Source organism: Vidua chalybeata, chromosome 3 (genome assembly GCF_026979565.1).
Source record: "Vidua chalybeata isolate OUT-0048 chromosome 3, bVidCha1 merged haplotype, whole genome shotgun sequence".
Lineage (NCBI taxonomy): Eukaryota > Metazoa > Chordata > Aves > Passeriformes > Viduidae > Vidua > Vidua chalybeata.
The window spans coordinates 21,742,831-21,853,515 of NC_071532.1; the positions used below are offsets into that span (position 1 = coordinate 21,742,831).

General features: G+C 39.0%; 1 protein-coding gene across 2 annotated transcripts; it reads right to left on the bottom strand.

Annotated features, from left to right (window-relative positions):
• Positions 1-16,643: 16,643 nt before the first annotated feature.
• Positions 16,644-102,501, bottom strand: DISP1 (dispatched RND transporter family member 1). Of its 2 annotated transcripts, none has more exons than XM_053938847.1 (8): positions 101,579-102,501; positions 47,850-48,371; positions 32,532-32,561; positions 28,861-28,984; positions 27,697-27,824; positions 27,195-27,292; positions 25,015-25,112; positions 16,644-20,589 (listed from the first exon to the last, which is right to left on the bottom strand). In XM_053938847.1, exons 1-8 carry the CDS (start codon positions 101,773-101,775, stop codon positions 16,945-16,947), a joined length of 4,842 nt encoding a protein of 1,613 aa, XP_053794822.1. In that variant the 5' UTR covers positions 101,776-102,501; the 3' UTR covers positions 16,644-16,944. The 2 variants fall into 2 exon arrangements, with proteins under 2 accessions (XP_053794822.1, XP_053794823.1); XM_053938848.1 differs by lacking the exon at positions 101,579-102,501 and adding an exon at positions 73,131-73,163.
• Between the last annotated feature and the right edge of the window lie 8,184 nt (positions 102,502-110,685).

The window sequence follows — 110,685 nt, forward strand, 5'->3', positions numbered from 1 at the left end:
GTGGCTTCTGTGACTTCCACTCCGCTACAAACCAAAATCTGTTCTGAAACCTAAGCATACCCATAACTGACCTTGGACAAAATATCCACTGGGATAGCAAAGAATCACAGCATGCTTAAATGACAGTACCTGGAGAGGTCTGTTAGGCCATGGAACTTTTTCAGCATCTGTGATAACTTTTTATATAACATTATTAACACGTGCTATATAAAATTTATATAAGATTTATATGTCATGTGGAAGTCATCACACTCCAACCCATTGTTTTCTGTCTCATTTCCAGGCAATATCTGACATATGGGATGTATCTAAGGTGAAGCATCTCCAAACATGACAACATTATACAGAGCTCTTGAAGAGCTGCAAAGTGTGAGGTGTGAAATGGAATCGGCTACAAAACTTCAGGGAATAATTAAAGAATTCATGCAGGAGGGGGTGAAAAAAACAACAACAAACCCTCAAAAATCCAGGCTGTTGTTTTCAATCTGTGCTTCAAAAAAGACAAGTCCAAGTTGCAGACAAGACCCAGTCTCAGTCCTGCTGGCTCTGGAAGCCAAGATGAAATCCTTGGCTTCCAAGATTCCAAGATGAAAGACAAAATGAAATTCTGCTCATGTGTCTGCACATTTCTCTCTGTTTTTTCATGGCCATATCATGCCACTGATATTTTTCCTTTGGGATTCTAGGGAAGAGGGCTTCAGTAACCAGGTAGTCCCTTCCAGGAGCAGATTAGGCATGTCTGGGTGAACTGTTCACAATTCATGCCATGTAACAGCAGCCTGCAGTTCCTGAGTACTTTGTAAACTTCCCTCTCTTTCCTGAAGAATCAGCATTATCCTTCCTCCACTGCTCAGACCTGAGAGCACAGAGAAATCAAATAGTACAAGTCATTGGAAAAGGCAAAGTCAAATACAGTTTTTGCCCAAGAACTGGTTGGACATGCTGAACACCTCAGAAGGAAATACAAGTAACTTTCTGTGATTGCAATTTCACTGCACAGTCTTGGTGACCAGTCTTGTTTCAACTTGTAAAAAGTTTTTGCTTCATAGGGAGGGAGGTTTGGAGATTAAAAAAAGTCATTGCATTGCAGAGTTATTCTTATAACACCTCTAATTTCCAAGTGCCTTTGCCAAGGAAAATATCATAAACAGGTTTGTGTGAAACATGGAAATAAGCAAAGAAGAAGAACTAAGTATTACTGGGATAGGCTAATTTGAGATGGGAGGGAAACTGCAAACAGAAATTAGGGAATGCAGCAAGGGAAACTGGCACAACACTGTAGAGACATCTTCATGAGAATCAAGATTGCCCCAGAAAATTCACTGAAACCAGAGTGATCTCATTTTTTTTTTAGCACTGATAAACTCTGTGCATGCCAGCATCTGGACAAAGTAGCAACTTTTTGTAAGAGAAAAGAAGGAAAGAAAGTGAAGGATTTGGGAGATCCAGGCATCTCCACATATCCACATAGAAAGATCGGCAATATGAAAGAAATAAATGTGGTGGGGTTTTTTTTGGGGGTGGTGTTTTGTTGTTTTTTTTTTGTTGTTGTTGTTGTTTTTTTTGTTTTTTTTTTTGTTTTTTTTTTTTTTTTTTTTTTTGTTTTTTTGTTTTTGTTTTTTTTTTTTGTTTTGTTTTTTCCATATCCTCTGGTGCTAAAAATACCAGAGATCAGACTTCACTGGAGCTGGATTTCCTCTGCAGTTTCTGCTCACAGGGACTCGTGTTGCCAAGCATCAGGCACACATGGCAGAGCTGAAAAGTCTGGGCAGTTATTGTTTTAATTGTTACCTGGAAAAGTGTGGAAGGAGACTTCACCTGGAGGTGTCAGAGATAAACCAGATAGCTTGGACACTGTTACACAGAGACAGCTTAATGTCAGTGTGTGCCTTAAAGCAGAGAAGGTTATGTGGGCAATTTGACACAGGCATACCTGACATTCTTCCCAAATTGGAGTGAAAAGACCCAGCCTGTGATTTATAAAACAGGAGACAAAGCTGCACAAAGGCCAGGGGCGGGAAAGAGATCAAAGTCTTAAAACAAGCTTTTCTTATCAGATTGAGGTGCTTCTTTCATTTCAGAAAACATTTAAAATATTAGTTTCCAGCAAAAATCATATATTCAGAAACATCTTCTGAAAAAAAATGAACCCTCAATTAAAGAAGCTTCAGTTTTCTTGTCTTTTCTTTTTTTTGTTTGTTTGATTGATTTCCTTTATCTCTTTTCCTCCTTTATCTTTTTCCTTCAGTGGCAAAATGGAAAGACTCAGAGAGAAAAAGAGAAAATGTCAAGCAGCCACAAAGAAATGTGGACTGTTTCTGTATGAATGCAGGTGAAATATTTTGAATTAATAAGGTGTTTATGCTGTATGTAAGGGCTTTCAAAACTGAAACATTTTTAAAGATAATTTTTCTATCCTCAGCACTTCACAAGCTCTGTAATAACACCCTGAGTCACATTTCTGACATTTCAAAATTGTCCAAACTGCACTTGAATAAAATCATAGCAATAACATTTGAAATAAACAATAATACTGGAGGTCCGAGTCCCTGGATTCAGGTATCACTTTGTTTGAAAACAAAGACCATAACATGATTGTTTATTTCTTATTTTCTTTACAGCTTCTCTTATTAAAAATAACATTTAGGGGGGTACAGAGCTCACTGTTTCTTATTCCTGCCTAGTTCCTCACACTGAATGACAAGCAGAACAAAACATTTGCTACTGCCAATCCATGGCCAGACACAGCTATGGACAGTGATTCCCAGAGCTGATAAACAGTTTATTTCATTAAATGGCTAAATTTCTTCTGTTTGTGTTTTTCTTTAGAGTTTTCCAGCTCAGCCATGTTCTGAGGTTTTCCCTTAAAGATCAAGACTCCAGAATATTGCAGTTTCTGACAACCCCACTCACTCCAGGCCTGTGACTGTTAATTCTCTCCAGGCTGACAGAAAGACAAGGTAGAACAGCAGTCAGTCAGAAAGACACACTTATTTTCATCTCTCATGCAGCTGATATCTGAGAAGAACATCTCAATGAGGCCCTAAGGGCAACAAGGACTTTGATTTATTCCAGAAACTGCTTTCTTAGACAAGTTGCTCTCTTGGAAAATTTAGAATGAATTCTTGAACTATAAAGGCCTGGGGAAGGTTTTGACTTCCTGCTTTACTTAAAGAAATATTGTTTGCACTGTATTTTGTGTGACCCTCTCAGCCCCCCAGCAACAACACTTAGCATTTCCTGATGACACATAATTATGTTGCCTTAATTGTTCAGAATATCAATAATTATTATGCAAGCACAAAATTGAAGAATTATTTCAAATCCTCATTAGCTTCAATACCAACAGGAAAAGGAAACCAGAGCAGGAAAACCCTGCAATTACTGTTGTGGATTCCTGGTAACAGCAGTCACACCACATCAGTACAGTGTCTTCCTTGTTCTTCTCCCTTCTGCTTGGATATCCTCTGGCAGGGAACAAAAGCTGGATTAGACATCCGGAGGAATAAGAATAGTATCTAATATAACACTGGCTAATGAAAAATGGTCAAAGGTATCGGCTGTCCTGCTTCAAGGGAACAAACTGATCACCAGTCATGACAAAACAGCTTTCCCACCCTCACCCATACAACACTTCAGTGTGATTACAATGAGGACACAATCAGCACTTAAACCTTACTTGAAACACCCACACCTGAGAGCAGTGTCAGGAAAAATCTTGACCAGACAACACACTCACCCCTTCTGTACCTATAGCAGTGCAAAAACCAGACAGACCAGCAATCCAGACTGAGATAATGAAGGAATTTTGCCTTTCCTCTTGAAATGCTGGCAGATGAGCCCCAGATGGCTCCGTGCTGCAACCCATGCCAACACAGTAATGGGTGTCTGTGGCATTTCTCCAGTTACTGTGCAGCATATTGTCTGCACATCCACCAGGGCCCCTGTCACACTTCTGCACACACTGCTTAACTCCAGTTGTTCCAGGGCAGTTCTTCCTAACTCAACACATTAAAGACCCACCCAGGCAGCAATACACACTCTTAGAGGCAAATTGACAACTCAGGCTCTCCTATTCTGTCTCTACATGTGCCCCTTTTATTCTTGCAGTCAATATTAAACACACCGCTGGGCAGCTACTTCTGTCTCTGCTTTATTTGCCAGGCAGAAGAAGGATTTATCTGGCTGCCAGTGCTATAGATTTAACCCATTATCTGAGAATTAAACTTGCCTTTTTATTTCATATATAGTTTTTAATAACTAAAATCATGCAATCACAGTGGAGATGTAATTTATGGGATGCTGCCCTGTCCTGTAAGTTCTGAATCAGGAGTAGCTAATATGAATATTAGTCACCTAGCTCTCCCTAATTCGTTCATCTATTAAGCTCTTAATAACCTTTCTGTCCAGAGTTGACCTCATATTTATCTGTCAATCCTGGAACATCCGCAAAAGGCTGCAGAAGAAATACAGAACTAAAAATGCTGGACAACCAAACCATCTGCCTTAATTTGGCATTCTTTTCACTACTGCCCTGTGTTTAATATTGCAGAATTGAAGCAGATACCATGTAGTGCCTTCTTTCTTAGAAAGCTGGGAGTGAAAGACTACAATTTTAGAAACTAACGTAAACCTGAGTTTTCTCAAGTAAAGTATGCTGATGTGTCTCAAAGCTGGCCTAAACACTGTGAGTAAACACTGTAAGAACAAGATTTTTTACTTCTTTTTTTTTTTAAATTGTCAATTTTTATGACCAGATCTAACATTTAAAGAAATCCAGGGGTTTGCCTGCTTATTTAGCTTTTATTTTTATACATACACTTACATATGGGTATATAATGATAAAACTTTACCAGAAAAACTATTTCTCATTTAATTTCTCCTCACAGGAAAGGACAACTGTAAATTCCAGAGTTAGAGAGGTTTTGTTCAAAATCTGAATCAAATGATGGCTCTGACATAAAAATATAGAGGTGTGGAAGAAAACTGCTCATTCCTAAGAACAGGAATAGATCACCTTTTATAGGTAAAAATTGACCCAGCCAAATTAAAAAGAAAAAAAACCAATTTTTATTATAGCGATCAAATTCTATCTGAGCCAGCCACAAAGAAAAGGACAGTGCTGAGCCCGGGCTCGGCGCTGGGTGAGACACAGGTTCAACCACTCTAGCAGAGGATCTCCTGTGCTTCACACCACCCGTCCTGCGCGAGCAGTTTTTATACAGATTATTTTGCTTGAGGGTGGGATTTCGGCCATCAGCCTTTTCTTTCCATTCAAAGTCCCACATATTCATAAAGTCTCTTTTCTCTGCGCCGGGTTGAACAATCCGAGGTCTGGGAAGCAATGTACATCAATGATGGAGTTACAGGAACCAACATTGAGATGCGTCTTTCTGCATCTTTCGCAGGTTCCAGCGATCCCAGTCTCAGGTAGTTGTCAGGAAGATCATGATCATCGCTTGGGAATTCCTAGATAATCTCAAGAAACAGCCCATCTCCGAGCAGCCACATGTATTAACTTGCAAGTGAAGCCTTGTCTACAATGGTCTCAACATACGTGAGGCAACCCTCTTGCTCTGGCTCGCTTGCTTTGTGTCTATATTTTAATCATATAAAACTTCTACCCATATATCACTTTATAGACGCGAATTATACATATTACACATAACAATCTGTATTTCCTAACATCTGTATTTACACACTGGAAGATTCTGACCTGGAAATCCAGTGTTTTAATTTATGAAGAGTACACAAGATTTATTAAGATGCACATTGCACACAGAGCAGCAGTACCAGCTGTGCTGGGTGAGTGCTGCCTGATGCCATGCATAAACCCCACGCCTTTTCCTGTTAAAAACTGCACACACAAACAAACAGGAACAATAGATTGGTCAGCTGAATCAAGCTTTCCCAAGCCAGCACATGGTTGAGGGGTGAATGCTGGGAGGAAGATGGACTAGATTTGAAGCATCAATACAGGAAAGACAAGAGACAAGAGCTGGGCTCAGAGCCAGGGACTACCAAACCCATGGATTCAACCCTATCATGACACAGGTAAGCAGTTACCTTGAAAAGGAGATGCTCTGTCCCTAAAAGGCAACTCCTAAAGACTATTGCACAGGATGATTTCCCACAGAAGCCAGCACTGGCTTATGGTTTAATTTCCACAGCACAGAGATACCTGTGGGAACTGAGTACTGAAGACAGGATAAATAAACCAGGCCAGAGTTTGTGTTGCTCCAGCTGGATTCCTTTGGTAGCTAAGGAGAGCAGAGCATGTATCTCAGGTAAGGCTGTCCTCCTTTTCCTTTGTCTGGTCAAACAGAAAGATTTATGGGAGCCCCTTTGCCATATTGCAACCTCAAAGAAGATGTATTTCACCTGTTCCTGTGCTTTTCCAACTTTCCACTTTCAGGTCTCAATCTGCTTGTCTGTGAATTAACAGGAAAGAACCTATACTGCAATGTTAGCAAAAAAAAAAAAAGAGATTGCAACTTCTGAAAACCTTCAGAGGGTGATGTTCCAAGTTAGGTAGGATTTGCTGCTCCTGAATTAGGACCTTGGGCTCTCTAGACAGTCACTGGGAAAAGACACACGTGCTTCCAGAGGGTTGCACCTGGATTGGTTGTTGGCAGAAGACAAGGGGGCTACATCTCATGTTACTATTCCATAGTCAGTAGCTTCCTGTCCCACATTTAATTTGGAGTATTTTGCAGTGAGAACAGAGGGATTTCAGGGAGCACAGCACAGCCCAGGATGCACATCCTTTTCCTTATGTCAGCAATCAGCTCTAGGTGCTGCATCCTTATCCAGGCAGGCTGGAGCTTCAAGATCGCCCTTTACTAATTCACTATATGGCAAAATTTGGTAGCTATGAGTTGAATTCTCAGATCAGATCATCAGCTACAAATCAGCCACTGTCCTGCAGAGAAGGGATGGAAGAACTGAGTCTTTTGACACAGTTTCTGTCTGTCTTTCCCATCTCCCCTCCCACTGTAGGAGAGGTTACAAACAAGAGTTGCATCTAGTGCAATACTCTGAATTACTTCAGACTCTCTGAAGTAAAAACAAACCAGTATGAGAGTTGTGATGGCTTTGAGGAAATCTATATCCAGCCAGGCACACCTAAATGTAAAAACATGAAGAGGCTGTGGCTTCCTCACTGTCTGGGTTTCCTAAGGAAGGGCGGACCCATTTCCAGATAGCATGGGTTTGGGTGGAGGGAAGCAGGAAGACACCAGCAGCAACATCTGACATGAATCTTTGCTCTTCTGATCTTAAAATGCAATATGAAACCAGAGCAAGTTCAGAAACTGAAAACTCCAGCAGGGTTTCACATCAATCAGACTTTTCAGGATACTCTATTTTAGTGTATCAAAACCCAGGAGCGAGACAGCAGATGTGAGATGTCAGTTCGATTTCTGAGATTAGAAACACAAGAGGTTTAAATTCACAGCCCTCACATTTACAGTCCACCTCAGGAGCTCACAGCACCCCTGCTCTTTTCCCAGACCCTAGAAGGCAGAGGAGGTGACCGTCCAAAACAACAGCTACCTTTGGGGCAAGGCCACTGAAATAAATGAATGCCACCAGCTCTTCCTCCCCTTAACAAGGGAGCAGCGGGGATTCCTCCTCAGTGGGGCCTCCTTGCAGGCAGCAGCAACTGCAGGGATTTGAGGAACATGAGCACCAGGAGGGAGCCGCCCAAAGGAAGGGGAGTAACGTGCAGGGTAACACAATGGCAAGGGACAAAAGGCCAATTTAGACCCAATATCAGACAGATAAATTGCTGAGAGCTCTAATCCTCAAGGACTGCATGGCCCAGTGCCCCCCTGCTGCACAGGCCACATCACCTGTTCTGCTGCTTGAGATCAACCCCTCCCTCTGCTCAAAGCACTAGCAGAGATATAATAGTGGGTCTTTTTCAAGTTCTGTGTCTGGAAACACACTGAAAAAGCAGGCATACACTGGCCTAAGTGCAGCCCCTCAGAACTGGTTGGCCCCTTGCAATAGCATAACCAGCTCTTGTCCTTTGGGATGCAAGTTCAGGTGCTTTGAATCATCTATGCATCCAGGCCTAGCCTTTGAAATTCATTATTTTAAAGGCCTCATGAAATACAATCACAATGTACTAAAACTGGTAAATTAAATCAGAGGTTATATGTCTCTACTGGTCTTGCCCATTTATAAAAATACTGAAGTAATAATGACATTAAACATCAGTTATAGTAATAGGAATTTAAGCCAGGCATGTTATTCTAGCTTTTATACATTTAAAATAAATATGAATTTAAACATAAGAGCATATTGTTTCTTTGACAGCACCAAAGCAAAAACAGACCAGGCCAACTTTTACACTTAACAGGGTGAAGTGAAAAATAAATAAGTTTGAACATAAGCAACTTCTTAGCTACAAAAATGTAAGTATTTATTTGGAACAATCAAAGAATCCCAGCCCATACACAAAGTTTCAGTTACACAGGACCACAAGGACTTCATTGATTCACCTTTTGAGTTTTGAAATATCTATGCTGGGCAAAGTTATCAGTTTCTGTATTCAGGGGACAAACAGAAGCAGAGATTTCAACCTCCCTTCTCCATTGCCCACAGCAAACCAGTGTCTAGCATAAGCCAAACAGGCATACTCACATTCTGCTTTCAGAGGTGGTCTCAGTTTTGAGCTGCTCATTCAGGAGGCACTTCAGTCCCCATCCAAAGTCCAGACTGGCGACAGCTGAATTCACTGCACTGATGTACCTGTGAACCTGTGTAACAGATACCAAGTGGAGTATATAGAAGTTATAGCACTGAAAACTATTTGGATGTACTTGAACAAGCACCAATGGGATCTGCTGCACCACTCAGACACACAAGTGTGTGGGGTTGGATGAGACCCTCCCAAAGGTACTGAAGGAGCTGGTGGATGTGCTCCCCAAGCCATTTACCAGCAATCCTGGCTAACTGAGGAGGTCCCAGTTTCCTGAAGTTGGCAAATATGACTAAGCCGTTTGCCAAGAAGGGCTGAAGGAGGCTCCAGGGAACTACAGGCGTGTCAGTCTGACCTCAGTGCCAGGGAAACCATGAAGCAGATCAGCTGGGTTGCCATTAATGGCACATGCAGGACAACCAGGAGATCAGGCCCAGACAGCATGGACTGATGAAAGGCAGGTCCTGCTTGGCCAACCTGATCTCCATCTATGATGAATGACTCACTTAGCAGATGAAGAGAAGACAGTGGATGCACTTACCCAGGACTTTAGTAAAGCCTTTGGCATAATTTCCCACAGGACTCTCCTGGAGAAACCAGCTGCTCATGCCTTGGATGGGTGCACTGTTCACTGGGTAAAACCTGGCTGGGTGGCTGGGCCCAGACTGGTGGTGACTGGAGTCACATCCAGCTGGTGGCCCAGTAAGGAATACTGGGGATGTTCCTCAGAGCTCTGTGTTGGAGGCCAGCCCTGTTTAATGTTAATGATCATTTTATCAGTGATCTGGATGAGGGGAGTGAATCCTCAAATGCTTTGTCCATTTCTGGGCCCCTCATTATAGGGAGGACATTGAAGGGTTGGAGAGAGTCCAGAGAAGGGCCATGGAGCTGAGGAAGGGTCTAGAGCACAAATTCTGTGAGGAGCAGCTGAGGGAGCTGGAGGTGTTTAGCCTGAAGAAAAGAAGGCTCAGGGAGACCTTTTCACTCTCTACAACTGCCTGAAAGGAGCTTGTAGCCAGGTGGGGATCAGTCTCTTCTCCCAGGTAACAAGTAATAGGACAGAGGAAATGGCCTCAAGTTGCACCACAGGAGGTTTAGACTGTATATTAGGAATTTTTTTTTCACAGAAAAGGTTGTAAAGCACTGGAACAGGCTGCCTGGGGAAGTGGTTGAGCCACTATCCCTGGAGTTATCTAAAAGACGTAGATACGGTACTTGGCGACATGGTTTAGTGGTGGCTTGCAGTGCTGGGTTAACACTTGGACTCAATAATTATAAAGGTCTTTTCAAACCTAAGTGATTCTATGATTTACTGCAGGTTCTCTGAATGCTCCCCTTTCAAATACTGGTGTTTTCAAATGCACAGAAGTTCCCAATCCCTAATTAAGCATCAATCACATTATACATGCTATTGTTTGTAACTCAATTTCATGCTTATTACTCTGAGATCATAAAAGTTACTGTCATCTCAAATATTGTAGTTTAAACATATTTTCAATACATTTGGTCCCTCTGTATATGTACAAGAGTATTTCAATACAAATAAGGATTTGGGATTCTCTCTCTCTCCCCTGCTTTAAGATAATTGATATCTAAGTTATCCAGTGCACCTACTGAGCTGTCTCAAATTCTTGCACACAGGCTTGAGTACTTTGCAGTCAAAATGTATTATTAGTTCAAGTCCCATAATACTTCTCAGCTCCAAATGATGAAAAAGCCAGATTAATACCTGAATGATACTTTCATTATGACACCTTATTTTGGTAAGGTATCTTTCCCCAGTCCTTTTATTTCACATACTCAAACTTCTCTGGAAAGTGATACTGTATTGGAGGAAAGTTTCTTGAATTCTCATTCAACATCAGCATGTTGTTCACCTGGGACATATTAAGCAAGGTGGTTTAAAAAGTCCTTAAAGAATTGAAAAAGCAGTAGAGTTTACCTCCTGGCAAGCCACTGTAATCCAAGCACTTTTCAATTTTATGTTGTTTTGCTTAATACTTCCTGAATTACTTCTTTTAAGTTTCTTTGTGTGAAGGTTATGCTACACAAAAGAAGGTGAGAGTAAGTTATTAATCTGTCATTTATGTTACAAGACTCATAATGCCTGTCTTTGTGAGGATTATACTCTTTCAGTGCTATGCCAAATAAAACACCTCCATGTAATGGAACTACCTACTGCTCCAAGTATTCAAACCAGTGTCAGTGTAACACAGCCCTCTCTATTTCTGCCTCATTTTGTAGTGCAATACTGCTGTGAAGTCTTAAAAGCTGACATATTATACTCCCCAAATGTAAATAAAGCTCCTCTAATAAGAAAGGCTCAAAGAGATTATGCTACACCACTACAGAAGCTGTACTTCAGGAGCTCAAAACAAAAGGAACCAACAAAAGGAGAGAAGGCCTGCTACAAGCAGTTTTATGATGTGACTGTCGTGAGTTCAAGTTCCATCAGATTGAAAAGAGCATTTTTTAGGGAAAAGGTTTGATGTTCAGCCACGGCATATTAGGCCACTTGGAAAATTTTGGGACAATACTATAATATATTATAAAAGAGATATTTAAAACATAATTTTAAAAGTAGAGATGTAAAAAAATATAAAAACAGACTATTTTTGTAAGAAAAAGTGAAGGAGAGTATCTAATTTTGTACTGCAGGATGGCTCCAACAGATCTCTCCTCTCAAAGAAGTGCTAATCCTGCTTTTCTGTGCTGTCAAATCTTTTCAGGACTGAGTTCACATGCCTGCAGTTGCTGATTTCTGTTCATTTTTACCTGGACTATAAGAACTTCAATAGGTTCTGCATTTGCACATAAACATCTCTCCTCAAAAGCAGATTTTGGGCCAAACGCTTTGGAATTTTTACGAGAGCCAATAACTCAGCAGTTGTGATACCTCTCTTTCTTATACTAATACAGCTCAAATAACTCCAATTAACTTACTTCTGATTTATACCACTAAAACAAGAGGTGAATTATTGCTCCAGCATACAACACACTGAAGGGGCTTTTATTACCAAATGGAGAACTTTACCAGTGAGGGAATGGGAGAAGAGGAGGCTGATGCAGCTGCTGCCCCTCTGCTCCCCACCATGCTGCAGGTACCTGGCAGCTCCTGTCAGCTCCTGAATGCTGCCACCACAGCCAGGTGGTGACCTGCTCTGAGGGTTGAGTGAGAGCAGACAACCAGAGGTGCCACCTTGTCAGACAAGCTGTCCTCCTAACCTGTCCTTCACTTGTCCTGAAAATGACTTCAAATATGCGTAAACTCAGTAATAATTTCAGTACATCATCAATCTTACAATTTAAACTACGACATTTCCAATTACTGAATAATATTGTAAAAATATTATTGTATGCAGAAGACATGGCTTAGGTCAAATTTTTAAGGGCCTGCCATTACTGAGTGTGTATTTTAGTCACACTGTTTCCAAAGATCAGGGCACTGAAATAAAGACAGCATTACTAACTAGTCAGCCATGAATGATCTGCTCCTTTCCTAAGCCACAGAGAAACATTTCTAGAATTGCCATTAAGATTAATCTACAGACAATTTTGGTTAAGGCTTTACAAGGTTTTAAGAAAGTTTGTTTAGGCCTCAAAGCAAAGCCATCCATCTGCTCTAAAGACTCGCTGCTGGAAGGGTTCAACTTTGAACAGTGCCACCATTGTGGCCAGCCCCCAGCAAGAGAGCAAGTGCTATCCTGCTGCTTTTAAGAAGACAGATGGGCATCAGTTTTAAATTAACAGCTTGGGAACTAGACTCAACATACATTTCTAACTAACAGAATTTAAACAAAAGCAACAAACAGCCGCTCCTCTGGAATATGTCTATCCATTTGCAGATGAAGTGACATTGACCAAAACTTAAAATAACGGAATCCAAACTCAAGGTGGACATACTACCTTTAATACATTTCAGGTGTACCAAAATACTCCAAATTACGTGCCTCCAGGAAACACCTGACTCCATGCAACTTTCTGAAGTGGTGATCTTAGGAAAAACTCTTGGAATACAGGTTGCCAAGTAAAGGGAAACAGCAAAGTCAAGAGTCCTTGGTTTCAGACTACTTAGTATTCAGACAGTACTACCTAAAAGTGGCAGCCTAAGCTGTGCATGATCTATGTCACAGGCTCTGCAGACCTCAGAGACCTTTTTCTGGTAAAGTGAGTGAAAAAATAGTCAAAGGATAACACAGTTAAAGTGAGGATAGCTCTGCAATGGTGACACCAGATCCAAATTCATGAGTCTGCAGAGATCTGTTATGAACTTGGAGAAGCTCTCTCCTTTCTTCCAGACTGTAACTTCACCAGGCTGAGCTTTTTATTGCAAAGGCAAGCCTTTTTTTGCACTGTGGGAATATGCAACGCTTAGTAGAATGGTGTCCCAGCTCACCATCATAAATCAAATGCTGCATGTAGAGGCACTTCAGATGTTATTGGCAGAAGTAAAATTTAATACACCTTGCCAGCATGTGGAAAAAATTTAAGGTCCAATTCAATGAAGTCAGTGTGATTCTGGCCTGAATCATCCATCTGCTACCTGTATTAAGTAGTATAACATTCTTTGTATAAATAAAATATGTTCAATTTTTATCACATTTGACATTTCTTACAGTGCTAAAATTTTTGTCATTTGTCAACCTATATTTTTAGAGCTCTCTTGGACTGACTGCCAGGACTCCATCTGGCAATATGAGGGGTATTCCTAATTCAAGCAATTCTCCCATATCAGTTCAAAAAAGATCAAATTAAAGTGATTATGGGTGATTATAAAAAGATGAATTTTAATTTTCTTTAAAAACACACACAATGAAACAGTAATTTAAAACTTCTTCTCTATCAGCTACCTACCCACCCCCCAATCTTTTGTATGAGGTAGCTGCATTTCCAGTGATTATATATTGAGATGGGTTTAGTATTTTAAAGAACTTACTGTAAATTTTAAAATATTTTTTGTTAAACTGATCAACATATTACCCACACTACAAATGTGATTATGACCTGAAAAACACAGATCCTAAGGACAATACAGATAACTAAGGTATCTATTATGTTAAATAGGTATTTTATCCCCTGGGTGAAGTGACTTTGAGTGAGTTGGTCTCAGATACAAGCCCCTCTCTCAGGAAGATTCTGGCTTGTAGTCTTTATTCCTGAAGAAAGCATACCAGCAACTTAAAAGCCAGAAAGAGACCATTGTCTTCTCACATGAAGTTTCCTTCCTTCCTTGAATAATCAAAGAGATGTCACTTTAAAGACTCTCTTGTAACATGTACAAGTTACTGTCAAGTCTTTACTAGACTTTGGTAAGGCAGAAAGCTCACCTGTCATGTCATGTCTCAACATGTGTCACCACTGGCAGAGCAATTCCCAAACATCCCAGCATGGATTATCCATAGAAATAAAAATCTGCATCTTCTAAATCCAGGAGCACGTTACTTCCCAGAGGAAGCACAAGCCAGTGGCAGGGCCCTCAGCCCACCTGGGCAGCCTACAGGAGAAACACCTCACTGAGTCAATCTGTGTGGTGTGCACACATCCACATCCCCCATGCAACCCCAAAGCAAGGCAGGACCTCAGTGAGAGCAAATTAGCTAATGGAAATTCCAGTGTTTTAAGCTAATCATCTTCCCTTGGGACTTGGCCATCACTGGCAAGCCTTCGAAAGATGTCTCAGCAGGATGTAATGGTTCTTGTTGAAATTTCCTGGAGTGGAACAGAGTTCCACCTATCCTCACTTGCTCCCAGTAGCCTGTAAAAACTTAATTATTAGCATTTATTTATTTCTCTCCTGGATTTTCTGGGGATAGAGTAATGCATACCCTCATCTGTCACTGGAACCAATTCCTATTCTCTTCCACTCTCCAGGAGTTGCACTGTCTTGGGTTTTAGAGTCTACACCTGAATTGACACAGATACAGCACACACACACATGGTGCTACATCCATAACTATCAAACTTATCTAAGCCACTGATTGCTCCATGTCCAGCTAACCGATGTGGAAAAGATAAAGCAGTCTGCAGGGAGGAAATGGAAAAGACACAAAAGGCAGATACAGCAGTGATCCTGCTCACTAGCCAAGCACATTAGTTCATCTTAATCTTTCCTAAGAGCACATTAAACCACAACTCCTTATCTGCCCCATTTTTCTCACTGTATCAGCCTTTAAGAACATATAACTCATTATGGAAACATAACAATAATCTCTATCACTTACATCACCGTTACAAAACCAGTTATCAATACAAGCAAACGAAGGTGGTTTCCTTACCCAGAATGCAGGATGGAAAACTGGTTTAGGGAAAAATCATCATTGTTGAGCTCATCAGCTGGCAAAATTCTCTGTTCTGTAGATGCATTGGCTGGGCACCTCCCCAAAGGCCCATGTCTCAAAGCTGTGAATGACAGCTCATGTGACAGGCACTGTGGTAAGCATTACATGCTGCTTTGACAAGGTCTGACAAGCTACGCTCAAGCAGATGTGTGGGCAGAAAAAAAGCTGGACAACAGTAACAGTCCAATTTATTTCTTATTCCCTTAAATTTCTTTAGATTGCTAGCACTGCAAGTGTTAGCTTTTAATTAATGGTGTCTGTAGTGCACAGAAAAGCCTTGAATTGCTCTTGTTACAAACGAAAGAATCAGGCTTTAAACTAATTGAAAAGTTCCAAGGTAACTAAAACCAAGTCTTATTTTATAACTAAGAAAGAATGATACTCTTCTCAAGCCGTGTAAGACTAATTTAGGTTTTTCTGTAGATTTCAACCTCTTCAGTCACTGGGACATATATAAGCACTAACATCACTACTCCCAGAGAAACCAAAGTGATTTGTTGCATGATGTGAACCTTCTGCATGCCTCCAACATGAACACTAGGACAGAATATCCAAGCTTTTCCTCCAGTGATTCATTACACACCAAGAACCCGATATCACATCAGCCTATGAAATCTATCTTCAGTGTCTCATAAATCAATATCATCAGCATAACCAAGCAATGAAATGAAGAGAGATTTGTCATTAAAGTACACAGAAATTATGACACACTACACAGTTCCAGCTCTCAATCACTTTCCTGGAGTGATACGACCAGCAAGTATTCCCATGATTACCCACAGCTATCATGTGACTAAACTGTGACTGTACTTACACAGATACAACATCTGAAATCCAACATCTTGGTTATATGGTTGAGTTCAGTATTTGTAACTTCCATCTGGGAACTTCTCCAGATAGAACATTCAGAACACAATATTTTAATTTATGTTTCTGAGTCTTTTGAGTTGATTTAATCTGATACTGCTGGCAGTAAGTCTAGAACCTGTGCATTAACTACGCTTTTCTCCACGGTAGATTAACTCTGTGGGAAAAAGTTCAGTATTGCAAGGCACTTCATGTCCAATTTTACAAGTCCTGATTTTACATATATCTGTCAGTTCCATAAACTGTATTTTTGTTGTCATCACTGAGAAGTCAATAATGTTCACTGACTATTGTTTCCACCTGTATTCTCTGGTATGTAATGGTAAAGTCTATACAGTAACTGCCAGAAAGGCAGTTTAAAATGTTTTGCTGCACTATATATACAGAAATGCAACACAGACACTGCAAATGCTGTAGACCTCCAGGAGCTTTTCTTTAGATTTTGTTAGGATGAATAGTTTAAAATATTCCCCAAACAGGCTACCCTGCAGAGCTGGGCTGTCAAACAATCCTGAAAGAACACAGTTACACTCCTGCTGTTGTTTCAAAGTGTGCAGAAGCCTGCCAAGGTAGCATGAGAATAAAAGTAAATGATGTACTCAGGAAATGTGGCAATCTCAGTCTGCCCCAAATGTTATCGATCTCACAAGCCCTGGCCTCAGAACAGGGAGAGTTTCTTTGTAATGCTTTATTTCTTGAGATGGTTTATAAGGAGAAATTAAACACCAATTTCTTATTCCCTTAAATTTCTTTATATTGCTAGCACTGCAAGTGTTAGCTTATAACAAAGCTGGAACAAAATCTAAATGAAGCATAATCCACCTTATGAGTTATAGCAAAAAAACATTCTGGACAACATCAGGTTTTACTACATGTAATGGTTTTATGAAATGTATAAATGTTATTGTTCTATAAAATACATTTTTCATTCCAAAAGGCAAATTATAATTCATATTTATTCAGGACTTTCCTTTCTAGTGCTTTAAACTTACTTTTAAAAGAAAGACGCAGGATTGCCAAATTAAAGATTTATTATAGTGTTTTTATTAACAAACTTTCATTGGAAAGTTCTGGGCGCATTAACATAGGAGGCACATTGGCTTCGATGTTTGGCATTTGACAGTCAACAGAATTGCACTTCACTGCGATTGCCTTGCCACAACAGTGTGAACTTTCATGGCAACCCTCAGAGCGAGCCTCTCTCCCTGACCTGGTCAGCAGGTGTTTTTTATTGTTTTGGTCAGCCTTCAAAACTCGGTCATTCTGCAAAGAACGCTGATCTATCTTGCTCTCAGCTTTCTTTTTCTGCTTTGACAGAGAGGCTTTCTTGCTTTCCACCCCATTTGCTTCTGTACCACCCTTTTCATCACACTTGTCTGTCTGCTGACAGAATCCCTTTTGGTTATTAGAGATGCTCTTCTCACATTCAGAGCAACGCACTATTAGAGGTGCTGCGTTTCGGCAGAGGAACTGTGAGGAGCTCATCACCTTTGGAACAGTTCTTACGTTTTCCTCTGGGTTTTGATGAGTATGTGTATCTGTCCTGTTTATCCTTTGATGTGCCTGGAACTGTTGCACAGACTGCAGGAAAAAATTTTTAGGCAGAGAATTTTGTGTCATCGTTCTTTTGAGCCTTCCTTGAAGGCAGCTGCAATGGAGGACATGCTGGACTGGATGCACATAACCCTCAGCAGCTTGCTGTAAAGCATTTATAGGAGCTACAGAGCTTTGGATCTGCACGGTTCCTGGGGAGGGAGAACACTGGTAACAGAAGGTGTCACTTAACTGCTGACAGGAGTGTGGACTCCACTTCACTGCCACCTGCTTATATGCATCAGGACAGCTACACTGCCTGTTCTGAGAGAAAATCGGGCATATGGTGTGTTGGTCAATAGATGTCTGCAGTACAGCTGAATTAGCAACGTTTTTGATGCCTTTACTCACTTCACTATTATAGGCTGGATGCATAGGCACACATGAGTTTTGGGGCCTGCTGCTGAAGAGCTCTGAGCAGATATGAGTTTCTTCATATGCCACTTTCTCCGCAGGGTTACAGATTCCGGTTTGTGATGCCAGAGGTTCAAGTTCATAGTGCTCATGCTCCATTTCTGGTTTTTGACTTCTGGAGTCCAGCTGGTACTTGCTAACAGGATGTGATTTGTTTTGACTTCTGCCCCCTTGGGCTCCTGAGAAGGCCTGAGAGAAGGCATTACACCGCAGTTTTTTTGGTAGTGGGATCTGGCCACAAGTACCCTGGGGCCCAAGGCATCGGCACATGCACTGGAAGAAGAACGTTGCGAAAGCCCAACTAATGCACATTATAAGCATCATGAAAGTGCCAAGCTGAGTGTATGCCAACACTGTTGAGGGCATCATCATTGCCCCAGCTACAAATGTAGTCAAGGCAGCCATTGCAATAGCAGAACCCATACGGCTTAAAGAAAAAATGACCTTCCCCTCTCGGTCAGGGTCAGGAGCTAAACGGTAAGCCACTCCATAATGAACAGCAAAGTCCACTGACAAGCCAACAGCCACTGAGATTGTGACAGATTCCAACACATTCAGCTCCCACCCAAGAAGAACCAGAGAACCTACAGTGACAAAAATAGTTCCAGCTATTGAAACTATTGCATAAAGGCTTATGATTATGTTCCAGGTTGTAAGAAGCATAACACTAAATGCAACAGCAACTGAAAGGCCCATGGCAATCAGAGTACCATCAGAAAGACTGTCCTGAAGGTCATAAAATTCAAGGTTACTCACAAACCAACCATTGCTAAGACCTTCAGGAGCAGAACTAAGCTCACTTGAAATCCATGAGTCTACCTCTTTGTAGAACTGATGCATTTTCTCATAAGCCAGTGTGAAGAGGTAGGTGCTTTGGAACTCCAACACCACTGCCCTGATGGTATCATTAAGGTCAAAGCGAGGCCCTGGCGTTTTGCTATCTAAATGGTACCCTGTGCTTCTTTCTAGCTCCATTATAGCTCTCTTGATACATAATTCAAAAACTTCTTGTTTGTATGGAAAGCTCCAGTGGCTGCAGCAGGGGTAAAGAGATGGCTCATCACAGTCTTGATTTTCCATCCACTGCTTAAATGTTTCAATGAAGCAGCTTGTGAAGTCTTGTTCTTCTGTCTGATAAAAAAAGGTTTGATTTCTTAACTTCTGACAGAAACGTAAAATCCAAACCTGCGAAGCTGGGCTAGCGATATTAAAACTAGTATCTAGCTGCAGCTCTCCTTTGCTTTTAGGGTTTAAAGGGTCACCATTATCCTCAGGTGTGACACCCCAGATTACTGTAATTGGCATGTGGAGCTCTTCTCCGTGGTGGACACGTTCAAACATAAAAAGCTTTTTGTATTCTGCATCGTATCGTTCAAATGGGTGAGAAGACCTAAATACCTGAAACTCGGAGAGCTCCAACGATGGCAGCTTCATCTTTGGATTTACACACACAATATATGCTCCACCAATTGTTAAGGCAAGGAACCAGAAAAGCCAAATATACCGAAATTTGATAACAATGCATGGCAAAACTTTCTCAAAAAATATCCTGGATGCTTCTGAGACTGCAAAAATAACCTTGTGGAACATTTGGCACAACACTGTCCAGCAGTTTTTGTTGTTGTATACCCTCTGCTGAGGTTTCTTAAAGCAACTGAAAATATTGAGAAGATATCGTTCATGTAATACAACTACAGCTGGCAGCCATGTAACCATCAAAACATAATTCACCAGAATGGCAGTGCCAGCATAAACACCAAAACACCTGATTGCTGTGATATTGCTGACATAATTAGCATAGAAGGCAGCAGCGGTTGTAAAACTCGTGACAAACATGGAAAGAGCAGCATGTTGCAATGTGATGCTCACTGTCTCAGAGGTTCCAGCATGAGGTTTATCAAACTTTGTGTAGTTCCAAACATCACATAAGACAAAAGCATCATCTGCTCCAATCCCAACAAGGATAATCAATGCTGTGAGATTCATGAATGGAAAGAACTCAAAATTAAATACTACCCGATAGAGAAAATAAGAAATAATCAAGGAACTAATTATTGCAAACATAGTCATCAGCGTGATAAACATGGACTTGGTGTACACACACATAACTAACAGGACAATTACAATGGCTATGGCAGGATACACAGTATCCATCAACAGATAATCTTGAAACAACCTATGTTTTATTCCAAACTCAATCCCTGTGACGGTTGTTACACCATCAGAAGCATTCCAGTTTTCAAAGTTATCTAGGTAAATACTCATCATGCTTTCCCCTTTCTCGGTGGGAGAGAAGAGCATGCTGTATTTTAAAGCTGGTAAGACATAGTCAGCTGTCTTTGGGCTTAGGAAATCCTTGTCCACTAGGTAGTGAAGGATCTGGTAAACAGCATTGTACTTGGTACATTTGCGAGGCACGTTTGTACACTTGAGTTGGTCCTTCCTTTTGGCATTCATGTCCCAGCAGTCCGGCCCCAGGGTCCCGTTGTAGTAATATTTGGCACAAGTGCGAAGCAGCTTTAGGGTGTGAGAGACGTCCCGTTCGACAATTTTCTGACACGATGACCTGTTGTTCAGAATAGCAATATAGTTGCCCAGTGTCCAGCTGGGGCAGCACGAAGCAGCAGTGGCTCTCTGGCACAGATCACCAAACTGGGAATGGGATCTGATCTGTATAAAGACAGACAGGGAGACAAACCCAATTTAAAGTAACAGTCCGAAACATTCAGTAACCAAAAAAACAATCCTTGAAATCATGAAAATTCAGTTTACGGTCCTTTGGCATTAACGTATTAAATTCTTATTTCCACACACACTGCTTTTGATCAATATCCTCTTACATGCAGCAGACTAAACCAGCCAGTATACACACTTGTCACAGTGGCACAGAATTGGCAAAAGTGTTTAGAGTATTATTTGAAGATCCACTGAGGATCTTCCAGTCTGAGGACTGTTAACTCTCTTCTATTATCTCATGATATACTCCTGAGAATAAACAATCTGCCATACACCAGTGACGTATCACTCTACTTGGAATCATATCCTGAACTTCCTCGGAGAGGTAAGGATTTATAATCCTGAAAGAAAGGATGTGACAGCTTTACCATAAATTCCATCACCTGATCTCTCTTCTACAACCCTGATTTTATGAGTCTCTTTTAGCTCTTGTACAGCTGGCAGGCACTGTCCCCAAACAGCTCTGCTTGCCACCCAGGCACTGTATGTCCCTAAGTCATGCAGGGTTTCCAAAGCACAAGATAATTCCACTGTCACGAAGCACCCCAAAATAACAAGTCATGCCTCTGAACACTGCATCCGCGGTGCACAGCACATTCTGGTTAAAGTTCTCCTGAACTAAATGAGCCTTAATCCCTTATGGGGATATTTTTCTTTCACTTCCAGAATACTCCAGATTTAGTTGAAGACAGTAAGAGCACAACTTAGCTAAATCACCTCAAGACACTTCTACGCAAACTGGAAGTAACTATAAACCAGAAGTGAAACTCTTAAGTAACAAGGTTAGATCAGTGAAATTTTCTCAAGTTGAGAAGACTCAATTTTTGGAGAGCACGAGGAATAAAAGTCTCCAAAAACAGAACTTCTGTTAATATGTGACAAAGTAGAATTAGTCCTTCAAATAGTTAAGATACATGTAAAAGTTATGTTTTGATCAAGTTACACAGAATATTACACATATTAATGCAGTCACATAAATAAAGCCATGTGCTTCCGATTTTATAGGAATGCACCCTGAAACAGTTGTCCATGTATGCTTTAAATTTAAGTGATCTGAACGAAACCACTTAGCCTCTTTTTTCTTTTTTTCTTCAGTAAAATTGCACAGGCTTATTATTAGCACTCCTTCATACTGCAGACCAAAAAATACACGTGGGGATTCTCTCAGCAGTTATAAAAGCTTGAATATGGACCAAATTTTGTCAATCAGTTTCTGAACAATAACAAACTGGCATTCCACAAAAACAGGATAATTCACATTTGATTGTTTCCAGATAAAAACACTCACACATGCAAACTCAGGAAAAACTGAACAACCTACTAAATAAAAGGAAGCACTGGAATAGCATATCTGTGTTTTTCATGGCACATCTCCAGGTTAGTCTTATGAGGATATAATAGGCAAACTGGGAGGATAGGATTGTATTGTCTTCTGTATGTATTCAGGTTCAAGATGGGACAATGAGGTTTATATACTGTTCTTCTACACTTGCTGTAGGCCATAAACATTCACTGGCAAAGTAACTGCTGCCAAAGATAAAGTAACATGAGCTGGAAGCTGGAAATTAGAAAGTAAAATACAAAACTTAGCTCTTGGTAGCTCATTAAAATACTACGTAAAATGTTAATAGATTGCAGCATTGGGCTTTGTTGGTGATCCAAAGGAACCGGAAAGGTCATTCTGGTGTTTCCAGACCTGGTCTGCCACTGGCACCACTTCAATTTATTTTGGAACAAAGTAAGGAAACAAAACCATGCAACCTGCATGCATCTGTGGGCAGATCTGCCCAAATGGCTCTCTGCAATGACAGAGAATCACAAATCGACTGCTTTGGGGAAGCACTCTGAAGACATAATATACAGTCATTAAAGTTTATAAAATAACTGTTTACAGTTTATGGAGAAAACATTCTGCAATTAACAGGTGAAAAAAAAAAACCTCTTCTTATCCAAGTAGTAAAAAAATTAGAACACCTCCTGTAACTATTTTGTATATAAAGTTTCCAAGAAGATTATAGGACTTGCATATGCTGAACAGCTGCAGGGTAGAGCCCCTAAGTGTCAGTAAAACCTATGGTTAAAGTAGTTACAAGCAGATGGGAATACAATTAATACATAGAGGATATGCTGTTAGTTCCACACTAAAGCCAATACTAGTTGGTGCTGATATCCTGCTTATCATCAGAAAAATACATAAATTCTAAGGTTGGCATTTCCAGCAAGCAGAGCCTGATTTTCCTGTCTTTGAATACAGAAAGCTTTTCCACTTAATTCAACAGAACTGTGGCCCTAAACAAGTATGAGCTCAAAAGCAAAAATAACTACAGCCAGAAAAGAGTCTGTAAGACCAGAAGGTCACCGAAGTAATAGATTTTTTGTTATGGCTGCAGTACAAGTCAGCATCCTCAGCCTCCCTAGGGACTGGCTGCTAGCAGAACTTAGCATTTAAAAGTGGGACACAGCACAGCACTTTGTGAGTTTGTGAGTTCTAAGAAGTGTTAGAAGTACTTAAAAATTGCCAGGAAGTGTTAATATAATTAAAAATGTTATTTGTAAGTAATGAGCATTTAAAAAGAAAGTATGAAAAAAACATCATCCCTTTCTGAGCCTTGAGTATCTAATGTTTTAAAATAAATTTATATGCACAGACAGGCAAAAATACCAAAACCTAACCATATTCATTTGTCTTCTATAATAACTAGCTAAAAATCAATGCTGCTACCATGGTGCACTGCTGTTCTGCTCAGCTGAGGTGTTTAATTACTTTATTCCTAAGTAATTTACAAAGAAAGATCTGCAAGACCATTATTTACAACAATATTCTTTATAAATATCTACATAGGTGTGGGTGTAGATGATGCAGCAAACATTTCATTTTCTGAAGTGCTCTTATTTCAAAGGAAGAGCTGATTTTATGGGCCTTGTTTGTTGTAGTAAAATAATTTAATCCTTCTCTCAGAAAGTATAGCAGTATTTGACATAATACATTATTATCAAGGTGAGCAGATGGAGAGGAACAAAAGAAAAAATTCTCAGGAGTAATGCAATCATTAGAGATATACTCTTCAGAGGCAATTCTGTTAAACAGAATGATGTTTTTTAATTCAGACTGCATTGCTTTGCAATGATCTGCACTACCTGGGATTGACCTGCATCAGCTGCCTGTGTGACTACACTTCTACAATAAATGCACAGATGAGCATCTCCTCCCTCAGTCTCCATTTCTACCCTTGTTAAAGGTTATTCTCCCCTGGATCTCCTGACTGAACTGGTGATATGATGACTCCCTAGTTCAGCTCATTCAAAACTGAGCCGGGCTGCTTTAGATCCTGTACTCTGCTCACCTGGCTCGTTCTGATTGCAAGAGATAAGGGATAAAACCACATGAGCCATCCTGTCAGTGCAATCATCTCTGATGGGGAAATAAGGAACATTTAACAAGCATGTGAGGACAAAACTCACTTCCAACAAGGGAGCCAACCAGGACAAAATGCCAAGGGAGATTCATTATACAATGTTCCACTACAGCTCAACATTTTAAGCCAACAGACAATGGCTGTTGTAGAGAAAACAGTCTGGGAATTTGCTAAATTAATGCAGTTGTCTAATAGGCAATGATCAATCTAATAACGAAAATATTTCTCATTAAATAAATGAGAAATATGAATTAAGTTGCCTGTGATTATTTTTGTTTTGGAGAAGAGCAAAATGGAAATAATTTGTTCACTATTAACAGATGAAAAACATATTGCTTCATTTCCATGCAAAGTCATCAGTATGTGAACCAAAAGTTCATGAGAGGTTCAAAGAAGCTCAGTCTAGCAAGTGACAAGCGTATATTTTACAGATAAAGTTTAAATGAAAATTAGTATCTCTAGCTATTTGACTTAAGTTCCTTTGCTGTCCATTTGCCATCCTATTCTAAACTAACACAAGAAAAATTAATTGGAGTGATCCACTGAGTGTCAGAGAAAACTGCATATACTGTGAGATTATAGTTATTTCACCTGGAGGTGAAAATACAAGAAAAATCAATTATTTGCTGGGACCCAAGAACAAAATTCCATAGAATAATATTCTGTGAGGAAACACACAGTAAAAGTTAAGACAGTCCTTTCCTGAAGCAACTCTCTTCTACCCCATTCTGGATGCTATTAGTAGAAAACTCAAAGAAATTCCCCAATATATAACCTGATTGAAAGTTGTTTTTTAACTGCATGTACATGCTGACTGACCATTTGACAGGAGCTGTACCACATAAAGTCCTCTCATATGCTACTGGATGGCAGTGGGCAGCAAAACAAAATTTCAAATGTATGCTCTGTATTTGCAAGTGAGACAAATGCCAAACTGACTTACCCTCAAGTTGTCTACATTGCACATTGACTTAATTGCATTCAAATTCCATAAATTCTCTCCTTCTGTTGATGTAAACACCACTCGTGAATAGCGATCACCTGAAATTACAGAAGGGAGTTTTCACTGATTGTTTGGGTGGGCCTGGTATCAAAGGCTGAGGCAAATTCCCACCATTCAAATGACACACAGGAAATCTTTGTCGAGTCATGGGAATTCACCTCCTTTTCAAGATGAGCTGTTTATCTGTAAGACTCACTCCACATGAAAGTTTCCATTTCCTTAAGGTGCTTATAGTAAATATAGCATCTTCAATACTATATACCACTCAGAAGCTCTACAGACTTCTATTCAAGCAAACTATCTTCTGAAATATGACAAACAAATAAAAATCAAAAGATCTAATCAGCAAACTGTGAAATTCTTGGCACAGCATAATGGCAGTACACTGATAATAGTAATCAAAGGCTGATTTAGTAAGTCATTTGGGAATATAAATAATAATTATAAAGCTGTTTCTACAGGAATGTTTTTGCTTTAGAAGCAAATGACTGCAGTGGAAATTGTTGTGATATCCTTGAGGCCATTTTCAAGAATTCCACAGTTTAGACACATGAAGCTTAAATTACAAATTAAATCACATTTATGAGAAGACACATTTAGGAAAGGAAATAATTACTTAGTGGCAGTGAGCTCTGTCTGCAGAGCTCACAAGGGAAACAAACACAAATATGTGGAACTGCCTAACACAGTATGGTACTCTGGGTTAAGAAACATTATCACATTAATTAAAATATTCCAAAATCCCAATAGGCTGATTTTTCCCCACTGCTGTGAAGCTACAGAATTTTTGCCTTCCAGAAGGCTGCAATGAAAAGACTCAGAGGCAGTGCTTTACAATCTCCAACCATGCTTTAGGATTAAGGAAACTGAAATCTAGAGGTCCTGGAGCAGAGAAAAAAAGATACCAGGCATGACAAAAGTGGGTCAAGAGGAAATCAACTGTTTTCTTTACATAATGGACTGGCAAATTTTCCCATAGATATGCAATTCCTTCATGACTGTAGCAACTGAGACTACGCAGAAACAGCAGAGGAAAGAAGGAGAGTGAGACTGTGCAGAACAGCAGCCTGGATAAGAGGAGTTATTTCTGCTTCAAGAATGCTCAGCAGAGTACCAAGTACATTTCCTCTCCCTCACTCATGATATGCTAATTTGGTTCTGTTCACAGGAGCAGAAATTATGACCTTGCTCCCATCCTCTCACTTAGATACACGACCATATTGTAATTAAAAAAAAAAAAAAGAATAAAAATCTCTTCTTCAGCCTGGTTTTCCCTGGTCATTGCTCTCTTAGACCAAGTAATCTAAACAAATAATTTCACAATTGTGTTTTTGTACTCTGTTATCAGTCCTCACATGTGGAAATAGCCACAAAAGAGCTCAGGTCCTTCTATGAATAGAGGCAAGATCTACATCTCTCTGCCAGAAGAGGACTTATCAAAGTTCTGCAGTGTGCCTTATAGAAAGTCAAAAGACTTTGTCTTTTTTGTCCTCTAGTTTAGTCAGTTTCATAAGGCTACAGTGCTTTAAGGTGGGGACATTTTATTTTTATTTCTGTTTCTTTGAGGGGGATGTTTTCTTTGTAGGGTTTTTTTGTGTGTAGTTTTTTTTTTTTTTTTTCCATGAACAAACCCCTACATTCTGTACAAAATATAATTGGTGGATGCCTTTAGGACATATACAGGAAAGTATTTTATTTAGGTTTTTCAGAGTTAAATTAGTGGCATGGACAAAAAACAACTTCTTCCCAAGTGTGAATTAAGGACTACATCTCGAGCTACACACAAAACACTGATTTTACAGTACTACCAAGAACTAATAAAATTCCTTACAGGAAATGGAAACACTTAAAGGAAGCACTTCAAGTAAATACAGTTTATTCCAAGACAGAGCTAATAGAATAGAAGCAATAAGGCAAATCTTTAAATAATTCTGAAAGTGACTTTGAAACATTTCAGTCCAATTTTATCAAAATTTCTGCATGGAAAAAGAAGGTGTTTATTGTGTGTATAAATTAAGTAAAAAATATCTTCCTAATATGGCATACAATGTACAGAAGAGTTCAGAAAACTCTGAACTGTCAGAAGTTTTTAGCTTTCCTTGTATCATTTCTCCACTTACTTGGAATATCACAGAAAAAGGTATCCTTGTGGAAGTTCCAGTCTGCTTGCCTCTTCTCTCTTTCATAGTGATCATCTGACCATCTGTCATCTTGATGACTAAACCAGAACAAAGAGTTTCACTTTACCTTAGCAAAGAAATTATTAAAAGCAGCACCATTCAAACAAGTCACTCAGCTTAAAGGCTCTTACACATAAGAAAACATATTTTTACCAGTGTGATTTTGGTATACAAAAACTGAAACAGTAATTAAAATTTTTCTTTACATTGAAAATTTAAATAAATCCATAGAGAAAAGTAAAATTATACATTTTTTAAAAAAGGTGGCAATGGGAAATATCTAGCCTGGTTTGAAAGGCCTTAAGAACTGCAGAACATTAGAGTTGGTATTTATTGAAATCAGTGGCAGTATATATATTAACTTCAGAGTGTACTGGTGAAAGCACGATATACGTACAAAACCACCAATAAAACAAAACGCCTTTTTACTATAAAGCCTTACCTTTTAGCTTGCTCATCTGCATATTTGAAAGGGTAGTTAGCAAGTGTTGCTTTGTACCCTGTGTTTTTCACCATGTTGTTCCATGTCACCAATCTCTGTCCTATGGCTGTCCCTCTGGGTTCAAAACCCTAACGGGAGAGAAGCACGAAATTCCATTAATGCTTTTCATTCTTCAGCTCAAACGGGAGAGCGGAAACACGATCAAAGTGATGGATAGTTTTCATTATGAACCATAATTACTCCAGGCATCTACTTTTAGAGGTAAAATGCTTCATGACAAGTCAGACAAAATAATGACCCACTGTAGAGAGTGATGAGGGATTAAGAGTTCTTGCATGTCCTACTGCTCTCCCTGAGAAGAGATGATTTCGTTAATCAAAAGTTCAACACTTGGCTTTCAGAGGAAGGGCATTCTACAAAGTCCTCTTCTGTATCTCAATTATCACTCTTAATTGATTAAATATTATTAAAAACTGTTAAATATTTCTTCTGTATTTCTCTAAGAATAAGACAAATATTTAAATAATTTTGAAAGTGACTTTGAAAGAATTTTAACAGTTTGGCTGTTTTCAAGAAATATCCATATGGATACGTACAGATACACATACTATACTATAAGTACAAATAACTTAAAGGAACCGTTTAATTTTACTTGAGGATAATGATTAAATGCTATATTTTCAATAAAAAATCTTGAAAGCTACTCATGCTTAAGACAATTCATGAAAAGCAAAAAATGAGTGCAATATTTAATAGAATCGGACAAAACTAACTTTTATCCTTTCAATATGGCTACCACTTCACCCCCAGAAGTCACTTAGAATCCCCTCTCCTTTAATGGATCCTGGCCTTCATCCTTTGAAACCTGATTTAGAACGTATGGTCTGTGCTGTACATCTAAAACTGGGATGAATTTACATTATTCAATCTGAAGCAGTTCTGTTGAAGGACACATGACCTTAGCAAAATGCAGAGGGAATGGAAACAAGTGGGTAACATTCTTTGATGGCAACTGCAGCTTTGTATTATCATTTGCTCCTCCAATGTCAAGATTTGATACTGTTTCAATTGCTGTACTTGCATTTGCTGTTTACTGGTTCCACTGGAAAACATGGCAAACAAAAAATACTTATTTGACAGTACACCTGATTGATATTGACTTACCAGCAGTGGATCAGAGAAATCTGGAAGATCTGGAACTAATATTCCCACGAGTGCACACACCACAATGAGCACAGTGCACATGCCCAGGACCACCACGGGCCAGTCAGCGATGAGCGCAGCGTAGCTACAGGAGGGAAGCAGGGAGAGGTGCTACAGCAACAGAAGCTGCACACAGAACTAATCCATACTTCTCTAAAGAGATTTTCAGATCAGACTATTATTTTTCCCTAGGATTTTGACAAAAAAAGCAAGCTTATCCATGACTGCAAACCACTAGAAAAAGATGCTTTGTCAAAAATTTAGTGAGAGAAAATATCACTACTTGGAAGCTTTTTTAAACTTAAGCATTTTAAAGAAAAAAATCCAAGAAAGGAAGACCTGTTTTAAAGCAGAACTCAAAGAAAACATTTCCTCTATTTTTAGAACAGTCATTAAAAAATTATTCAAACCCTACATATTCATGATCCATGAAATCTGTTGTAGTTCAAAGATGTAAGGGGTTGGCATCATGATACATATACTAACCAACATTAAGTGTCCAGTCTTACAGCAAAACATCTATCCTTGGATTTTAACACCTAGTTAATTCTAAATTTTATGAGCAGAAGAATTGTTATATGCAAACCTGATTTTCATTATTTTTGTAAAATATTTTTATAAATACTTTTTAAACTCTTCAAGAGAAGTGTTCAGAAAATTAAGTGAAATCAAGAAATCTCCATTTCTAAATGACTTTTCTTACAATAAAGACTTGAATTCATAAAGTTTATGTTTCAAAAGCAACACTGTTTAATATTGGGAGCAAAGGGAGTATAGGAAGTCCCAAAAAGGCATTAGAAAAGTAACTACAGGCTATGAATCCTTCTATACGAATGGTCTCTGTACACATTAAATATTGATCAAGAAGATCTCCACTCCTATTTCCTCCTCAACTTACAAGCAGCATAACATGAAAGTTTACAGCAGAGACCTCCTTTACTTATTTCTACTGTCTTAAAAGATTATGGCTCTTTTTCAGTTTTAAGAGCCACTTGCTAATTAATCACAACACAATTACCACCTTGACTGAAATTTTCTGTCCTGCTGCTAAGAAGGGAGGGATTGTCCATCTCCCCACTCCAGCAGTGGGTTCCCAGTGTTCTGACTGCAAAATCAATGGCATGAGCAAGCTTATTCCTGTTTTTCCATAGCATGTGGAAATAGGCACCTCTAGGGGTCTAAATAGAGCTTTGGAGGAGCAAGGAAATCCAAAGCACTGGGTGTTTCTCCATTTCCCATTAAGTAAACATAGAATAATTCTGACATGCTCACACAAGAGGTTAATTAGCAAAAGCTTGAAAAGCAATCTGAAGTCAAAGTTTTCATTAATGTCAATCACAAAGGGGCAGCTTGCCAAATGAGCAATTGTACAAAGTAGAAGTGAAGGGAAGTAAATGACCTAATAGAATTTTCCTATTTTAGGACTAAATGTTTTTCTAAACACCAAGCTAGACTGACTAGCCACTGCAGACATTTGCTCTGAAGTCATAAAAGTTATACTCAAAAGATTTACTTTCCTATTCATCACTAGTGCAAGATTTACCACTTTGACATGTTGTCTCTACAGTTCCATTCTCAGCTGAGCACTCTTAAACTGGGTAAATTCTTTCAGCTATAAAAGAAACTCTGTCCTAAGTGTTCAATATGATAATAAGCCACATACAGAAAACAGTGAAGTGCTTGTTTGCACCTGCAAATTTCTTTTGTTTCTTTTACCACATACTGAAATTCAGATAAGCAAAGCTGACCTGTGCTGACAAAAAGGACTGACCACTCTATTTTTAATTTTACCTGTCTGAGCATTATTTAGTGCTGCGGAGGGCTCTAGCTCCAACCAAGTTGCCTAAAACCAGCCTCAACCCCAACCCACTGTACATGGCTAAAGAAATGGCAAGTTTTTAATGTTTTTACTCATTAAAAAGCTATAACATGAGTTTAGTTACATTTTTTTTCTCTGTGAGGAGGAAGCCACCACCCTGACAGATTGGGCATAAACGACCACTTGCCTGAAAATGCCTGAGTCCAAGGGGAAAATGGATTAAATCAATTCCTCAGTGGAGGACTTGTATTCAGAAAGGATATCCTTAGTGCTAAGCACATCCTTTAGTACTTTCCTAAATCAGGATAAAACCTCCCACCTCTGGATGCCTAATTAAAACTAATTTTTGGTTGTGCAATGACCTAGACATACAGCCACATTTATACCTTATTGGTTTTTTTTCATCCAAAACATTCCAGCACTGAATAATGAACTCACCTAAGTCTGACACTGAGTGAAACCCACTTTTTATGCCAATTTGCACTGTCTTCAGTCTGTTAGAATGGTCCTAATTTTAGCTAGCTATGTACCATTAAAAAAAGATTTGGTTTGGTTTAATTGTTTTTTTTTTTTTTTAATTCATGCTCTAAGTAATTCAAAATGCTTAGGAGATACAGTAATTCAATCTATATTTAGCACCACTAAAAGCACCATTGTTATAAAGCAATTTGTCCAAAGGTGATCCAAGACCTCAGATGTTTTCTTCAAAAAGAGAAGGTAAAAAAGATAATGCTTAGGCTCTTTTCTCATTTTAAGCATAATATGTGGCTACTGACAAACTTTTCTATTCAGCTCCTCTATACAGATATATTCAGTCCTCAGGTTCAACCACTCCTCAGGTTTGTACAGAGACAGAAATATACCATATATAGTTTCTGTATTGTAAAAAGATCACAATGAACAATAGATATTTGTGTGACCCAAATCGTATCAACACACAGATTTCTGTAACTCAAATACTTACATATTATGTGATACTTAATAAACAGGCCTGCTTTTTACTGCAAGCAAATCCTAAAGATGGACTGTGTTTTTAATGTACATTCAGTTGAGATGGTTTCTTGTTGCCATTCTGATACACTGACAGTTATAGATACAATGCTCTGTTATTTTCTCTGACCCCACCATTGCTACAGAGCCTATACAATCCAAACCCAGTGTTCTAGATTAAACGGGGTTTTAGGAAGAATTAAAAACTACTATGACAAATTTTCAGAACTTGTCTGTGAGGTTTGTCTATCACTATGGACAACAGAACCAAGCCACTTCTCAGAGCAACCCTTAACCAAAAAAGTACCGAGGCATGGAGTATCCAGGCACAGATTGTAATAAAAATGCCTAAAATAGTTGAAAACAAGAAGCATTGAAATCTGCATAGATTTTTAAATTCTGGCCTAGTATTAATGAGAAGACTGCTTTCTCTCTGTAAATAGAGCCTGAGTTTGGAAATCCTTCATGTTCTATCCCCTTCCTGCTCACCCAGGCTTCACAGATGTGTTTTTAGGGATGTTAAAGAACTTGGCCTTGGCTTCTTGTTTCAGTGGTTATTTAGGGACCCATTGCAGATCAATTCTTCTAAATGTTGTTTGACCTTGCTGATACTATCTGCCACCCTAGTTTCCCATGGCAGTTGCAGAAATTTACTACCCACTGCCTAAATAAATACTTTTAAAGTCTGATTTAATTTGAATGTTTATTATTTTCTTTGAATATTCCTTATTCAGTTTTGAATGGGGAATAACAGTTTTGCCATCACCTCATCTACCACCTTGATAATTCCACAAACCTCAGATGTGACAGCACTGAAGCTCACCTTTTTGGTAACTTGAATGGTCTGGCTGGCCTGAAAGAAGAGAAAAAAAAGAGTAATTGAGAATGCATGAAATATGCACGCACATACCAATTTGTTTAATTATTCTCATACATGAGTAAGAAAATAAATTATAAAAACCAGATATTTTAGGATATGAATTATTTTGAAAGGCCCACAATCATATTCAATTAAGTCTTTGAAAACAAGTAGTTCAGAGTATAATTATAGCTACAGACAGCTGGGTTTTCAAAAGTGGAGTTTTATGCAGCTGATTTTTGGGATTACTATTCCAGAGGCTTTCCAGTTTTCAACAAGAGACCGAATAAACTAATTTGATAAAAATTCAGTTCTATTGAAAATCATGAGAAAGTTTGCATATGATGGAAACAAACAACCACAACACCATGTTCTGACTGTAATTCCCTAAACTTCATAGTTGTCCTTTGTAATTCCATAACAAAAAATTATTTTGGCCATAAATTCTGTCTTGCCGTAACACAAGAAGTAGAACGACATAGGATACTTCTATAAAATATTTTTATCCAAGTTTTTGTTACTTAAAAATCTAATATAAAGTATATTATTTTGAGAAGGAGACAGCAAACCCAAGTGAAAATTATTCTTATCTGACACTGTTCAGTGGGCTGTTAGCTACTGGCCCAGTAAGATTCACATAAATTTCACTTTAAAAAAACCTTCATGAAGAACCTGCAAGTAATTTCAAGAATGTGACATAAAATCATTCTGAAGCTGTAACCATACAACGGCTTCAGTTAAGTTATGGATTTGTTTTACCACCAAGGACACATTTAATATTAATTTTTTTAAAAAGTACAGAAATCACTGAGTTAAGAAGCAGGTACTTGCATAAAATAGATCACTTAGTAACCTCACACTGAGGTTGCCGAAAGTATACATTTATATACTTTCACACACTGATAAACAGTTCAAACTTCAGAATCCTCAGAGATTTTCAGAAAACCTTAATCCACTACATAGAAATGAAATTTGCTGTTCTTCAAAGTAGTAAGAACAAGGAACTACACGAGGCAGTTGGAGAAAAGCAGAATAACCAATCTGCAGTTACAGAGTAACTCAAGGATTAAGGAAAGGTATAGACAAAGATTCCTGGCTTAATGCAGCCACAAAATATTAAATTTAAGAAGTGTCACCAACCTTTTGACTAGGTGCACAAATCTGACTTCCAGAGGTAAAGAACAAACCAAATTTTCCAATTGATGCTAAGAGCTGCTGGTAGCACTACAACAGACTCACCAGCAGCCAGAATGTAGAGAAACCCAACTGAACTGAGTTCTGAAGTTACTTTGAACAGTAAATTCCTCAAGGCTGAAAAGAAGTAGTGGCAGGCTTGGGCAACTGCTCGTTGTCTGATCTACAGCCTCAACCACAAAACCAACTTTTCCCAACTCAGGTTAGACTGGAGGATCAGAAACCAGGTACTGAAGTCAGAACTCACTCAACTTGAATCTAAAGTGAGCAGTAACAGGACTCTGGATGAAGAGAAATGCTTAAATAGACAGTCCCTTTCCCTTTCATGAAGTTGCACCAAGGCAGAGCACACACTGAATGTGCCTTCACAACTGTATGGAAAAGGGAGCAAAGCCACAGTGTTGGGAGTAACAATTTTTTTTAACTGCAGCATAGACTCCTGGGTTTGATGAGAGATGAGAGAGAAATATAAACAGACATATTTACTGTTAGTAAGGTGATTCAAACATTTATTTCTAGCTTTCATTTGTAAAGATCTGAATTTCCATATATATTCAGTCATTTGGTTTTGTCTGTGCCATAATGTGCTCTGCCATGAGTAATAATAGTATCAGACAGTGCTTTGGCATAAGCAGAGCCACCCAACAATGATTGATACAAGCTTTGTATTTATGCTGACTTGTATGAAGGTTTCTATGATAATTCCACTTTATATTAGCAGATAAAACGGTTTTCTTCTGTATGGGGGCTACTTTAAAATTGAATTTGCCTAATTTGGTTTACACAAAGTGGGTAAAATACCAACACAGTCATTCCTCATCATCCCCCAGTCCCATCAAAACCAAACTACATTTCCCTCTGTTTCCTCCACCTGCAAAATATATTCAGTGCTGAACAAATGATGATGATTAAGTTCTTCAAAGTTAGGGAGGGTTAAAGGTCACACCTGCTATCAAACTGTTTTGTTTTGAAAAGCATGCATTGAAAAAACCTGGGTACACTCGGGTGAATTCCAGCAGTGTAACCAATCCCTTGCAGCTGTTGTGATGACTCTATTATATTGGTCAATAGGAAAAGTTATCCCTGAAAACGATGCCCTAAAATTCTTTAGTTATGCTCTAAAATACAGAAATGCATGGCAAAACCAGATCTTTCCCACTTAATTAATGTCGCTGTATCTAATTTTTGAAGTATTATACTTTCATTGAGCCAGTTTAAATAACACCATCAGCCTCCAAAAAAAGTGTGGACAAAAGAGTCCTCATCAGTTTTCATGAGAAAGAAGTGGTGAATTCCACTCTTTTGCTGGGACAAAAGGCAAGTTGATCTGTGTATTAAATTACCTTTGTACTCAGTTCTCCTAAGTCTGATAGCAGAAAGTGACAGTCACAGTTGCTGGTGACAAGACCAGCACAACCAAGTTACTGTACAAACTGCAGTCACTGATAAAATCTAATAAACACTTTGTACGAAGAGAGGAAAAAGGAAAGAGGAAGAAAAGGTCAGGCTCTGTTTTAGCACCACTTACTGGGAGTTTCAGCCCCTGCTCAACACATTCTTTGCTTCGTCCTGTCCTTTCCTAGTGGCAAGTTTCGTCTGAACATCACACAATTAAAAAACACATAAAGAGAAATAGATTGGTTAGAACCCCCAGATGTTTCTCAGTATGAAATGTATTTTGGATGCCCAGCATCCTTCTGTATAACATCCTGAAAAGGAGGAATGGTGTCTGCTGTAATACCAGCAAGTTTACTCTAGGAAATAATTGAGTATCAGGAGGATTTGATCAGCTTTGGACTGGACTTCTATAGCTCTAATTAATCATCTTTCCAGCCTAAATAAGCACTTAACCTCAGTGTTATTACCAGTATTTTGAACAGTGAGGTAGTAGGAATCATTTGTTCCTTTGTGTACAAACCTACTCGAATAGGGGCATAAAAAATATGATTGCTTTACATATTTTTCAATCTGAGAAAGACAGTGACCAATGCTTGAGCTTCCTGGAGGGGAACATGCTGTGCCACATGGCAACATCCTGACACTGGGTTCCCAGGGAAGCCAAAGCCTCCTTTTGATTACTGCACTGAATGAGTTTTCTCATGGAAGTTAAGAGGGTACATCAGAGAGGGGAGTTTGGTCCTAATTTCAAGTATCACACTGGAAAACAAGCTCTTGGAAATCCTATGTATTATTAAATTTAGTTCACAACCTTCATGTCACTTGGACGTCACACAGCACAAGACAATATTTAAAAACATGTTCCTCAGCATGGGACTTAATAGTTACACTATGGCTGATTTACTTAATATGCAGCGTGTTTGATTAATCTAATGCATTTCAGGGAAATACAAACCTGAAAGTGTCAGAGGACAATAAAAGTATCTAGATATTCCAAGGCATTCTTTTTCAGGGTTTCTTCACAAACCTCAGTTGCGAGAAAGGTATCAATGCAAGCAACCCCTTGGCCTCACACCCCAAGGAATCAATGCTTGCTGCTTCTTTAGTGGGTGCAAGAAACCCTGCAGAATGTAGCCATGAAACAGAAAATCAGGGAAACAGGCTGTGTTTTGAAGCATACTTTGAAGAGTCTTCTAGCTGTTGTGAAGTACCCATCATTTTAAAAAAGTCTTAAGGCTATTGATAGCCTAAGACTTTGGAAAATATATGAATATGATTTTAAATAGGAAATTCCTGCTTACACAGACAGTGATGTGAGTTGGGTTTTTTTTTTTTTTTTTGAGTCAGTTAAAAAGCATCAACACATTCCAAATCATATCTTTGTACTAACTTATCCAAACATTACCTAAAATTCCTATTACAATTCTGGATATTGCCCTGGCTAAACATTTGACTTCCGATTTATGCCATTTCACTTAGCTGCAATTAATATCTATTTCACCATGAGCAGATGTTGAGACTGGATGTCCAGCACCGTCATTTTGGTGCTGAACTGCACAAAATTTTTAAAATAAATGTACAGTTTACTGGTATTTATCATAACAAGATTTACTCAATAGAGAATCACAGAATATCCTGAGATGGAAGGAACCCATGAGGATCACTGAAGTCCAACTCCTGGCCCTACGCAGGGTAACAAATTCATTTTGCACTCTTGCTTTTCACTTAAAGATTCACTGGAGGCAAAAATGGTACATTGCAATAAATAGCTGTATTTACTGAAATGAAAGACTCTTCTGTCCAAGGATTATGAGGTGTTTAACCTCAATGCTTTACTTTGCCAGAGGGAAACTATTCCCTTTGTTGGTAGATCTGGTTACCATAAGTGATAAAACATAGCTTTTGGTCATTATTATACTCCTGGATAAGCTAAATCCCTGCAGGATAGAATGAGATATGCATCACATTGTACATTCTCCATCAGAACATACAATACAAACTAAATCCCTTCACAGGAAGAAAATCCTCATGTTTTCAGAATGTCATTGACCCAAGAGAACAATCTGAATTGCTCCTAAATATCAAACTAGCTTTTGCTGTTATATCAGATATAACACCTATGTGCTTTATCATTTTAGCAATCACTCAGACAACAAATCCAACAGATTAAGTTGCCAAAAAAGTTTTTATCAGCCTCCCAATTTAATCTTTTTGCTATGATGAGCAGTTTTCCATTATTTTTATCATGAATTCTATCTAGATGTTTTTTAAACATGCAGTGCTCATTGTATTGGTCTGCACTTAGCTTTACTTGTTTACATCTCTAAGGAATAGGACAACCCACAGCAAAATGATGTCATAGAGGAGACAGAGAATTCTGTTTCTGGTAAGTTGCTTTTATAAGGTTTTATTAAAGCCAAGAAGAATGCAACTAATTTTCATGGGTTTTTTCCCCCACATAAAATATCACGGAATAATCCAAAAGGATATTTTTTAATGTCTAGATTATCACAGTGAAATGATCTGAAATTAACTGCTATTTCATCCCATTAAAATGTGCAAAATGTCAATGTTGCAGCTTTTCTTAATGTTGTACATATGACTGTTCTTTTGCTTAAAATTAAGCAAAACGCAACTTAGCAGACCAAAAATCAATATGCTATTTGGCAACTGTACTACAGATGTCAATTCACATTTTTACAGTTGAGACATCAAGCTTTATAAAAGTTCCTATCTGCTTTTCTTGTTGTGCTCTTACCTACCTCCTCAATTCTAACTGAGCATCTGCTCTATTCTCACAGCGAATAGGAGCAAATAAGATGGCCTTTCTGTGAGGAAAGCTACTGTAAGGAAGGTGTTAACAATAGAATCATTGTCTGAGTGATTCTTGCTCTTACTGATTTAAATTCAGCATAGAAGTGTAAGCTTTACTGACCCACAGCATGCCCACTGGATAAAACCCCATGGAGTGGGGCAAATCCTATATACTTAACTAAGCCAGCATTTCACTCACTCCATTTCTGCTATGAAATCAATATTAAACTTTATTAACCTATATTAACCTACTCTGCAAAAGTAACAGGAAGTTATGAAATCTCCCATGGACAAACCTCTGGCTCATGCCAGAGTACAACAGAGAAATATGTTTTCATCAAGGCACCAGAGATGGGAAAAGGTCACTGCAATCCTATTGACATCCTAAATGTGTGTCTTTTCATTTGCAAGTTTAGTAACAGTACTGGGAGGAATGTCCTAAGAAGATGGGTTGAGGACTTTGGACTTGTCTAATTCGGAGAAAAGGAAGCTGAGCAGCGACCTTATTGCTCTCTACAGCTTCTTGAGGAAGGGAAGTGGAGAGGTGATCTCTTCTCCATGGGATCCAGTACTGGGACATGCAGGATTGGTTCAAAGCTGAGCCAGGGGACATTTAGACTGGACATTTCTTTATCTAGAAGTTGGTCAAACACCTGACCAGACCTTCTCAGGAAGGTGCTGATGTCCCAGTCCTGTCAGTGTTCAAGAGGCATTTGGACAATGCCCCTAACAAAATGCTTTAACTGGGTCAGCCCTGAACGGCTCAGGCAGTTGGGTCAGGTGATCCTTGCAGGTCCCTTCCAACTGAAATAGTTTATTTTATTCTAACCCTGTATAACTCATTATATGCTAAAATTAAAGCATCTATAAATTTGTAACATACAGGTGATTAGAAACGAAAATGATCCTATTATAATAATCTCCCAAGGCTGGGGGGATTGTTGGGTTTTTCCCCCCCCTTCTTCTTTTCCTCACTGCTCCATAGGGATGGTATCCACATAAGAGCCCGGGATTTACTGACCAAGTCTTGAGTTTAAGGCTCCTTGGAAATCCATTTTTGCAATACTGACTTCTAATGTCCTCTTTCATCTTCAACAACTGACTAAATATTATCAACCACTAGGAAAGCTGGCTCTTTTCCTTTATAGCATCTACTTGGTTCACTTGTCTTGAAAATGAATTAAATCATCTTCTCTGTAGGAAAATCTGAGAGCATATGAAGGAGCCAAGTCATACAGACCCTCCAAACACTTTTCTTATATTCTTCTTTCCCTAAACTTTTCTCCAATAAGCATAGCCACTTTTAAACACTACTCCAAAATTGTCAATAAGAAGACTGCCATCAAGCATACTTCAACTGGATTCTCCCTGCTTTAAATGGCAAAATTTATACACAATTTAAAGTATATACTTCTTCAAAAGGTTTAATTGAAGCTATATATATGTTCCTTAAACTTTTGAAGCACTGAAGGCGGGACCACGTAGAGCACACTGCCTGGCAAACGAAACAAAAGTTCTGAACTATTAAAGAGAATAAAAAAAAAAAAAGCTTAGTAAAATACTACCATGAATCATTATTTGAAAACAAGCCAACAGCTAATTTGGAGCAGACTAATATTATTTCAAGATCCTTCACAAGTCTAAAACCATTAGTCTTTTCTCTTTTCTTGGTAATTACAGTGAAATTAATATATATGTTCTGGGATTTAAATGGTGACTAGAGTAGTTTTCAACATTTTTACTGGCAAAAAGTCCCTTCCTAAGAAATATTTTATTTCAAAGCTGTTTTTATTACACTTCCCAGTTGAATGGAGCAATGCAAGGTCATGGCCACATCTTGTATTTCTCTGACAGACAGGAAATTAACATGACCCAAGGAATCACAACATACACAGAAGAAAACCCCCATCTCATGACACCAACAAGAATGAAAATGTCCAAGAGTGCCTATTTTTATGATGGTATCTGTCCACACAGACCGAAGTACATGTTCCTATATGTATTAAAGACTGACATTAAGCACATGGAAGTTTGGCTCTGGAGTAGGGAGACTTGGAGTGTCATAAATCACACCTCAACTGGTACATGCTTTAGTCTTCCTTCCTGTGCAGATATAAGACTTTGTGATTGTAAGTCACCAGGGATTCAGTTTGGCTCTCAGAAAACCTCCTTTGGCCAGAGAGCTTTTCTAAAGATAGACTAAAAGCACTTACAATTTCTCCAAATTATTCATCTAACTGTGGGGACAAACAATAGTTTATCTTTCTGCATATATCATCTCTTGCAGCAAATGAAAATACTGTTACTTAAGACCGTTGTTCTAAATTTACTCAAGTATTTCTCTTCAGTGTTGAACTCCTGTTCCAGTATCTGTGAAGTCATTTAGAATGCCGTAACTTTTAAGTGATATAAAACAAATGCCTATTCAACACAATTAACATATTTAAAAGGATTTAATATGTAATTGCATAAAGAAGGCTCTCTAGCTTTTGCTAATGCTAATGAAAACTTGTACATATATAATGTAACATTATCTTCTGGATCTCCTGACATGAAATTTGTTTTGTATGCTCAGTAACAAGCAAGCAAAAAAAAGGAAATATTTACTGAACATTTAAGGTTTCCAGTATTGTAGCTAAGACCCCACAAAAGTGCTCTAGGGTTGAACAGACTATAAAACAGATTTAACACAATCAAAGTTGTTCAGCAAAATGTTTGCAAAAGTTCATCCATTTGACAGAACAAACTAAACATCCTACAAACTGGAAATGTAACATAAGAATTTTGAGGCAAGGTATCCTATTAACATGCTAGAAAATATGGGAGAAGTGTCAGAAGTGATGCAAATAAGCTTTTCCTGCTCAGTACATAAATCTATTTATGATTTTACTAGAAAAGAATGGAAACACTCCCTAATTTGCCAATAGTGAGACTAAGGTCTCTGAAATATCAGCAGGATTTCTATCTGTAACTTCCCTTACCTCCACTGATCTGTCAGGAGTACCATCTCATTTCTATTTTGCACTGATACTCCAGGCTTTAAGAGATTTCTTTATTCAGTAGAATCTCACTGCAATTTTTGTGTAGCAAAATCAATGCCAAATTGCTCAGGTACCCTCTGTATTTCCCTCTTGCACTGTGTTTTGTTTTTCAAGCACCACTGACCAATTAAAAGCATGTACATTAATTATTATTCACTAGGAGATGAAGACAACACTGAAATATCAGAGAGGAAGAACAAGTGATTTTGGAAGGAGAGACAGAAACAATGATGCTAACTCATAAAGAGCTTTCTAAAGATGATGTTGATCATTCTGCACTTTCCCCCATCAGAAGGAAGACTCAAAACTTTTGCATATGTAGGAATATGCAAATCTTTCAAAATCTATTTCTTAAAGAGTGATGAAAATCAGGTCATTGGTCATGCACAGTTTAAACTGTTTTGTTTGTTGTCTGGTGTTGTCTTATTCACATTTGAACCTTACTACAATCTCCTGCTAAATTAAAAGTACATGAAAACAACTATACATCGTCAAAACATTTCAACAAACTGACATAATTTTGGACATTGTGGGTTTTTTCTAAGTGTACATAAATGCTCAGCTTTAGAAGTCATCTCAAACCCCTCACCAATTAGTCCTTTTCCAGAAAGAGCACAGCTGATGCTGGTTTTCCAGTCTATTTAGTACAAAAGAAAGGAGCCATATTCTTTTTATTGTTTCCCTCCCATTATCAGCTTTACATCTTTTAAGGACAGCAGTTCAAAGGCCCAGCAGATTGCTAGTTATGAGTGAGCTCTTCTGTTGTTCAGGGAAAGGTGAGGGATAAAGGGCACAGGAAATTCATCTTCAAGCACACACGGGACCTGAATTCCCAAAGGAGCAGAACCTGCACGGCCAAATACAGCCAGGCTGGTCCTCAGCTGCACTCAGACCAAAGCACCAAGCACCACCTTCCTATGGCAAAATTGCTTATTCCAAAGTCTAGACAAACACTAATGTTTAATTAGTACAATTACAAAGCCTGCAAAAATTCCCTGGATAGCCCAGAATGACAGGGTTTTTTAAAGTGCACTTAATACTTTCTTAGCCATGCTATTTTTAATTTGGTCAGCCACCAAATTATAAATGGCATTTTTTATTTGTATTCTGGTTTCTGTGTGTCAGCCCTTTGCTTTCAGTTCCAGAAAGTGTGGCAAGTTGTTTGCACAGCCAACAATGCACAATATATATATCATGGGAAGAGTAAATGAATTAATAAAACCAGAATAAAACTCAAGGTATCACACTCAGAGATCATGCAAGATGAAAATGAAGAAGCACAGCTCAAATTAAACTGACATGAAAAATTATTTCAAAGAAAGAAAAAAAACCCAGTTAATTTGGTCACAGGGAAAACCTACTTTTCCACACATGCTCAACAGAGAATCCCACATTTGGACTCATATGGATGCATGAGACAGCTTCACATTCCTTTTCTTTTTTCTTAACTACATCAAAATCCCAAGTATGCTATTGGGTTGTTAATGCTTCATAATAAGGAGAACTCCTGTTTTGGCAGAGAATAAATGGCTTAAATGAGAACAGAGCCATAATTTGTATTGTTTCAGGAACTCCTGATCTATAGCATGAACCAAAAGATTTGCAACGCCCTGAACACTGAATGAAATGATGGTCACAGCTTTTGCTTTTTAGTTGCTAAAGGTTGATAAAACATTTCAGAAATCCCACTTCCAGAAACCTGACCTAAAGGTTTCTTATTAAAGATTCCTATGTTTAATCATCCTAGGGGAAGGCAGAAAGGCTCCTTTATTAATTTTCAAATTATTATATGCACATGTATTTTGTACAAAATACATTAGTATACCATTCATATAAAAAGTGAAAACTAAAATATCTTTTAATGCATCAAATAAAGCAGAAGTTAACAGCTTTCAAAAGAGGATAGGTTGTTAAAAAAGCTCTGTGAAAAACATTTTGTGAATACTTCATGTTGCTGAAATGAGGATATTTGAAAATATTTTATACATATGTATAAGCAAAATCAGCTCTGCAAGCCATGCCGAATGTACTAGATAACCATTATCCTTTTCCTGGAATCAAGCAGGGAACTGTTTCATAACAAAGTCTCATTATTAAGATTGGTATTTAGCAAACATTCCCTTGCTTTTTGAAAAAACAGGAGATTTTTTTTTCTGGTTCTAATCTTTATGCCAAATAACTAGAAGGAAAAATCTAAAATGGGTAAGAGGCAGCTGTAGTGTTCTATCCTCACTTCACAGCTTTTTCATTTCTACAGAGCTTCATTTTAAAGTATTAAATGAAGTGTAAGTATTTACGTATGTCTGCAGTACTGTTTGAACAGTGTGTGGCACAGAACTCTGAGACACAGCAGAACCCAGAGTCCCAGAACCAACACATAAATCTGCAATGGCAAAACACTTCAAAAGAAGGTTTAAATCGAACTGAAAGCAAGATGTACAATAAGTCTGGATGCTTTACCAGTTTCCGGATGCTGTCTTTTGCCCTCCTTAGAATATAAATTGGTCTAACAAGCAAAAGCTTTAAATCTAGCAATTTAAACTAACTAAGCTTTGGGAGCTAAAACCTCCAAAGTAGGCTGGTGGGGGATGAGAAGCAATTCTTAAATTTTAGCCGAAGTAAGTATTCTGTGGGACTTTAAACAGATTTTATTTTCCTGCTTCAGCTTGAGATGATTGTGTGATCATGGGGAGATCATCCCATATATCCTTTCAGCCTGGTTATTTTTTTACCACAGATAATTCAGATGCTTTTCAGAACAGTTTTCCTTACTTGTCTGCTTTAGTCAAAAGCATTAACAGTATAGTCTAAAAAAGTAAATAACAGTGGGTGAAGCAAAGCAGGCTCACCCTGAGCCAAGAGTGCTTGTTTGAATTTATTGGTTTTGATACTGTGAAAGTGCAAGCACTACACACACTGACAGTCTGGAGCATTTTCCTTAGCAGCAGCACAAGCAGTTCCTTCACAGCTGACTTCTTCTGTCCTACCTTTTGTCTCTGAGTCCGCAGACCTAAGCTTTCTAAATTTTATAACTAAAGAGATTCCAGCAGAATTGACATGAAGATTAACAAGCACACAGGTAGCTTTTAACTGGTGTTTTCCCACTAAAAACTTCTCATAAACATCTGAAGGAAGCAATCCAGTTTGGTACCAGAAATACCACCACTGTTATTCCATGCCTTCCACAATCCTGAGATGACTTCCTGACTGATCTCTGCACATCCTTCCTCTGCCACTCCCATTGATATGCATGCCTTCCTATATGAAGAAGAGGTTTTGAAAAATACCAGGAAAGATTGTAAGAGTTTTCTGGTTTTTTTAAAATGGTATTATTTAGCTCTCCTAGAGAACTATGCAACTGTTCACTATTTATTTTACCCTCCTTTCATCCCACCAAGCATGCTACTGGGCTGCACAGTTTTACTTTTCCCTAGGGACTCCTAACTCAGTGCTTCCAGTCCTTATGGATCAATCTTCATGCTTCTTTCACAGCCTTACTTGGTTGGTTTTCCCCACTTCTACCCCACCCTGCTGAAGGCTGCTGATGATTGCAGAAGCAGGTGGCAGCAACTACGTATCTTCCAGTAGGTCTAAGCCCCCAAGTTTCTTGAGATGCATAAGCGCATTCCAACAAAAAGGGATACTTCAGCACGAGCTCTCCACAGTGGCAGGGTAGGGGAACAAAAAAATCATCCAACAGTACTGAAGAGAATTAAATGTGACATGCTTGTACACAGGTAAATTTAGAAATGGTTAGAAAGCAAATCAAACCCCCAGAAAACGGCATTGTGATATGGAGAGATGGCTAGAATTTCCCAGGGAGTGTTTGTGTGGTCAAGATATTATGGCCACTGAAAAAAAGAGGTATGAACATGTTTACATGAGCTATTTCTTAAATATGCACACAAAATAACACAAGAAACTTTACTCAAGATCTTCCAACCTCAGAAAAACATCTAAAAATCATCAGAATTATTATGACCAAATGTTGACTTTTACCTACTCTTCCAAAAGAATTTTTTACCACAATCAGGCTGCAAAACACCAACCACTAAAAATACTTTCTTTTATGCTACAGAATGTTTTCACCGACCTAAAAAATTTAACAGTTGTCCAGACTCTCAAGATTCAGTGGATAGATGATGTTTCCATGTAATTTAGTTAAACTTCAAAGCTGAACCCTCTACAAAACTCCAGATCCAGCCAGCTTTAAGAGGATAGGACAAGTGTGGCATTATTTCAATCTGTCTTTACTCACTCCAATCTGCAATGATATACCAGAGCCACATTCCTTTAATATTAGGTCACTGACAAATGTTAAGCCTTGGGCTTCAAAACCTGACAAAACCTGTTGTGCTGAAACAATTGGTTACCTGCCCAGAGCTGTAAGCATCAGTGATACAGTCTGCAAAGAGTGCTCACCCTCCTCTATCTAATCACAACTTTTCTCCCTTCTTAAAATTATAACAATATTTGAATGCACTTTTTAAAAATAGAAAGAAGCTAAATTAAGCCTAGTTTGACTACATACTGAATTTAACTAATGTATTGTATGAGAACCTGCATTTTAAATAACCCTGTTAAAACATGCACATTTCATAAAGCTGGATGATTTCCAATGAACCTTGTAATAAAAATAGACTAGAAGAGAAGAAGCTGCTGTGCAGATTATAAGCTCAAACTGCAATAAAATTAAGAGTGTTGAACAATGATCACATTGAAATATCACACACCTAAGTGTTATTCTTCTGTTTACAGGAAGTGACCCGAGCACATAAAACATAAATACAAATTTATTACGTCTTCTTTTTAGCACTGCCAAGGAGCTACAAATGAGGCAGTTTGCTTCTTCCTCAGTGCACATCCATCCACCTGCAAGGCTGCATCCAGTTGCTCCCAGTTTTTACCATCTCCCAACATGTCTACATTGACAGTGGCCTCTCTGGGTGATAACTTCATAATGCAATGACAGACTATGGTATTTAGACATATCTTGTTGAGTATGAAGAGAGAAAAGAGAGAAAAGAAGTCTTTGGTTCCATGCTAAGTGATAGCCAGATCAGTATACACTGTCCATTAATGCAGCCATGGGCAGTTTACAGAGTGAAAAGGCCTGGAAGCAATCCAGCAATCATTTGATAGGGATATGCAGGGTATGCTAACAGATAGAGCTTGTTCAATAAGTATAGGTGCTTTAAAGGTTGGATTCCATCTTTGTTTTGACTGCTAGCAGTAAGACAAACCATTTATCATAAATCATTATTCGTAATTTCTGTACATTTTTGTAGAAGTGTATGGTATGGCAAGGAAGATGAAAAACCAGTGTCTTGGCTCAAGAGCCCAATCAGAGCAGTTCAAACAGTTTTTGTATCTGTGAAGCGTGACAGAAAACATTATTTTACCATATGCAGAAGAAATTTTCACTCTTTTTATTTCTAGACTAAAACCAGAAACCCAGACTATGGATGGCATTTGTCCCCTTCCTCATGACTATGGAATACAGATGAAGTTTAACAACCCCGCTGCACAGGGACAGAAACAGTGAAATCAGTGCAACCATTCTGACAGTTTGAAAAGTACGACTGATCCTACAATAGTTCAACTTCCTGCATACCTTTGCATACAAAATTATACAACATCTTTGCTTGACATTTAAACAAGTATGGGGTGGAAAAAACATCTCTGATTGTAAGCAGATCTGACAACTAAGATTTTTTCCATTTGTAAGTGGAATAACTGGCAGGAGAAAGCTGATTTGCGCTCTGTATTATCATCCCTATTTTCGTTTGCTTTTACCTTAGGAGAAAAAAAGCTTTATTCACTTTGAGTTTTTCCACATTACATGTTTTTCCCAGTCTGATATTTTTAGGAATTTAAAATTAGCTCATATATTTCATCAAGACAAAATCATTGTAACTGACTGAAAAACACTTATAGCTCCAAGTTCTTGAATAAGGGTGCAGATGTTGGAGAACAGGGAGAAGGGTAGTTTTCAATGCTCCCATGAAAATCCACCCCTTTTAGCCCAACTGCAACTCAGAAAAAATAATAACCTTGCTTAAAAGCTTCAAAGTGTCTTCCTTTAATGGGAATTTGCCTTTTAGAAATTGCCTCTTAGATTGGCTGATTTTGCCCAGGACAAGGAGGTTGTAGATTTTTCTTGTGTTTTTTTTGCTCCCTGAAGCTCTGGAACTCCAAAGCTAACAAATACAAAGAGGCAGGTTCTTATGAAATGGAGAACAGAAAGGACTAAAACCTGGAAAGATCCCAAATTTCTCAATCCAATCACAATTTGAAGTTTAACAGATAACCTACACTGACAAGACATGAGGGCAACCACTGAACCAGCTGACCTGACAAAGAAAAAAACACCCTGCACATTTGAGAATAGAATTGTTGAAAGTATTTTTCAATGCATCTTTTAAAGGAAATATGTGTTTTGATTGGACTATGCAGCCATACCAGATCTTTCAGTGTATTCTTAGCTATCTCTGTACTGGTTTGTTTTACACAATAGAGGTGTACCCTGTGTCTTCTAAAAGAGCTAATGAGCTTCCAAACAATCCCCAGGAAGAAAGAAAAAAACTGGTTTTTTTCTCCCAAGAGAGAACTAATTCACTTCAGGAATATTCATGGAGCCCAGCAAAATAAATCTCCTGACTTTGTTTCTCATGGAAATAATAACTTGGTAACGCATCAGAAATTCATCTGTAAAATCACTAGGAAAGAAATTTGGTTCATCTTCCTTTCAGGTCTTCTGCTTTTGTAAGAAAACAAAATAGTTCTGGGAAAGATTAGTCACCCTGAGAACTAAGAAATAATGCAACCTGCTTACCTTATCCTGGCTATGTGTTGCTGCACAGGCTGATGCTGGAAATGGTCAGGCCACTGATGGTGAAGGCAGAAGGATGGGGAGGGCTGAAGACAGCAGGCAGGCTGATAGACAGGGGTGTGTTTTTGGCAAATAGAGGCTGAGTACTCAGTGTGTGGCTGCATGCAGCACGAGGTCATAGGAGATGGTGCTGAGCTGCCAACCACTGAATGACATTCCTGCTTGCTATTATGGCTACTTAAAGAATGATGGTATGGGTGGCAGCATTGCGACAACATCTGCTGAGTTCTTTGGTTGTCTAAAGGCAGAAAGGATGGTTTGATTGTACCATTTAGTTGTAGGCAGCCATTTGGACTTGGTTTTGTTCTTGGTGTTTCCTTGGATGGGAGTTGTTGGACCGTGATGTCGCCGTCATTCACTGCAACAACAGCAGCGTTTGACAAGATGCTGCCATTGCTCAGGACCACAGAGTCACTGGTGCTGCTCATAGCCATGCTCCAAGTTCTCAGTGGACACGTGATGTTCCTGAAGAAACAAATAAAGCATAGTTTAGAGAGCTGCAGCTCAAAATTAACTTTAGATTAACATGAGTAAAACTCTGTTCTGAGCTTCACCTTTTGCAACACAGGGAAACAGGGAAAGGAGCCACGCACACTGCCAGGAATGTTTTAAAGCACCTAAATTTGTTCAACAAAATGTTAAGAGTGAAGTTATGTCAATTTTCGGTGATTACACCAAGTTATAAGTCAAATGAATAGAGATTTGTCAGTGTTTGTGTAACAGCTAACAAGTAATGGTTGAGATGCACAGAACAACATCATACTAAGCCATAGCCACTATTTATAAAAACAGATTTTGGTAGAAATGGTGTCATCATCCACACCTTGCACTGCAATTTACCTGTGTGCTTTGAAAACCTGCAGGAGACAAGCCCACACAATAGAGATTATTTAATAACCAATATTTGTGCTGGTTTCAGTAACGTCTTTTCCAATTTCTATTAAAAATGAAGCATATTCATGTTTGTAAAAAAATTTCGAAATGCCTTATTTGAATAAATCAAGCCATTTCAGCAGACATAGCAAATGTTCTGAATAGTAGACTAGGTCTTTAGCAGAAGCTCAAAATTAACTGCTATGAATACTAAAAAGATAGAATACAACCACAAGTTTTTCTCAAGTTGACAAAAAAATAATCCCAGGATTGAATTACTGCTGAATGAGAAGCTCTTGCTTCTCAGCGACATGTACTCTAAAGGCAGTGCATAATGTAACGTGTTGTAAATAAAGGATATTAAAAGATTTTCTCCAAAGGATTTTCAGGCAATATGTAGGTAAATGAGAACTATTAACATTGTAGAAGTGACCACAGCTCAAGATCAAAACTTGTGTGATGTGCTTACAGCAGCCAATTTTTCCCATCTTAACTATAACTTTGTTTTAGTAAGATAAAAAGGTAAATTGGAGATCATTATTTTGATAAATAACATGAAAGGTCAAACACCACACTCAGATAAGAGTTTGCTACCCAATTTACATGAGCCTGGGGGAGGGAGCAGGAAAAAGAGGATGGAAAACACTAATTATGTGCTACTTAGAAGGATAAATCAACACTTGCTAAAAAAACAGAATCAGTTAATTACAACTGCTTTGACTTTTTAATACTGAATTTAATTAACAGCACTGCAAGTCCAAATTGCAAGGCTTGCATTACAGACACTGAACTTTGCACAGAGACACAACACACATAGATTAAGGCAGATAAGCAAGGAAGTTTCTAACTCATTTTCTTTCCTGATACCTTTGCTGAGTGCTCAGAGAGCTAAGCCTGCCCAGCCAGCTGAGCTATTTAATTGCCTGAATGCTAATTCTAAGCAAAGTGCTTTGCCGACTGGAATGCTCCCCCTGGCAGCCCCCTGTGTAGCATCTCCCTGAGACAGAGCTAAATCCTCCACTTCTGAAACGAAAATTAATCCTCTGCTATTTGTTGTAGATCATGTGCAGAGCCAGATGCCCTGGGAAATCACTTTCATTTAGATACCCACTCAGAACAGGAGAATATGCTGCTTGACAAGCAATTTTTTCCAGCCTTCAATTCCACACATTCCTGCTGGGTACCCCCTCCCCTAGCCCAGGAAAGTCAAGCCCAAGGAGGACTTTCTGCTGAGCACAGAGAGCAAATTCAAGGGGCTGGCTAAACTTCAGTTTGGTCTGAAGAGATATATTAGTTATGTGAAATTCCACTGGGTTTCAGCAGTCTGGTTTTCTCTCGCACTGCAGGCAATGTCAAACCTCAGTGGACACAATGAGAGCTGGACATTGAGGCAGAGAAAGCTCCTCTCCAGGTGTCTGGCAACATTTTTGGAATTTCTGGCTGCTTATTTTTACATTCACTCACATAAGAGAGATGTTGCACAGTGATGCTGTTCCATTTGTTTCTAAGTTAGTTGGATCCATCCATATTACCACTTGAAACTGCTGTACACTGATCAAAGTTACTGTCTACTGTAGTAACTGAATAAAGGGACAGAGAGACTGCAAGTATCTGCTATTTCAGGAAGACAGACACATGTCCTTTTGCTTTAAACACAGGACACTTGCAACATTAATTTTTAGTAGCTGTTTTCAACCACTTCATGAAGGAAACCACACATCTCTGTGCCAAACACAGATGCCCAACCTTGTGCCCGCAGCAGCTGGACAACCCCAGCACAGACACACGGGCTTGGCCCCTCAGTGTATCTGTGCCCCTTGAGAACACTGACACGGCAATTGTAACTTTTGTCCACACAGCTCAGCAGCCTCCATTAAATATGATCAAAGAGAAATGCTTTATTTTCCACAGATGTAATAGCTACCTGTGTACCTTTTGTTCAGAAATGTTTTAGAACTACTAAATTTGAAGAAAAGATCATCAGTACCCCAACATATAATTATGCCTTTGTTCTCCTATAATAAGCAATTCATTAACCCTTTCAAACATTAAAATTTTAACAGGTAGAGCCAATTCATTCTTTTTTCCTAAGCCTTGAGGAACTCTTGAGTACTGTTCATTTTTATGGAGTCTTTTAGAGAGGCAATGGAAGCACCTGCTTGCCTTGAAGTTCTTTCAATGACACATTAAAGCAAGACTACTTTGCATGCTAAGGTAGCCATCTGATGAAATATTTTATTCAGTCACAGCTATGAAGAACTGGGACTCAAACCAATTCTCTACAATGTGAGCTGGGCTGTACATTTTCATTTGGTTTGGTAACTTTTCTACTTTGAGTCACTGAATTTGACCAGGCTAATGTCATCTGAGTTTTGTTTCACTATATTCTGAGGGGATTACAAATTCCCTACTACGGTACTTCATTTGTGTCCCTCTCTACAGAAGTGGCTGTAAATCCACTGATAGCAAAACTTCACCTGCAGCTGTCACACCAAAAAATATTCGTACATTATATTCTTAACTCTCCATGGCATTTTGTCTCCTCTACCATAATTGCAGTGACTGGGAACTTAGAAATATGTAACAACGGCCCAATGAAATAGTTAACTGAAAGTCTTTTCTTCAGAGGATGAATAAATAAGCCAATTAAGATGTGACAAGTAAAAGCATAGTAAGATTTTTAATATGACATGGGATGGGAAATCTAAGAACATGCTGACCATGAAAAAAAAAATCTAAAAACAGGAATCTTTGAAAATTCAGTCTTTGAGAATTCTGAAGTCTTTCAATGTTGACGTTTATTTTTGCTGCACTCCTCAGACTGTTTTAGGACCTGGCATTGTCCATTAAAGGGGGGGGGGAGTTTCAGACTTATAAAACTTTACACCTGAAAGCTTTGAAGCAGTGGACAGGTAGTCTGAATAACGAGGTGGTAGAAAATACAGGTTGTAATGCAGACAGCCCTACTTAATAGAAGATTAAATACAATTAGAAAAAGTGTTAATCTACATGTTTAATACATTGCACATCTCTAGCTGGACACAAGGTATTTTAAACATGATCATCTCTTTAGAAATTATGCCAGCTGGACTGCTAAAGCAAGAAAACCAGATTTGTCTTTAATTACTGCACTCCTGATAGCAGTAACTGCTCAGAAAGGACTTGAGCCACGCAGTTCAAAACAACTCTTGGAAGAGCATCATATCTGGAATGTACCATGTGGCAATGTTCTTTCATAACAGTTTTATGGAGTAATCCATCTATCATTTGTGGAGCTAACAGTGAACACAGCTCACCCAGCAGACAAGCACTGCAAGCCTCCAGGAAATAAAGTAATGCTGTACCACACCAACTACGTGGGATTGGGGCTCCCCAACTAGCATGTTCTTTTAAAACTTGGATTAAGTTCACCTGTTCCTTTGGCTGCAACTGAAAGAATTTTTTCCTTAAGTTTCTTAAAAAGAAAAAATACAACCAAAAAACCCCAACCAGACTTAAAAAAACATTGGTTCAACAAATCCCATCTGGACTCAGAATGCCTACAATTGGGAGTGATAGAAGTGCAAATCCAAGAGGGAATGACGTAGTGGAAATTTAGTATAACCTAATATATTAGTACAGATAATTTATAGATTTTTAGAAGACAACAGAGAACAGCCAAGTTGAGGGTTGTTTTAACCATATAAGAAAAAAAATACCCAAAATCTGTAACTTGCAAAAAACCAAAACTAAACTGTTTTAAGACTACAGATTTTCATTTAAAGTAGGACAAAATTCAAATTTCATTTCAAAGTTATCTAAAGCTTTTTGGCTGTAGTCATCATTGCACCACTCAGCCAGCTGAACCAGCCTAGGCTTTATGGAGTTTGCAGATCTGTCAGCTACAAAGCATCATAGTTCTGAGATAAACATGATGTGCAAAGTAACAGAAACATTTTTTAATGTTAAAATTCATCTAAACCAACTGGACTCTAGAAGCAGTGTATTTCTAAAATAAGCAACATTTAACAATCCCAGTGCTACCTGGTAAGGCTCTTTCCAGATGAAACACCATAATGGCCTTGCAGTCCTTTAAGATACTGAAGTTTTCCAATGTGGCCAATAGTCTTACAGTTTGTAAACGCAAGTTAAATCCACTCCAGCCTTCATCTGCCAGTGCACAGCCACTCTAAAGGAGGGTTTGCTCCTCCTTCACATTACCAGAATTCTTTGTATCTTTGCTTTTTCTCAGTGCTCAGAGAAGTAACAGGTGGTGCCTGGTGTTTGATACTGGGCTTCATGGGAGATGTCTACTTATCTATCACTGCAATGATCTTTAGCAAGTCAAACTGCCTTTTAATGTTTTATGGTTGTTGATCTCCATTTTGGCTCCCAGCTAGACATTTTTTAAATTCTCCAGGTCTTACTCCAATGCTATCATACGTGGTGCTTGGTTTCTCTCAATACCTGGATTCTTGCTCTTCCATTTCACTTGTTAACCCCTACCTCTTCCCTGAAAAGCTTTCTCTGTACAAAATACAGGCACTTCCCAGAGCAAGCCATCCCTGTGCTCTCCTTTTTTCCCCCCAGGTATTTCAAGTATATTAAATATATGCATTTCAGGTTCAGGAAGTCTCAAATTCTCATTTCATCAACGAGCAAGCTTACCTGATATATTTATTAATGCAGCTATTTCACTTAGAGAATTGGTACAACACAGCTCCTATTTTTGCGAAATGCCATTATGATCAGTGTGTTTTCTGCACAGTTTATAAATACCCATGTTCTCAACTAATGTCACCCTATTAACAAGCAGATTTTCAGCAATCTAAGTCCTTGTTTCATGAGGCAGTAGTTAGCAGACAATTACGAAGCAGAAGAAGTTTGTGGAGGGGAAATTTCCCCTCCTCCAAGTGTTCTGAGAGCCAGCTGTCCCTGCCATCCCCCTCCACGGTTTGTGAGGCTTAGAAGCTGTCCTGTCCTGAACCTGAGACTCCATGAGTTCATTTCCTGTGTCGCAGACTGGCTTGGGAACCGCAATTCCTGTGACAGGGAGTTCCCAGATGTCATCATGCCAGCACATCAGCTCATGTAGAGATGGACACACTGGGAAACAGTGTTGCCAAGCTGGCACAGGAATGGACTCACCAGCGACAGCTATGGAGTGAGTGAGCTGTGAAAAGACTGCAAAGGATGGGAAAACCAGGGTTCTTCAGACCCTCAGAAACAGATTTTGCTTTTAAGCTAAAGTTACTTCTCCTGGCACAGAGAGCAAAACAAGAGACGACCATCTCCAGAAATCATTTGCAGGGCTTTGACTACAGAAAGTCAGTGCTTTAACTACAAAGTCTTTTCAAAATCAAAATTTACAATAGATATAATTAGACTATAGATAGAAGCAACAAGGAGCTCTGAATTCTCTTCCAGAAGTTTTGTATAATTCTAAAGTTTTAATTAAAAAAAAAAAAAGCATATCTATGTAGGGAAATGGAAGAAAATGTATTGAAGTCCAAAAAGCTTCAAATACTCTGAGTTTTGGAATGAGATACAGCTAGAAGCAGAAATTATTGGAACCACACTACTTCAAGAAAAAAAATGTGCATAGTTTTGGAAAGCAGGTGTACACCTCAGCATAGTTTAAGAGCCCAGAAAGCTGTTAAAAAAACCCCAAACATTGTTTACAACTGCCATACTGTCATCGTACTAAATCTTATTTATACAACTTACTGACTTTCCATTACCATGTGAAAGACTTGAAAATTTTTGCAGTCGCAAATATTCTGATCCAAAATAGCTTTAATCCTGCTTACACAGAATGGGAAGAAACCAAAATATGTCTCTTTCTGGCTGTAAGAAGAGTTACTTGCATTGAAAGTTCCACAGGTTTTTACTTCATCATGCTGTGGGACTAACATTGAAATTATTACAGCTGTAAAGGGACACAAAAGCAACACTTTAAGGTATGGCCCCAGCTATACCTACCATCATCCTGGCTATATAAATGTTACATAACAGGTTAAGAAACTTCTCCACCATCTGCTTAGAATAAGACTTTTTTTTCTGTCCAAATTTAAAGGCTATGTTTGAACACAGTAACATAGTAACAAGAATTGGTACTAATATTAACATTTTTCTTACGATTTTAACAGGAGCAGTAATATAATCTCCCTCTACAGTACATTAAAGAAGGCAAAGACCCAGTGAGACATCAGGGCACATGAGGCAGGTACACACTGGCAGTCACACCTTTTTGATAAACACAGAGCATTCTTTGCACTTGGCTACAGAAAACACAGCAAAGCACTTTTACACTATCAGTCCAGCAATAATTTTCTTTGAAAACTAAACATGGGAGTTGTTGGGTTTCCCCCCCCCCCCGCCCCGCTTCATTCCCAAAGCGTGAGTGGGTTTAAAGTCTCCCATTTGCTGAGCCGTGCTCTGAAGGTCAAATGATAAACCTGGTACATCATTTTTATCACAGCGCATCTGCCCAAAAGCCGCATCTCCAGTCGCGGTGGGGGGGGGCGTTTGCTTTCTCACCAGGCTCTTCAGCGCTGGCAGGGTCCTGTGCTAAACTCTCCGGCATTTGTACCCAGCTGAAAAGTCTCTCACAATCCCAGGAGCCCGCCTGCATTACAAAGTAGCTTTGCAGTGTAAATAAACGCACTGAGTTAAATCTCCATCCCCGCGCTTTCTGAAGGCACGGCCAGGTCCGAAGCGACCCAACGGGACGCATTTCTCGCCACTCACCAGCCGCAAATCGGGGCAGATGGGCAGGAAGGAGGCGGCAGGCCGGTCTCGATCCAGGTATCCCCCGGCTCCGCGCCCGCTCTCTCCGCAGCCGCTGCTCCGCTCGCCCCAACACTGGCCCCGAGCGGGGAGCGCCGGGAGCCGCGGCCGCCCCTCCCCGCGGCAGGTCCGGGCTCTGGCAGCGCCCGGCGGCTCCTCCCTGCTCCTGCTGCTGCTGCGGGAGCCCCGTGCCGCTCCCCGCCCCCTCGCTCGGGTTCGGGTTTGGGGCGCGGGGCCGAGCCGAGCGCTGCCGCTTCACCTGCCCGCGCCCACAGGGGCTGCGCGACCCGCGGGCTCCGCGCCAGCCTCTCCACGTGGAGAGCGTGAGTGGAACTGCCTTGGCACCGGCTGCTGCAAAGGGAAAGAGCCGAGGAAGGCGGGAGACTGAAAACAGCTCCGGGGCTCATTTGGAGTGCTTTTCAAACTCACTTCAGCTCTCATTAGCTCCTGGGAAGGGCTAGTCCCCCCAGCAAGCTCTTACTTCATCCTCTGGTTGTCAGGCCAAATTTTGGTGTGTGGCTACGAATCTCCAACAGGTCTCCAGCAACAAAATACCTACTGGGATTTAAGGGCCTTTACCCCCACCAGATTTTACAATATTTGTACCTAAAAAAGCTTCTACACAGGAGTACTTGAGGGTCTTGGCAGTTCATTTCTACATACATCTCAGATAACAAATTTTCGGAAGACTTTATAAATACAAATGTAATTATTACAGACTATTAATGCAGAAAACCAGAAAATTTCCTGGTTCACAACTCAAAATGAAAAAATAGAGATTATTGAAGTCTGGAGATAGTTAAATCCTCAATTCTAGGTATTAATGTGGGGAACGTGGTACTTGATCACTTAGCAGAGGTAAATGAGGAGCTTAAAATCCTACCAGAGGAAGTGCTATAAACCATATTCTGTGGTATACCAGATCATCATGTTCAAACTAACTACAAAAGCCCAGGTGCTCACAAGCCTTGTATTTTGGGAGCTGACTCCTGGTTTTTCCTCAGCTCTGGGTATCTCAGAATTGGCATCTTCCTGAGGCAGATCTTGTAAATCAGTCCCTGTAAATCCAAAGTAGATGGTGATTTACAGGTGTCTGACTGGCTTTTAGAAGTGCTCTCCTTACTTTCTATTGAAATACAGAAACTCTGATTTCAGGGTCAAGTTGAACTGGTTTGAGCAAAAGTAATTGCTCATCTATAAACACCTTTACTCTTTGTAAAGCAAAAGATTTAACCAAAGGTTAAATCTCAATCACTGAAGCTCAATTTCCCTTAGTGTGACCTTAGAATTACGCATTCCAATTGAGATACAAGTTTTTACAGAAGGCAGCTCTTCCTGCTAATTGGATCTGGTCTTTAACAGGTGGTGCTGCTTCCCCACTTCTAAGAGGAAACTTTTTGTTAAACCTGTCTTCCTTGACTTTCTCACTGAGCTTCAACTGGGAAACTTCACTGGCATCAGCTGCCATCTCCACCTCCCCCACACCATCAGCATCCTATCTAGAACATTTTTCTAACATTAATGGATTCTCTAATAGAAAACTTGCTTTCCATCCAAGTTAGAACCACTCAGTGTTAATGCTCTAGGACAGATTTTATGTAAGAAATGTATTTTGCTCAATTCTATTTATTGATCAAAACAGCACTACTACAAAGCAGGTAACTCAACCATAATTCAAAATAAAAGTAGGATGGCAATACAGTATTGACTTTCTGAATATCTGAAACACATAATGTAACCTGGAAGCAGCAGAATAATCTCAAAGTTACTTTCCCAAAGTCACACAACTCCATGTATTTTTGAAAAACATAAAACATATCTATATGTATAATGTGTATCGGTTCACTGCGGATACTGTGTCCCTTGTATTTGCTAACCACCTCAAAGAAATGACAAGAGGCACATAATATTTGCTCACTGCTTTTATATCTAGGAGGAAAAGGACTATAAAAATCTGAAAGATTACAGTCTACTAAAACTCTTAGAGTATATGTACTGCGGAAAATAGTGTTAAGTTTCTTAGCACATAAATTTAATGCAGATACTTTGTTCCCAAGGGTGACAGTATAATGCATGTTCAGAGATACGCTTAATAAAAGTATTTGTCAAAATGGGATTTAAATAGCGTATCATATATTTGGATTACAGCCTTGTAGTAGATTATTGCCCTTATAGTATCTGAAAACCAAACTCAACACTAAGTGCTGAGAAACCTTTTCCCCATGCTACACTTAGGCCTTGCAAAACCTTGGTTGCCCCAAGTCCCACCAACATATTCCTGGTTTGGACAATTCCATCATCCATCCTTTTTAACATCCCCTTGTGCATCACTTCTAATGTTGCTACTTATCCCACCATTCATCTCCAGCAATAGCAGACAAATGCTGACTCCTTTGTTTGCAAGTAATTAAAAAATACAACTGAGCCCTATACCATATGGAATGCAGGTCCAGTGAAAAAGGATGTAAGAACTTAGAGTGATTCAAGGCAGATCAGGAATGTCAGATTTGATCTGTGGAAGCCTCGAGAAGATAACGGAGTTTATCCTATAAACTGTGCTATTCACTGCCTGGAAATGCATCTATGCAGGGAATCTGGAGGACATCTGCACTACTAATTCAGCCTTGGTATAATTCAAAATGATCCTCAAAGCATCAGAAGTTCTGCCCACAGGTATATGGATCTGCCAATATATTTTACAAATACTTTGATTGTTTAGTCAAAGAAAAACTCTAACTTAGTCATCATAAGTGATGCTTTCTCTATTTTTCTATCATAAGGTGGTTTTTTAAATTGAGATTTTAAAATAACATTATTCGCAGTATACTTCACTTATAAAATCAAGTAGTAGTAAAAAGACTAATACAGTTCCCAGACTTCTATATACAATACTTAGGAAAAAGGTTATGAAGATAACCATGGTAGAGACTCAGAGCTGTAGTCAGTGTAAGAAAATGAGCCTAAAAACTGAAGCTTCTATTTACAAAGCAGGACTGACAGAGTGCTGTAATGCATGAAGTTTGAGCATTCTCTCTCTTCAAACAAGATACAAAGAGCTGCAGTACTTGGCCATGACCCTTTCATAGCCTCTCCTAAACTGAAGACATTGGGCAATGCCATCGAGTGCCAGCCACTTCTCTGACCTCTGGCTGCCCATGATCAAGAGCTGTGACCAAGCTGCCACCCTTCCACCACAGGAGGTGCAGCTACACCTTGTACCTTTTCCTGGCGGGATGCCTTCACCTGCCTCTCTGAGCTTAATATGACATTAATCACAGATTCTTCTTGTCACAGTGTCACTCTTCCAAAGAGAGATCCAGAAGAAGCTGAAAGACTTTGAGCATTGAACATTAATAAGAGAGCTGGTGGAAGTCTTGCATGTTCTGGGAATAAATGGGTGATTAAGGACTCGGCAAGTGCTCAGGAAAAAAAAGTGCAGAGGCTTCCAAAATCCATGAAAGCCAGACAGAGGACACAAGAGGTGCTGTAGGAATTCTGATGAATTGCTAATGAACTGGAGAGAAAAAGGGAATATGGAATAAAAGAGCCAATTAGAGGTTAAAATGACAAAATGAGTTCTGCACGTGGCACATGTACTCTGCACATATTTTATTACAGCTACATTGAATTTTTATTACAATTCCTATCCACCTACAGAATTTCCTGACTGGTGGGATTTTTTTTCTTGGATGCAAAAGTCTCTGTTGCCTTTTAGATGCCATAGCACAGTACTCACAGTAGGCATTTTACCAAATGCCTTTTAAAATAAACAACATAGCACAAAAAATATGGTAGGAACCAACCATTCATTTACTACTTTTCATACTAAAGTATATTTCCATGCAACACTTGAGGCAATACTAAGGTAGCAGCAGCACCTACTTTAATTACTCAGAGGCACATGGGGCACAGACCAGGAACTTCCAGCTTCTAGCAGCACTTGGAACATGCCAGCACTGCACTGAGAAGTTATTGGGGCTGAGTCAGCTTGATCCATCAGAGATTACAAGGTCTAGACTGCCACTGATCCTCACACCTGACAACCTGCAGAGAGATCCAAGAGCCTACACGGTGTTCCCAAGTGTTCTTGGGTCCAGAAATATGAAGCAAAGACACAAAGTGACCTATCTGAGACTGCAGCCATGCAAATGTGAGCTGTCTGCTCCTAAGCATAAACTGAACCTGAAAAGAGAATGCCTGTGTCCGTAAGGAAATGAAGTTGAAAACTCTCAGTATTGGCATTTGGAAGCCTCTGAACATTGGAGTAAATTTACAACCTCTTTTACCCATTCAGAGATGAAAGGAAATATTGCAAAATATAAAAACAAAAGCATCCAGCAACGGAAATCTGGCACTTCAATCTGTAGGTTTATTTACTTGAGATACAGGATGAAGAAAAGGCAGTGACTGAAATTCAAGGTATTAAAATCTATATCCTCTTACACTGGTATTCTTCTACACACTGTTTTCTTCCCCTTGAAGTATAGAAGACAGACCTTCTTATAATTACAGGTTGTACTATAAGCAAAATTGATTCAATATCATCATATACCTATGGCAGAGTAAGTAGAGTCCTCCACTTACAGACTGCTTGCCTCCACAGAGATAAAATATTGTCTGATCAATAGAGGACATGAAGTAAATTGACTGTCCTTCTCTAGCTTCCACTCATCCAGACTTTATCACAAAATCTTTCATAATTGATAACCTGGAAAAAGGCTGAGAAATCTTTAAACCTTGCAAAGCAGTCTTTCTCCAGCACTAGTGACGGGAAAAGTTAAGACATGCTCACTGCTCATGCTCTATTGATTGTGGTTGTTTTTTGGGCTTTGGTTTGTTTGTTTGTTTTGGTTGTTTGGGGTTAAGATATGCAAAGGACATCTGGCTTGGATTTGCAAAGTTTAAACTCCACACACTACTTTCAATAAACCAGATACAAACACATTCTTTTTAATATGCTGGAAACGGGATATTTAAGGCCACATCAGCTTAAATAACACTGAAAGTCAAAGCACAGAAATAAATTTCTGGGGGCAAAGAGGGTTTTTCATTGTCCATGAAGTGCCTAGAACAATGTCCTCTCAGTCCCTAGTGTAATGAAAAAGTTAGTTCAGTATGAATCTGCAAACAAATACAGCCTGATTCTAAACTATTTCCTTTATTGATTTTTTTGGCCTTTATTGATTTTTTTTAAAAGCTCTCGAAGTATGATTATGTCATTTTAGAGCCTTGCCTCTTCCCCCAGACAAAACAAGTCACTGGCAGCATTTCCCTTACTTTTTTTTCATTGAGATCCTGATATTTTAAATGTGAAGGCTGATTTTTATGACATACAAGACTGTCCTGTTTTATCTACTTACATAACAGAAATACTAACATAAATTTAATGACTATATCTTTGGTGGACATCTAACAGACATAAACCTTTTATTTTCCATGTTTCCAAACCACATGTACTCTGAACTGAAATGCATATCTGAGGCTCCACAGTAACTGAAGTCCCACATCACATAAAAGCCTTGAAAAGCTATTAAGTTTTAAAATTCCTCACATTGGATGAAATTATTTACATTATTAAAAAAAACCTGAAAGTTGTGTATTGATCATGAAAAACAGAAGAAAACATTAGATTTAATACTCTGCAAAAAAGCTTTAATATGGAAAGTTTATAAGACAGTTTTATTAGCATCTCAAATAGTTTTCAGATACTAATATGAAGAAAACTCATTAAAAAACCAAATAAATCTGGAAGCAGAATTGAATATCTATACTTCTGATTTATCTACAGCTTACAATGTTTTGAAGAAACTTAATAGCTTGTCTTCAGCTGTAAAAGTTTCATTCTCTAAACAGAGTGCTCCAATAATAAGTTACATTAAAATGCAGCTGCATAAACATGTTTACATACAGTTATATTTTCTCATTCACATTCCTTTCTCACAGGTGTACCTTTTCCACTATGAAGTAACTAAACTTAAATGTATCTTATGTAAGTGCACACATGTATAATGTCACTTGTAAAACAGTCCAGACTGACCAGGGGGAAAAACTAACAGAATGCTTTATCTGAACATAAAATAAACAAGTGACATAAAAAGCAGTAATTCTACTACTTGTACTACACCAGCACTTAAATTACAACCACCAGCCTGATAGCAATGAAAGCGACTATTGCAGCGTATTTTTTTTTCCATGACAGGAGAAATGTATTTTACTAATACTGTTTTAATAACCACTACATTAACTTGTCTGTAATCAAAGAAGTAACAAAGAACTGTATTTCTCCCATCATTTGGAGAAATTCATATAGCAACAGTCCAAAAACCACAAATACCACTATTTCCATTTCAGTTAGGGAAGCAAAGGAAATGTCACTTTCAGTTTACACTTTCAGATTCATATTCTTAATTCAGGAAACAGTGAAGTCTTACAATGTATGAGATTATCTAAAAATACATCAATTATTTTTAAGATGGGGCAACTGTTTTGAACTTAATTTAGAAAAATTAAAAATGTAACATCCATATTTACTGCAACTGAATAAACTGAACTGCCATATAATGATTATGCAATATTAACAGCTGTGTGCAAAATAAACTTTTATGTTGCAGATATCAGAAAACTATTCATTTTGCTGTTCACTTCATTCACAGAGCTAAGAAGAAGATTCTTGCTATTCATTTAAGAGTAAGCTAGGTAACAGTGGCAATTCTGAAACGCTTCTTCTACCTATTGCACGTTCAACCTTCAGCCTAGCCTAGCTCCCTTGGCTTAGTAAAACTAACAGGAAAGGAAATCCCTACCAGCTTTTTTGTTCTTTTTTAAGATTTTCAAAATTAGCTGCCTAAACCTTCAAATAATACATGAAAGAGCTCCCCTTCCCTTTGTGCTCAACCAACATCACACCTTCACCTTTCTTCATTAGGAAAATGGAATAAGCACCAAAGCTAATTTTTCTTTTTTTCCCCCCAGAAAAAAAGAGAGATCTAAGTGTTTGGAGTAAACAAGCATTGCTAGAGCCCAGAGAGGACCTTTTATTTGAAGTGAGCTTTACTGATACACTAACAAAGGGCTGACAGACAAGGCAGGAGAAAATGGTATTTGAGCACAACCTCAATGTTTGCTCACCAGGCTGCTTGCCTGCCACAGGCTTACCCAAACACAGCCCCTGCAATGCAAAGTCAATCTTTTCTGGCTGTCTCTTAGCTAACAGATGTGAGCCTGGGAATTCCTCATACATTCAGATAAATCAAGAACCAGACTGTTCAGAACCCCAGCCTCCAAGCTTTAGAAGGAGATGTCAGATTTCTGCAGAAACCTCTGATTTCACACTACTTAGACTAAAATACAGTTACTGCCAATCATGCAAGCCACATAATTTCCAAAACTCTTCACCAAGTTTGATACGCTTCCATTTCACCTGCTACTCTATGTGAAAGAACTTGAGACAAGTCTAAACTACAAAACACCAACGTAACATTCCCCTATGGATTTTGTTATGCTATCTCTATTCCTTTTGTATTATGCCCAAGGATTGTGAGGCATGTCTTCTCAAAAAACTGATCTGGCATTTTCTACTGTACACAGGTTCCCTGGAGCCACACAGTTCTGACTGTACAGTATAAATCTTGTGTTGTCAGTACAAAACTGCAATTGCAAACCTTCCTGATCAATGCTTGACTCAAAAAATCCTTTAGAAAAGCACAAGGTACAGAAACATTGCATTTCAGTTGTAATACAAACCCAGATAACTGTTTCTCTGCATGAGGTCCATTTAACTAACCAGATTTTTATGCAGAAGATGACCCAGTATTGACCAAAATAGCTGAGGTGAGGTACTTGAGTGCTTTTTAAGCTTAAGGGTACCTCTTGAGATTTACAGTCAATAAATACAGCTGGATACCTACTTAAAGATGGAATTCAAGTGCAGACTTTGACTAGATTACTTTATACATTCTGTGATGTATGTAGAAATTCAGTTGCATAATAGTGATTTTACCATTTTATCCAATTACTATACATGCTCAGTTTCTAGGAGATTCATTGGAGTAGGATTTGGTTCTCTACAGGTTAACTCTCTTCACACAAGAATTAAGGAATCTAAAGAGGATCAGCTGCTGAAATATATTTAGCAGTACAGTATATTTCCATACCCAGGATCTGAGGATCGGGACTCTGAAGCAGCAAGACTGATACCAGTCTGCAAAGGAAGCCAGGCTATGAGAATTGAGAGAACACTAGTCAGTGTTGGTCATTAGAGACTACAACTGTGCAGTTGGGTTTTTTTTATATCCTGGCAAAGAGGAGTGCCTGGGTATATGCCAGCAGTACCACAGCTGTACAAAGCAAAGTACCTCCATATCAGACATGGAGACAGCAGCTGTGGAAGACTCCTGGAAGCCCCAGGCAGCAGCAGCTGCAGAGCCATTCTATGCCTCCAAGGGAAGTTTGGTTCCTTTGCAATTCCCTCCCTTCCAGCTCCCTCAATTGCACCATGTACCTGTTCCAGGGCATGGGCACTAGCAATTTTAATGAAGCTGAGAGATTTTAATGAAGGTCATTGAACCTTTATAGAAAGTGTTCAGATATTAAAACCTGAATATTCTTTTTATAATTTTAAATCTTACTTCACAGAACAGCCTTGTTTAGTCTACAGATTTAACAGTAACCAGCAGATATCATTTTAAAGAGCAATGCATGCAAAATATACTGACCTTCCCAGCAAGAACTCACAGACCAGCTATTAAAAAAAAAAAGACCAGCCTCAGTAAGGTTGCTCTATTTGTCAAAATATATTAATCTTTGCATATGCCCTTTCCAAAACAAGTTAAATATTAATCTACCAGCAAAAAATCTTTCCCAAAGAGTTTGCTTTAGAAATAATGCCAAAAATAATCTAACCGTGAGGGAACCATCCCAATGACTATTGCATGACTTGTTCTTCATACTCGAGTGACACATCCATGTTTTTCCTCACAGTGGACAAAAAAACCTATCACATGAATCTGGTCACAGTACCCAAAGGTACACAGAGTTATTAGGCATTAGAAGAGACTATACTACCAGCCAGTGTTCCTTCCACCTTTCCAGTACAGCTGACTGAGCTGCCAGGCAGGACTGACACTGTGCACGGTGAGTGACCCTGAGCTCCTTGGTTACTGGCACATTATAAACCAGGGGTGAAAGCAAGCTGCTCACACATATCAAGGGGAAGGGGGGCTGGGAAGAAGGGAGAGAAAGGAACCTGGAATGCTTGGCCCAGGGTCACAGAACAAAGAATTTCAGAGCTAGGCGGCAATTTTAAGAGGGAAGTGCCTATCACGCAAACGTGCTCATCATGTTCACCCACACACTTCCTCTTCAGAGATTAGTTTTAATCCCAATAAATTTTCTAAATTCAACTCCCCACATACTTGCACAAGCTTGTTTGCTGGCATAAGAATGGTGGATACAGCAGGCAAGTATAACCAGATGGGGGAGATGCATTTCTTTCAGTGGCACTGATGATTTAGGTTCACTTAGAAGAACACATGCATATAATGTGTATATTAGAGTCAAAACTGCAAAAGCAATAGGCTTTACAGGACTAAAGAGAAACTTTAAAAATGCTTAAGAAAAAGCATGCAGTACATAGAATAAAACTAGAAGGCAGAAATGCAAATAATAGGGATAAGCATGATGCACAATCTCTGCCTCTGATTTTTCTGTACAAAAAGTTATTCCTGAACTAGTTTTGAATTCTCACAAAACAACAAAGCAGAAACAAAGGACTGTGTTCAAAACACTTACAAACTGAAATTCCAGTTCCCTGTATACAGGACTTTCTTTCATTAGGAGAAGATGGAAAACAAGTCAGTGATTAGCATTCTAATTCAATACTAAAACATAGTAGGGTACAATTGGTAAAGGCACTGATGGACATTTTCCCAGGTTTCTTGTTGAATGACTGCACTTTTTCTTTCAGAAAAAAAAAGTCAACAGTTCAGCAACATCATTATCTGCTATGACTTTCCTCACAAGGGCTGCAGTACTGAGCTACTTGCATGGCCACTGTGAACACTGAGCAGGAGCACTGGTGCTCTTCAGATTATCAGTCACAGCATGACTCAGAGCGGTCAGGCTTCTTGTGCACAGAACACACCCCAAAGACTCCACAGTCATCAGGAGCTAGTTTTCAGGTAAACATGTGAGTGACAGCAGATAAAGCCATATTCCATTAAAATGGCAGCAGTGAAACCTTCACAGGGACGTAATTCAAGGAAAACTGCTGTGCATTACTGATTCTGCACAGTACTTCACAAAAGCCTCATGATTACAAAAATAAAAGAGCAGGTTCTGTTGAATTTCCTATGCTCACTCCTCCTTATATTTAAAGGTGGAAAGAAATATTTCCCTCAGGGGAGGGGGGCCCAGTTCATAATTTCTGGATTAAACCTATTACTATTAGCTGCAGAATGAAATTATTAGTGACAGGTTCACTGAATTACCTCTTTACAGAGGTCACTGGAGCTTCCTAGAAACCTAAAACTGCCATTGTAAATTTAGCTAATAACAACTGAGTTTTTGAAACCAACTAAATTAGAGGTAAGCATAATAAAGAACATGCTTTAATACCCTAATCTAGTCATGCACTGTAGTACAATACATTTTCGTTTCTTCACTTTGAAGTTATAAACTGAGAAATAGAAGAGTTTTGGCAGGCACCACCTATTACATCAACGTTTCATATCTACAGATGTGGATGTAGAATTTCTATTGATTTTAAATATGCACATTTCACTTTGAACTATAACACAAATCAAGAATAATTTTTCTGGCAAGTACACAAACCATAGCTTGATTAGCACATTTAAAATAAGATTATACAGAGGCTTAATATAGGATTAAAAAAAAGCTTTCACCACATACAATTCTATTATGAAATGAATCCATTTTGAAATATCAAGAATCTGAAAAAAACAAGAACCCACATGTACCTTACTTTCATTCTATGTTTATTACCATCATTTTGAAGTTTTGCTCAATTATTGATGAAGCACCTTAGACAGAAATTGTTCAATTCACCACTTTACAGGTTACACTTAGTTCTGCTTAATCTTCCAAGACAGTTCATAAACTCTGTGCACTGTTTCATGTAAAGTACATAGAGAGTCCTCAAAGTCCAGCCTGTGTTTCCCCCTTCCAAGGAAGTGACCTCACCACCAGATTATAAAGTCCTGTTTCTCTTACTGGTGCTCTCTGTTGCTCTGGTCCTGTAAATTTTGCATTCCTAGGAGTACAAAGAATGCCCTTCATCCCAGTCCAGTAAACAGCTGAGGAGTGAAGAGTCTAGTTGGTGAGAAACTTTAGCTTGAAATCTTTCAGCTGGATTTCAGCACTAAATCCAAGTCTTCCCTTTCTCAGGGTTATCACACAGCTGCCCAGCAATTACATCCCAGCTTTGCAGGGCATGAGCAGACACGGGTGTGGTGCTGCAGCAGTGGCACTGGGACACTGGGGCAGTGGCAGGAGCAGCACTGGGCACAGCTCTGCTCCCCAGCAAACCAGTTTGCCTGGCTGCTGGGACCACAGAGGGACTGGATTTGCTTACACCAAGCTCTCCACTCCCCCCACAAGCAATGAGAGCCTCCATCACTGCTGTCCCTCCTTTCTGGTCTACTTTGTCAGAATTTACTTCAAGAACTCCCAGAAGTAATGCCATTCCATCCTAGCCAAACCCATTTTGAAATGTCTGTTTTTACACAGTGTAAAATAAACACCTTGAATTCTGCTGGTTCATAAGGAATTGATAGGTAAAACGGGGCTATAACTGAATTACTGGGGAAGAAATGGAACACCCCATGAAATGGTCATGGTAAATCTTACACCAAATGAGGGTCACCTGTCACAACTGAGCCCTGTTCATTAGTATTGAACAGAAACCTAACAGAGTTCTCATAGTCTCACAAGCCTTAAATAGGTTTAAAACATGCTCTGTTATGATTTATTTTACCAGTGGAACACTATTGTGTAAAGATCATAGAATCCTATTGACCCTGGTCATGAGTTCCGTGAAACTATTACCAAAATTCCCCAGTTGCCAGAGACCTTGAATCTGAAGCAGACTGATACTAATTTGCTATTAAGAGACTAACCTACCATAGAGTGCAGGTTTCTTGGTCTAAATTCAGTTTATTATAAATTCTCTTTGTAATTTCTTTTTTCTGCTTACTATTGTAAGGGGTTCTGTTTTCATAACTAATATATCTCATACAACAACTAGACTAGATGTAAAAGGCTGGAAAAAGAGCTTGATTAATCAACTTTTAAGATTCAATATCACCTTTCGCATAGGACATATCTGATTCTGAACAAGGAAGGCAAACATGCTCCGTGCTGTGCTAGTTTGCTGGCATAAGAATGGTGGATACTTTGCGGTATCTTTGCTGTAGAGAGTAAGACTCTATTCTTCCACTTCCTCTTGTCACTGGGTGTCTAACTTGAAAAAATGACCACATTCTCCAGTGTCTAGGTTGGGCAAATGACTTCACTGAAATAAGAATTTCTTTGAATTGTTCTAATTCAGAATTTGTGAATACTCTTGGTATTCAGAATTTGCAGAGGACTTTCAGTAAGAATAAGCCAAGAAAGGACAGGCATTTAAATATTGAAGGGTTTCTCATCCTACTAAAGAAACTTAAGAGGTAACACTATTAATTTAAGTAGGTAACCAAAATGATGAGAAATTTGCAAGGAAACTGAGGCACTGAAGTCTTGGAGTGGTCTGAACTATCTCCAAATATTATTTTATATTGTACTACAGGAGTCTAGCTTCTCTTGCAGAGCAACTTCTGCTAGCCTTCAGACATTAGGTGATCTAAAATTCAAAAAAATCTGTCAGGGGCTGTGCCAAATTATCTGCCACCTGGAAATTGTAAAAATCAAAATTATAGGAAGGGACATGAAAAAAATACTATTAAAACAGAACAGTGATGGTAAAGCGTGACAACTTTCCAATAGAACTAACTAGAAACCTGCCTTTTCTGAAGACCCATACAACCTGAAGCAAGCTGAGTGAGAGCTAAGAGCCCTGAGGCATCAGATAAAGCTACCCAAGCAGTCTACTATCTGGAGGTTAAACTCTATTTCCTTCTACAATGAAATACAGATTTTTTTTTTGTTTTAGCTTTTAAATTGGATAAAAAATATAAATCTAATTTCAAAACATTTAAGTTCTTTCCAAAAGTACTGTTCTCTCTATCCAGCCAACTCTATACAGTCTCTTTCTGAAAAACACAACATTGCTCAAAATTAAGTTAAAGGATTATTTGGAGTTGTCTTCCATAAACACAAGCCAAGTATCAGCTTAAGTTACTATAATGGTCTTTATATAGGCTCATAAGTCACACAGCAAATTCTGGCAGAAACAGACTTCAGTCTTTGGACACGTTTAGGTATTTGAACATGTTGCCAAAAATCTCCCAAAGATAAGTGAAACAGACCAGGAAAACTGGTTTTAATATCCAAAGAGTTACTCAAGCTCAACTGAATTTATCAAGATAAAGAATACATTTTTCTTGCTGTGCAGAGAACAGATGAATCTTTCTGCTCAATACTGAACAGCTGTTGAAAACAACAGATGCTGAAAACTCTCTAAGAGATTCTACAGAAAATCTTTTATGGAACAAATTACTTTGCAACCTAAACACCAGAGTTCCTATAATGAAATCAATTTCTATGCCATGGTCTTAATTTCAGTTTTCTTCATATAGTCATTCAACCTACAGCCCCTGAGCTTTATATTCAAGAAGTTCTCATAGCAGCAGTTGTCTTCCATAAAGAGCCTTGTTCCCTTAACAGTGCTAGTATTTGCTCGTGAAATATTAGTTCCTGCAACCTGCCAGAAAGGAATTGAACAACAACACACTCTGGTCTGACAAAAAAAAAAAAAAAAAAAAAAAAAAAAAAAAAAACAAACAAAAAAAAACCTAAACAAGAACAAAGAGGACATTTTCAAAACTGGGTGCTTTAGTCTACATAGAACAGTTCCTGCTGATTCTGTACTCCAAAGCTGAAAATTGTAATGTTTCACCAATTTACCATAAAGCTTGTGGTTTTTTTACCCAAGGTTTAAGCCAAATGTGTCTCAGCACTGGATCCCAAACTTTAATTTCCTTCTACTTCTGCTATTGTTATGCCAGCACTTCTAAATATTTACCCTTCCCAGATTCCTAAAATGGAAGAAGCCAGGGCTCTTTTGTAGTGCAGATGATTTGCACAGACCCCAAGCAGTGGAGAAATTCTCACGCTTTCATGGGAGGGAATTGGATTTAGGGGACACTTTGCTCCTGACAGGGGAAAGTAATCTTTAATAAATTTAAATTGAAGGGTCTTTCTAACACAGAGGGATTATGTATATCTTCCCTACATACAATAATAAACATTAAAGGTATTAGGAAACATTCCTTAGAGAACTGCAGATGTACATTTTTCATAAAGTGTAGATGTGATTAAACTGTATCTAAAGCTGGAAATGTTTAGCACTACTGAAAAATTAGTTTCTGTATATGTCACTTCAGTTTATCTTCTGAAAAGTTAAACTGTCATTACAGATAAGGATTCAGTAAAAGCTTACTCAAAAATGTGAAGCCAGTACTAACAAAATGCAAGCATAAACAACATGAAAAACAAAAATGCATTTTTATGCCTACTGAATCTTTTGGAGTCTCCATAGGAGCAACTGAGTCCTTGGTATCAAAGAGGGAAGTCAGCTTGATCTTTGCTGGCATCACACATTCAACAAAGTAACCTACAAGAGAAATGCTCCATATAATGTTTATTTATTAAATCAACCCCATAGTCTAGAAAGTCATGCTACAGTAAATCTGATGGAGATGTAAACATGTAAGATACTACACAGTCATCTGAGACAAAATCAGTTTTCCTATTTTTGTAAGCACACACTGAGTTATATCCTCCTACTTAACAGAAATCTGTTGCTAAGGATAGAAAGAAGACTATTTAAACTTGCTAAAGCCATTGATTGTGTCATTTTAGCTGAAGCTGTGAATAAATGTATCAATTTATTATAGTATGCTTTATTTTAAAGTTGTCAAATTATGCACTGTAACTAAAGAAAATCCTTCCAGAAAATCTTAGTGAGCACTAAGCCTCTTTTGTTATCAGAGTAAACATTTCTTTGTGTGTCTATTCCATCTGATAAAGTTGGATTTTGCCCCCTTACAGATGCTGAAAACTTGGGGGATAAGAATCTAAATGAGATCATTGTTTCCATATATTACAGAATTCCTTGAGAATCCATACAAGTGCATAGTAATTAACAGAGGAATATAAAGAAACTTAAAAGAGAAGTGTTTTTTGCACAGTGGGGAGCCACAGTTTCTCAGTACTGGACTCAGAACACATGGGCAAATCAAAAAAGGAGGGAAGAAAACAGAGGCTGTCCCAATCTGCTTTTCAGTCTAAGGCAGCAAAATAAGCAAGTATAATTTTTAAAAAAACAGGACAAAAATACTTCAAAGGAATGACTGTTAGTGCCAAACTCATTTCACACAGTTCTACCAGTCTATCAAAAGCAATCTCTCCTTATACTTCTGGTACTGCACCATTCCTCCTCACTTTACATGGACCTTTGCTTCTTTCTCATCTCCTGCTTCTGTTTTTATCTCATCTTGTCCTGAATTTCCCTAATTACAAAGCTCTCCAAATCAGAGGAATCAGAAACTTAGATGAATAAATTCTAGAAGCAGCAGTCTAGATAGGGAAGGGGAAATCTGCCTCTGTCCTGCAGGCAACCTCCCTGTGTAGAATACCTGTCTGCATAAACACCACTTACCATACAAGAAGTTTAGATGTGCAGGACAGTTTGAACAAATAACCAAGGAGCTGCTGTGGGCACACAGGTTCCACAGACCCCATTAACCAGTTTCACTTTTTAATCATTGCAGTGACATGTACTGCACTCGCATCTCACAAAACACTCAAGTGCCAGTCACCATAATGCTCCTTCATGAGGCATTCCTTGAGTTCTTCAATTTAGGGTAAGATTATTTCCTAGCTATTTAACCCCTAGGGGAAAGAGCTGCAAAACAAAATCTGAAGTTTTGTTCATGAGACTAGGGAGAAATGTAATATTCAAAGTCTTCATTAAAATGACTTTGTTTTTACAGACTAACTTAAAAAAAAATACTTAGAAAACAAAACCCTTTCTAAATGGTTCTAACTTAACTGGTAAGTTACAATACAGTTACATTTCATCAATTTCAGACCAAGCAAGGGAACTACTTTAAATTCTCAGAAGACCACTGAACAAGCAATAGCTACTTAGGACAGAAGCTCCTATCTTTAAAAAATATTAAAAACCAGTGCTGGAACTTTAAAGCCTTAAAATAGAACTTTAGAAAATAACAGTGGATATTGACAAATTGTAGGCACTTATTTTTCTTAACCTTTTTTTTTTTCTTAACCTTTTAATTTTTCTTAACCTTTTTTTTAGTGCTTTAGAAGTCATAAGAAAAAAATAAACAATTGTTTACCTCTCCCATTTAAAACTCATAGCTGAACAGTTAAGAGTTTGATGCATCAAGTAACACAGCTGCTGGTTTCAAAACCAGTAATTATGAGAAAATTTTAAGAAGCTGAAAAAAGCCACATTTTTCATAGTCTCCCAACTGCAGTAACCAAAGGTTGAACACTACCAAGGATTGGACCAAACTTTTTAATACTCTTCCTTCTGCCTTTCCCATTTATCTGACTTAAAAGGTATACTTTCCCCAAATCTGACTTAAAAGCAGAAAGACAGCTAGCTGAACTGGAAACTATAATAGCATTAAAGTTACACTGATATGCAGCAAATAAATATATTGCTAACACTGACTAGCAAGGTAAGAGTCCTATTTTCAGCTGGGAAACCAGTTTTAAAGAGCAGTCAAGGTGAATTTGCATAGAAAGGAACAGTCTTAAAATGGGAAACATTAAGAGAGAGAGTTAACATGTTCTGTATACATAATAAATAAAATCCAGACAACAGGCCACAGATAAAATCCTTTCCAAATAGTGTGCTATTCTCAGGAATCTTGCCCTCTGCAATGCAGAATGTACAATATCAACTCTGGAGAGCAAAGGCAAAAGGGAACAGGAGAAGAAATGGCACCTGGAAAGAAGTAGCCCAGTTTTAGGTGGGATGCTAACACTCTGAAATCTGCTGCATAAGGAGAAAAAGCAATTTGAAACAGCTCTTTGTATTACTCTTCAATAGGGGATTTAATGATTATGAAAATAAGAGAATCTGAAAAAAAATCCAACCTCAAGCTACATAAAAAAGAGAACATGTTCACAAGGAGAGATGCAAAAACTTATTGCCCTTTCTTCCAATCATAAATGCAGACCATGACATTCTATGTTCATATGTCCTATAATCCAAATTTCCATCGATGCTCCTCACTAAAAGCAAGAAAGCTGTCACTTTCTGGTTCTGAATTAGTTACCTTGAACACAAGTGAGCTGACAACTGTAACAGCACCTTCCCAATACAGCAGAATTAACTTCCCAGAGCCTGCACAAATCAACCCCATCCTTCCTTACCCAGTCAGGAGTGTGACTCTTGAGAAGCAGCTGACTCTATGCAGACCAAAGTCTGTCTCTGCTGGAAACCAGGCTCATGTGTTACTTTTGATGTACTTCAGGCAAGTGAAAAACTTCATTAGAACATTCCAAACAGGTTTCCAGGAACAGCAGCACACTGAATTAGGGGCTAAAGGAAGAGGAGTTGTCAGTTGTAAGTGCACCAGAAAGAAAAACAGGAACACACTTCCTGGGGTTTTTTAAATTACACTTCAAGAGTTATTGTTACTAATAGCTGCTCTGAGCTGTAAAAACTGCAACCTTGGAGGGCAAAAGTCAAAGAAACCCTACTGGTTTTCCCCGGATTACTCACAGAATTAATAAGATCATTTGGAAGGCAGCCTTGAGGTTATCAGAAATCTCCCGTCACATGCCCACAGCAAACTTTTCCAGCATTTCTGCTAACAACTCTTTAATGAACTGCAGCACTGAAGCAGAAATCCTCTTGCCTGCTAGCAGGTCGTGCTGGAATGCAATTTGGCTACCTATGTGTTTTCTGTTTCCAACAGAAAAGTTAACAAAAAAAAACAACAACAACAAAAAAAACAAACAAAAAAAAACCCCCAAAAAAAACCAAAAAAATAAAAAAAAAAGCAAAAAAAAAAAAAAAAAAAACATAACACCAAAAAAAAAAACAAAGTCTTCAGCAGTTTTCCACTACATGATTCTGAAACAGCTTTTTAAAGTGCATTTACCACTAAAAAAATGTCAAAACTTATGTATCAACATTATTACTGACTATATAAGCAAATTCACTGACTATATAAGCAAAATCCTTCAGTACATAGTCAAAGAGAATATTGCCTTAAAGTGCCATAGAAAGTGTTCCTTCTTCAAATATTTTTTAAAGCAATAGCACTGAAACAGGCTGCTCAGAAAGGTCATGGAATCTCCCTCTCTGGACACATTCCTGTGTCACCTGCTCCAGGTGACCCTGCCTTGGCAGGATTTGGACTGGTGATCTCCAGAGGTCCCTCCCAACCCCAATGAATCCAGGATTCTGTCTCAGGCAGGTAGAAGCAATGCAAACAATAAGAGTTTGAAGTTTGCCACACAGAAAATCCTAAATATCAATAGAACTAAAGGTGAATATGATTCAAATAGATTCTTGTCAAGGAAAGAATTGTAGGATTTTAGACAGGCATGTTTTCACTACACCATGTTTAAGTACTTCGAGGATTTTGGCCCAAGCCACTATTTGTGCACAAGTACCTCATACTCTGAGCAGCTGGTTCAATGAAGTTCCCCACAAAGCAGACACCAAGGTGGATATCAAAAATATAGCTTGCCAGCCAGAAGCTCAGACATTCACTGTGAATTAGTGATGGGAAGCTCAGCAGGAGAACAACCCAAACTGGTATGGCTGCTACAGGACAGCTTAATAGCCACAAGAATAAGCAGAAACAAGTAGAGATCAGACAAATAAAAATGACAATACCCATGGCAAAGCAGGATTTTAACTTGTCCTTAATGTGATGGGCTTGGTCAAACACCTGGCATTGCTGGAAGTGCATCTGGAAGTGTTACACATCTGAAAATCCTTTCTTTTGGCCTTTAGGACAAACTTTCTGAGAAGAAAATGAAAGGACTTGAAGGGGGTGAACCCATCTGGGAGCAAGAGTAACATCAGAGAAGAGCAGAGACTGAATGCATGTCATCATCAGGTTGGAACCCAAGGGAATAATAAAATCCCCAAAACTTACTTTCCTCCTTAAAGTCAAAAGAGAGGCCAAAATCCCCAAAGCAGCCTGTCACAGGTAAGAGTCTGAGTTAACTTTTTTATCAATTTGAGAGAAACCAGTATTTGTGGAAGGATTTTGCTGGTTCAATCAGTACACTCATTGGAGACTTAAGATAATCAGGCATTGACTGTCACAGCTTAAAGCAATGTTTTGCAATATTTGACTTTCCCTCCTACATCGCAGGCAATCCAAAATGGATTCCAAGCAGGCAGAGAAATTAAGGGTCTTTAGCCAGTCACATCTGTTTTACTTGAAAAGTTATAAGCAGCACAAATTCAACACATCACGAGGCAGAGGGAGCACAGACATCCATCCAAATACATTGCTCTTTCTGCTCTGTTTCCAGAACAGAAAGTTAAATCAGAATATGGAGTGAGCTTATGTCTCAATTGCTGTACATAAAAGTTCACTGTCCTGAGAAGGGTTAACATGGAGAACTTATTGACTACTTGAACATGCAAACCTTTGCATGTTTTTCTGCAATTAGAAACAGCCCTAACGCACTGAGAGATTTTAAGTCACAAATCCTGTCGCATGATATGCAGTTTTAAGAAATCCCATGAGACTGCTGTTGTCTGCTATCTGGGCACTGCTGATTCACTGTTAGCAACCACGTGCTGCAAAGATTGCTGTCACATACAACGTTCTGCATCTTGTTTGTGTTGGCAGCAACTTTTGCCCACTCTTGACAGAAGAAGCTTAAGATGACACTCAGAAATTCCTTGGTCAGGGCAGATTCTCACTTCTCATACAACTCATGTCAGGGAGCAGGGAGGAAGAAAATACAAGAGAAATAAACCTATTAATAAACTCTCAGACCAGAGAAGCATGGGCACATAAAATTTTGATAAACCAAGTTACCAGTTACCTACACCTTTTACTCCAAAGAAGATGGAACAAAGGATATCTCTTGCCTTCCCTTGTACTGTTACACCATGAGCTTGGAGAGCTGCATGTTCTGCCTTGGACTCGCTGATTTCCATCCAATCCCAACAGCAGCTCTTGGCCCCACTCCTTTTTTTGTACCTTCTTCTCTCCATCAGCAGTGACATGAACCAAATGTGCCATTTGAGCAGGTGGGTAACAGCAGCTTGCCTGTCTTGGGCCTTCAGCTACCTTCAACTTTGGAAACTGCTAGGTACAAGTATTCTTCTACCTGGATGATGCTTTGTAAGTTCAAGCAGCACAGTGTCAGCTGAAACACCCAACAGATGGGACAAATGTGCACTGGCTGGTGACTTCCATGGCGGTAGGGATGCAGCAGACAAGTAAATGGTTGTAAATCATGGAGGTTATGGAAGAAAACCACTGTCTTGGAGAAGTCACTTACAATGATAAGATGTGAGGATAATTATCTGAAAATAACAGTCACATCAATTTCCTCATCTGTCAGTCTTGAAAAAAGACAAAGTTTTACACTGTGATAAACAGGTGTCTGTCTTGGAAAAACTGGTAGCTGAAGACATCCATCAGCTTTCTGACACTTTTTTTGTAGATTTTTTTGAGCAAACCAAGTTTTGCCAATAGGCAAAGTTTTATCCTGCCATTATACAGGGAGCCCAATGACTACTAGCCCAACATTTGTACAACTCCTTAAAATTGACTGATTTCAGAACTGAGAGTAAAAAGTTTTACTCAGTGGAAACATCAGGAGTGATGGGAAGGGAGCAGACTTGCCTTCAAAAATGACCTGATATTATTTCACCATCCCTCAGAGATTATCACTGGGGCAGAAGACTCCTAAGGATGTTCCAGTCAAGGCCTCTATAATGCAGTTTGTACTGGGTGTGGAAAGCCACATAAATCAGCTTTCCAAGGAAATGTAATTCCTTGGCTAAGCATCTGGCTGACCTTGCCTACTACATGAATATAAAGTACCTTCCTCAAAACCCAAAATGTAATTAAATCTGTGTAACTGAAACAATCAAAAGGTAAATATTTGTGTGCAACTGATGGCAGATTTCTAATACTCTTAATACCTGATTAACACCAGGAATATGATCTCATGTTTTTCTACTCTTTATCTGACGTGGAAAACAAATTAGTACAAAGTATTTGTGCTCATTTAGGAAAATCACATGTCTGCAAAGGATAATTATGAGAAAGATCAGAACAAAGTTTCTCATTATCAGAATACCATGCCACTTCCCACTTTCTACATAGTTTTTCTAAGAAATCAAATTTTTCTTAGAGTGAAAAAGCAGTTGTACCTGGATTGAAAGTAAACAGTCTGAAGTGATCAGCCTCATGAGGGAATCTCAGTGTAAATTTTTAAGTGCAGCTCTGCTTGGAATTTTAACAAGGTAATTAGATATAGACCACTTCAAAGTGGGACATGTCTATACTGATCACTGAAACACACAGTACCGCAGAAAGGGAACCAGTATTCAACATTTGAATAAAACATGAATAAAAAAAAAAATCTGTACTCTACAGGAAACATAAGAACAGACTGAGAGAGTATCTGAGCAGGTCTGCTTTTCATTTTTTTCAGCTAACATTATTTATGCCTGTATCAAAAGCTCCTTTGGAAGAACCAGAACTTCGCTGCTGGCTTCAAATACCTTAACATAATTAGTGTGCTTTTAAATTTAAGTTATGCCATACTTCCTCACCCCTCTGTGCACACTGCAGGTGACTGAAGGTCCAGTTTGTCTTCCCTCTTGCTGACCTAAGGCAGCATTACACCTCAGCTTGTCCTATAACAGCTCACAAGTGTTAAGCTTTCCAAGTCACAGCTCCTCTTCACAAAAGCTAAACTGTCAGTATATTAATCTGTCTGGTGCAGAAGTAGGATGTACACCGTTCTTTCCCCTCTGTCTGCAAGCACAAGTAAAACAAGTGTTTAATCACAGTATTTGAGAAAAGAATTGGCTGCTGGGCTCCAAGTTAGCTGATGATGCAAAGCAATAGCTAACACAAGTAGTAGGGCAACTATCCACTGTTTAACCAAGAAAAGACTTCTATGTGCTATACAATATCCAGATTTTTTTAGAAGGAAAAGTGAAAATTCACTTGTCTTTATCCTAAAATAGAATTTCTATTTCTCAGTTTACTGGTTTGGTTTCTTTTTTTTTAATAACTAAATCCACAGTTCCTATAAATCCCAATGCCCAAACATATATTTCCATCAAAAACATATTTTGTAGACTGAGGTGCAAAGACTCAATGGATGACATGAGCCAGTTGCAAATAGAGTCTAGGTACACTGTCAGAACTGGGAATGCAGGCAAAAAGCCCTGGCTCCCTCTCTGGAGACCTTGAGAGAAAACAGTATTTCACTTTTAGGGTGGAATACAGAAAGAAAAATAATGTATCTGCCTTTTATAACAGAAATTCACTTGGACAGATGACCAAACAGGTCATAGCTTCAAATTACCACTATGAGATCTGGGGTGTTCTTTTGGAGCTGTTTGTTTGTTTTTAAAATATAAACATACACACTCTTACAGTCATATTTTGCTCAATGAGCTTTATAAAAAATCTGTCATACTCTGCAGCTTTGCAAACTGAGACCATATGCGAGCATTATACACACCACAATAAAAAGGCAAGCTGCCTGTTCAGCTGAACATCTCTTCCTGCACATGGACACAGATGGAAGCAGCTGTTGCCACTAAATTCAAAGAGCTAAAATGCATCTGAGAAACTGCTCCATTCCCTAGGCAGGACCTGCACTTATGGACTGCAGCAGAGCTGGATGGGATAGAAAGTAGATGCAAGTAGTGAGGTGGTTTGTCATTCCCCCTTCAGCTCCTGAAATGAGCTCTGCACAGATACTCATCCAGCTCTGAGAAATGAAAAGACAAATACAAACACCACTTCCTCCTGTAACCTGTAAACTAAGCTAAGCAGAAACACAAAGTGCGCACTTTTATTTTACAGCACAAACAAGAACTAGGCTTTTTGTACCAAACCATTAAAACATACAATCTGCCTATCAGGTCACTGTAGGAGGATGAAAAAAAAGTAGTGTCTGCAACACTGGCTTATACTGGAAAAACAAGGAGGTGGAAGGATGAGGTAATGGAAAAAGGGAAAGCAGTTTATCACCCCACTCACTCTCCTCTCAGAGAAGACTCTGAGCACTCAGGAATAGCAGGGGACTATGTTCCTACTCATGACCTTTCTTTGAAAAAGTGCAGTGCAAAGTCTCAAAAAGTAAAAGTCAGGGAGGAGGCAGAAATCTGTCATTCCAGCACTCCCACTCCCAGCTTAAAACTTCAAGGCAGACGATTGCTATTTCACAGTCTGCTGATTTGCTCTACTTTTCATGAACCAAGAATGCTTAAGAAATTCTAATTTAATCTGTGCTTAATCCCTTAGGTTAATCATGTTAAAATTTTGCTTCTGGAATCTTGAATATCATCAGAGGCAGGAGTGGGCCACTGAAAGTAAACATTCAACAAGAAAAAGAAAACCAAGAATCTCCTTGCTGGACAAAAGTGAGCCAGAAGTCTCTTTTATTGAGAATTTTAAAGACAGGTTAGTTTCATTTGCATGTTTTTAGACAGACATGCACCTTTAGGAGGAGAAATCACATGTAAATCAATAGAGAAATAACAGTTCTCTCCAATATTTATCAGGTTAGTAGAAACCAGTAGCAATAGTACTACTGAAGCATATGTGTTTAAGGATTAGAAAAGGCATTCCTGCTTTCTGCAGCTCATGAAATCATGTCTCTCATAGAAAGCAGCTATAGTACTACACACTGCAGTCTATACCACTGTAGGTATGTACAATTCTGTGATTGAAATATAGGAATGATTGTGCTGAATCAATCCACAAAATAAGAACTTTATATGCCTCAAGACCAACAAAATATCTGATTCTTCAGATAAAAGTATGATTACCACAAAATGGACAACTCTATAGCAAAATGTTTTCCCTAGGAATTATTTGAGCTGTAAGTCCATAACTATGATTTTTTTAAATACTGTTTGAATAATGTTTCACTTTTGAAGTCTATTTTGAAGACATTTTTAAGGTCGGTTTCAGACATGGCAGAGGTCCTATCTCTGCATCATCAATTCTGCACCACAGAACCAAACTGTCTGATCTACAAACAAACTATACCTCTTATAAACAAAAGACTGCAATTTTTGCATTTCTACAAAGCAAATAAATTTGCAGAAATAGTTAATGCTGGATGCTGCTTTCCCTGTGATAGAACTACTTTGCAATTAAATAACTAAAACTGTCAAGGCTTATATGAACACACAGTATCTCTCTAATCTTTAGGTATTATTATATAGGTGCAGTTCTGCTTGGACATGTAAAAAGTAAATATTTCCAGCCACTAGCCCTTTAGAGATGTTGAGTGGGTAATGGGAACATGGGAACAGGAAAGCACATACATTCAAGTTCTATTTGCAAAACTCCCACTTTTGTCACCTAAAACCTTTATAAATTTTCCATTTTTATGGAGAAACCATGCCAGTATCTCCACCCAGACAAAGTACTGCTTTCATCAAATGAAAAAGGGTTAATTCCAAATTTCAAGTAAGTATTCCTATAGCCACCTTCATTACCCAAGCAATGAGGCAAACCAAAGGGAAAAAAAAACAACAAATCAACAATTCCATGAATCACACAGTTTTTGTTTTGCTTCCACTGACAGGACCGATGTTTAAGTGAAGCACTGATGTCATTTTAGTGGCACACCCTCCCCTCCTGCAGGACCTCACCCTCCACAGCCTGTTCCCAGCTTCCATCCCACCCAAGCACATCCATTAGGTCTGCACTTATGTCTGCACTATATTTTAAATAATTTAATTGTTCTACCTGCTTTTTAACAGTCAAATCAGCTATAACAATAATTACAAGCAGAACAATGAAAATAACAGAAAGTCAGTAAAAAGAATGCTCAGTTACTTAATTGCCTTTCAAACCCCATACATTCAACTTTGCTGTTTGCAGTTCTTTAGAGATAATAATGGCTCCTTTGACCAGTTCTTATTTAAAAGTCAATTACTGTATTTGTAAAATTTACCTTTAATGCAACTGCCACCCAAGACCTCTTCACCATTGTTCTTGATTGATTCCTCAGATCCTTTTCTCAAAATAAAGTTCTTGTCAGTACTGCAGCATCTTTCCCCCAAGCTTTTCTTCTCCATCAGCATCAAGAAACTAATTCCCAATCACAGAATTTCCATGTACCCCCTATCCTGATTTTCCCTAGTAAAACAACACTCCTGTCATTCTGACTTTCCCAGGTGTGGAGGGGGGAAAAAAGCCCATCCATACCAAAATACACTGAACTTAGAGAAGTTACTTCCCTTAAAAAGGAGTGTGCTATACTTACTAAAATTATATGGAGAATAACCACACAGAGAAGTTCATCAGAACTGGGAAACTCTGTCCTCATAGTCTCAAAGACTTAAGAGCCTCACACATTCCTGACCTTGCAATTTCTATTCCCACCTTACATTGTTTCCCCTCAGCTGCCTGCATCTCCTGGGTTTGCACACAGCACCTTCATTTTCTTCCCCATACTTCACCTGGTTTAAGTGAGATACAGCTGCATGAAGCCACCAGACATTTGGCATATGGAAATAACAAAGCAGGAGGGAGAGTAAAGCCTTATTACAGGCAGATGTTGCTGCTCTTACTGCAGCTCCATGCTCAGGAGTCTCATTAGAAAGAATATTGCTCCCAGTTGCAGCCTAACAGTGGAGAGAAATACAACAGAAGTAAAGCAAGTTGTCTGCCCCTGAAAAGGGAACATTCAATAAAAATCTAAATTTGGCACTTTAATGTCTTTGAAATCAATCAGCCTTTAAAATTCCCTGCCACATGATGCTAACCATGGAATACAGCAAAGTTTAGTGCACTGCAAATTTTTATGGTTGTCAGGAACTTTTAGCTGCTCATACTATTAATGCCAACAGAGGGACTATTACAAGAGAGGTAAGTATCTGCTGTTTAGGATGTTACGCTTTTCTGGCTCAAATAACTTCACACTCTCTGAGACAGTAAGATTCCACATTCTTCCTCAACTTGCCTTTTCTCCAGGCTAATAATGGTTCATTCTCCTCCTGCTTATTCTGTTCCTCCACACTTGCAAAAAGCATCATTGCTTCTATACTTACCCAGCACTCTGGCAGGCCTTGTACAAATAAGGATTTGGCTTCTTTCTGCGTTCTCACAGCTATTCAGTCCTCTGCCATCTCCAGCTCATCTCTCCTCAAACTACCACAATATTTAAAAAAAGTAGTGAATAAATCATACAGTGCAATGGTACTGAACAGCTCTTCCCTTTCTAATAAGGTTTTTAATGCCTTGGGCTAGATCAGATATTTCTCTTCATGTTAGTACTAGCATGATTAGTATTTCCTTTCAGTACACCAAGACTATGGTGCTACCAAATAGTAATAAATCTCCACTAAATATTCTCAATAAAATAGGTTCTAAAATTAGACTTGAAAGTAGTATTTTTTAGAACCTCTTATGACTATTAGAATGGGAGAAGGTATTAAAAAAAAAAGGAAAACTGACTGAAGTGGTTTCAAAGAACAGTATAATTATAGATGAGCTTCTAGCATTTTATGATCACAAAAAGAAGTTATCTTTATTAAACTGAATTATGACAAATTGTTCCTTCTCAGGTGCAGAACAACACAAAACTGGTACTACCAAAATCTTCAGCTGAGGCAAGGTATCTTCAGCAAAATTTTTTATCTCTGTTGTGATCTTGTGGTCAGATGACTATTACATGGCCTAGCAAAACCAACTTTAATGTATATATTTCTAACCTATTGCTAAAGGAACCAAAGTAAACATTCATCTGCATCTGTTCCTTTATTTCCATTTGCAGAACATGAAGGTGTAAGTACACAATGTTCTCCACAAGCTTTAGGAGATGGGACAATTCAGCTAGAACATCCCAGCAGTGAAACCACAAAAGAAATATCCTGGAGAGAGAATATGGGAGAAGAGGAAAGGCAAACTGCCTTTCCGACCCATCCCAGAAGGGCAGCAACTTCTCATTATTTGACACTTGTAAAAATCTTTAATTCAGGCATTCAAATAAAAACTTCATGATATGCAAAATCTCTACATAAGAACACTATGCCTAGAAGGTGAATATATAAAGTGGAGTATAAGCATACCAACTGGAAAACTGGGATGAAACTCTCAGATCTCTCTTTTTTGCTTAAGACAGAGGGATTTCTGTAAGAACTCTTTCTTGGTTTTTGTCAACTACAGACAAATCACTAAGGTTATAACTATGCAAAAGAACCCATCAAAATTCAAACATGTTTAGATGAACTGTTCTGTAATTCAATCTGAGAAGTTCCACAGTTTTTTGCTAGAAATGCTGGTTTTCCCTAGCTCAAATAGCTCCCCTTTCTAATATTCCAAATGAAGTCATCTGAAGTCTTTTTCTAATTGTCACTTAGACCCACATCAACCATAAGGACACAAAAAAATAAAACAGAAACACCAAAAGTTAAGACTATTCTGGTAAACAGTACTTTTGGTACCCAAGCCAAGCAGCAACCACAAGAATTCAATCTGGCTATGATGAAGCTCTTGATATCCAGTCCCTACCTCCCTGACTGACCCCCCCAGTCACCCACAACATTTCAACAATTTCTGCAGGTTTGCCCTAGATGTTATTGTGACTACAGTGTGATACAGAATAAGCAATCTTCATCTTACTGCACTTTAACAATCTCCAGCTTCTCCAACAAATGCAAAGCTATAGATTATTTTATTTGTCCAAGACCAAGATCACATGCTCATGTTTGTCCTATTTCACTGCCATCATCTTTCAAGACCAACCTAAATATTTTCCCCAAAAGTACTTTTTAAATTAGATCTTAATCAATAATTAAGATCTTTCCCTTAGAAGCAGGATCTCATTTTATGCAAGTTTAAGATACCAAAAGCCCCCCTAAAAATGCACACTATTTCTTGGGCAAAGTTAATTCTTTGTTAATGTAAATATTAAAGCTCAATATCATGTTTCTTTTCAAATAACTGAAACACCTCTTTAACAAAGCAGCAAACTGTAATACATGAACATTGTTACTGTCTCCTTTTAGCAGATAATTTCATTTCACCAGTGCAAATTTTACTGTAACTACCTTCCAGTGCATCTCCCCTCTCAAACTTTTCCTGTTTTGTAAGGTTCTGGAAACCCAACATCTTACTTTGAAACAGCTTTGAAACCTTGGCTTATGGCCAACTTGCAACTGATACTACAGTTTAAATACCTTCCTAGCAAAGTTGCACAAACTTCAAAACACTCTGGGATCAGTGATTAAAATGTTTTTGTTTCAGTTACAACAGTAATGAAAACCAAATGTCTACATTTATTTTAGCCAGCTTAATGGTCTAGGGACTTTGCTTAAAAGAAAGCTCTGAATCAACCCTCATTTACTTGACTGAACAGATTAGCAAAACAACATTGTACAGAGATACGGATAATATTTTTTAAAGGTTTAATAAGAGTCTTTCAACCACAGATTCAATTAAGGAGGCCCAGTTAATCGCCTCAATTTTCTTCTTCTCTAAAGTCCTCAATTACAGCATGCTCAAAACTATGCACTTTTAGCTGCAGCTTTACAAGGTTCAATTTGCAAACCGATTTAAGACCCAAAACTAATGTTGTGCCACAGGATAGGCCATTGCAAATGGAATAAGCTACAAAATACCAGATCCTGCCTGAAGTCTGAGCCTTCCCAAAGTGCCTTCTTGTGAAGGATATCACTGTGCTATGCAAATGTATCTCTCAGTTATACACATGCCACATTCACTGGACATGGGAATATTTGAGGTGGGAACTGCAGCATGCTAAATGAAATGCTCCATACAAAGCTGTCTTTCAGCTGAGAGTTGTGACATTCTGCTGCTGCTTTAATCCATACCTTCTACAATAAAGCCAGCAAATTCTATGCTGGTTTTGTACAGCCTTAGCAATGCAAAATAAATTGATGCTTCAGCAACATTTTATGCCTAAATTCATTTTTGAACGCTTTTACATACTTCTCCAAAGCAAAGAATATGGAAGGTCTGCTGAAGCAAAACCAACACAAGCTGGCACAAATATCTGCATTTCAGTAACAACACTGCTGACCATCACTTGTATCTCAAGATATTTGGAGCATGCACCACCTGTTTCCAACTAGCTCTCACACTATTCAAGAGCAGGATTAATGACAGCTGCTAAAAAGTCTAAAATATCAGGGAAAACAAATAAAAGTTTAACAGCAGCTATGCAGGATTGAGGCAAGCCATGGTCTTTTTCTAAATATGAGTCATTATAACACATACAATACTCCAGTAATGCGAATTTGCACTTTACAGACTCCCTTTACCACCATTATAACTCAAGAGTTTCTGTCTGCAGGAATGCCAGTGCCTCTGTGCAACAACTGCTTCTAGGCCAGGAGGGTGAGCAGGCTGCCTGTGCACTTCCAGAGTTTTACAGACCTAAGGAATCCCTAGCAGAGCCTTCCCAGTACACATCCCTAACATACACATCCATCCTATTTAGCCAGAAACAGAAAACAGAGCAAAAAAGCATGCTCAAGAAGTGACACCAAGTGCACAAATGCCAATCCAAAAAGAAATTTGAAAAGAATGAATCTCAAACCAACAGTTTTGTATTCTGCAAAATGTGTAAGAACTGATGTATAGCAAGAAAGTAAAAGTTATAGATAACTGATGAACAAGTATGTAAACTTGGTAACATCCACTTTAAGTGTATTGCAACTATATTTGAAAGTGCATTTTACTTATAAACACTGGCATTCTTGCCAAGCTTTCAAAAGTATGCAGAACGCTCCCTGCATAAAAATCCTTCTTTCTAGCACAGCAAGATATTGAAAAGAGTGAATTTTTATATGCCTAATTCAGAGTTTCAAAAAAAATCACATGCTTACAGTAATTCACTTGATTTCTCTATCTAGGAGATTTTTTCCCCAGAAATTAGAATACAGAATTCTGGTACTAAGTAGCTGATAATTGCTTTTCTGTTAATCCCAAAAGGAGGAGAAAGGAATAATACAGGAACAAAAAGAATACTTAAAATTAATATACTTATGTTTTACCAAAAAAAAAAACCAAAAAAAAAACAAAAACCAATGCAACATAAAAGTCTTCCAAGGCCTTAGGTCTCTGACCTGGTCACGACTTTATAGAAGATGGACATCACATCAAGAGCACCACAAGCAAAGAATCCTTTGTCAAAATTTCAGCTAAATTATCTCTAAAAGCAACAGGAAAAAAGATCAAATAGTTCAACTATTTAAATGAGAATGCAAAACCAGCTGAGAATTTCTTATTCCTTTATTCTGTAAATCCACATACCTGCTCTTTACTACTTTGAGAAAGAATCACGGCATACTGTCTAGATAGTTATTTTTCTTATGTGGATAAGAGAAGTATGAATTCAACCACACCCTTCAAGAACCTTCAAAAATACCATTTCTCGGTATGCATTTTCTCAAACCCTGGCAGCCTTACAGAAGAGTCACAGACCCAGCCAGCAAAGAGGTCTTCTTGTGACATTTCAAATAGACACAACACCTTCATTTATTAAACTGACCACACCTGCCTATCACAATTTCTCTCAGCCAGTCAGCAAAGAAGATTAATAAAGAGTATGTGGATCAAAAAAGCAATACCCCCTGAGATCAAAAAAAACAAATTCCTGCAAGAACACAGTTGGAGGTAAGTTCCTGCTATGGAGTACTGTTTGCACAAAGCAGCACAGAAGTGCAAATCACGAACTCTCAGGAGACTTTCACATCCCATCTGCATACAGAAGGAACTTTTAAGTTTTAAAACCTAACCTATGGTTTGGGACAAAATTCTCAAATATGACTCATTAACTAGTAATACACATTCATTTCTCTCTCAAAGGAAAATAATTACACCAAAAGGAGATTACAGAGAAACAGCAAGACTGAAGAATTAAGTCTCCTTAATTCAGAATATTAAGATTGATTTTTATGGCTCACAGAACAAGCTTCAGTTCTTGCATGCAACAGGGGATCCTTTATGTGGAAACACCTTGAGGAAAAACAATAAGTACTAAGTATTTTCCAGCAAAACAGAACCTGACACTTGTCATATATTGAGTATTCTCACTTTAAAGCCTCATCTAATTCAGGTCAAAACATAACCCCTATCACATGACCTGTTCCAGAAGAGCAATAGGGAAGCAAGAAGAGCTTAAGAACAAGGTGGCTGCTCAGCTTCCTTCACACTGACACACTCATGGGAGCAGTCATCCCTTTTGGAATAAGAGAACAAAATTCTAAGCATCTTTTTTCTTATCCCAACATTCTGCATCTGGGGCATTTTCTCACAGTGTATTAAGGGTTAACCCAAAAGCATTTAATAGAGATTACTCTGTAAATATTAGGATCTTGATGGTTGGTAGTGTCAACTTTGGAAGCTGGCTGTTTGGTCAGGCCAAGAGAATTGATCAAAAATGAGATAATCAAACAGATGTACACAGCACTTTGGGTTTTCTTCCCTGCCACTAGGGCCAAGTGGCCTTTCTGTGTACAGAACAATCTCCAGGTATGCAAAATCAACATATGGGATGATTAAAAAAATAACCCAATGCACAAAACAAAAACATAGTGGCTTTTAACCTAGAAATCTACTTGGAAATTAGGGCTTGAACGGCCATAAAAGCGTTCTAACCCAAGAGCATTTGGTCACCGGTGATTATCAGCAGAAGAGACAGACTGGTATTATTAAGACAACATCTAATAAAATGAAATAAGCATGGACTGCAAAAGGCATTCGTCCCCAAGCACTGTCATGTTTTAGCATTCTGCTGAGTTTGTACATTTGTGGGATATGGGCTATATTAGAGCAGCATGTGGAGCCAGTACCACATCAGGCCTCACAACACAAAGCTAGAAATCCCTTCTTGGCAATTCCAGTAAAGATTCTCACAACTTCATTTAGTCCTGGACATGTCTTCAGATCAATGCCCAGTTTCTTCCCAAAGAAGCTGAACTTTTGTGAAAAAAACTAGACTACAGCTTGTCTCACCTGCTCTGCAAGGCCTCCCTCCCTGGCACATACTCCTGACTGGATGTTTGGCTACAGGGAAGGACCCAATGAAACTTTATGTCTAAAGAGGTGCAGAAAGTACAGACTCCACACTGCTCATTCTGAATGGAAAATGCAGATTTTTAATGGGGCTGGTATTCAGCTTACATGAACCACTCAAGATATTTTGCACTACATCTATAAAAGCAATGAAAGAGCTCTTCTATGAGACACAAACCATTTTAAACACAGCTATCTCTGTACCTGTCACTTCACAAAGGCACCTCTGGCTATTGCTATGGATTCTAAACCCAGAGAACATCTTGTCACCTTCACCTGGAAACTCAGACCTACTGCACTAAAATTAGCACACTGAGGGCATTTCATTTACACTTTTTAAAACACACAAGACACTTCTTTGTAGAGACATTTCAAGGTTTTGGAACACACAAGGCATAAAAACTACCACACTTTTCTCAAAATACTTTTAATAAACTGTACACGTGTGGTAACTTTAAAAGGTTGACAGTAGAGCTTATATGGGAACTGACTGGCACAGACTGACCATGTCCAGGTATGCTCCTCCACTCAAGAAACCACCTTAGACTATGAAGTGGAAGGGAACAGAGCTATTGTGGCTGTGGAGTTTCACAATAAAGTTCATCACAGAATGTACACAAGGATCAATTTTACCAAGAAAGCTACTGCTAATTCTTTTACTCCACTAAGAGTGGTCATCCATTTTTAGCAGCTGCTAAAAATGAGAGGTGTTTCTCATCTTTCCCTTTCCACAACAGGATACTCACCTTTTCATTCTTTTCCACTATGTTGCCTCTTGACTTTTTGCTACTCTTTTGGCTGTTTAGCCCAAAACTGAACCAAGTGTCCTGCAGCAGTTTCTCTTGTCCTTAAGGACTGCACAGCTTACAGAGACATGAAGAGCACTGACACCTTCACTGTGACAAACACAGGGATTGTTTTCCTCAGCTTTCAAACACGCCTGCCCACACCTCTTCCAGCGTGACCTGGGAAAGGAACAAGTTAATGTTTGACTTCTGGTTTAATTGCATATTTTTTCTAGTGGTTACTTGACAGCAGAGTCTGGTGCTGTGCAGGTCATTTGCATGGGCTCCAAAGTCAGCAGTTTGTATTTCTGAATCAAGATTTGAGAGGTTACATAAACACATTTATCTTTGTGGGCTTTATTTTGGAAGGGGAGAAAAGTAAGTGTGAAGCTACAAAGGAGCAAAACAGATGACTTGGAAGGGAGAGAACAGACCAGAAACATACTTCAAGTGTTGTATTATGTAACACAACATACAAATGCTCTCTCATGGGTATTTCATCTCTGCATGCAGGGGTTTTATGGCTTGATTTCCTTGTTATGCCAGTTCTTAGCCAGAAAAAATTCTTTTTTCATGGCCTTTTCCGAATCACAGCAAGTCTAGGACCTCTTTGATTTGTGCAGGTGCGTGAGGTGCAGCACATTTTGAGGCAGCAGTTCCGTAGTTCTAGGTGTGTGCATTGCCTCCCTATTTCAATGCTGACTGACAGGACTCCAACACACAACAGAGGGCACACAAAATCAGCAGGGTCTTTTTACTGAAGAGGGAATAAAGCAACCTGAACAACTGACAAGCTAATGCAAAATAAGGATATACACATGACCATCTCTGTGTTTACTCTTTTCAAAGAGAACTTAATTCTCAAAGCAGACAACAGAATTCACATTCATTGGCCAGTTAGCTCCAGTGAGAACAGCATCACTCGAAAGCAGAATATGCATTTGAAAACAGCTACCATAAACCTTCTCTACCTCATTCCTCTGTAAACAAACATTAAGAACCTGACGTATCCATGGCAACTTGCTGAGGAAATGAGAATTCAACATAACCTTTTAAAAATGATGCCAGCTCTTTTACAAAGAATTCACTGAAAGAACTATGAACCCTGTAGGGTGACACCATAATAATAAATTTAAATGTCTGTGCAGACCTAACTTAAAACAAGCACCTGCAGGAAGAAGCCCGCAGGGATTTCAGCCTGATACTACCAGCCTTGGAAAAGGTATTTCATTGACCTAAAGACACCACACACCCTCTCACTCTTCAACACTGCTGGTCTGTTGAACCAGAATGACATCATACAGCATTGCCCTCAGCCTCTAAAGTAACTTAAATTAAAAAATAAATCCTTTGGCTGTATTGCTGTATCAATGCTCCAAGACAAACCAGGTTATACCAATGCAGCCTCCTTGCTTAAAATATAACAGAAAATTCCAGTAAAATTTGAATTCTACAACTTTTCTGTATCCTTATAAATCATGAAAGAAGTAAAAAAAACTACACCGTACACCTGAAGTCTTTGAGAAAGGAGCTGTTTTCAACAACAGCAGGGAACCAAAAAAGCAAAAGAAGAAAAAAGAATTTGCATTTTCCATACATTAAAAACTAAGGAAATTACCACAAGGTTAGGTATTTTTAACCTTATTAGAATTTTAAATTATTGTTCTTTGACCTGAGGATACTGTAGCAGAAGAATTTAGACACAACTTAGGAATTCATGAATGAAAACCTTGGGCTTACATACTAACTTTTAATGTGGGAAGACAAGTCTGAGAGTTTTAATTCTGTAGCTACAGACAAAAATTAATCCTTGCAGCATTACATTCTGTGTGTGGAAAACAGGGCCAGGAATTAAATATGCCCTTCAGCAAATCATAATTCAACATGTCTAAGATTAAGATGCTGACAGTTCTGTCTCCCAGGCCCAAGTTCCTGTTACCAGAGTACACTGCCTCTTATTCATGCATTTTAATTGCCAGATTTAGAAAAAAAAGGCATGCAAGATAAAGGCTGCTATCTGCTAATGAGAGAATGGTTTATTTTATATCTTAATTCTGACTCGGAGGAATGAGCTAAGCAGTTAGAAATCTTAGAATCTGATATCAAACTTACCATGGGTTTTAACAGTCTAATTTCTCCCTCATCCCCAAAGCAAATTTACATATAGCTAGGGGAGAAAGATGATTCTGGAAGTTTGTAGCCATCAGTATACACTTGGTGTATCAACTGGAAGATATTTACAGATGTGAAATGGAAGTGAGCCAGAAGATTTATAAAAGTATTTCCCCCTTCTCCCCCAATGCATTATTACTTTATTTGAAGAGCAGGGAGTGGAAATAAGGGAGTACAGATGTGCAATTTTTACAGCAAGACCCATTATCACAAAATGAGAAGGTGATTAACATGGGCCCAGTGCTATTAACCACTTTGATACCTTTTTAATTTGAATGTCCCTGCTTTCTAGAAACCATTCTAGGATTTTCTAATACACTAATGGTTAGAAAGCAGCTCAATAAATCAGGTAATCCTGCCTCTCAGGACTGAGGGAGAAAAACATGGTCTAGACATAGTTAATCTGTGCCTTAAGAGGCACTCTAAAAATGGCAACACCACAGTCTTCCTAAGCAATCTGTTTCAGTGGGTCACAGTTCTTTCCTACTTTTAATTTCCATTAAAAGAAATTTGGAGTACATTTCTACTCTCTCTGTTGCAGTTTAAGCACGTTACCAGTGGTTCTGTTGTCAGAGACTAAACTGAAAAACGCTCTCTGCGTTTATACCTCACCTGAAGAAAACTCTTCCTTCCCTCTGTAGTCTTCCATTCTGTAAGGGAAGCACTTCTCAGTCTTTCTGTGAATAAAGTAATTACATTTTGAAGACTTTATTCTTTACTTTCCTCTACACTATCTTGTAATTGAGCTTTTCTTGGGATGAAATGCTTAAGCTTAGCATGAAGAACTATTATGTGCTATGTAGAAGCTCATCCTGCTTACATGTCACAGTACATCCAAGCTGTTTGCAGCAGCTGTGTTCACAGAATCATATCTGGCTTCTCAACTGCATCATCCCCAAAACTCTTTGCACAAAACTCATTCTATTCCTCCATGGTCTTCTTGTACAAAGATGATAAATGGAGGATCTTGAATCTTGTCCTCATCCAAAAGGCATGGTTTTCTCCCTCCCAGACTGCTTCTTCTCTGTCCTCAAGTATCTCTGAACCCTATCCATATTTTCCAACACACTCACAGCAATTCCAAGCTTGATACCATCTGCTGTTAATACTGCACAGCCTTAACGTTTCACTTAAGTCAAAATTAGTGACAGAACCCTGCAGAGAGCATTCAGTCTCCACATCCTCTGGTCTGACAGTGATCCATGAAACTATTTAAGGCTTTTCACCAACTTTATGGTATTTAGAGAAACATCCTTGCTTATAATACAGAAAAAGCCACTAGAATAACTAACTAAACTAAGAACACATTTGTTCCTCCCAAAAAAAGACTGGATACCATGCCATAAAAGGAGATTTGACTGGTTGTGAATTTTGGTTTGTGAAAATCCAATCTTACATTTATTTAACACTTCTTGTACTTATTACTTGAAAAACTTAGCCAATAGTTCACATTTGTTGCAATGTTTTTGCAAGTGGACTCCAGAACTCTCGTGCTTCTTTTCCACCTGACCCACTTAGATACAGGTGCTGGGCCTGGCTTCTCTCCCTACTTAAAGAACCTTATCTGTCTACATGGAAATGGATAATGATTCTGTGACCAGGAAGCAGGTAAACCAAATCATCCTTCAAGTTTCCCCTGCTTTCCAAATTAGGCCTTTTGTAAGTGTTCTTCATCATCTTCCTTATATAAGAAAAAGTCCTATGCTTCTGTTTCTGGTGTCAGGTATGACTACAGCTTATCCTGTAATAAAAGATATATCTGATACAAGTGTACTAAACATACAAAATTTTTTACCGTTTTCCTGGGAAGAAAATTCATTCAAACCTTTTCCAAAATGTTGCAAACAATTGATTTTTTGGAATAATTTTACCACTCAGGTCTTTCATTAGTTGTCTACACCCTGATTTATAAACACCCAGCAGAATTTCACATTCAGATTAACAACAGTCCAGTTTAGTAAACTGGGAAAACAAAGTCTTATGTTGCAGATGTAAATGATCTCACTGACCACCAAATACCTCCTTAGTGCTAAGTGAGGTCTCTTGCCTCCTATCCTGGTTGAGCTGCACCAGCCATGCTGGTGCACATCCCACATGCCTTGAGCTCATTCTGTGCAGCCTCTGGCCAGGACCTTACAAGGACAAAGGATGAGCACATCACCAGAGCAGAGCTGCTGCACACAGCAGCCACATCTACACCTAAAAGTACTTGATATTGTTATAGACAGTCTCTCAGGAAGCTGTCTGTACATGTCTGGATTCACTGGAAGGAGGTAACTGTGAGAAAAGAAGAATTTAAGCAGTGGAACAAAGCACCTGCCCTTCTCCATGGAATAGCCACAGTGCTTGTTTTGGCCCATGGTTTATTACATGCCACATGCCATGGAAGGTTACCCAGAAACAGCTCACAGAAGAGATAACCACAGCCAATTAAGAACCACCAAAATATTTATTCAAACTTTTCACTTGCTGCATTTCTGTTTTCTACTCTGTTCCAGTCATTCTTCTCAAAGCTGTAATACAATGGGGAAAATTCATAACACAAATATGAACACAAATTTCCAGGAAAGACAAACAAGACACCACAGAACATCCTCTTCACAGGGCTGACAGAAGGGCTGGTGTTATGTCTTGAAGAGTAAAGCAGTACAACTGTTTTGAGCTATCATTCAGACCCATTAGTATCAGCTGACTAAATGTTAACCTAATACACCTTTTACACTAGGGCACTGACCACCAAAGCATTCCCTGAACCAGAGAGGGCAATGATGAGAGGTACAGTAGGTAAGAGAGAGCACTTAAAATTAAGAATTCATCTCAGAGTCTCATAATCCCATTATTATGATTTCAGTTTGTGGGTTTTACAGGTTTAGCAGCCTTCAATTTGTAGGTTCTACAGATTTAGCATCCTAAGTTCCAAAATCAGCAAGGAACTCAAAACAGCATATTCAAATTGCCTTTGGGGGTTAGAGGATAAGATGCCAATTTAGAGACAAAACAAAATAACGTCTGGCACAAGCAAACAGATGCAGTTCCTCCTACCTAGATAGTTAAAAAAAAAATAGAAAATCTTATCTTTTTGGAAGTCAATAACTTCTTTATTGTGTATGCAATTAGTAAATACATAAAAAAAAAGAGAAGTTAAAGAGCTTCACAAAGCAACAAAAGCTGAGAGGGACAAGTTTTCCCCAATCCATTCAACATCGCACATCAGTGATCAAAACCAATTTCAAAAAAATTATTAAAACCCCTTTCAATTTCCCCAGAAAGCAGTTTGGTTTGTAAAATTCAACCAGGTATAGGGCAATAACAAACCACCATGTGACCCTATCATGGAATGGCCATGAAAAAAAAAAAAAAATTGTCTGGAGTTTGTGCTGGCCAGGCAAATCAATATACTTAGTCATAACTCAACTGCACCACTTACAAAGCAAGTAACTGTTTTCCCACTAATGCCATCTCTACAAATTTTTAACAGAGAACAAGTTGCCAAAGTACTCAGTTTGCAGCAGATCAAACTGGCTTTACTTGACAGCAAAAAAAAAAGCAGAGAAAAGCAATTTACTGATGCAACAGTTAAGCAGTAATGCAAAAAACCCCAGTTACAGCTCACAGTCAACCACAACTACTTTCTTCATCTGTCTTGGTGTATAAACATTATTACACAGTGACATTTTCAAAACCCTTAAAGCAAATCTTGTTTTAATTGAAGTTCGTAAAGTTTCACCGTCACAGAAAATACCCAATGACTAATTCAGGCCCAGAAAGTGTCCAGGACCATTCAGGATCTTGGACTTCACTGCCACAGAAGTGAGTTCTAAACTATATTAATGATCTTACTTCTAGCTTTAATAATGGATTTTGGTTTTAATTCCATTATGTTTTTATAAAGCTACCAGCATGACATACATTTCACAGGACTTAACTTCAAAGGGTTAAGATTAAGTTACTGAATTCTTGCAATACCTGCTGTAGTTTTTTATAGCACTAAAGAAGCTATCAACAATAAGTGAGAACATATGTTTAAGACTAGGGTAAAGTTTATTCCAAAAGGCAAAAACTCCCTTCAGCTTTATATAATTATTTAGAACAGCATATGTATTAAAGAAAATATTTTAACTTACTTGCATATTCAAAGTATGTAGCATAGTACTCTCTAATTTTCTAAGCCTAAAACATCATAACCACAGCAATCTTTAATTAATTACCTAGTTCTCAAAATCCCCTCTTCCTTCCTCCCACCCAAAGATATCTTCACATCACCCAGTTTTGATGCAACTTCAAGAACTGCTGCCCAAGAGGGGTGTTTCGATATTAAATATTTTTACCATTAGAAATGGATCCTATCAGCTGTATTGCTGAGCACAGCAACTACTTTCAGTAAACACAACAGGGAGAAAATTCCTAAGAAAGTCTTTTAAGTTCACATCAAGTCTAAAAGCATTTTCAATCTAAGCCTGTAAGTATCAAGCACCCTCTAGGTCTTACAACAAGTAATAGGAAAGTGCAAAACTCGGAAGACCACAAATGAGGCTTTGCAGAAAAAAAACAACAAACAAGCTCCAAAACCCCCAGCTTTAATTCCAACACTACCCCGAAGCACAAGTGTAATCTGAGCTGTACTATTCCACTCACATTCCAGGTAGAATGGATTTTATGTTTACAAAATGTGTCTTCTCAAATCTCACTACTGATGCTCCATCCTGGCTATATATATCACAAACACTTCACGAAAGGCAGCTCATCGCCAAATGAATCTTCTCTAAGTTAAAACAAAGAAAAATTATGTTACAAATAAATAAGGTATTGGAAAAGAAGCCTTAAAGAGAGATGCAGTCAAAGAAACAATTTCTTAAGTCAGTCACTTTATGTCCAAAATATTTTTCAAGCATATTCATTGACCAGATATGTACAAGTTACAGGAAGACGATGCTGTACTTAAATTTCAAAAGCTGAAACAATTCTCCTCGAGACTCTCTCCAAACACTCAGTAAACAGCACACAGGATACTTTTAAAAAGCAAGGCACAAGCCCAGAATTAAACCTTAGTGCCTTTGAGATTGACTCCCTGGTTCAGCTCCAGCAGGCACGTCTTATCACATGCAACGATGGCAATGGCACAGGGAAATACCAGGAAGTCTAAAACAAGGCTGTTTACAGCCCCTGACCAACCCTGGTTACATAAAGAGGAAAGATAAGAATTAAAGCTCTAGGAGGGGGAGATATTCTTGTCAACCCAGGAATAACAAGTTTAATTTCTAAACACTCTGGCTCTGCACAAAAAAGGAGTACTGCTGAGCACACAGGCTTCACCCAGGAGCCTAAGTGTTTTCAGATGACAAGGCAAACATTTTCCCTTATTAAAGCCTATCTCCCTCCCATTTCATCTGCATGTGAAGTTCATTAACAAGGAGAGACTACACAAGACTAAACCACAGTTTCCATCTGCTATTCGTTATGGCTTAATTCAGTCATTTTTATTAATTTGTGTTACATAGCACAAGAGTTATGTTGTACTATAGAAAGCACAAGAATGTTTTTATCATGCTGTGTTTGTCTGTTTCTACAAAAACAACAATGCTATACATAAAGATACACAGCAAGACCTTTCTTCAGAGACTTGAATGCAGAAAGCTGATGTTATATCCAGTCATATGTTGACTGTACCAACCCACCAGAAAGCAAGTTTTTCATGTCTCCCATAGAGGATAAAGATGGGGGGAAGAACAAGAACAGGGAAGGCAGAGAGAATGTTTCTTTCACAGCTTCTATAAGCTGTGCACAGTGTGAGCAGCACTCTGGGCTGTGCATCACTGAGAACACCCAGCATAGCACACTAACATGTCCCTCTTGAGCTTCTCTCATTCGGGGCTGCAAGTGTTAAGCTCTCCCTACCACAAGACCTCTGCTTCCCCACCTCAGCACTGAGGTTCTCCCCTCTCTCAGGAATAGGCTCCACATACCCCTGTTCCCATTTCTTTCCACACACCCCAAGAACATGCACCTTACAGTTACTAGTTCTTTCTCTGGTGCCTTTCAGATGTATTTCTACTTAATTTTAAATGGCACTTTCCTGCCTATATACCACACAGTTTCTTTCTCTGTCTCTCTTCAATGCCACCTTTACTAACCAGAAAACCTTATGCTTTCAAGGTCTATGCTACTCTACACCATCAGCAACCTTCAGTCTTCTGTGATCCCTGGCTTTGCCCCATTCCATTTCCTAACACTACTTTTGTTGCCTTTCTTTGCCCCACTCCCCTTACTTGAAAGCTTCCACTTCCAGATCTCCTTCCAAGATCACCATCTGACACTGGTTCCCCTTCCCACAATTCTCCCAGACAGATTTATTTCTGTTAATATTGCATGCTGGAGAATCTCCCACAGAGAAATGTAAGCTGCTATTTATTAGCATAGAGTAAAGGTCAGCTTAAAAAAAACCCAGGATTTTTCACCTTTATAAAACTGCTACAGAAACCGCTTCAAGCTTCCCAACCAGACTCCCCTCTATTATCCTAGCTTTCACCAGCTCAGCTGGACTATGCTCCTGGATGCCCAGGATGTTTCTCAGAAGCTCTTGATTTCCATCTTAGAATCATTATGGTTGGAAAAGACCTCTAAGATCATCGAGTTCAACCCTTAAACAAACACTGCCAAGTCCACCACTAAACCTTGTCTGTAAGCACCACATCTGTGTGGTTTCTGAACACTTCTAGGGATGGTGAGTCCATCTCTTCCCTGGGCAGCCTGTTTCAATGCTGGACCATCTTTTTAATGAAGACATTTTTCCTAATATCCAATCTAAACCTCCTCTGGAGCAATCTGAGGCTGTTTCTTCTTGTCCTAATCACTTAGTACCTGGGAGAAAGGACCAACTCCCACCTGTCTACAACCTCCTTTCAGGTGGTTGTAAAAAGCAGTAAGGTCCCCCTAGGCCTCCTTTTCTCCAGACTAAACAACCCCAGCTCCTTCAGCCACTTCTCATGTGACAGATAAAATTCACACTTTTTTCATTACTGCAGGCCTCAAAAAATCAGAACTCAGATGGAAATTTCCTGTGGCTGTTCTATTAATGTCATGACACATTTAACAACAGCATTAATGTATCACACCTCAAGAAGAAAACCCCTTAAAGGGGTATGATACTGAAAGAGGGGCTCCTTTTTACAGAAAAGGCAAAAAGTATTTTGTTTACAACAAACACTGATCTGTTGATCATTATTTGCATTAAAAAACTTCAGTGTCAAACAAGCAGCAGTTACAAATTTGTACTGCTTTCACATAACAGTCTCCCTGAACGTGTGATTTAGAGGTTACAATCTACTCTTACCCCAAAGTTAAAGCAACTTGTTTTTTTTTTTCTCTTTTAATATAACAACATTTTCACACCTTCCCATAGTATTTCATTTTTGCTGCACTTCACACCAAAGCCCAGCTGACTCTGTAAAAACCACCTACAGGAAATCACACTAAACTCAGAAATACCATATGGCTGCTGAACAAGAAAATAGCCATGGTTACCAAACCAAATTAATGCCATTGATCACTTTAAAGAGAGATAGACGTAGGCTTGCTAATTACCTGAGGTGCTTATTATGTATTTCAAAGTTTGAAAGTAATTCTATCCCTCTATCAAAGCCAGTAAATCAATCATCTCTGTTAAAGGCTTAGAGAAAAAGTCAAGCTTACTGCCCAAATAAATCTATGGTCAACATATGAGAAACATTACTATGAAAGCCATTCAAAAAGCCTCCTCATGGGAAAGGGTAACATTTTGAGAACTAAGTGTTTTCACATGTTGTTTTTACCTTTGTTCTTTCAAAGTCTTACTTTTCACCTCTTCTACAGCAAGATTTTTTGGAGGCTACTAATCTGAATTCCATCTCTTTCTTCTCAAGGCCCCTTGGGACCACTTCTCCCCCATCACTGTCCTTTGTTCCTGCTACAGTAATTCTCTGAGCAGTCAAAAATAGCCTCACATGGCATGCTCCAACAGAGCCAGGAATGTGTGATGGTAGTGCATTCGGAAAGAAGGAGTGAAAAAAAAAAAATTGAAGTGAAGAGAAAAAACCCACAATCTCAGCAATGTTGAGACTCTGCTAAGAAAGCTTCATCCTCAAGCTGTGTCTCCCCTGCACTACCTGAGCAGGAGAAGGCAAACCCATTGAAGCAAAGGTATGGCTCTACAGACAGGAAAGCCCAGCCACTGACACTGCCCTCTCCCAGGTGCCTTGAAGGCAGACAGACATCACTGTGACCTTATTTATCACTTCACATAACCTGCAAACAACCTTAACTTTACTATAGTGAGTTCAAAAGCAGGCCAAAAAAATGGAAAAAGCCAATCATTGAGTTTTATTCCCTACATATATACTGTGTCCCTCAAAAGGGGAAAAAACCTCTCCTGAGTGATGGCACAAAGTTTCAAATCCTAAGGCACTCTTCCATACTTTGCACCCCTCTACAGTCAAGTCCCCACTTCAACATTCATCTGCTTGTAACCAACCTACACATCTAAGCTTCTAATCTCAAAATAACTGTGTCCTCCAGCTGGGCTATGATATTACTACAGGATATCACTCCCTTCACTCTAAAGGAGAAAATAAATCTTCCTGTGGAATCTGATTTTTCTTTTTATTTAATAACCACGAAAATATCCTACACTACAATTATAAAGTTCAACCACTGTATCCTGAAACAGAACATGAGTGTGAAAGGCCGTTTTGTTTCCTTACTTTAACATTTGAAGATAATTACTTAAGCAAAAAAGCCCCCACCAGGATGTTTGTCTCTTTAATTTGTGTTTCAATTTACACAAGCATTCAGCAATAAGCACAACAGCCCCTCAGTACTAGATAGAGTTTCTGGGAGCTACTAAAAAACTGGAGAAGCACAAGTCATTTATTTTATATTCAGAGAAAAACATAAATATATGTAAACTAAATACAATCTATAAATGTTATATATATTCTAATGTAGTGTGAAGTTTTGATTACAACCTTAAATATCTTAAATATTACAAGCCACAAGAGACTACAAATCACAGAATCTCCTGTGTTGGAACAGAACCACAAGAATCACTCAGTCCAACTCCTGCATGGGACAGCCGCAAGAATCACACTGTGTGCCTCAGAGCATTGTCCAAACACTTCTTGAACTCTGGCAGCCTTAGTGCCATGCCAACGTTTGAAGTATTTATATTTTTCTAATACACTTTTCTCTGGCCCCACCTTGGCTGTTTGACACTAGAGCTCTTCCACACCCATCCCTGCAGGCTGCTTGTTTCAGGCTCTTATTCCTTTATCCAGTTAAGAAATCCCTTATTCCTTCCAGTCTCAATTCATGCCATCTGCCTCCTGGTACATAGTTTTGCCTGTAGTTCCACCAATCAACACTCATAAAGCTGAGCATTTTTATAAACCCACTGACAACCCAGATGCCTTGTCCCAAGTGTATGTTACTACCTCATGGGTTTATCCAAGCCAGATATTCTATAGCAAGCTACTTGCAAGTCTGATCAGAGAGTTTTTGTTCATTTAAATCACACACATGCTACAGACACACTTTGAGTAACTACAGCTCTTCATCTCTCTCCTGAAGAGCTGGTTCTCATATCCATACAATGTGAACCATCAACCATTCTGCAAAAATCTATTTTTCCATCTTCTCCAGAGGCTGAGAAAAAGAAATGGAGTGTCTTACTGCCTTACTCACAGAAAAGTTTTTCATTAAACTTCTAGTATACTCTCAGTCTTTACTAGGATGAGGATGTGAAGAACCAGCAGGTGAGCTGTCCCTGATGCAGGAACCAAGCCATTCCCAAAGCAGGGTACGGCGAGAGCTCCTGCACTGGCTGCAGGTGCCAACTGCACAGAAAACATGGGAACTGGTTGCTTGCACTGAATCCATAAACTGAAGAGGCTTCCACACCCCTCTGGACAGACCTCTGCCCTAATGGTCTCGCCAGCACACCTCCAGCGTTTTCCACCGCTACTGGAAGCAATGAGCAACCTTATCACAACATCGGTTGTGCGGCCAGAAGTCGGGAATTACCGTATCCTTATTTCCCAAGACAAAGGGTGCCATATGAGCTCCCTTTCGAAACCGCTGCCTGTAGACCTGCTCTCAATGAGTCTTTGCTCCTAACAAATAAAATAGGCAATTACAAGCACCGTGTGTCTGAACAAAGGGCAGGAGCACACGAAAGGCTGATCACATCTCAGTCCGTAACGAACGGAAAAAGTTAGATGCTTGAACACCTTTAAATAAAGAGGAAAAGAAAAGGCCCCAGGTTCCAGTAAAATAAACACAAAAGATTCAGAAGTGAAGAATTAATTCATTTTACAAGATATTTCAAGGTACGGCTCAGCCGACACAAGGGCACCGCCGTCCCCAGCAGGGCTCTCCCCGCGGCGGGGCCGCCGCTGTCCCGCGGGCGCGGCTCCCCAGGGCGCTGCCCCTGGACCGGGGGTTCCTCCCCCGCTACGCGAGCGCGGGGCGGCCGCCGCCGCTGCCGCCTCCTCCTCCTCCTCCTCCTCCTTCCCGGCGCCGCCGGCCCGACCTGGTACCTCGGCGGCGCGGAGAGACCGCCCCGCGGGGCCCGCCCGCCCCGGCGGGCTCCTCTCACCTCGCGACCTGGCGGCTGCCGGCGGCGGAGCCCCGGAGGCGGCGGCTGCCCGTCGTCGCGGGCCGGGCGGCGGCAGGAAGCGAAAGGCGGCCGCGGCGTCCCCACCGTGGCGCAGTTACCATGGGACGGACGCCCTCTCCCGCTCCCTCCGGAAGTCGCCGCCGGCGGGGCGGGGGAAGGAGGGCCAGCGCCGCCATCTTGAGCGTGGCGCCCGGCCCGGCTCCCGTCGGCCGCCATCTTGGGCGTGGCGTGAGGGCTCGCCCCGCCTTTCGCAGCCCGCCCGGCTCCTGGGGCAGTGGCTGCCATGAACGGAGCGTGTCCAAACCTCCCCAAAGAACCACAGTCTCATAGACACACTTTCAAAATGGAGCGAACCTGTGGGAAAATCGTGTCTGGACTTGACAGGATTCCCCTTTAGTCTACGGAGATTACACCACGAAGGCCACAGTGGCCCCCAGTCAGTTTCATCCTCGGCAGTGACACAGTTCAGAGTCCATGTGACGGACTACCCTTCATCTCTAAAAACATGCCAACATTGCACATGAAATTGCACAGAGGAAACAACATTATCTATACGGATAAACCCAGTGCTGAATTACTAGGAAAACTTGCTCCAGACATAGTTATGCCAATTTGTGCATAGGCTTCAGTTTTTAATTACATGGTTGCGTACTTTTCTGTTCCAAACGGTGTCTTTCTTATTTCATGCACAGAATGGGCCAAAACAACACAGACACGAAGTTTCCTAACCTTTGAGCGCTTCCTTGTGCAGTTGGAATAAAAGTACGTCTTTGTAATGTTTAAAACCATAGTAACACACGGGATAATCTGCAGTGATCCCTTGCACATGATGAGCTATTTCACTTTCATCCCGTCGTGAGGGTAATTGGCTCTCTAAAAACCCTTGTGAGGCATGTGAAACACCCGGGTCAGGCTGCTGATGGTTTGAGAGCCAGTCCTGCAGCCTGAGTCAGACTCCAATCCCCTCCTTCCCTGCTAATTCTCCCCCTGGGGTTCATTTGGGGTGGTTTTTATTGAGAGCTCGTTGCAATCTCCAGTTCTGACCCAGGCCTTCTCCTGAACGCCATTGCTGTGTCTCCTCCATCAGCCCAAGGGTTTGCCTTTGGTCAGATGGGGCAGAGCCAGAGCGTGAAATGTTGTGAAAGTTGATGTTTCTAACACTGTCAAGTTTGGAACTAGAACTGCACTCAAGGAGTGCTGTGGTGACAGCAAGGGAGTATATGAATTCTGGAGGAGATTTTTCTGTGAAGCATCATGACCAAGTGAGAGAGGGAAAGTTCCATTTCTCCCATCTGCAAAAGACTTTGCTGTCAGCCCTGGTCACTTAATATCATGTTCTGCCACTTCGCCTCTAATTGTACCAATTTCTTCCATAGACTCAAGAAACAACTGAGTCATGCAATAAAGCTTCTGTAATTCCTGGGACTCTTTTCTTTCTTTTTCCCCCCCCCCCTCCCACAGAATAGATTACTGGCTATAATTTACGCAGTGATCCTCCACTGAAGTACACTAACATCAAGAAATTTCCACACCCCAGCTCCTATCTTTCAGTGCCATCTAGTGCCCACTCATGGAAGAGATGGTGTAATTGAAATTCTCCTCATCAGATCGATTTGCTATAATTAATGCATTTTGGAAATTGATAGATGGCACCGGTAGAAGGTGTATTAATACAACATTTCTCTATATAAATCTAGCGATATATAAACTCATATTTTTATTTTATGGCACTAAATTCTGACACAGATCTATTTTACATTAATTAAATTAAAATCAATAGCACTCACAAATCAAACATATGTATATATATCAGTTATTTACTTTGGGCTATGCTGTTCTCTGTAATTAATTAGATTGCTTTGGGAAATAGTGGTCTCATAAAAAAAAAGTACTGAAATAATTTATCACCTCACTTCATTTTTGGCTCTACTGAAAAGGAGTAGCCCCCCCACATCTGAGCCAAATCACAATTTCATTTACAAAGTAAATCTCCAAGGCTTGGAGTAACAGGTCTTTCTACATCTACAGAAAGGAGCAAGGCGATTCTTGAGGAAAAGACAAAAAATGAAGGGTTATCCAGAGATCATCTGACTTCAGGTTGTTACCTTTTATCCCTTCATGCCTTTCTTTACAGTGATGGCTAGTTATTATTCTCATCAGCAATGAAATAGTTCTTAACCTTGAAACACCCTTGGCTGTCTTTTACTGTAACACATAAACTTGAGAGATGCACATGAGGCAGTTATGTCACCTCCCCATATTACTGCAAAGAAAGCATTAATGGCCAGTACAGATAATTCCCCCTTGAAGATCTCAGATTCTAAATTAAGATGCCAACTGTGGGTAGCAAATACAACAAAAGGAATATAAATTTGGAATTCTATACAATAGTCTTGTGTGTATTCAGATCCTTGTTTATATGTAACAAATCTTATCTTTCCTACCTGGCCATGAAAGAACTGGAAACTCACTATTCTCTGAATTCGTCCAGCTAGAGAGGAAACAAAACAAGGTGCTCAGCTGCTTTCATTCTAGTAAAAATCTAATTTAATTAGAGCAATGTCAGATCACAATTCTGACAGCTGTGTTTATCACACTTTCTTCAAAGGATAGAAATTAGCATTGACTGACATTAGCATCAAAGCTTATTTATTCACCCGCCCACATCCTAGCAGCCCTTCTGAGTTTGTCTGTTTGTTTAGCACTTTAATAACACCACAGTAAATAAGATTTCATTTCAGAGAGTGTGTGTTTTTTGTCAAAGCATTTAGTGCAGGCTTTTTGGAATGCTACGGTAGATCCCCTCGTAGCAGGTTTGATGAAAGAGCACTGGGTGTTCTCCAGAAAAAGCATTTTAAATGGTTAACAAGGACATAATCTGGGGCTCAGAGTTGCTTTTTCTTTCTTTTTTGTCAACAACTAGAAAATATCTGTCTTTCAGCAGTAGCCAGAGACAATCTGTCAATCCTTAAGCTGCAGAAGACTGCCCAAGTCTGCCAAAAGCTTGGATGGAGTGGAACTGGGGTGGAGCCTCCTGTGAATATGACCCAGACAGAAATTGCTGACCACAGACCTCTTCTGTTATGCTTTGCTTCCTTATGAAATCAGGAAAGACAAGCACAGCTCTGCGAGCAAAGGGGCAGTGTGGGCATTTTCTACCTTGCAGTGAAACATCAAAACTAATGAGGGAAATAGCTGTTCCTTCCCAAGGTTTATCATGTACAGTCAGGACAGCAGTTTCCCCTAGACAGTGCTAGCAGCCTTAGCTCAAACAAAAAAATCAGAGCCCTCACTGAAAGATGTAATTCAGAACATGAACAAGGAACAGCATAGCTGTAAAAGTTCTCTCTCCAGTGGGCATACGATTCTCAAGAGAAGTCAAATTTAAAAAATAAAATAAAAACAAAACAAAGAAAACACAGAGAGTAACTAATGGGAATAATTCCACTGCTTTGATCACAGAGTAAGTTTCTCAAATCCTGGGACTTAATATGCAATAGAATTATCATAAAACAACAATTCTGTGTAATGGAAATCATTTCAGTTTTGGTGTTTCATCCAGCAGTGCAGACAGGCCTGTGGAGTGTGCTGTCTTAGCTGGGGCACTTACTGCGTCTGACCACGGGTTTATACAGCAGGAGCTGAAAAGTGACAAATTCAACTCTCCAATTCTGAAATTAGGAAAAAGCAGAAATGCGAAGGAAATGAGACACTCAGCAGCTGTTTGGTGAGAGACAGAAATGAAAAATTCACAACTTTCAATCACTCACAGCACATGTTATGCAGAAAAAGACTGAGTTCCTAGTTTTGCTTCGGAGGTTGTATCACTTCCAATCTTTCCTGTGAGACTCAAGCATGGCTTATGGGGGCAATTTGCATGTGGATGAATGAAATGTCTGCTTTCAGTGATTGTATTTCTGTCTTGGCTTTCCCTAGCTGAGAGAGAAAACAGCTTTTGGGAGGATATGTTACCCTTCTAAATATCCCCATGCTGCAAACCATTACACCATTACACTCAAACTGACATTAAAAAAAAAAAAAAAAAAAGGAAAAAGGTAGGGGAGGCAACAGTGGTAACACTGATTTGCATTTTCAACTGACAGCCCAGCGGCTGGAAAATTAAGTTTCTTCTGTTTAGCTAACCAGAAACCACACAGGGCCATGTAAACCCAAATTTTGGGCATGCTTTTTCTCAACTACCATGAAAATGTCAGGCAAAAGCATAATTTAAATATCCCTTCAAAACATGTCCAGAAAACTTGTCTTGCATAGTACTTTACACAATCCAGTGGTTCCCCTCCCTTTCTTCAGGCATACCAGCAAACAAAAATGCCTAACCAAGAGTAGCTTAGGACAATATTAAGTATTTCATAGAAGATTACTGCAGCAGCATATCAACTAGGATAAAAGTATTCTTATTTTATTAAATTAGTTGGTCTATAAAGAAAACCAACCTTCTTTATGAATACTTACCAACACTTTAATCTGCAACAACAATGCGGAACCCAGAGTGCAAGAATTAAGAAAATCACTGTTTTTAATATTCAACTACTTGCTTTGCTGAATATAGGTAAATTTTACATGTTTCCAGTTAGCCAAGGTTCTTTTTGTTTCTACTTGGTTACCTTGATGAGTGAGAAAAAAAAATCTGCATTTGCCCAGCCCGAAAGAGGATTCTGTAGGCTGGTTTAGGGACATCAGGATATTGGATTCCTTTGTAATTGCCCAAGCAAGAAGTTTTCTATGTTCAGAAGTCATCAGCTAATGACAGCTCCAAGACCCATGCATCAGAAAATAAGAGCTTCAGTTAATGGGAATCAGATGACAAGCTCCAGTGATCCCTTTAGCTTAAATCAAGCACTAGATGCCACCCAGGTCATGTTCTTCATCACAAAACTCCCTTTCTCTTCCATGACCATGGTTTTTTCTCTACTGCACATTAAATCTTGCTGGCTGGGCAAAGGGAGGGGATGTGTTGTGCCACAAGTGGGTAAGAATTCACTCCTAGCCTATTAAATTACTTTAATCAGAGATATATTGGAACAGCAACTGATTGTTGCTGTTTAGTGTTTAGTTGTTGAGACACTTTTTGGGTCACATTCTGAATCTTCATTAATATTTGCAAAAGCACGTTGTGAGAAACCCATTGTATTCTTTATTGATTTTCAACACTCTGTACCCCAAGATATCTTTTGTCACTCAAAAAAGTCCATGTCATTTCTCCACTCTCTCCATGTTCCTGAAGATAAACCAGCAAAACATTTACTAGATAAAAGGCAACTAATGTAGTTGTCTTCTGTTAGGAACACTTTAAAAATTATAATTGCCCCAGTGCTTCCACTTACCTTGCACTGAGACTTCATCACATAAGGCTGATTTATGGCTGTAGCTTACGTGGTGAATAGTGACAAGACGTTTGCAGTATCAGAAGCCACAAAACACTGTTAAAATAAATCTTGAAAAGCAACAGCATGGAAACAGCATCCGCAAATGTGCTGTTACGTTTTAGAAATGAACCAGTTTTGCTTTAGCAGCAAAGAGCTGCAAGAGGTTGTATTAGAGCAGAGAGGGTGAGCTACAGTCACCTCTGGCTCATATTTCAAGAGTCCCAACTCCTATGCTACCCTTTTCCTCTGAAGTTACTCCCTCCACTAAGCAAGCCTGCTGTTAAATAGGTTTATGTATCAAAGGTTCAAATTTAGATCTTGATAAAGAGAAATAAGAGTAGAATTTGATGGAGAAGAATCAAGCTCAAGGGAAAGATCTCAGAATATGCTGCCAGAGCTGAGGTTCTAAAATTCATTTATATCACACCTAGAACTTGGAAAACTACACTACCAGTTTTAGATACTGCTTTTCCAAAGCAGACTTTCACTTTAAAGCACAAACTGGCACAAGCTTACACTTCAGGCTTTCAAGGAAGTTGTGTTGCACTGAAATTGCAAGAGCCCATGTGTGATTCTTCTCTAAAGTTAAACTGGCTAACTAGAACTTCAAATACAGAGTCAGACAGTTTCAAGTTTCAACAACTTTTGAGACTCCTTCATTGATAGGAAATGAAAACTGAATTTAAAATTATAAAGTCTGTAATCTGTTACCTTCACATTAAAAAAAAAAAAAATCCAATCTTTTCTGTAGAATTTTATTGCTAGAAAAACTCCACCACACATTCCATGCTTCCTTAGTTACAAAATTTCACCCAGCTGATCATCCACCACGTGTTTCCTCAAGAGGTCCTGGGACCTACCTTGGATCAGCTGAATGCCCTGTACAGCACCATTGTTGCAGCCATCAGTAACCAGTCTAGCAGCATAACAAAGCAGGGCAGATTGTTTTCTTACTGTCAGGAATAAGTAAAGGATAATTGGAGTTACCTTACATTATCCCAACAGCAAACACCACTAATAGAACCAGGAGAGTTGCAACAGAACCACACACTTTAGGGACTTTCAGAGAACTGGTGACAGGAAAAAGGTTTAGAGGTGAAAAAGGTTTTGAGAAGAGTTTTTTGTCACCTACATTCCCAAAGGGTCTTTATGGTTAGACAAAGTTAATCCTGTACATTGTCATGAAGTTAGTGACGCATCAAAAAACCCTCACCTAACTCTTGGATCAGGCTGAATTTGGGATATTGCCTATTGCAAGGATGCACATAAAGATTCAACTATTTTCTATTTCATGTGAAAGAGGTTGCCTGATATAAGATCATAAAAGCTGCTGGGTTGGTTGTTTTTCCCCTGGAGAGAATGGCTTTGTAGTATGTAAGGACCCTCAAGTGCTCTTCTCTGCAGTGGTTGTCCTCTTTAGCTTTCTCTCCACACCATGCCCAGTTTTTTGCCATGGCTGTTGCTGAGGGATGGCACCCCTGCCTCTTCCTGGGCACCATCCTGCTGGGGAACCTTGTGGCTTTGTGTCCCTCTCCCAACACAGACTTGGACAGCTGCCTGTGACAGCAGAGTGTCCAGGAGCCCTAGGAAGGCCTAATTTGCAATGCAATGTTAGAACACACCGAGTTTAACTTCACATTCCAGTGTTGTTCATGGAAAGTGGAAGTGAGGGGAATAGACAAACATTTATTTATGGCAATCTTGTATATCACAAGGTGATAGATTTTCATGGCTATACTGAGATTACTTTCCTACAGCCAAATTGATTTCCACGGAATAATTTCTTATTTGTATTCCTGTAATCAGGCCAGGAAGAATCAAATGTTCCATTTAAACTTTTTTTTTTCATTCAGTGGTAAATTTTTCATGCTCTTCTAGGTCTGAGTTCTGGAATAACTGTAAATGACTAAGATAAAATTGTGAGGGAAGAGAAAAGAAAAAGATCTGCTTTATTTATACCAACTCATTTTCACTAAAATCAGTCATGGCTGTGGCTGCTTTTTGCAGGGGGAGCTTTTCCAGGCCAGGTCCCTCAGCAGTTCTGTGCATACCCAGCACTGGGTTCAAAACTTTTCATTGGCATTTGAGAGTCTGTTAAATTTACTACATTTTATTAGTATTTATTTATGAACAATTTGCAAAATCAGTTGTTCCTGCACTCTAACTATGTATTATTTACCTTATCCAAAAGAAAAGCTGGACACATGAAATCCTAGGGAAGGTTTCCTCCTATAGCTCCATTTAAAACTCCAGCCCCAGTGCAGGTTTCAATATAATGTACTATTTTTCCTTGAAACCTGCCTGCACATAGATCCCAACTCTGTGTGGCAGTGAGGAGCAGTCTGAAGGTTACTGCTGTAGCTATGGAATATCAATAATGGTGGTGTCTGAAGGGATTATCAACGGGATTTAAAACCCTTGATGATTTGTAAAATTAGCTATTTTCTTTTGTTCAAATAATATAAACCCTATCAATACAATTCAGACTACACTGCATAGTACCAGCCCATCAGCTTTTTCCAAAGGGTACATTTTACAATACCCACAAAGGAGCTTTTGCATGCCCAGGTGCAGCCTTTGTGGAGGAAAACAGCAGAAACCATGGCTATCACATGGCCACAAATGCAATTTCTCTTTGTTTCTTAAAGCACCTAAACCCCCTTTCACTTAATTATTATTTCTGTTGTGGTTATCCCCAGATGATATTAAAAACAGGCAAAGTGCATCTGTTGGGTAGAAAGAGCCAAGTCTGTATAAATTGTAAATCAGAACGCCCCACAACTGAACAAGCATAGGGGGCACACAATTATTTCTTTCTTGGAATTCCTGCAGTGGGTGGATGCCCTTGGTTACCTCCACAGGCTGTGCTGCCCATGTGCACTGGGTCAGGATGTTCTCTGAGCTGATGGAGGGGAAAAGGTGAAACCCAGTGACAGTCCTTGGTGGCTCATTTCAGACATATCACTCAGTAACTCTGTCATATTTACCTGAAACTCTCTCCAGAAAGTGTTTTCCTACCAAGATTTTTTCTTTCAGCAGGAGAAAGAAGATATTGTGGAAGATGCAGGGAAATTTTTTTATCTGCCTTGCCAATAGAAAGGCTTTTCCATTAATAGTTACAGCATGGAGGTTTTTAAAGATGTGTTGCCAAAAGAAAATGTGTGGCTTTGAGTTCAACATTTTCCCCTTTCTCTGTTCATTAATTTCCTCTTATATTCCTAAGGATCTACCATATATTACAGTACTTTTCACAGGAATTCACATAATCTGTTTTAAGCTTTATGTGGATTCTTTTTCTGGTCAGTTCATTAATACTTAAAAGTTTCTGCAGTTTGAAATACAAGAGCAAGAAAGTCCTTCATCAGGCTGACTAAACCTAATGATACATGACTCAAATTTAACAAACCTGTCAAGAACTACTTGATCTTTCTTGGTCCACCCTTGATTAGAATCATCCTGTTCTGATTTTTCTGCAAGTGCTTTCTGCCACACTGGTCTAACTGTGAAGTTTGCACAAACTTCATACCATACCTAACATACCACACACTGATTGCTGTCTACTTGTGTGATAGCCATGGTTTCTGCTGTTTTCCTCCACAAAGGCTGCACCTGGGCATGCAAAAGCTCCTTTGTGGGTATTGTAAAATGTACCCTTTGGAAATAGCTGATGGGCTGATACTATGCAGTGTAGTCTAAATT

What these genes read in the sequence shown, in the direction of transcription:
- DISP1 (XM_053938847.1), bottom strand. Translation starts at nt 101,775, where the DNA reads ATGGCGGCGCTGGCCCTCCTTCCCCCGCCCCGCCGGCGGCGACTTCCG. An exon ending in GGCAGCCGCCAGGTCGCGAG is followed by an intron (nt 48,372 to 101,578) that starts GTGAGAGGAGCC and finishes TTGTTTCTTCAG; the next exon opens with GAACATCACGTGTCCACTGA. An exon ending in GCAGATGAGCAAGCTAAAAG is followed by an intron (nt 27,293 to 27,696) that starts GTAAGGCTTTAT and finishes GTTCTGGTTTAG; the next exon opens with TCATCAAGATGACAGATGGT.